Source organism: Xiphophorus maculatus, chromosome 5 (genome assembly GCF_002775205.1).
Source record: "Xiphophorus maculatus strain JP 163 A chromosome 5, X_maculatus-5.0-male, whole genome shotgun sequence".
In the NCBI taxonomy this organism is placed as follows: domain Eukaryota; kingdom Metazoa; phylum Chordata; class Actinopteri; order Cyprinodontiformes; family Poeciliidae; genus Xiphophorus; species Xiphophorus maculatus.
The window spans coordinates 26,099,637-26,232,525 of NC_036447.1; the positions used below are offsets into that span (position 1 = coordinate 26,099,637).

At 40.2% G+C, this 132,889-nt stretch overlaps 7 protein-coding genes and 2 long non-coding RNA genes across 17 annotated transcripts; 4 read left to right on the plus strand and 5 right to left on the minus strand.

Moving 5' to 3' along the window:
- Positions 1 to 8,393: 8,393 nt before the first annotated feature.
- Positions 8,394 to 30,469, minus strand: LOC102227421 (bromodomain-containing protein 4-like). Of its 2 annotated transcripts, none has more exons than XM_023334019.1 (22): positions 30,388 to 30,469; positions 28,122 to 28,273; positions 24,958 to 25,198; positions 24,771 to 24,863; positions 23,866 to 24,003; positions 23,440 to 23,572; positions 21,726 to 22,297; positions 21,270 to 21,641; positions 20,193 to 20,321; positions 18,029 to 18,250; positions 16,796 to 17,016; positions 16,618 to 16,718; positions 16,126 to 16,365; positions 15,179 to 15,265; positions 14,672 to 15,067; positions 13,743 to 14,357; positions 12,553 to 12,653; positions 12,352 to 12,472; positions 11,407 to 11,543; positions 11,121 to 11,311; positions 10,599 to 10,833; positions 8,394 to 10,510 (listed from the first exon to the last, which is right to left on the minus strand). In XM_023334019.1, the coding sequence occupies exons 3-22, from the start codon at positions 25,084 to 25,086 to the stop codon at positions 10,442 to 10,444; spliced, it is 4,302 nt and encodes a 1,433-aa protein (XP_023189787.1). In that variant the 5' UTR covers positions 25,087 to 25,198; positions 28,122 to 28,273; positions 30,388 to 30,469; the 3' UTR covers positions 8,394 to 10,441. The 2 variants fall into 2 exon arrangements, with proteins under 2 accessions (XP_023189787.1, XP_014324766.2); XM_014469280.2 differs by having other exon boundaries at positions 15,179 to 15,268.
- A 1,079-nt stretch (positions 30,470 to 31,548) lies between these two features.
- Positions 31,549 to 41,946, minus strand: LOC102227682 (A-kinase anchor protein 8-like). The gene is made up of 13 exons (XM_014469277.2): positions 41,793 to 41,946; positions 41,048 to 41,086; positions 39,372 to 39,606; positions 37,279 to 37,870; positions 35,433 to 35,541; positions 35,282 to 35,331; positions 34,566 to 34,596; positions 34,387 to 34,477; positions 34,052 to 34,193; positions 33,830 to 33,935; positions 33,615 to 33,745; positions 33,216 to 33,311; positions 31,549 to 32,639 (listed from the first exon to the last, which is right to left on the minus strand). The coding sequence occupies exons 1-13, from the start codon at positions 41,815 to 41,817 to the stop codon at positions 32,202 to 32,204; spliced, it is 2,085 nt and encodes a 694-aa protein (XP_014324763.2). The 5' UTR covers positions 41,818 to 41,946; the 3' UTR covers positions 31,549 to 32,201.
- A 701-nt stretch (positions 41,947 to 42,647) lies between these two features.
- LOC111608558 lies at positions 42,648 to 50,277 on the minus strand. Its single transcript, XM_023333424.1, has 11 exons — positions 50,204 to 50,277; positions 50,033 to 50,109; positions 49,650 to 49,937; positions 48,696 to 48,929; positions 47,421 to 47,525; positions 47,138 to 47,350; positions 45,942 to 46,274; positions 44,681 to 44,938; positions 44,473 to 44,569; positions 44,332 to 44,389; positions 42,648 to 44,255 (listed from the first exon to the last, which is right to left on the minus strand). The coding sequence occupies exons 2-11, from the start codon at positions 50,085 to 50,087 to the stop codon at positions 44,193 to 44,195; spliced, it is 1,704 nt and encodes a 567-aa protein (XP_023189192.1). The 5' UTR covers positions 50,088 to 50,109; positions 50,204 to 50,277; the 3' UTR covers positions 42,648 to 44,192.
- A 2,335-nt stretch (positions 50,278 to 52,612) lies between these two features.
- Positions 52,613 to 87,535, plus strand: LOC102228197 (zinc finger protein GLIS2-like). 2 transcript variants are annotated; one of them, XM_023333237.1, is made up of 7 exons: positions 52,613 to 53,086; positions 73,940 to 74,125; positions 76,885 to 77,123; positions 79,421 to 79,606; positions 81,402 to 81,535; positions 81,795 to 81,913; positions 84,575 to 87,535. In XM_023333237.1, exons 2-7 carry the CDS (start codon positions 73,960 to 73,962, stop codon positions 85,258 to 85,260), a joined length of 1,530 nt encoding a protein of 509 aa, XP_023189005.1. In that variant the 5' UTR covers positions 52,613 to 53,086; positions 73,940 to 73,959; the 3' UTR covers positions 85,261 to 87,535. The 2 variants fall into 2 exon arrangements, with proteins under 2 accessions (XP_023189005.1, XP_023189007.1); XM_023333239.1 differs by lacking the exon at positions 52,613 to 53,086 and adding an exon at positions 55,771 to 55,809.
- LOC111608519 lies at positions 77,701 to 79,483 on the minus strand. The gene is made up of 2 exons (XR_002752718.1): positions 79,391 to 79,483; positions 77,701 to 78,128 (listed from the first exon to the last, which is right to left on the minus strand). It is a non-coding gene; the product is annotated as an uncharacterized LOC111608519 (long non-coding RNA).
- LOC111608520 lies at positions 87,312 to 94,169 on the minus strand. Its single transcript, XR_002752719.1, has 2 exons — positions 94,088 to 94,169; positions 87,312 to 87,509 (listed from the first exon to the last, which is right to left on the minus strand). It is a non-coding gene; the product is annotated as an uncharacterized LOC111608520 (long non-coding RNA).
- Positions 94,170 to 94,289: 120 nt separating this feature from the next.
- On the plus strand, positions 94,290 to 102,723 carry LOC102228447 (beta-1,3-galactosyltransferase 2-like). Its single transcript, XM_023333240.1, has 2 exons — positions 94,290 to 94,544; positions 100,637 to 102,723. The coding sequence occupies exons 1-2, from the start codon at positions 94,498 to 94,500 to the stop codon at positions 101,775 to 101,777; spliced, it is 1,188 nt and encodes a 395-aa protein (XP_023189008.1). The 5' UTR covers positions 94,290 to 94,497; the 3' UTR covers positions 101,778 to 102,723.
- A 6,128-nt stretch (positions 102,724 to 108,851) lies between these two features.
- LOC111608531 (beta-1,3-galactosyltransferase 5-like) lies at positions 108,852 to 112,273 on the plus strand. Its single transcript, XM_023333308.1, has 2 exons — positions 108,852 to 109,205; positions 110,581 to 112,273. Exons 1-2 carry the CDS (start codon positions 109,129 to 109,131, stop codon positions 111,689 to 111,691), a joined length of 1,188 nt encoding a protein of 395 aa, XP_023189076.1. The 5' UTR covers positions 108,852 to 109,128; the 3' UTR covers positions 111,692 to 112,273.
- A 589-nt stretch (positions 112,274 to 112,862) lies between these two features.
- LOC102224213 (beta-1,3-galactosyltransferase 1-like) lies at positions 112,863 to 119,969 on the plus strand. Of its 7 annotated transcripts, none has more exons than XM_023334263.1 (5): positions 112,863 to 113,177; positions 113,288 to 114,442; positions 114,536 to 114,632; positions 116,478 to 116,540; positions 117,587 to 119,969. In XM_023334263.1, exons 2-5 carry the CDS (start codon positions 114,356 to 114,358, stop codon positions 118,600 to 118,602), a joined length of 1,263 nt encoding a protein of 420 aa, XP_023190031.1. In that variant the 5' UTR covers positions 112,863 to 113,177; positions 113,288 to 114,355; the 3' UTR covers positions 118,603 to 119,969. The 7 variants fall into 7 exon arrangements, with proteins under 7 accessions (XP_023190031.1, XP_023190033.1, XP_023190034.1 ...); XM_023334265.1 differs by having other exon boundaries at positions 112,864 to 113,336; positions 114,409 to 114,442; XM_023334266.1 differs by having other exon boundaries at positions 112,864 to 113,177; positions 113,288 to 113,336; positions 114,409 to 114,632.
- The last annotated feature ends 12,920 nt before the right edge of the window (positions 119,970 to 132,889 follow it).

Sequence of the window (132,889 nt, forward strand, 5' to 3'; positions counted from 1 at the left end):
TAATTTTCTTACCTTTAATTATATGATGGATTAAGATCTACAAAATATGCAGCTTAAGAACGCTAATTGTGAAAGAAAAAGAAAACCTTTAAGAGGTTTGTGGCCATCGTTGAGCAAAACAAAAGTGACGACGTTTCAGTACCTTCCAAGTTCAACAGGTACAACAGAACTTTGCTCATTGCTCCAAAACGTCTGGACTTTTTGTACCGTCCACATCAATACCGTCGACAGTCATCTGCAGAAAAGTGTAGATGTTTGTCAGGGCGCCACGACGAGTGTTTGAAGGATCCCCTGTAGCAGTCATTATCACATCGGATGTGAAGAAGCCTTTGACTGTTACTGTGTGACAGTCTCACAAAGAGGATGCTCAGGGTAGTCTGTATTTTTCTTGATTTTTATGAAGAATCTTTCTACTCACCATCATCTCCTGAGTCCCCAGAGCAGAACCAGTGTTCTTTAACAAATTGGTTGGTCTTAAGTCCTTGGTTCTGATGTCACTACCCCAAGATGGAAAGAGATGACACTCTCAACAACAGATTTATAAAAGATCTGCAGCAACTTTCTGCCAACAGAAAAGGAGCTATGTTTCCTGAAGGAGTGCAGTTTGCTCTGTCCTTTCTTTAGACAGTTTCACTGATGGGTCTCTATTCCAGTCTGTTGTCCAGATGAACACTGAGGGTGTTTGTATTCCTCAACCACCTCCACGACTTCTACCATAATGGAAACTGTCTTTGACTTAACCCCGTTTCTTTTGAAATGTACAGTCATCTCCTTTCTGTTGTTCACATTCAAGATGAGACGACCGTTTCCATGCCGTCCCACAAAGTTCTCAGTAATCAGCTTCGCGACCATCTCTGACATACCCGACAACTGCTGAGTTATCTGAGTATTTAAGCAAATGACAGGAGTCTGCTTTGCTCCGCAAGTCAGAGATGTAGAGATTGTAAAAGAACAGTCAGAGTACAGAGCCCTGCGGTGCCCCTGTGCTGCTAAGCATCCGGTCAGACGCACAACCTTTCGGTATCAAGAACTGCGCTCTCTTTGTCGGGTCGTCATGGACCCAGGCGATTGTTGAGGCCTCCACCTTTGTCTTCTGGAGTTCCTGACAAAGCAAACCAGACAGTGGGTTTGTTGAAGCAGGTGACTGATGGTGACTTCAACTCCACCTCCATGGCAATAAGCAAACTACAGGGGGTCCTGATATGTGCTGGTTTGCTTTCTCAGGCGGGCCAACAGGAGCCTCCCTTAATGTGGGATATCAGGGGAACAGATCTACAGTCGTTCTTGGGTAAAGGACGAGTTTTCTTTGCTACCAGAACAAGGCAGGATGTCTTCTCTTGGGTCAAGCTACGGTTGTAGAGGTGCTGCAGAATCCCAAAGCTGCTCTGCACAGATACCATCTGGACCTGCAGCCTCGTTCCGGTTCAGTGTCTCCTGCTGCCTGCTGAGTTTGATTGCAGACTCCTCCCCCGTCGCTTCTAGACGTGCCCTCGAGCAAGGCAATGTACCCCAAGTTTGCCAGTCCGCGTTTTGGTTCATAAACGTTGTTTTTAAGTGCAGCTTTGTCCGTGTGGCTATTTGAGTCAGTATGACTTGAAAAGTGCTGCATAAGTTCAGTCAGTTTGCTGTTATTTTTTATTTTGATGTTTTTAAAGTATGGTACAGAAAAAAAATCTGAAAAAATTAGTAGAAGAAGAGAAAAGATTTAAGTATCGAAATACAACGTAACTAATGGGAAATTAAAAGTAGCAGTAAAATGACTGGAAACTTCTTATTTAATACAAATAAAAACAACTTGATGCCGTGATAAAAGCACATTATTTCCCACCATTAGATTACCATTTTGATGATCTTAATGATCTATCTGGACCATATCTGGTAATTATTAGTCAAAGTGTTTGCTACACATGACAGCCTTACAACGATTCACCAGCGTCCAGCAACTCATGACTGTCTGGCTCATCTTTAATTCAGATGTTTGACACATAAACCGTAGCAAACGTTATCATCAAAAGGACAGGCCATTTATATTTTTATAGATATGTTTTTTTCATAAGACAGAAACAGGTAAAGCTTGTCCGAAACCAGGTCCCGGTGTCCTGTTTTCTCTCATTGTTCAGAAACTGTTTGCGCTCCTCATTACAGCAATAAACTTTATGGAAGACAAGGGTCAATCCTCTCTGCAAATGAGTGAGCCGTAACGAAAAGGAGTGGAGAATAGGAAGGACAGAGATAAGAAGGAAATAACATCATCTCTGCACTGTACACAGAGACAGAGTGACAATAGTAAAAACAAACAAAAAAACCCAACACGTGTTGATAACCTTGTCCTGTCTGCAGCCACATGATGTATTCTGCAGACAGGAGTCTGTCTCTAGTGTTTGTTCAACCTTATTTCCTCATCAGACAGGTGACATCCAGTTAGAGTTTGAACATTTATAGAATATAATTTGTCGTTTTGTGCCTTCCGATCCCCTCATTTCCTCTCAGGGTTGCTGACAGCTGCCTCGAGGGCAACAGTTGTGGCCGTTGTGATGATGAAGACGTCCTATTCTTGTCCCGCCGACACCTGTTTGACACAACGGGACAAAGCAAATATCCCATATTTGAGCATTAAATGCCCACAGCCAAGGTTAATGGTTGGTCAGAGCAGTTTACTATTGAATTTAACATTTATAGTTATATCCCCTATTACCTTGCCATCAAGCGATGTCTGGAGAGCAGAGTGTTGCCTTAAAAATAGGACATAATCCACTAGCAGATGGTTTACTACGCAGAAAAAGAGATTACAGCAACACTTTGAAATATTGAATCTCTGGCTTTGAACTCGAGGCCCTGGAAATGGAGCCACCGTCCAGGATAAGAAAGATGCTCTAATAAAATGTGTGACTTAAACATCTTGAGGGAATGAAACACAAATGAACAGCAATGGGTTATTTTAAAAGTTTGCGACAAATTCAACTTTTGTTGCCAAAAGGTTCTTAGGCATAACGGATAACCCACTAACTGGGGCAGGTAACCCACTAACTGGGGCGGATAACCCACTAACTGGGGCGGATAACCCACTACCTGGGGCGGATAACCCAGTAACTGGGGCGGATAACCCACTAACTGGGGCGGATAACCCACTACCTGGGGCGGATAACCCACTAACTGGGGCGGATAACCCACTACCTGGGGCGGATAACCCACTACCTGGGGCAGATAACCCGCTAACTGGGGCAGACTTCTGAACTTCTGTAAAATGGTGAGTTGTGGTCGAGGTGGAGTGGGCCTATTTAATACTTGAGCAAATGCGGCTTGCCTGTTCCACTCCACCTCTTCAAAAATGTCCATTAATCCAAGTGAAACGAGGAGTAAAAGATCTGTCTCTAGAATTGTCCTTAGTCCAACACTGGTAGCAACTGGTAAACAAAGAGACAGCTAAACAGAAAACGACAGACTGGTACGACACATTCGACAAGGACCCGACAAAGACACAGAAACACAGGTGGCATTAAATACACTGAGGGTGATCACAGAACGAGAAACACCTGGGAACAATCAAGGGGTAAACAGGACAACACGGAGACTCAAGACACAGAAATCCAAAATAAACACACAGAAAAACTCAAATCAACACAGAAAAAACCCAATCCTGACACTAAGAGCGCTGCTAGAACGATTGTAAACGGCATGATGGAGGAATGTTGATGTGATGACGTGCTGAAGGCGGAGTCTCTGAAAGCGCAGGAGCTTCTTAAAGAGACAGAGTGACAATGTTAAGGTGTTAAATCAACTTTCTTTAAAGTTATGTTCAATATATATAGTATTTTTATAATAACTGGGGGTAAACTAGTTACTTGATTGTGCCATGAAATGTCACTAACTGCTGGCAAACTATTTATTTCAAAACTCGTTTCAAATTGTTTCATTATCTATTGAGAGACGTTTGTCTCATTTCCTTTCAGAAACAAACTATGTGGTTGAATTAGGAGGATTTCTAAATCTGTGATGCAGATGAATGTTTTTGGGTTTATCTGTACATGTGGAAACAATAGCTTCGAGTTTGCTTATAAATGTCTGAATGACTCATAGAGTCAAGCGATAAACAAAATTCTTCTGATAATTGTCACTCTGGACTGAATATAATGTAAAAAAATAAAACAATGCAGCTCAAAATGAAAACAGACAGATTTCTGTTAGTTGTACAATTACATAATGAATTATTAAGGCAATTCTTAAAAACATTGGAGAAACCCCATAAACCCACACTTTTCATTTAGAGGTTTCTATTTTTGTACATTTTCAATAAAAAAAAAAATCTAAACTATGAAAAAAAAAAAAAAGTCTTCTGTTACTAAAATAAAATAAGGTCTGGACAGACAAAAGGAAGTCCTGCTGTAGTCCAGGATGCGGGAAAAGGAAAAGACTCGAGGATCCACGAAGCTGACGCGCTTCGGACTGATTTATGGCGCCGAGCGTGTAAACAGCAGACAGAAATACACGCGGAGGCCCAAACTACAACCAGATCGCTTCCCACAGGCGACCATGTGCGGCACACGGCGCAGCGTGAGGGCAAGTTGCGTGTGAGCGGCAGAGTGTGTGTCAGCCATAAGTGTGTGTGTGTGTGCTTTCCACGCAATTATATGGGGGTCTTGTGCAACGCGCTGAAAGGCTCGAATTGGATTGCGTGTCCATAAATCACACGTGGAGTTGCTTATTGCCGTCTGGCGTGAATTTTAGGGAAAAGGCCTTGACGATCAGCGATCTCCAAGCCTTTCCCCTGCCTCTCTTTTTAGCACAGCTGTATAGCGGGAACACTGGGGGTCCAGCAGGCGGGCCCAGATGTGTTTGTTCCAAGCCGCCGGTGGTGGCGCTTCGCTGGAGGTGCCTCCTCCACCATTCTTCTCCAGATGGACACATCCTTCCTGCTCAGGGTGGAAGGAAGGGGAAATATGTTTTAAATGAGATCAGGAACTCGGCGAGCAGAGAACTCGGTTTTCGCGCCAGAAGATTGTGAGGGTAAATATGAACTTGGGAACTGGTTCGGCCCTGTTTTCTGGATCCGCCTCTGCGTGCGCCTGGTGTTGGGGAAAAGGTGAGATTTATAGCACTCCTCCAACTGTAAAAGATAAATAAATAAAATGAGAATAGCGGCAATAGTTGCGCTCCAACTAAGTTTAGAACATGTCGTCTCCTTCCTGCCTTTCCGGAAGGAGATTAGGGTCACTACAAAAAGAAAAAGTATTATTACTTTTTTTTCCTCATAATTCTGACTTTGATCTCAGACGATTTGTGAGAATTTAGAGAAATTAGATTAAAGTCGGAATATTTATTTCAGGGGCCCTAATCCACTGGGCCCCTAATTAGGGGCCCTAATCCCCTGATCAGGGGCCCAGTGTTTGAATCTGTTTCCTCCAGATTCAAACACAAAGTAGTGCGACATTTTAAACGTGGCAAATTTCAAAATGAAAAGCAGCAACAAAAATGTTTTAGATCGAAGCACATTCATGTGCTCCAGCGGTCCAGTCCAAGTAACGACCTAAACCAACCCTGACATTGTGATAAGGCTCGAAAAATCGACGTTCGGAGACAGAGGATGGCGTGAAGGAAACAATTTCAGTTTGGGTTGCAAAGCAGAGAGGCGGAATAAAAATGGAGGCCGTGCTATTCATTTGTAATTTGTGAAATAAATAAACAACCACGTGCGATTTTTTTCTTTCTTTCACTTTACAATTATGTAGGTTGTTGTGTTGATTCGTTACCTAAAATAAAAAAAAGCAGAAATGCAAGTGACTGAAATGGGACAACGTTCAGTTCGTGGTAAAGCAAGGCGACCGCATTTTGATTCTTCTACTGTCTAGTTTCTTACAAAAGGAAAAAAAAAAACGATTTGTGGTTTGCCTGAGCTAAGCACATCCTCCAATCGCTGACTCTGTTTCTTTTTGGTAAAGCTATGTAGAAATCACATTTTTAATTTTTTTTTTTTTACAATTTGAATATGTCCAATTCAAATTCTTGACAAGTATGGCAACTTTTCTTTCTGCTTCTTCTTGCAAATAATCTGCTGAGCTCCCACAAAGGGTCTGCAGGCACAGAACGCTGTGATTTGAGCATGAAGATCGAGAAGTACTGACTTTCATTTCAGGTGGGAGGGACGGGGAGGAGGGTGAAAACAAATCCAGATCAGTGAGAATAAAGAAAATGTAGATACAGCGAAGAAGAGAGAAACAGCAGTGCAAAAATAGAGTTTCCTGTTTAGGCAGAACAAACTTGACACCGAAAGTCAAGGCTGAGAAGAGCTGCTGCTCTCAGAGTCATGTGACTCTGCCGTGACCTCACAGTTTCCTTGAGCCAGATTTCAACAGCCTCCTGCCACACACACAGTACAACCTGTTGCCTCCGAATGTTTCTCTTTGACTAAATCGCCTCTGAAAACTTTTGCTTCCACCGGCAGTTCTCCTTCTGACACGTACAATCCCACAAACCCTCGGCGTTTTACAGATGACAACCAAATCTGGGCGTTTCTCTCGTAACTCTGTTTTTTAAAGAGGCAGCATCATGTAAAAATGGATTCTTTTCGGCTTCGCGTCACGTCATAATGTCGCTCCCTCACCAAATACGTACCCGGAGTGTTGCCTTGATGCTTTCATGCATGTTTGAGAAATCCTTTCATCTCCACGGCAACCATTCGGCTGCGGGTGGACGTGGCCCCGCCTTCGGGGACGAAGCTCCTCCTCCGAGCTGCAGCTTGCAAGATTCTGCATGGCAAATCCCAGCTCCCTAGTGACTCAGCTCCTTCAGACTAGCCACCAGCAATTAGCAACGACCGGGTGGAACGTCTACTGAGCTCATCACATCAGCTTCTTCTCAGAGAAACGCTGGGGAAACAATGTTAAAGGGTTAATAAAGGAGCCACGTTGTGATGACTTCCTGAAGGCCGAGTGTCAGAAAGAAACAGGAGTTTTTAAAGGGACAGAGGTAAATTTCCAAGCCATTCAATTTCTTTTAAGTCATACTTGATATGTAAAGAATTTTTATAACAACTCTGGTTGACATAGTTACTTGCTTGTGCTCTAGAGTCGCACTATGTGGGTGGAAAACACACAATTCTGCCCCTTTAAGACGTTTCTCATGTGCAGCAGTGCAGAGGTCAGCGGCGTCCCTTATCTTACAGCTGAACTCTCCTCGTCCTCTCACCTGCTAAATCCCGAGGTCATCTAGGCAGTTTGCTGCTCTTCAGAGTCACTGATGTCTCTGGTAAGTTTGCGGTCCGTCTTGAACTTTGATAAACCATTTAAAAAAAAGCTCAGCCAAACCACGACAGCCCCTCATTTGAAAGCCAAAACCTGAAAAAAAAATAAACACCTAAATAAATAAAAACATTCGTCGTCACCGCAGGAGATAGAGGAACATTGAGTAAAATATATTTGGTGACTCGCTCGGCAGGTGTTATCTGCCTAATGTCGACTTTCTGTTTTCTCTCTAATCTTTCTGAGCGCCGAGCAAATTTGTGATAACACATGATTCTCTTTAGCAAAGGAAGCACAGTAATAACTTCTGTATCTCGGGTGTGAAATTTGTCTTTGACGCCTCTCACCAGCCTGTAACTGGTCTGAACCTCCACATCCTCCCAGGCTCTCCTTTAGCAGCGTCGGTCTCTAGAAAACTAAAGCGGCCCTGTCAAAGCCACCAGACAGTTTCTCACGCGTTCTCGTTTGCTGGGCTCTAATTTCAGCTGCTGCAGAATGAAGTGAAAATGTGTGCTTACTTAGCAACTATGTCAACTATGTACATACTTGTACACTGCAATCAGTGTACAAGTACTGTATGTACTACTGTAAGCTTTTAGAAAATATATTAATTTTCTCTTTGAATCACTCCAACTGACTCCACTCTTATTGTTTAATTCAAGCTGGTCGTCTGTGTTTTTATATGTATATATTTTTTTAATGTTACTCATTTTTCTTTCCATATTTCCTCTTTTTACCCCAGCAGATGCTGCCTCAGCTCGACTTTAATACCACTGCAGAGAACAGTTCCTCATTGTGGGACTCCAAGTGTCTGGATTTGAATCTGGGTAAAGATGTACAGAGCACCAAGCACAGTTAGTTACATGCAAACAGAAACATTATATTCAAAATCAACATTTATTTTAATGGATTGTCAACTCATTTCAGAAATTCCTGACTGCCTCTTAAGTCAGCAGTGATCTTTCAAGATAAATCGACTGGACGTTAGGGTGGGCATTTATTGTATCGTTTATCACGATAAGTTTCTTATAAGAATTTCGATCTCCAATTAATCACGTTTTTAAAAAATCCAAACTATGTCCATATTGTCAATATTGCCATTTCCAGAAAGGTCCATCAATAAATACCAACGAATTTGAAAATATGATGAAAAACAAGTTACTGTGTGCAGTTTATTGATATAAAATCACTTATTAATGAAATGTAATACAAATGGATGTTTCTCAAGAGCAGAAAATAGCATTTTCAAAAAAAGGACTCAATGACTGTCTTTCTCTCCCACATTTTGCGAGTCACCCGTCTGGCCGAGGGTTATGCTGTTCATCTTTTCCTGTATCAAAACGAATTTTGTTGTGCTTCTGTTCGGTGACAAAGGCCGATTCTGAAGAAAAATGGGTGAGGACCAGGGTGAGGTTTTTAAATATTTTAATACTTTTCTTAGAAAAACAAAAACAAAACAAAGATGCTGTACTCCATTATATGAAGATGAATCTATTGACCTCAATGCCTCACTCACCAACACATTTTTCTGGGCAAAATAAATCGAAAGAAAAGACAAACAGCAAAGGAGAAATAGGACACCATGAAGATGAGAAGAAAAGAAAAGAAAAGGAAGAAAAAAAAATACAGTAAACGACAGAGCAGAAAACACTCCTGGATCTCCGAGCCAAACCTCAAGGAAGCGGGAAAATCTCCCGCTTCCAGATCAACACAATGGCACACAAAATCCAAAACGCTCTCGCTGCGGACGACGAGCGCGAGGTAAGAGTGATGAAGGGCGAAGTGAAGAGAAGTCCATCAGAGAATATTGAAACTGTGATGATCGTGGCAGGCGAGATGGGCAAGACCGACTCAAAATATCCACATGAAGGGAAGAAGAAAAATAAAAAAAAAACAAAGAAATATCTAAAAAAAAAAAAAAAATTAAAAACAGACTAAAACACTTAAGTGCAGATTTACCCCGTAAGTACAAAATGATGGGACCTAGGCGCGTAAAACTCCTTTTGAAGAAAGAGAAAACCTGTTGCATAACTTTCGATTTAAAAGGGAAGAAGGGGAGGGAGGGGGAGCAAAATTTTAAATAGCAATGATGACAGTCTTTAATATAAAGTGAAGAGACGATGCAATTTACATGTAAAAAACGTGAAACAACTTTCAGCACTCAATGGATTTGTTTTGGCATAGAGTTAAGAAAAAAAAACAAAACAAACAAACCACGAAACAAAAACTGAAAATGTGAGAATAAGACAGACGAAACAATCCTCTCAATAGAATCATAAAAAAGTGTTTTTTTTTGTTGTTTTTCTTCTTTACAGTAAAGCCTACAAAATCAAAACCATAGCTCAGAGATGAACACAGACACGAGCTTTGCTCTCCACAAACGACATCCCTCTCATATTCTTCAATGACTTATTTCTTTTTTTGTCATATATAATATATATATTTGTGTATCTATTTTTATATATATATATTTATATATATATATAATATGTATAATTTGTAGGGCGTGATTAGTTTAGAGGCCGGAGCGCTAAGGCAAGGGACGCACTTTGAAAACTTTTGAAACATGGTTGCTTCTTCCGTGGTCACTCCTGATTGTTGCAGAGGGGGAAGTGGGAGGTAAAAGGAGGTCTTATAAAAAAAAAAAAAAAAAAAAAAAAAAGAAAACACACCGTATCCTGAGAAAACAATAAGCTTCTAAATGATAGCTGACGAAAACCTTACAAACTCAACCACAAGAGTCCAGATTCCCCCAGCGAAAATCTGAGGGGAGAGGAGAAAAGTAAAAGCAAAGCAGGCTGTTCTATTTGTTCTCCTGTTAGCTACAGTTCCCCAGAAATTAAAAAAAAAAAGAAAGAAAGAAATAGCTCCAGTTTATAATTTAACATAATGAAGAAGATTCAATTTCGATTCTCTGCTAAAAGTTTCAGACTGCTTATCCCGTCGTCCTTGGAGATCAATAAGTAACCAATGAACTTCAAGCAGGAAACCCGGGGTGGAGAAAAGCCGTTTCTCTACGTTCCCAATCACAACAAGTTAACGGGGCGGAGAGGTTTCTGCTAGGTCCGGTCGATGATGTGGGTTTGTGTCGACGGCGGCAACCATGCATCTCAGAGCTCTGTTTCTCGTGACGCTTGTACATTTGCAAACGTAACTTATCGTGTCCTCGTCTCGTGCTTTTTTTGTTTTGCTTTGTTTTTTCCTTTTCAGAAAAGACTCTCCTCGAAAATCGCCATCAGGTCGCTCTGGAAATTGATGTCGATGTTGTCCGCCATCTGCAGAGAAAACCGAATAGGTAAAAGGAGGAAAAAACGCAATTAAAAGAAAAAATATGAGAAACAAGCAAAAAGCAAAAGTGCGTACGGCCTCTCTGAAGCGCCGGTCCCGTTCGCGGAGGCGCTCCCGGTCCCTCTGCTGGTCCAGAGCGCTGTGTGCTGCAGCTGCTGCCGCGGGTGGAGGGGGCGGAGCTTGCTGTTTGGCGGGAGCCGGGGGAGGCTGAGGGGAATGAGTGGGCGGAGAGGAGACGGGTGGAGGGGTCGGAGCGAGGGGCGACTGTCGCCCTCGGCGATTGTGCTCCGTTGTGTCGTCGTCGTCGCGGCTGTGACACGGAAACAGGAAGCAGCGTTATGTTTTTATTTGATCAAGTTCATGTTTGTACCTGGTACCACTTTTCAAAACGATGCGAAATTAAGCCAAGCAACACAAAAAAGTTTTGTAAGGAAATGAAAACTTTTTGCGTGGGAATGCGAAAGAACAACATTTCCTCACCTCCCCTATGGGGCGCTTCTGTTTTTTTTTTCTTTTTTGCCAATTCTGAGTCATTTCTTTATCATTTGGAGTGAGCTGCTTTCTGTGCACTCATCTCCGTATGTCCCTCCTACTTACCGTAGCATCTCCTGCACTCTCTTGGCCTGCTCCGCCTGGGCTTTCAGCTGTCTCTCCCGCTCCTCCTTCTCCATGGCGACGCGCTTGTAGCGCTCGAAGCTGTCGCTGGACGAGCGCATCGATGACGTCGGTGCAGACTGGGCGCGATGAGCCAGGCTGACCCAGGAGCCCATGTTCTTTAGTTTCACATCCTGGGACAGAAACACAGCAAGATCAGTGGGAAATAAAGACAGTTTTATTGGGTGTGGCACAATTTCATTTATTTATTTTGTATTTTTCTGCGTACCGGTGTCTTTTTGGGTGCGATGGGGGTCTTGGGTTCTTGCTTGATTTTGCTCTCCGGTTGGGAGGCGGGCGGCGACGGGGAGTTAGGGAGGCGGGAAAAAACGGGACGAGAACCATCCAGCGGCTTTATGTCCAAACCTAAACACACATTTAGGGAGAAATGAGGAACCAGAGCAACGCCAACTCTTGCAAACTCAAATCTAAATTTTTATGGGTTTTCCCCTCAAATTTCCAGATATTTAAGAGTATTAACATTTTAGTTACATTTTATTAACATTTTAGCACCTTTACACACCATTTAACTTGAAACGCAATGCTTATGTTGTCTTCAGATTAGGACTGCAACTAATTAATTATTTTCGTAATCGACTATTCTATAATATGACGATTAATCAATTAATCGGATAAAAAAACTTGCTTTCTTTTAACTACATAGGATGACTTTTTTTAATACAATATTATAAATACATTAAAGTACGCAAACAATTCAGTTCCCTTTTTAAATAAAAAATAAAGAAATCAACATTTCATTGCCTAGAATGCAACCAGAGGAACGTAAAACTATGCCACTAGAGGAGTTTTGGGGAAAATATGTTTACAGATGAAGAATTTTTAACATCTTGAGAGCAAAATGTACAAATGTTTTGTACAATTTTGGCTCAATCCTCTCTATGTTGCTTTTCCAGCAACTTTTTCTTAGTCTGTGTAATCCAGATAACGATTAATCAATTATTAAATTAGTCGATTAATCCGTTTAATCGTTTCAGGCCTACTCCAGATTTGAGTATTAAAGGGATATTACACTTTTAAAAAAAGTGTTTGGACTCAGATCAGCTTCATTTTGACATCCATAAAACTTAAACATTTAAAAGTGTCTCTGGATTTGACCAATCTTACAGAAACGCCGTTTTATCCTTCCTTAGCAGAGAATAAACCTTTCACTCACTGTGTTTGTTGTCGTGTTTGTGTGCGTCTTGGCGGATTGCAGGGCTGAAAGGTGATGAAGGTAGACCTGGAGACTGCGAAGGCTTTTCCTCTTTAACTCCCACCAGGTTGGACCTTTGCTCCTACGCCAAGCCGAATCACACAGAACTCAGTGCAGTCGCCACACATCGACACAGTGACGCAACGTTCCTGATTTGCTTACATGCTTCTTGGCCTGTAAAGGTGACTGCTGTCCCATTGGATGAAACTGAGGCATTTGAGGCGAATGCATCATTAGAGGAGAGGAGCTTTCACGCAGGCAGCCTAAACACAGGGAGCAAGAAGTTCAGTTTATGTACAGCGGAGCTCTCTAGCACCACCGTATGGATGCATACAGGAATGACAACCGTCTTTCAAAGCATAATTACCCCCCCAGGGTGGTTGAAAAAGAAAAATCTGTGTATTTTAAGCAACATTTACACTGAACTTTAACAAAAAAAGCAAACTAACTAAAAGAAACCCAACAACACTAAACAAAAAAAAAAAAAAAATCTAGCTACTACATGTAAAAATCCAAACATATGTATCTTATTAGAATCAAGGTCCTGATGTTATTAAGAGCTGTGGAACTTTCCAGCTTAGTGGTGGTAGTATCGCTGGTAGTTTTCAGCTGTTTCAACAAGTTAAAATAAAATAAAACTTCAACCATGTAAAACGTCAGAAAAAGAAAATATTTAAGAAGGAAACCAAACAACCTGCAAAAAACATTGAAGCTCAGTATGATAACTTCAATATTGACCTTTTGAAGTTGTTATGAAAATGCTATATATATATAAAATATGAATTAAAAGAAATTTCATTTCGAAATTTAACGTCTTGAAATTGGGCGTCCGTCGCTTTAAGAAGCTCCTGCTCTTTCTGAAACTCCACTTTTAGGAAGTCATCACAACATGGCTCCTCTATTAACCCTTTAGCAAACGTTTTTACCAGCATTTCACTGAGAAATAGTTTGTAGGTCAGTAGATCCGCAGCTCCACCAGGTGTTTGCTAATTGCTGCTGGCTAGTCTGAAGGGGCTGAGTGGTGGAATTGTTCTGTTCTGCTCTGTTGTGTGGAAGCCTGGAAACTGCAGCTCTGAGGAGGAGTTACGTCCTCAAAGGCGGAGCTAGGTCCACCCAGGTGTTTGGAACAGCTGAACGGTTGCCATGGGAGATTAAAGGATTTCTCTAACATGCATGACAGAATCAAAGCAAGGTATGTTTTTGATGAGGGAGTAATACCATCAGCTCAAAATACTGCCCCTTTAATGTTCTCTGAGTAGGAGGCTGCTGAAAGTGAGAATTTGTTCTCAATCAACTTACCTGGTTACATAAAGGTTTAACAAAATTAAAAAAAACTGTGTTTAATGTGGTACCTTTAGTTGAGAAGGCCTCTGCTGTGTTGTGTGGGGACGGCTGCTGCTGATGCTGGAGCTGCTGGACCTTCTGCTGCAAGACGGCGCCCTTCAGCTGCTGGGACGCCGCCGCCTGGGAATTCGGGAACAGCTGGGGAACGTGAGCCGGGACGTGTCTCTGCGTCTGGGTGGGCGGTGCCGCCGTCAAGCCCTGCGTGTGTATCGACTGCAGGAGCTGGGAAGCGGCCTGCCCGGGCGAGTGTGTGTGCAGCGGCTGCAGCTGCGGCGGCATGGTGGACCGGGGCTGCAGCGACTGCAGCAGGTTATGAACCTGGCTGAGCGGTGGCGTCTCGGAGCTGTTCGGCACAGGCTCTTCGTCGTCCTCCAGCAAAGCCTGAGGAGGTTGAGCCGAGAGGGTACCCAGGATGCCGTGTGACGGCGGCGACGGTACGCGTGGGCGGTGGACTGGCTGCGGGAGGCTCAAGGGAAGTGTGGGTTGGAGCTGCGCGGGGGTGGAGGGTGGTGGAGGAGGCAGGGTAGGCAGCAAGGATGGAGGAGGCTGCGGCGGTTTGGGCGGAAGAGGCGCGGCGCGGTTGCTAGGTCTGGATGGTTGCTGGGGGAGAGCGTTGTGGAGGGCTGCAAACATGGAAGACAAAGAAAGAGGGGACAACCTTAAAGCGTAATCCAACAATCTATCAAGACATATTCTATTAAAAACGTAGCAATGTGCGGAAATGAGGGTTTCGACTCAGACTGGACGATACGGCGGAGAAGCATATTGCCTTGCATGAAGGAATCAAGGCAACATTCCAGGCATGTTTTTGATGATTGGATAACATTATAACGTGATGAAAAGCTCAAAAATGTTGAATTTACATAAAACTTCCCCTTTAAAGGATAATTTAGGCTGCTATGTGGATATGCTTAAGCCGCAGTTTCGAAATACCAACCTGGGGAAGGAACGATGGGATGCTGGTTTAGGAAGGGATGCGTGTCGGTCGGCGTCTGGTTGAGGGGTGCGTTTGCATTCAGCAGGCCCGGGGGTAAAGCTGCCCCGGCGGTGGCAACGGTGGCGCCGGACTCTGCGTTTGACTCGGTCAGGTGGGAATTCATGAAATGTGCCAGAGGGTCGAATCCCGAGGACAGCAGCTGAGACGAGTCCAGCGGCGGGACAGAGGGAGCAGATACAAACGGGGGCTTGGGCTGGAACAGCTGGGGTTGTGTTTGAGGCGCGGGGGCGACTGGGAGCATCCCAATGGGAGGAAGAGGAGGAGGAAGCGGCTGGTGGTTCCCTCTCTTGGAGTCCTTGTTGGGTAACGTCTTCTTCTGTTGCTTGGGAACCAGCCCTGTAGACACGAGACAAATGAGATTCAAGAGAGGACGAAAGACAAGATTTACAGGCTGAATAATTGAGGGTGCCAATCAGTAAAAACACAGAAGTGAAGTAAAGACACTACCATTCTCAGAGTCCTCGCTGTCTGAGGAGTCACTGCTGCCTGAAGATGAAGATCCTGTCTTTACCTTGGTCATTTCCAGAGATTTCTCTACTGCAACAAAAGCCATCAAACTTTTACAACTTCAGCAAAACAAGACAAGTATTTAATGTCCATATCAGATTGGCACAAACACAACAAATCCTAAATTGAACTGTGTTTAAATAATCCGTACAGAACAAAATAATTCATAATTCAGCGGTGTAAGTATTGTAGATTTTGAATCAGAGTCGATCAAAGACAGTTCAGTTTTAATTAATAAATGTAAAGTGAAGACTGTACTGTGCCAAATGAACCAAACCATTTGGAAAAACCTGTTCCCCTCCTCGCCTGTGGAGGCGCTGCACCGAAAACCACTGAGGGAAGCGAGACTGAGCGCAACTTCTTTCCTCAAAAAATGTAAACAAAAACGGTGAGGCGTCAGATTTTAGCGGTTGTAGGATTTTGCTTTTGTCGTTGGCAAAAGACCATAAGCCACTTGATAATCAATTTGATCAATTCAACAATTTTTTGTTTGTTTTTGAAGATTCAATTCTAGAAAATTGTGGATATTTTTCACCACTGCATTCATTGAGTTTCTATAATTCAGAGTGATGTCAGCACACCGTGGGCCACCATCTTGTTTGACAACCTTGTTTTGCAATTTCTAATTATTTGGACTTTGAACAGACAGAAGGGATGACTGAAACAAAAGCCACTTTTTTGAAAATATTTTCTGTCATTTGCAATTTCTTTTTAAGAAAGTGAGAAAAAAAACCTGACTAAAGAAATAAAAAAAAGGAAATCAGATACTTATTTTTAAAACATATCGCCCAGACAAACTCTTGACAACAGAGTTAATGCTGCCTGTGCCCACAGAACGGGTTTCTGATGTCCATCTTTTTCAACCAGAACTTCGTTCAAAAACCCACCTGATGGTTTTTTCTTCTTCTTGAGGCAGCCAGAAACGTATTTCTCCAGCTCCCGCAGCGTAGACGGCTTCAGGGTCTCAAAGTCGATCTCGATCTCATCGGGGTTCGAGTTTTTCAGCGACGGCTCCCTCGTCTGGATTATGTGCACGACTCGGCCGAGCTTGTCGCCGGGCAGTTTGTTGATGTCCAGGCTCAGCTGGCGCTTCTCCTCGTACGACATCGGCTTGCAAGAACCAAGATCTGAAGAAGAAAGAAAAAAAAACATTACAGAGATGTACACTGAGTCTTTGATTAACCACAAATAAGAATTTATATATTTGATGTTCATTTTAAAATGTAAAGAAAATACTTTAGGTATAAATTTATACAAGCTTGTTACGTGAAACTGGATGGGACAGAAATGAGTCTGGAAATGTAAATATTTGTATGAAGACATAATCTGGATGTTTCCAGAAGCAGTCATGCTTCGCCTCTGCTCCGTACTAAACACACCGATGTCGTCCTCCGCTTCCAGAGAAGCTGAAGGCAGAAGAGCGATGGGTCCTGACGGAGGGGGCGGAGCTGGCCGGCTGTTTTTGACGTCTTCTTTCTTACTGCGATGGACAAATGATTGATTTAGTCCGACTTCAAGCAGAGACATCGTGACTGAATTCTGCAAAGGAAAACGTACCTGGGCTTCTTCTTCTTCTCCTTTATCGTGACGGGATCTTTACTCTTGCTTTTTTTAGAAGTCTGAAGCATCGCGGGAGGAGAGGTTTCTGCGGGTTCCTCAGCTTCCTGCTTCTTTTTATGCTTTTCCTTCTTCTTCTCCTTCTTATCTCTCTCTTTCTTCTTGGGCTTGCTGGTCGGTGGCTGGGAGAGCGCCGCCAGCTGCTCATGAACAGCTTTAAGCTAGGAGGTTCAAAAACACACACATTAGGTCAGAAAACACCACAAGATGTGAATAATCCCCTCTGTGGTTGTGTAAAGCCAGCCTCCATCCTCTAACCCAGGGACGGCCAAAGAATGTTCCTGACTGAATTCAACTGACTTCCTTTTTTTATGATGACATTTGTTGTGAACTGGTGGAATATAAATGAACTGAAGTGATTTGAATTCAGGAATACCACAAATTTAGCCTGCCAGCTCAGACGGTCGATGCATATAGAAATATAGAACAAATGTTAGGGTTAAATTTTCCCTGCCTAACCCCCCCCCCACCAGAAAAAGGAAAAAAGAAAACTTTACTTTTTTTTGAAAAATTGAAAAAGTATTGGCCTTTAACTTGGAAATGAATAAAACCAGAAGCATCCAGTGATTTTTGCTGAAAACCCAAGTAAAATAAGAGTGAAAAATTTTCTAACGTTGCAGAAAATACACACACCAAAACAAATCTAGACAAAGATATTCAACCTGAAACATGCAAGAAAAAATATGTCTGCTTTTTTTTAATAACCTTATCAGAACCTATTAAGATAAATCTAACTGGATAATAAATAAACTACTGCGATTGTATTGCTGTTTTGAGACCACTATATTCAGTATATATATTGATAATGGCATAATAATGCAAGTTTTAACTCAAATACTACCAAGCATAATTTTATAAAAAAATACTCAACCCTGGAATTCAGTTTATTTTAAAAATCCAAAATATTCAGAAATATCTTGGACAAATGTATTGTAAAATACAATAAATAAAGCAGAAAACCCCCCACATAAAACCATAAATAAAAGGAACTAAGATAAGTAAACATAATTCAGACAACATTGATCATCAGAATCAAATTTGAGCTCATTTTAATTTATCATGTGATTAATTGCTTGTTGCAACAGGCTTACCAAAAATCATAAATAGTTTTGACATTTTAATGTACAAAAAAAACAAAACAAAAAAACAAAGGTTGGACAGCACCGTTCTGACCTGCTCCTGTAGCTCGGCCAGTCGCTGCTGTCGTTCCTGTTCCGAGTCTCCTCTGGACGACTCGGAGTCGGAGGAACTCGAGCTGTCGTTTTCCGACGCAGCAGACGTAGGAGGGGCTTGTCGAGTGGGGGGGACGGAGAGGAGGGCCGACGACGGCGTGGGGACCGGCGTGGGCCCTTCGGACTCGTCTGGCATTTTGGCGAAGCGCATCTCGAACACGTCCTGTTGGTGGAGGACAGCAGCAGAAACTTTCAGGTCAAAAAGTTTCCCACTTCAAGACAACTCGTCTCAGACGGACTGAGGACGTTTTGTTTATTATGAATCCTAAAGTGTTAACATGATTTCTGGATGTCAGATCAGAAGAGAGGCACCGATCTGATATTAATATCTGTATCGGTCCAGATACTGAAATAAATTCTAGATCTCTGTGACAATGTGCCTGATCCACAAGGCCAGATCTATTCAGTCTAACTCTATGCTTGGTGCTCTGCGTGACATCATGCTTTATTATTTACATTATATTTAAATGTTCTAATTGCACATTCTGAACCATTTGAATTAGGGTTTGTTGCAGTTTATCTTTACATGTTTGACCAAGACATTCAACCCATCATTTTTGTCATTTTAAATTACTTTATTATTTATTTTACATGGGCTATTTTACTCCTATTTGCACTGGCTAAACAAATTAAAGTTGTGTCATTTTTACAAGTTTGACCGCGTTTGTGAAACTATTGGTGTACTGATGAAGAGTTAATAAATAAATTAAAAGAAAAAGAAAACATTACAAAGTTAAGTAAATTCAGCACTTTTTCTCTGTATCAGACTGACTGATACTAAACCTCAAATATCGGTATTGGAAGTTTAAAAAAGTGGATCGGTACAGATCTGTAAAGAAATTAAAACTAAATTGTAACATTGAATGTTCTAATAAATAACTGTCTTGTTTTCTCCTGTGGCCATCCTGCTCGCTTCCACAAGGTGGCGTTAAAGCATCAGATTGTAGCAGATTGGTGCTACGTTGTGCTTTTGAAATAAAATGTTATGGATTCATTAAAAACAATACACAAAAAATTAAAGCTTCCACAAACATCTATGCAGAAATTCTTGAAAATAAAAATGAAACCCAGTGAAGAAATGAGGTGAAGTCAGTGCAGCGCAAGTAAAGATGAACGGGGGAACTGGGTTGCAAACGGAATCAGAGGATTTTCAGCTTGAATATTTTATGTTTCTTCTTTTATGGTTAACATAGGTTGAGACAGTTTTCCTACAAAGTGCTGTGTGGAGAGAATGTGTTCCCTTTCTGGGCAACTACATCAAAACAAACACGGTAGACGGAGCATCTAATTAACATCTAATAAGGAATAAAACCATTTTAATGTTGAATGTTTTGAAGTTGAAACTGCAGCAGAGTGCAGGTGAAACAGAAAAAACCCCAACATGAGTCGTTTGTCTCTTGAAAGTGTTTAAAGTTCAAGTTAGACCGATCGTCTGCTACAGTTTCCTGTTATTGTGTTAGTGTGTGTATTTATGCACGGAAACCCAAAATAAATTTCTACGTCTCACTTTAATAACATTTATTAGTGTAGATAATGTGCATGTCATTAAAATTTCACAAGCAACATTGTAAAATAATTTTTTCTTTGGAGTTTCACTCCAACAAGAGACTTATCACTTGTTCATTTCCAGTTAAGCCTCATAATTTTTGACAATTTGAGTCTCTAGGATTTTTATTTTTAAATACCCACTACACTGAAATGCACATATTTATTTGTGTCAAGCTGCAATGGTGCTTTTCACATATAATTCACTTTTTAAAGAGTAAAGTTATGTGTACATTTGATCTTGTGGGATAGAAAAATGAATTCACTTTGTAAAAAAATAGATTGAAATAAAAAGCGGTCTTTAACAGGAAAAAACAAACGTGTAGAATACCTTGATTATTTTAAAAATGAGCCAACAGATTACCGTTTTGAAAATAACTATTAGTGGTGATCTCACCAGAAATAATGCGAACAGAACATTTTTTTCCCATAAAATCAAGTAGCAGCACATTGAAAGTTGTGTTTGTCTGGAGTCTTTAAGATTTTAGAATTTTTAAAATCAGATGAATAAATTCATAATGCCTGATTTTTTTCTCTTCCCTGCGTGCGGCTGTATTTACCTGTAATTTACGCGCCATGGAAACAACGTCGTGATCTGGAGGATTGTACTTGTAACAGTTGGAGAACATCAACCGGACGTCTGCAGCGAACTCTTCTGCGTCTCTGTACTGCCTGTTATCCAGCTTTTTCTGAAGGAGACAAAAACCATTTAAAATGATCGAAATACTTAGGATAAAACATTTAAAAATATTATTTGATTCAAATTAATGTATAACTGAGATTATGAGTCAACAGAAATTCACACAGTCTAACATTAAATCTATCAAATTTTTCTGTTTTAGGTCATTTAGAATTGTGAAATTATTTATACAAACTCAAATTATTCAGTACTTTTTCTAGATAGTCATTTTGGATTAAAATGATATTAATTACAAACCCTGCAATTAACTTAATTGAGTCCCACCAATAGAATCAACCAATCAGTAAGTTCCAAAGCCTTGACATCATAGTTGGGCTTTCACAAATTATTCAAAGGGGTACATAAGTAGTACATAATCTCTAAATTTGAAAAATATTTTAAGTAGTTTAAAAACATATTCCAGTAGTTGACAAATAGAAATAAGTTTGATTCTTCTCACACACCTGAAACAGCGTGTTTTAATGTCAGACACCAACTGCGTTTCCATTCACTATATAGTTGCACAAAGAAATTTGCTTAATGGAAACATGACAATTTAGAAAAAAAACGTTTTGATACAAAGTTTTTTTGCACTAGAATGAGGTGGTTTTTCAGCTGTGATGACATTAACGTATTTTGCAAAACCTGAATTGGAAACACTTTTTCATATCACACGAGTCATGTGATCAACAACCAGATGTTGCTACTGGAGGAAACAAAGAAGAAGACGACAGGAAGTGGTAGGAGCATGATGACGCGATAAATTAGTTCGCGACATTAGCGAAATATCAACCAAGTTCTGCACACATTTGTAATGGAAACGCAGCTAATGATAATGTCTTTTCTTATACAGTATGTAAATATCTGGATTAAACTGTACAAAGCTGATTCACTCCATCCTAAAACGTTATTGCACAAGTATCCCCAGACTTTAAAAAAAATAATAAAAAGAGGTCACCTTGATGGTGCTGAGATCCATTGGGTGCTTGATGATGTCGTGGTAGTCGTGCAGGCCCAGAGATTTGGCGTCGACGGGTTTGTGAAAAGGCCAGGCGTACGCCATGTGCTTCTTGGACAGCATCTCTCTAACGAGTCGTGCACAGAAGCGGAGCTGATCCTGGCGCTTGGACGTCGCCGTGGCGCCCATCTCCAGGCCTCCACCCATGTGATGCTGGGAGTCCGGCTGCAACGAGTCCCGTTTGGGCTGCTTTGATGGGCGGGCGCTGTCTCGGCGAGGCCGGGTCACGTCGGACACTGGGGGCGACTCGCTTAGCTGGTCGTTGGCGGTGGGGGTGGTGGTGTCCGCTTTCCTCTTCTGGCTTTTCTTTTGCTGTTGACGTGGAGTTGGGGTTTTCCGTCAGAACAGAAATATTTAGATGCATGTAACACAATGAAATGTGGAGTCATTGGTTACCTTGATGAGGGCCGGGGAACTCTGCAGCACCGGTGGAGGATGGAGGCCTGGGTGCGTCATGACTAGAGGGGGGACAGACGTCATGCCTGGGCCTAGGACGTCTGGGGTAGAGAGGGCAAACTGGGGTCCAAAATGTGAAGCGTGATTTGTGGGTGTGGGAGGCACCCGCGGGTGTTGTGTCTGGATTTGGGAGAGGGCTAAAGGCTGGACTAAAGGCTGGGCTAAAGTCTGCGGTACGGTTTGGGGTAATGGTTGAGATAAGGACTGAATTAAGGGTTGGGTTAAGGGCAGGGTTAAGGGCTGGGTTAAGGGCTGGACGAGGGGCTGAGGTAAAGGTTGGGTTAAGGGCTGGACGAGGGGCTGAGGTAAAGGTTGGGTTAAGGGCTGGACGAGGGGCTGAGATAAAGGTTGGGTTAAGGGCTGGACGAGGGGCTGAGGTAAAGGTTGGGTTAAGGGGAGGGTTGGTGTGCCACGGGTGTGTGGAGTGGTTGAGGGCGATGAAAAGCCTCTCGTATGCGGGGTCGTTGACGGAGAGGATGAGTCTTGGCCTGAATCCGACATAGTCATCAGAGCTGGAACGAAGGATGGATGTGTGAGGACAAGAGGGAAGAGAAATAAAAAATTGACTGCTGTTTTCAGGGTTCCTACAGCTTAAGGCAAGTTAAATTTAAGACTTTTTAATGCCACTTTAAATAACATTTAAGACAAACTTCACAGTAAACACAAATGGAAAAAAAAAACACCCAAGTAAGCAAATATTTCCTCCAAGGTTTCCCCCAGAAAACTAGCCAAGCCTGGTGGTCGGGGCGCTCGGCAGTCATTCATCCAGCAGGCCGTTGTGTTTTTGAGTTAAAAAATGTTTAAAGTTGACAGGAAATTTAAAAATACCACTTGATAATCATGTGTTATTGAAAGATTGGAAGATTAATGCCTGAACACCATCTATAAAATCTTAAAAAATGCAAACATTTTAAAAAGACTTAAATAAATAAGCAATGTTAAGCCTGTTAGGGGCACAAGTAAAGCCTGGTGGCCCGCCAGGCTTATAATACACTGGGGGAAACCCTTTCCTCCTTGCTTTTTTAACATGAGGCTGGACAATTTGGCTGAAAAGCATAGCACGAAATAAACGTTTAATCAGTCAATAGATAACTATTGATTAGTTTTTTCATTTAAATATTTGAAATACACCCCAGTGAAGACCAGCGTCCTGGCTCTGATTGGATGTTTCTAGTTACCACTGGGAGCAACGTGAGAAGGCAGAGAAGCTCAATTTTTCACAGATTATCTGTCTCCTACCATACCATCACAAATTAGGGACAGTTTCAACAAATATGTAAAAATATTTTTTATAAAAGTTACATACTGCAGCTTTAAGGCCTTATTTTTAGATCGATGAATTCAATGCCTGTCAAGACTTTTTAGGATCAGCGGGAACCCTGTGTTTTACACATGTAAGACAAATGACATCATTTCAAATAACAGGAAATTACAGACCTGAAGCGCTTCAAACAAACAAAACCGGATTTAACCATTAGGATTTCGTTCCACAAAGGCAAGTTTAAGCCCGTATGTATCCTGACAAGCTTAACGAGTCAGGTTAGCACCATTTACACATCAATGAAAACAAGTCTTCTCAGCTACTTTCCATGTTACATCTGCCAGAAATCAGATGTTTGTGATTAAATGTGTATTTGAAGATAAATCTACTCACAGGGCTCACGCCTCCCTACACGACGACCCTTATTGACCACGGCGATCTCCGCCTCTTCCTGCGGCATCTCTGTGATCTTCTGCAGGAAGAGCTTTTCCAAAGCCTCGGCCATAAGGACGATATCATCCCCAGGCTGAAGAAGTGAGAGATGATATAAAAACCAGAGGGCATTTCAGACTGAAAGCATACTTTTACAATGAAATCCAAACACATACATTGAGATTTGGGGTTGCGAAGTGACAAAAGGTTTATAAATGGAACAATTTTGCAAGATATTATGTGGTACACAAACTTATTCTTAAATTTTTTTTTAAACTTTGCTCATAACAGATGAACTAAAGCCCTGTTTTTCTGTAATTTAAAAAAAGAACACAATGTGTCGCTCGTGAAGGTTAAGGGTGATTTCAGAATGTGAGCTTGGCTAACCTTGTTGTAGATGTAGCAGTTTGTGAACATTGTGTTGAAGTCTTGGATACACTCCTGGGCATTCCAGTAGTAGTTGTTCTCCAGACGTTTCTTTATGGTGCCCATGTCCATAGGACTCCTTATTATCTTGTAGTAGTCCTTTGGGGGGAAACAAACAGGAGAAAAGTAAAGAAATTGACAACTCTGTGTAAGGTGGACTGATGAATTCCAAATTAAATTACGATTAAAAACCGTCCATATTATCAGGATTGTTACTGTTACTATTTTCTCCACTGTATGTTCAATAGGAGTAGCAATACATTTGGAAATATGATTAAATGCAGTTACTTTGTGCAGTTTAATAGTATAAATCATATTTCTTAATGTGACTGGTGTCCTAAAGAAGCATATTACAAATGGGAATGTTTTTCAAGAGCAGTATTTGTGTTTGTGGGGTTATAATTGCTGTAACACAGTCGCAGCCACACAGTAAAATACATGAAAAAGTAGTAATAAATTGTTCTTATTGCCACTTTTATTGTTATCAAAAAAGTACCACAAAATATAATAAAACAGAGTCCATATTGCCTTGTTTATAAATTGATCAACTAAACTAATTGTCCACTAAAACTAAAAGCTTCCACTATATATTTTCACAATTATTAATCCAAAATAAAAGTCCAACTACTACGGGAACAAAAACAAGATTAAAGTAGTCATATTTATACCAACAAACTAATCTGTTTGCAGCTAATTATTTAAGTTACTTTAATCTTTCAATTCTGATTTGTTTATGAGTAGAAGCCATCTATTTGCACGGCTGTGTGGTGTTCGCATGTAAAATGAACTTGGCAGCAGCTTCTGTGGCAACACTGGCTATACGTCGCGACTTCAAGTACGTAAAAAATAAAGAAAACACGACTCACAGGCAAATTAAGTTTCATTGCGTCTACGGGTGCTTGGAAGGGCCATGCAAACTGGTGTTTCCATAATGTCTTCAACACCACTTTAAGCAGGTACTGAAAAGAGCACAGACAAAACAAAAAGAAAATTATTGGTTCGAGGGGAACTGCAGGCCAATGGGGACATGAAGACGAGCTGAAGTGAAGCTACCTGTAGCTGGTTGGTCTGTCGTTTGGGTCTGGAAGGGTTCCATGTTTCTGGAGGAGGAGGGTTGAAGGGGAGAGGCGGCGTGGCGGGAGGGAGGTGCTGGCTGCTGCCCGCCTCCAGTCCGTCTCCCATCACAGCAGAGGGTTGCAGTGAGCGAGCAGACAGGTGAGATGGGTTGGACCTGGCAGGGGCAGGTTGTAGTGGGGGGAACCCCCTCAGGCCATTACATTCCTCCTTTGACCCTCTGAAAGGACGATTGTGAAACAACATCAAGGGCACTGACGTTGACAGAAAGACGCAAAACTAACAGAAAGCCAACGCTTGAGCAGATATTTTAATAATTTACTGCTGGTTTTCTGCTCAAAACTTAAAGGCTTCTGGCGGCAGAAACAAAAAGCCTCAACTTTCTGAGGAAAAGGCAACAACTTAGAGCTAGAAACTGCAGCTAACTTTGTCTTTATGTACTTTGTGTTTCATTAATTAACAAGGCTAAAGAAAATGACAAAATAAAAGCTCTGAACTTTTTAAACTTCACTAAAAAGTGCTGATTATAAGTAGACTAACAAATATTACTGCTGGTTTGGACACAAAGATGTTAATATAGCTTCGACTCCAGATAAAATGCAAACACAAGACAATAATGTCAGTAACCGTAATTTCAACTTCCCCAAAAAAAACAACAACAAAAAAGCAGCAAAAGGTTTCATTGTACATAAAGCATGGCATAAACTCACAGAATGTATTATTTGTAAAAAGCAAGGGTGAATTCTGATTATCCTCCTCCACCCAAAAAAACAACAGCAAAAACAAAACTGCAGCGTTACCCAACTACTTCAATAAAACCTCCAAGCTGCCACATGAGGGAGTGACAGCCCTATGCTGGTCCACTTACAGTTGTCACCAGATATTAACATAAATTCTATAAAACCTTTTTTTTTTTATTCTGGCAGTGTTGGCAACATTTTTCCGTGTGCTAAAAACAAGAGTATTTTTATACTTTCTTCTTTATTGTTTCGTTTTGTTCTTCTTATGATCTCATAAGAAGATCATAGGAATATGATCTTCTTAGAATAATAGATATAGAAATATAGATATAGAATAATAAAAGATGTGGTTCCATTTAAATCAAATATTTTGAATTCTGTTCAATCATTCAAGAAGTTAGCAAACAGAATTGATTTCAGTAATTCTAAATGATCTCCAACAGGCATTTAATCCTATTAAACAGCCAGTAAAGAAAATGTTTGTGTATATATGTATGTAAATATCTCATTTCTACTGTATGAGGTGAGCCATCATCTCATCTGGTTTACAAGTCTGGTTTGATGGGTAAACCAGACATGGTTTACACGTCATATATGGTTACACGTGGTTTGATTATGTGTCAAACCAAACGTGTAGTCTGGTTTGAAGGTGTGATGCAGAGACAGCACAAAAGTGTGTGGGAGCGGCTGATCGGCTGATTTAAAACCTAACACACCGGGACTAACGCAGCAGAGTGCGCCACGTGCCTCATTTCTTTCCATAAAGATACGGTTGACTTGTTGAGGTGACGTGCACCTATAGATCAGACCGCCGGACCTCAACCAATGGTAGTTTCTTCAGTAAAGGTGACGCCTGGAAGTGGAAATAAAAAATAAAAAAAAATCGAGAGGGAGTAACACGTCACCGATGGGGTTTAAACTTTTTAACATTTTTAGACACAGATTTTACATGTAGTGCTCTAAACCCAGTCTGCTGACTTCCACTCTGCATCCATGTGGTTCTGTGATGCCAGCTTTAGATGTGAAAACTCCCATGAGCGCGGAACTCGAGCTTCTCCATTGCCGATTTGTGAAAAGCTGAGGGGAGCTTACTAAAAATTTGATACTTTCAGCTTGCTTTTTGACGTAGTACTAGTGATGTTGCATTAACATGCATAAAAAGTGGCCATATCAGAACAAACCAGCACTAAACAGGCATTAAACTAAATCCAGATGCATTTGGTCTCTCATGCAAAACACCATGCTAGAACTAAATTATTCCATACAAGTCCTCAATCTACAATGGAAATATTTCAAAATTTAAGTGATAAGGTAATGTCAGTGTGTTTAATCCGATTTGCTATAGCTTTCAAAATTACAGCAGTAGTGTCTAGCATTCAGAATATTGAATGTGTAAAGCTTTGGAGTTAGTGTTGGTAAGCTTTAGCAGGAAAAGGTAATGTCAACATTTATGCAATTGTTTCATTTAGCTAAAAGGGGCGGTATCATGTATTTTCCAGGGATATAGTGCTATTTTATAGCATAACTATGTTACATTCAGTTCTTATAAAAATGCTTATACATCAAATATGACTTAAAAGAAATTTCACGGCTTGAAATTAGGCTTCTGTCTCTTTAAGAAACTCATGCCCTTTCTGAAATTCCACCTTCAGGAAATAATCACAACATTGCTCCTCTATTAACCCTTTAACAGTATTTTGTTTACCAGCGTTGCTCTGAGAAGTAGCTCATATAATGAGCTCAAGTTCCACTAACCAGCAGCCAATTGCTGCCAATTGCTGCTGGTTAGTCTGAAGGAGCTGAGAAGCTCAGAAGCTTAGAAACTGCATCTCCGAGGAGGAACCAGTCTTTAAAGGTGGGTCTAGCTCCACCCAGGCATCTTGCACACCTGCATGGTTGCCATGGGAGATTAAAGGATTTCTCAAACATGCATGAGAGACTCAAGGCAACATTCCAAGTGTGTTTTTGATGAGGGAATAAACAATATAACATGATGTAAAGCTTAAAAAAAAGTTGATTTTACATAAAACTGTCCCTTTAAAATAAAAACACAGCACTGCTTGGTCTTGGATCAAGCATCAATTCCATGCAGGATTTCCCAGGAGACCACACCATTACAACATTAAGTACTCTGTAACAGCCAGTCGTCATTCCGATGCAACTGAACAGCAAACTTTTAGTTGGCCTGACTAAATCAAAGCGAAAACTTTGGATTTCATTAGATGATGCTAGAGATGACAGCAGAGCTAACTATTTCTGCAGCTTTCAATGTAATAGGTTCTAGATCCTCTCCGTTTATGCTTTAAACTTGAATAAATCACTGGCCCAGGTTGTGTAACATCTCCTGCACTTTTGTGTTGCTAATTTTGACCTGATCTGAGAAACGATCTTTGTGAAACTCACATGGTTGATGCTGTGCCGCTGTGGTCTACTCCACTAGTGTAATCATATCTCAGTTGGTGAGGCGGCACCTTTCTGAGGAAACGCGGGATGCTTGTCAGCGACACGCTGTGAGTTCAGGGAAACCACAACACATAGAGAGGCGAGGGTCAAACCTGCGAGAGAGAGAGAGAGAGACACAAAAGTGAGCGTCCGAGGTCTAAGACGAGACATGTCCGATGTTGTTAAGTAACCAAAGAGAGCAACGTTGAGTTAATCAATGGTGGTGCAATCTAGAGTACATGAAAACAGAATAATTACACGATACTGTGACCAGCAGACCGAGTTGTGTTAGAAAAAAAATCTAATCAGAGTTTTCATTAGACAGGTTTCCTGATAAATACATAAATTTTATTATGCAGCTAAAATCTCTCAATTTCTGAGATCTCATTTACTTGCTATTGCAAGTTGGAATTTTTAATATCCAATAACAGAACGGCGTAAACATACAAAGGTATGGCTTCAAAACGATTAACATACTGTTCATTCAGTTATTAAGTCTCATAAAAGTCAAAGTTAAAGTTTGGAGCAGTGGCGACGCTTTGCACTTTGCTCTTCTTTCAATATAGAATCACTATAAAGTCATTTCTCTTGTTTATGAGAAAGACAGGCATCATATTCATTGTTCAAATAACAGGAGTCCCGTCTATTACAGTTATTAGGGCAATCAAAAGATTGCAAGCACAAAATCTGGAGCAGTGCGTGTTTTTAGCTTAGAGCAGGTTAGCCAACAATGCCAATCACCCGGCAAATTAATTGATTTGCTGGCCATTTTATGCAACTACTTGTGACTAAAGTAGAATGTAATTCTTTATTTTCAAACATTTTTAGCTCAGAAAAAAAACAAAAATTACGGTTATGTATTGTCACAAGAACACTTTGTAAATTATCTCAACAGAAAGCCATTTAATAAGCAATTTAATAATTGTTGGGCGTTTTGACTTTTAAAGTTCACGCTTGGTTTTAAGGTGGAAACATTTTAGTCCTTGTTTTTATTGCTGGAAATGTATAAAAAATAAATATCGAGATTATCCCACAGAATAACCATGATATATGGATTGGATTGAATAAACTGGATAAATGATCATTTTCCTTTTATTCTCATGTGGACTTATTTGTGTCTGTAATAAAGATGACGATGAGTCACATTCTAACATTTCTTTTGTATGATTTGGTTTTCACAATTTCAGCTTTCAACACTGAATTTCATTTTAAAGCTTTAATACACACACAATCTTGGTATGATTTGAAAGTTTTTAATCCTTTTTTCAATAACGTACTACAACTTCAGACCAATAATTTGTTGACCTACTAATGACGATTTTGTCAAAAGGAGACAATTTTGCAAAGTCTAGTCAAATCAGGCATTTTAAGAGCGACAAATTGTGAAATACTCTTAAATTAATAGCACAATGTTTAATAGAGCACATAATTTTTAAATATGGTTAGGTTCACAGCGCTACTTAAAAACATAAAAAAGATTATATGATAAAGAATACATTGCGTACTTTAAAGAAGGCCACAACCTCCACACACTGAGGTAATAAAAAAAATACCACCATAATATTTGTCTATAAAAATTCGTAACGCAATCTGACCCAAACAGAAACTTAAAAACCCAGCTTGCTGCAAACCTTTCCTCACTAACCTTCCATGACTGTGGGTCGCCGTGTTCACCGTGATAAAGTGACAGCTGTGTACGTAAACAGCGTCTTAGAATACCACTCCGACGGCACTGGTGGTATTCTCGAACCACCGTACGTCGCCCTTCACACGAGTTTCTGCGCCATAGTGCATAATCTACGCACCCATTAGGACGTAGCTTATGTCACGAATACGGCCTACGGGGCTACAAACAAACAGCCTAGCAGCTAATGGACTAGCGTCCCAGCGACCTGCCGCTAACATGTACACTGACAGCACCGAGTGACACCTGTCACGTAATTCACCTCAACAAAAGTACCCACACGTGGAAGGTACGACACAGAACGTGCACGAGGAGACGAAACCGCACACAAATGCGAGGCAGGACGACATATATCCCGTGTAGCCAAACCGGTACAAGGCCTGCGAGGACGGCTCATGCTCCGCTTGCTGAAGCGCTCACTGACAGCGCGGAAAATACGCCAACGAAGACTATTTTAAACACTTTAGCAGAGCCCAGCAGTCGTACGCCTTCGTTTGATATGCCGCCGTCATCCAAACGGGACCATTAAAGTCTATTTTCTACCTTGTTCAGTCGCTTGTCAGCGCCCGTAGACCTTCCTCGCCCCAAATCCAGAACAAACAGTCCCGTTCGACGTCGATGACGCCAGACGTAAAGGGGGCGGGGCGAATGTGTGTCAGACGAAAATGTCACCTACAGGCTCGCTCCTCCCACTGGTGCGATCACGCAACACCTCGTAACAGCTCCGGTCCGGAAAAAAAGGCTGGCGTAAACTTTACACGAACTGAGCGCCAGATGAAAACTGCCTCAACAATAAATCAACAGCTGCAGATAAATTCCTGACAGCAAAAGACCAAGCCACAACACAAAAAGTGAATAAACGCATGCTTATATATTTAATTACTCTTATTCACAATTGATGTCACTGTTCCAAGTGACATAAATGCAGATTTGGTTTTGAAACAAATAGCTGACAAAAAAGCGCCTGTAACCCTTATTCAATAAATTCAACTGGTAATGAATTAAAAACATACATTATCATGTCCAGATTGTGATGACTAGAGAATCTAGTTTTGTTTTAGCTCAAGGACAAGTTTTCAGTTGTAATTTCACAAAAGAAAAACTATAAACACACATGCTGATTATGCTCTAATAGCCATTATTTAATAAACAAAGACAGTTATGATCCCAACAAAGACAAAAGCAATACAATATTGTTAGTAAAAAATTTTTTTTTTTTTTAAAAATGCACTCATTTTAATTTTTTTATTGGAAATTTGCACAACAAACCAAATGACCTTGTCCATAGTTGTAAAGTGTGAAAAATGTCTTAAAAACAGATGGAATCCATTTACTAATAAGGTGACATCTGAAGGTAAATTGATCTAGATTTTATTGGAGTATCAGATTAAAAAGAGGCTAATCAAAGTGCATGATGCATTTTGGGATAATTCCTTAAAACATTCCACCGTACACTTAATTATATACTACCTTGAGACGATCGCCTCAAATCCAAACAACATAATTTTTAATATCAATAGGTCAAACTCAAGCAATCAATAAGGGTTGCATAAAAAGTTAGAGCACCAAAACACTCAACCATAGTGTAGGTTTAAAAAGTAATCTAAGGCTTCAAAGTTTAAAGGAACTATTTAAGTTTAAGTTTAATTGAGACACACTTTGAGATACAACAATCCTGAAAGATGGCAAAGAATCAGAGATTTGTTTTGAACAAGTTTATTTCTCAGGTGAAACAAATAGTCACATCTTTTTTTTTCCATCTATTCTGAATGTCAACAGTTAAATTCACTGGAAGATTAAAAAGCTCACATTGCTGTAAAATTTCAAATGCAGATCACAAATAGGTCAATTCTGGGTCACCATGCAACTACAAAAATAACATAAAACAAAAGTCTTGGAACATTACAATACTGATAGCTTGTAAAAGAAATTAGAAATATTCAACAAAAAGGAGAAAAGTTTGATATTTTCACAAATATTGCCTTTGAGGTTTAAATAAAAAAAAGGAAATCCAAGTGTTTGTTGCATTGAGAGTGAAGACAGCGCAAGCATTTATTATTTGATTTAAGACTGGAACCAGCAAGGCCACCTGTTTGTCCCCAAAAAGCTACTTTACAAATTAATCTTAAACATACTGGAACACAGTCATGCATCAGAGTTGCTTAAAGGAACGTCGCCACTTTTAGTCGAGCTTAGTGGATAGTAGTACCTGAAGTGGAAAACGTATTCCTAATGCAACAAAAACAACAACAACAAAAAACAGCAGAAGTATGTACAGCTGATTTAACTGGACTGATTCAGCAGCTGGTCCAGATATATTCACATTAAAACGCTCACAGGAAGGAAGGAAGAACAGCTCATTCTTGACATTCCTCCGCTCCTTCCTCGTCGCCATGGAATCCCTCTTCTCCTTCGTCGTGCACTACGTATCCCTCGTCCTCCTCCTCGCCAATCTCGAAACCTTCCTCTACTCCATGGTTTTCCTGCGTTTCCTCTTCCTGGTTCTCTTCCTCCAGCTGCTGCTGCTCTTCATCCTCCATCCTCTCCTCTTCCTCCCCTGCAGCAGCAGCAGCAGCACCACCAGCAGCAGCAGTAGCAGCAGCAGCAGCAGCTGCTGGTTCTTCCCCCTCTGCCTCCTGAGCAGCTTCTCCTTCAGCCACAGACTCATCTTTGACCTCTGGGTTTTCTGGCTGACCTTCAGCCGCCTCCCCGGTGTGCTCCAGCTCTGACACGTCCATCGCCATGGAGTCCTCCGGGTCGTGCTCATCTTGGTTCCCGGTGAATGGGTTCTCACCCTGGCAACGAGACAATACTTCAATGCACATTTACTACAATAGTAATAAGAAAATAAATTACAGTCATGATTACTTTATGTATAGAAAACAGTTTTTCATTTTCAAATATTTCACATTTCAGTAATAATGGATGAGAAATGATGGTCAACTGTTAATAAAACTATGTGTTTTATTAACAGTTGATAAAACATGTAGTAAACAAACAAATCTAATAGTACAAAAAACAGTAAATAAAATGCTAAAATAGTAAACAAAACATAATTGTTCATAAACATAACAGTTAACAAAATAGTTAATTTAACAGTAAATAAAACATTAAAATTATAATGCATAATATAACAGTACAAAAATAATACTTAAACAGAAGATGGTATATGAAAAATGTAATAAAATAGAATTGCAAATATAAAATAGTAAAAGTGAATAAAATAATAATAGTAAGTATAAAATTCTAAAAAAAAAAAAAAGCAAATAAAAAATAGTAAATGAAATATATAATAAAATAGGGAAAAAAAATCTAACTGTAAAAAAAAAAAGAGAATAGAATCAATGTAAATAAAAAAATGATTGACGTACCTTGAGGTAGCTCTCCAGTTTCTTCCCAATCAGTTTGTGGTTGAGGATGCTTCGAGCCACTGACAAACTGCCACGCTTCGCTTGCTCCATTATGCCCTTAAAAACAACGTTTTTACAGATTTTACACGGAGGGCCACAAAAACAAAGGAATTACGTGAAAAATATTAATAAGACTCCACAAAACAGTTGCAAGTATACCAAAAATGTAGATAAAAAAAAAAAACAACTTTATAGCAGAAGACGGAACCAAAAAAATCTGAAGATCTTTAAAACTATTTTTTAATACGTTTTCTCCATTGGAGCTCAAGGAAGAAAAGCTTAAAATCACGGCGTGAAACAATAAGCCGAATGCAATTCCAGCACTGTGAATGATCGGGTCAGGTTTCAGTGGAAGCGTACCTTCCGGTTGTAGTTGTGGTCTGGAGACTTGATGTGCTTCTGAATGAGGTGGGGCTGCATGGGAATGAAGAGGTCACAGGCTCCGCAGTGCGCCGCCTCCACCTTCCTCATGAAGTGCTCCATTCCGAGCTCTGAACCACGGGAGAAAACATCAGCACACACCGCTGCTGCTGCGTCGTCGTTCTGATGCACAGAAGGCCAAAGGAAGCGCTTACCCCGGGTGAGATCCTGCTCTCTGTATATCTGACAGATGGTGGCGCTGTGGTTCTCTAACTGGCCGACCCTCTCTGCCGTCTTCTTGAATTTGTTCTGCATGTACTCCTACAAAATGACGCACGCAAGACATTTTTTTTATGAGGATTTGAAGGAAACGGATCAATAGGAACCCAGTTCACTTTTTGAAATTGCGAATGAACTTCATGGCCATGCGACGCCACCTGCAGGAAGTCTGTGGTTGGTTTGGACAGCTGGTTGGAGAGGAACTTAAAGTGGTCCTTGTGAAAGCGGCTTTCCAGATGAGCGTCCATTTCTTCCTTGTAGAAGGAGCGGAACTTGCAGACGGAACATGCAAACATCAACCTGCCGTGAGAGAAAATATCGAATCAAAACTGGTGATGTCAGGCAAAAACAAAACAAAAAAAAGCGCCATATAAACCTATATCCAGAAAATGAAGAATTTTCAATCATCTCCAATAAAGAAAAAGCCTAATTTGCTCACGTAAAGAATAAAGTAAAAGAAAGTAGATTCGTTTATTTAAGCCCCGCCCCTCACCTGTCCATGAAGCCTCTTCTCTTTCTTGCTTTTTGCTGCTTCTCCTGTCCTTGGGTCGGAGGCTTCTTCTTCTCCTCCTGTTTGGCCGTAGCTGATCAACAGTTCAGACGCAACACGAATGAAAACAGGTTCACACTTCAAAAATATGGATTCTGACAAAAATATTAATTGGGAATTACCGGTTTTCCCTTCTTCAGAGGGAGTCGCTTCCTGCATTAAAGAAAAATACATTTGATAAAGTATCAAGTTTAGTTTGTGACACACACAGTAATTCCTAATTTTATGTGCTACTGTTTAAACTTGATCTTAATGTCACAAGAACTAATACTTAATGTGCACCAGTGTGAAGTGCTGTGTTCGCACACAATAGCATCCAACTCTGATTTAATTTCTGCTAAATGTGACCCGTATTACACTTTTTCATGGCAGCAGGACAGGCCACTTTAAAATCTTTTCACACAAAAAAACAGGAGAAAAAAATAAACAATTTGTGCCAATTTTTTATGTTGTGTTATCACACACACATCTAGTAGTTTTGCAAGCATTTGTAGTTAACCTCATTAACATGACACATCCCTCATAATTCTACACCAGAAGAAGACAGATGTTATATATTAGGTTGCAAGCAATGGCTGAATCAAAAAAATTGCTCAACTTTATAAGACAAAACAATAATAATCCACAGATGCCGGCATCCATATTTAATTCGATGTGCAGTGTGGCCTCTTTGTTCTCATTCTGTGAATGCAGGTCACACTGGGGTCAAATTGTTTACACGGGGATTTGATTGCAGTCAAAGTAAACCAATAATAAATAGATAAATATGGATTTCAGAAAAATAAATAAAAAAGAAAAATAAGATTGAGCATCAAGACAAAAAGCTTTCCCTATTCACCTCAGTTGCAGCCTCCGGGTTGTTGTCGTCACCTTCTGGTTTTGGTTCTTCTGTTTACAATAAAATAAATAAATGGGCACAGAAAGATGAGACAAGACTGCGAACATTTCTCTAAAACGTGACATCATGTCTCGGATTTCTGAGGAGTAACCTTGCGTTCCCTCCGCCTCTTCGCCCTCCGTCTTGTTCATCTTCGACTCCGGCTCGTCGCCTCCGGTCTTCCTCTTCTTCTGTCCGTCACGCTGCGGCTTTACCTGCTGCTGCGGAGCCAAATTAAAACGACACGACAGGATAAAATAAAATCATAACACATTTCTAGACTTTAACCTGCACTGCATTCCTGTCCTGACCGTCTTGAGAGTTCCTCACAGAAATGCGGCCGAGGCATGCAAACTACACATCTGCGTTTTGAACTCATTTGACTTTCAGTTTCTTTAGGCATGGGCCGGTTACTGGGTTCAAACAATGACGAAAGAGTCTCCATTATAAAAGTTTCTACTGCTTCAACTCCCTTAAATGCCAGAAAAAGTGACAGAAATGAGCAGAGTTTATGGAACAAAGAGCTGCATTTGCCTTACCATTTACTCGGCAGACATTTAAAGAAATATTCAAAGAAACATTAGCTGTGTTGCTATGACAAATGTGTGCAAAAATTTGTTGATATTCCGCTAATGCCGAAAATTTTGCAATTGAGACGTTTCCATTAAAAAGAAATGCAAAAAAATAATTAATGAATAAAAAATCCCATGTGATTAAGTTTGTTAATGTGGTAAGTCATAAAAATAGTTATCACATTTTGCTAAATACACCAATTTTGAGACCGCTGGGATTTTTTTTTTTAATTTCCATTAAGAAAATTAATTTTTGCAATATCAATTTACACAGTTATACGGCCAATGGAAACGCAGCTTATGGCTTATGACAGACCGGTAAATTTTCTAATTGTGATTTAAGTAGAAATGTAAAAATGAAATAATGGAATAAATAATTGTGATTTTTGGACTCAACACCATCTTGCTCATTTGTGAGAAAATTCTAGATTTTTCCAGACCCAAATTATTTCCAGTTCTTCGATTTAGCATAACTTTAAAGTGCAAATAAAAACATAAATAAACGGTTTGATAAGATATAAAACATGAAAGGAGAAACAACAGGATGAACAGAGATAGAAAGAAAGAAAGAAAGATTGATGTATGATTTGATAAAAGATGGCTCAAATATTCAGTGGACAAATGAGTACGGCAAGAAGGAAGGACCAAGACACTGACGTTTTTTAGAGAGTAAAATGAATAGTTTGAAAATACAGCTCCTTTTCTCCAATTATCCAGACCTGGAAAATGCACATGAAATTCCAAACTTTTCCAGGAACATTTCTCATACCGGCCCATGCCTACTCAGGAGTTCAAATCTCTTTTATTTTCCAATAACTTTCTAGTTTCCAGACGGTTCATGAATGCCCCATTCCGGCTTAACAATTAGTGCAGGTCACCCACAACTTCAACTAGACAAAGAGGAAAAAAAAGAAAAAAAGAGAGAGACCTAGCTAGTAAGGAGTACTGTGTGAATTTAGTTGAAAACATGAAAATGCAGTTTTTGACAAGACTGTAAATGTTTCTTTAAAATATTCAACTTAAAAATGGTATATATTTAAAAACAAATGAACAAAAAAAAAATTGCAGTGGAAAAATAATCAACCTGTAGCTAATTAGAAAGCATTAAGCAGCTGGGACTAATTTGTTGCACTTCACTGAACTTTTCAGGCCACTTTAAAATCAAAAGTAGATGAATTTTAGAAGTGCAAACATTTCTTTTATTGTTATTACTATTATTTGTGTTATATTTCACAAACTGTTGTAGTTGGAAAGCTAGCATGGATTAGCACGTTGGGCTAATGTTCCAGTTAAGAGTAAAAGAAGGAGGGAGTCAGAAAGGGCTCAGCATTCGCCCAGCGTCTGAGGTGGGGTGGGAGGGGTTTTCATTTGGCTGGAGGTACTTACTTTGATGAGGGGTCTCTTGCGGCCTCGCTGGCGACCGCCTCGTGGCCCCCCTCCAAAATGCCTCCCGGGAAAGTCCTGAGGCCCCGGAGCAGAGCCCTGGAAGCCACCGCTCTCGGGGTACATGCGGTTGGACAGGAGGGATGGGAGCTTGCCTCTACCACCTCCTGGAGAGTGGCCACGGTGGGACTGGCCCCCGCCGCCGCTTCCCCGCAAACCCCCGCTTAGTGGGGTGGGGTCGGACCTGCGGCCGCCAAACCCTCCTGCGGCTCCTCGGGCCCCGGCGCCCCCGCCCCTTCTGGGGGAACGTCGGCCGGCTCCGACCCATCCGCCGCCTCCGGAGCCGCCTCCCTGGCCACCGGCGAAGGAGTCTCTCATATTCGGTCGCACTTTGGCGACGCCATAGGAGGAGGAGGAGAGGCTGTCAAAGCCTCCTCCTCCCCCGAGCCCAATTCCCCCTCCGAAGCCGGAGCCGCCTCGCTGAGTCATCAGCATGCTGTCCCCAAAACCGTAGCTACCGCCGCCAGATCTGTAGAGATCTCGGGAGGAGGAGAGCCCGGAGGGGCGCGAGTCGAAAGACTCGTACTCGTCAAACCTGCAGGAAGGGAGGGAGGGAAGAGGGTTGATAGCACAGCAGAGAGCGAGACAGGCAGGGAGGGCAAGCCAGGATGGAGGTTTCTCCACCTGCTCTTTCCTTCTGCTCCATCATCTTGCTTTCTCAGAGTGTCCTGTCACATCCAGATGTATGCAAAAAATTAAAAGTAAAATAAAATAACAAGAACCACATTAGATCAAAACGAGATGATCCGAAACTAGCGAGTTTTCAATTTGTGGTCAGCCTTTAGACTTTAAACTCTTGCAGATTAAAGAAATGCAATTTAGTTTGGGGTTTTTACTGGCTAAAGGCTGGGAAAGAAAACTCCACCGGCAACGTGTTCAGACAGGGGCAAGCGGTGAAACATCCTGAGATGTGAGCAGATTACACAGAACACCAAAGAAATGGGATGATATATTTATAATCTATATAAAAAGGGGTTGTCATTCATAAATAATGTCTCTGTAAAGCGGTAAACTCACCGCTCTGGGTAACCTAAAGCCGGAACACAGGTTAGGTCACATGGAGGATGACGGGAACGGACCAGAAAATAAAAATTGTCTGGGGAGAAACTTAAAGGAACGCCTGACTTCAGATGAAATGAGTTTGTTTTTTTTAAACAAATTGAAAGATTTATATATCCACTTCCAACAAAAGCCCATGGCACTACACAAAGACAAGTGTTTAAAGATGTTTTTTTTTAAATCACTAAAGATCAAGTAATAATAAAAAAAAAGATACAGGGTCTTCCTGTCAATGTTCCAAGTGGCACTAGGAAGCTTAATGGGATCATTTGTAATCCAGCCAAAGCAAATTTTACCCCATTAATATTGACAGACAGCTCAATAAACTGGACTGGAAATAATCTAATTTCAGGAAATTCATTCACAAAGTTAAACACTACCACACAGCTTCATCTCACACAGTAACATTCCGACACTGTGTGTGTAATCACTTAAATTCCAAGAAAATGATCTCTTTTACTTCTGTGCATTTTTTTCATATTGGGACTTTTTTCATCCACTCAACTTTTTCATGTTTTTTAAAACCCTGTGGAGAATATCAATGGCCGTCTACTGGACATATCTTAAATTAGCAAACTATCCCCATGATTGTAAATAATAATACAATATTTTTGTAATAACACCTATTTACTGGTCTTAGGGGATATTCAGATTTTTGGTTCTTAATTTATAAAATTTTTTTTGCTTTGGATTAATTTAACAATAACTTTGAAGAATTTTTGTATTAATGAGTTACATCAACATTTTATTTGTCTTTGGGATACATGAAGTTTTTTTTTTAATTTAAAGAAACTAAAGCTTACCTTATGTGTGTATAATCAAAAGACTGAGTTTAATTGAATAATGAAAATAAATTCTAATTTATCAAGATGAACTCATAAGTAGGTATCCTTCAAACCATTCCTATGCTGTGCATTACAATATATACTGTGGTATTTATCCTAAAATAAATTAACTAAAAAGAAAAACAATGTTACCTGTCTCCTCGAGACCCCCTGAACCCCCCTTCTAACTGTGTGAGCATGTCCAGGCGCTGGTTAATCTTGGCAATGACTGCGTCTGCGTGCGTGCCAGAGGATGTGAGCATAGATCCCCCTGACGGCCCTCGCTTCAGATGGCCGCCGCTGCCGCCGCCACCTCCGTATCCTCCAGCTCCGGAGTCTTTATAACTTCCTCCTGCTCCTCCTCCATACATGTCAAAACCACCAGAACCTTCAAAAGTGAAAGGAAACAAAAACAAGAATCATCCCTACTCCAACATCCCTTAATAAATGGCTTGGACATTTGATTTTAAAGAGGCAGTGTGATGCATTTCCCAGGCACATCGTGCTATAACATAGCACTATCAAGTAACTATGTTAACTTCAGTTAATATAAAAATGCTGCAGAAATCAAATTTGACCTTGCAATTTAACGCCTTGAAATTGGGCCTCTGTCTCTCTGGAAGCGCTAGGTTTTTGATTTCTCCCCAGACTGGCTGAAACAGGGCCAAAAGACCCAGTGACTCTTGATGGCTCAAATTAGCATCCATTCTTCAATTGACAATGTGGTCGTTGACCGTCAGGCCAGAAGGTAGGAGTGTGAATAGTCCATGTTGGTGGGGGGTATCTATGATGCTGGTAATGCTGGTAGGTAATGCTCTTCAGTCTAGTTTTGAAGCATACATGAAGTGTTTTTGGAGAGATGTGACCTTTTGCAGCTGATGTTGTGCTGCATTATCCAGTCTAAGTCTAAGTCGAAGTCTAAGTCTAAGGAACAATTGTGCAACTGTGAGATGCGTTGAGGCCATTACCAAGGTACTTAAGAAACTTCGACTTCATGAAGTCATCACAACATAGCTCCTCTATTAACCCTTTAACATAATTTTTTACCAGCATTACGCTGAGAAGTAGCTCATAAGAGCTCAGCAGATGAGCAACTCAACCAGGTGTTTGCTAATTGCTGCTGGCTAGTCTGAAGGAGCTGAGTGAGGTAGTTGTGAGAGAGAGAGAGAGAAAGAGAGAGAGGTGCTCTGCAATGCAGAAGCTTGGCTTGAGGAACAGCTCAGAGGAGGAGCTTTGTCCTCGGAGGCGGGGCTAGGTGCACCAAGGCGTTTTGCACACCTGAACGGTTGTGGATTAAGGATTAACGGTTAAGGATTTCTCAAACATGCATCAAAGAATCAAGGGAACGCTCCAGGTGTGTTTTTGATGAGGGAACAACGTTATAACATGATGTAAAGCTCAAAAAAGCAGATTTTACGTAACACTGCCCCTTTAATAATTGTTTCACTTTGCTACAACAGTTTACTGTTCTTGTCGACTCATAGTGCTTATTTTTCCTGTGCTTAAACGTCGAGCCGTGTTCTTGAGCTTTGTAATAAGATGAAACACCTCAGTTGATTTATTACTGATCAAATGAAAGCTGATAATGATGCAAACAAGCATGTTGTGAGTTATTTGCTAAGCAAAACATCGCTGTACATCAGTTTAGCTTCCCTTCAGTTCCGGTAAACGTGATTTAGTTTGAAGCACATTGCCCAACTGTGCTTGTCATACATATATATATACTATAGCAGGCATTAATTGTACATTAAATACGCTTAAGCAATGAGAATGTGTAACAGTGCACTTCAGTCTGCTAGTAAGGTTTGTTTGATTATTAACTTCCTCACCTCTGTTTCCTGAGCTTCCGCCTCCCCAACTGGAATAACCTGCAAAAAAAAAAAAAAAAAAAGAAAAGAAAGAAAATGAGTAAGTATGAGGAAACCAGCAAACCTAGGTTTACTTAAGTCTGGTTTGTAAAATATCATTGCACAAAAAGGAAGGAAAGTAAAGAAAAATATTCAATTTCATTACAACCGTCATCAAATGGTCACCAATACGTGACCAACACAAAAGACCTAACAAGTATTTTTGATACATTTAAATTTCCCTTGTGCACTGAAGCGGCCATTTTAACATTCAGTGTTTAAACTTAGGCTTTTTAAATGCCCGCCCCTGTTCTAAATATTGAACACTATAATCCTCACACAGCACCACCATATTACTCACAGCTAAAAAAAGATAAAATAAAATAAATAACAGCAAAGCAGAATCGTGACGGCTAACCACAACGGTGCTGTCACGTTCATGCTAGCGAAAATGCCTATGGTAGAACTAGCAACATATCGTAAGTCTGAATTAAAACTGCAAAGTTAATTAAGGACAACAGAACGAAAAACAACGTCCGTTAGCAATGTTTAACGTCTTTGTTTAAAGCTACAGCTAGCGGGCCTGGCTAGCTTAGCTGGGAAGCTACAAATGTGCATAACCACAGCTAGCACAATGTAGCTGCTTTCTACTCGGTAACACAGAGAGCTAATGGGTTGTTTTTTTTTTTTTAAGAACAAAAGTACTACACGATCTGTGAATATTTACCAGAACCGTAACCTCTGTTGTCCATGGTACTTTTAGTCCACCGCTTAAAAGGCGCAGTTGAATCCAACGGTCAAATGTGAGCAGGTCGACGCCGTTGCTCTGCGACAGGATGGAGCAAACTGAGCAAACAGAGCGGCTACTCCACACAAAACGGGATGCGAGTCCAACCACGTGACCAACCAGGCCCAAAGAGGGGTGTTACGTAAAGTCCACGTTTATTTTATTTTATTTTTTTTTATATTATGTTATACTGTTATTCCGTCGTCAAAAGCATACCTGGAGTGCTTCTTTGTGTATTTTATGCAAGTTTGAGGAATCGTTGAATTTCCCGTGGCAGCCGTTAAGGGGTGCCTAAACGCTTGTTTACACAAAGAACTGCCTATTTACGTAAAGCTCCTCGTCAGCACTGTTGCCAACTTCTATGCCAGAGAGTACAAAAATAAAATGTTGTGAAGACTGTATTGTAGATCTTAGCTTAGATTTGTAAAGAATTTCTCATGTAATCTGCCCTAATTTGCTGTATTTAACCTTTTCCTGTTTGTAATTTTTGCCCTTTTGCCTTCCTTAAGCCTTGACATTATTTACTGTTTATGTAACTTGATGTAGATATTATTGTAAATAAAATATTTAAAAAACCCTTCTATGCAAGAAATTGGCTTTGGTAAGGCAAAAGTGATTACAAATACTCTAAGCATTTTGAAATTCAGATAAACTTTATGAAATAATTGTTGTCTGAACGTACACCACGTACATCAGTTTTGTATATTATCATATTTAACCAAAACACAGTTATCAGAGGCACAGATGAATCAATGATTGATGCTGAGTGATTCAAATGCAGTGCAACAGTCATACATAAATATAAATATTGTACATGATGCACACTGTAAGCAGAGAAGGAACACTAGCAGATTTGTGCATGAGTTATTTTGTCTAAAATTCAATTAAATTGAAACTCAAAAATACTTTATTGATCCCAAAGGCAAATTAAATGAATGGTTACAATAAACTGCTTACAAAATGGTTGAAAATGGTTCTAAGTTAAATATCTGTTGATATCAAACAGGTTAATACTTAAAAGCAACGTTATTACACAAGCATAGTTATTTAAAGGACAATTTAACAAGAATTATATTTTTGGCTTTCATCAGCATACACAATCCTGTTAAAACTCAAGAGTTTTGAGATTTAAAAACTGAGGGAATGCTTTGTTCAAGCACCATTTTGACTAAATAGCCTGATTGAATTTTCATCAATTACATCGATTATATCTGAAATAAGGCTCAGTCGTCCTAACAGGACGTTCCTTAAATTTTCATATTTGCCATCTGTTGATGCAGCCGTGGTTTACTATGGAGATGCTAAGAATATCTAACTGTACAAAAGTATCAGTCAGGAGAAGAATACAAAACAATCCACAATGTACACTATGTTAAAGTGAAGACAATCAACAATAACTGGAGAAAATCTTTTTTAAAAACACTGAACGTTTTTTATTTGTATTTTTTTCCTTCTGAATTGATAAAAAAATGTCAAACATCAACTGTCGTGCTAAGCGGCTAAAGTGGCCGCAGCAATTTCCAACAAGCTCTGGTTGATTTCCACACGTGAAAACAATCTGCTCTGTATGTCTGGACTGAGAAAAAGGGTTCGATTTCAGGAATATTTGCTAACGAAGAAAACTTAGCTAAAATCTTCCGAAAAGGTTGGTAAAGAACGCGCTGCGGTCTGGAGGAACCAAACTGGAAGCGCTTGACCAAAAGTTCAAACAACACGAAGGCACTGCATGCCTGGTAGGAACAGGATATCATGTTACTCTTTTAGGAATAGGAATATAGTAGGAATATACGACTAAGTCAAGATGTGAGATGCAAAGAGAACTTAAAAATTAAAGGCTAAAACGGAGGAAAAGGTGCTTTAAACAAGTACTTGTTTAAGGGTGCGCACACCTATTTAATCAGGCTGTTGTGTGTTTTTCATTTTTCTTAATCTTTATCTTCTGACATATTTGTTTCTCTTTAGTCAAATGCCACGTTAAATGGCAGACGATGAACATTGTCTCCATTATTTAAGTCTCAATTGTTCAGATACTTTTAACAGAGGGTTTGCAAAACCTCAGTAAATGTGATGTTATTTCTACTACTTAGTTTGCAGCGGTTTGTGGAATCCTGTTTTATGAAAGGTTGCGATCATCTTTCTTGATCTGAACATCGCCGTTCGAACGTGACAAAGAAGTTACATCCAACCCATAAGCAAGAAGCGATATCAACGGAAAAGGCTTTATCTTTGGCATCTAAAGTTGCTTTTTTTTTTATGACCTCTGTACATTATTTTCAGGGCTTATATCGAATACTGCAGCCCATGAAGTAAAGTTGTTACGCAATGTCCTGTCTTGTCTTCCTACTCTCCTTCAGTACGAGGGTATCGGGCTGTAAACGGGAGTATCTCATATTGGGGCGTCACCTGTGAGAAAAAACAAAACACTTAGCCGAGGGAAAGACACAAAAACAGCCATTTCGCTTTGAGAGCTTGTCCTCACCTCTTCCATTTCCACTTTTTCACTCGGCTTGGCTGTGCGAGTTGCAGTTTTTCGTTTTCTTAGTTCGTAAAAATGAAAGTCAAATGTGTTAATGTAATGGTAAGAAGGCATCAATACGTGGAATAATTGAAGGTGTTTTACCTCAGCATCAGGTACTTCTTACATCCAACAAGAGGAAACAGCAATATAAACACCAGTTTTGTTGTGTTCATTGCTACAATCGCAGTTTTATCTCCTTCTATGGAAAAAATAAATAATACAAACTGCTTGATTTCAGCGCAACTCACTTGGTTTAATGGATTCCGCATTTGTACGGAATATACTTTTACACGGCCAATCCTTGAATTACCTCTGACAGTAAGAATCTCCATGCTCGAGTTGATGGTCTTGGGGATTCTGATCGCACAGGTGTAGATTCCTGCATGCCGTTTTCTGACTGGGTTTAGAACAACGTGCTTGTTGTGGCCCCCATTGAGGCTCAGCGGTTGCTCATTGAAGAACCACATGTAGGTTGTCTCCTCACTCAGAGGGCAGCTGGTGCTGCAGGTCAGCGTGACTCTCTGACCTTCTGTCACCACGTCAGAGGGAGTCATGGTCACCTTCAGACCTGAAACACGTCGAGACGCGGGAGATTAATGAGAAACGGTCAAAAAGCAAAAGCATACAAGTTTGGCAGGGTGGTGTATTATAATATTTCATATTCCTTACAGTAAGGATGCACCTATATGAAAATTTTGGCAGATATCAATATCTGATATCTGATATTAATATTTCTATTATGGCTGATAACTGATATTTACTGATGTTATATATATTTCAGTACCGTTTCAACACCTTTGGGAGAAAAAAAAATCAACCAGACACGGATAAAAATAAATATCGGATGTTTGTATCGGCCCAGTTTTATTTATCGGACCGATATCGATATGTTAAAAAAATGACTGATATCGGCCGGTACCGATTTTGGTGCCACTATATCGTGCACTCCTACTTTACAGCATTCTGCAAAAGCATTCATAGCTCTTGACATTTTGTCACGTTTCAACTACAAACGTCAGGAGTTTAATGGGAGCAGAATTGGGGTCATGAAGTTTGTTCTAAAAAAGAAAAAAAAATAAACTCAAATTGAAATTGAAAAAAAGGATGTCAGACTGAAAAACATGTTCAAAACCTCTTTTCAGATTCAAGGTTTTGTTTCAGTTTTTTTTTTTTTCAGTTTCAAATTTTTTTTATTTTTACAAACTTTATGGCCCCAATTTGGCTCCATAGAGTTTTCAATTGATAGACCAACACAATGTGCAACGTGGCCTTGAAGTTGAAGGAAAATGATGCAGAGTTTTTCAAATGTTAAATAAAACCCCACAGGATGTTGTTTGTCAGTGCGATTTCTCTCTTTAACTGATTGATTAGTTGAGGAAATTGACTAATTGCTGTGAAGATACTCCTATCCAAAGTGTTAAATATGAGTAAATATAAATGTTACCCTTAACATTCATAACACAAGTGGGAAATTACAAGAAAATTAAATATGATCTAAATATAAAATAAACACACAAACAAATACATAAATAAATGAAAAATTATTTAAAAAAAAAACAAACAAGTATTACCTGTGACCACCAGGATCGCTCCCAGCAGGTCAGGCTGCTCATATTTCTGATGCTTATTGAGAGTGAACATGTATTCACCAGAGTCATCCTTCATCAGGTTGTTGATTGTGAGCGTGTGTTCATAATTATTAATGTTGTGGTGCTCCACCCGGCCTCCAGCTTCTATCATGGTGGCGTCAGCTTCCTCCTTCACGTCTCGCGTTAGTTTATACCACGATAACAAGTCGGAGTGGGCTGAGTGACTCTCTGTGTATTTGCTGGAAATGTTTACAGAAGCTCCTTCCAGCATGCACAAGCTCCTGCTGACATAATTCACGTTACCGGAGTTTGTGCCTGAAGAATGAAATGAGAATATTTAGTGAAAAGTGATCACTACGGGCCGTTGTCGACAGAAAAAAAAATTAAAAATCAAGAAAGTTTTTGAGCTCCAAAAGCCGACAGTCTGCAAGTAAAAAAACTCAAATTATTAGATTAATCTCAGACATTTTGTAGGAAAAGCTTTTCCAGAAAAAAATTTGCTTGATTTTCTAGAATTATTTCAACTTTTATTTTTTCAAATGATTTTCAAAAGTAAAACATTTTTGAAACTTCCAGAACTTCTTGAAAATTTGGGATGTTGTTGAGCGCCAGATGTCGACAATTTAGCAAGAAAAAAAAAACATCAGAACTTTCAACTTTTGAAACTCAGAAATCTTCTATGTTTTTTTTTTTACAGAAAATTTCTAAGATCCATTTCAAAATTTCTGTTTTTTTTACTCACAAATTGTCAACTTTTGGAGCTTGGAAATTTCGAAGAATTTTTTTTAAATTCTGAGAGTATTCTTGAAATTGTTTTATGTTTTTCTAGCAATTTCTCCACTTTTCAAACACAGAAATGTTCAAGTTTTTTCTTGAACATTTCGGAGGTTTTTTTTTGTGCAAATTTTTTGACTTTTCAGAAATGTCCTAATATTAATTTCTAGAAAATTTCTGAGTATTATTCCTTGCAAATTGTCGACTTTTGGAGCTCAGACATTTCCAAGATTGTGTTGAAAATTTCTGAGATAAATCTCAAAACGTCTGAATATTTTGGCTGAAATGTACTCTTCCTTTTCTTTTTTCTGTCTATGTCTATTCTGCACCATCCAGAAAGCATCTGGGCACAAAAAAAAAAAAAAAAAAAAAATGCTTGTCTGTAAAAAAAAAAAGCTACTTACTGATCTCATCAGAGTGCATATATTCATTGTTTTTAACAGTGCAGGAGACATAGTCGTCAGATTTAAATAGCATCATGTCCTGACTGGTGCAGTCCATGGAAGCCTTTCTGTTCCAGTACCAAGTAAAGGTGGTGTGAGCGTCAGCGGCGGGGCAGCTGGTGTTACAGATCAGCGTGACATAATCCGTTTCAGCGAGCCTTTGAACACGTACGTCTGTCAGGAGGGAATAAACAAACTTATTACATGTTAGACTGGATGGTGTGTTTCTGCGAGGAATCGTCACCTCTGGGGTACGTGATGGAGCACGGGCCCTCGGCCGATTTCAGTTTCTCCGGACACATTTCTGCTTTTGAATACGTCACACCGAAACAGTCTGGATGGATGAAGTCTGTAGGGAAATAAACATGCCGTCATTTTCCAGTTGTAGTTTGATGCATTCATTGGTTTTGTTTGAAAAAAAAAAAACACTTAAATAATCCAACGGTTGAACGCGACACAATTTTTCATAGTAAACATATTCCTACAGGAAATACTGATATGACATTTTCAGCAGGTGTCGGTGACAACCGAAGTAATCCTTACATAGAAAGAAAAAAAAACAAATAAGTACAGAAACAAAGTTATGTGTACTAATGTGAAATGGCACAGGGGGAAAAAGTATTGAACATGATTCATTTGTTTTATACTTTGAACCAAAAGCTTGTGTTGGTAATGACTGATTCAAGACGAGATTCAAGGGAGAAGGGAAACTAGTCGCATCCCTTCTCCCACACAGAGTCTTTAAATCTTGAAGGTCCGGTGGGTTTCTTTCTATGAACTCTGACTTTTACGTTTTTTTCCAATTGAATTCAAACCAGGCGATTGACTGAGTCAGTCTAGATTTATTGAGAGTTTCCTCTGCTCTGGGTTTGGGATCACAGTCTTGCTGAAACGTTCACCCTTGTTTCAACTTCATCATTCTGGAAGACGGGCAGCAGATTTTTCTCTAGAACGTCTGGGTACATCTTTCCATGTGTCCTCCTTTCAGTTACCTGACATTTGCTCGTACCGTATGCAGAAAAACAGCCGCACACTGTGATATTTCTCCTCCAAACTTCACTTTTGGTATGGTGTTTGGGGTGATGTGCAGTGCATTTTGTCCTCCAAACATGGTGTGAGTTAAGGCCAAAAAAAGAGTTCAATCTTGACCAGACTGTGTTCTGCCAGTATTTGTGGTGATGCAGCAAAAGAGCTTCAGCATGCTCTTTCTTCAGAAGTTGAGTCCTGCGTGGTGAGGATACGGGCCACAGCTGTTGATGGTTATCATTGATCTCAGATCTTTCTGATACTCTCCTCATGTGGCCTTTGGCTTTTGGACAACTCTTCTGTTGATTCTTTTCACTCCTCTGTCAAGGGCCACCAGGATGGCTTTCCAATCACTGATTGCAATTTATATCTTGGCTTTCCATGCCTTTATCCACCTTCTCTGTTGCGTGTGCTCAATACATTTTCCCTGTCTCATTTTACATAACTTACTACTTATTTCACCCATTGCATCAATTTTTCTGGTATCACTGACCCACTGAGACGTCAGGAGCTCTGAGATCCTCGTAGCCTTTGATAGCACAGGAGTATCTGACTGCCTGATCACTGCTGACCAGCTCTTGGTACCAGGGGGACCAGTCCTCATAGAGGAACTCTCCGTTCTGGTACCAGATGAAGGCTGCAGGGCTTTCAGTCAGAGAACAGCTGCTTGAGCACATCAGAGTCACTTTCTGTCCCTCCGAGGCAGGAAACACCTTTACCTGGAGGTCTGAAATGACAGCATATGGCCAAATGACAAAGCTCTCATGTCTGTCCAAAAGAATATTTGTCTGACAGACATAAAAACATTTGTGTAAGGTAGTCGTCCTGAAAACGTAGCTCAGTTACACTAGTTCTGTCGGAAGGAATTGGCCAAAAAATCCAGCAAACGGCTAAAAAAAACAAAAAAAAACATGGGAATTTCTGAGTTTGAGAAATCAAAGATTTACTAGAAAAAAACTAAGAAATGTTGTACATCAATCTCTGGAATTTTTTTCTTTTTTACTTTTGAAATTAAGGAAAATCATTATGATCATTTCAAAAAGTAGAAAATGTTCAACTTTTCAAGTTTAAAAAGAGAAACTGAGCATTTTTTTCCCCCCAAGAAAATTTCTGAGATTAATCTCAAAATACAAAAATGTATTTCTCCCTTTTTTTTCTATCTACAATTCCCTTAATGCAAAACCTTTGACCCAAGTCAGACAGCTTATAAGTTCTCAAGAACAATGATCTCTCAGCATTTTGGAATTTAGCAAGGAAAATCTTTTTGATAACCATAGCTGCTTCAAAACATTTATTTAGACTAAATAAACATCAGGCGGTGTGAAAAAGGTTCCGTCTTTTTAGAAAACTTTTAAAAAAACATTTGATTTCAGGTGTACTTATATATCAATATACTTAAGTAGCCTGCAGTAAGCTTTCATATTAAAGAAGTAGACTTTGTTTGTACCTGTGACGTGGAGCTTCGTTCTGTTCTCCAGGCATTCCCTGTAGGATTCTTGGCAGCAGAAGCTGTACCCATCACTCTTGTGTACATCTCTGATAGTTAGAGTCCCGTCCTCAGTTACGTTGTAGGTGAAACTCGCAGAAATCTCAGAAATCTCTTTCATTACACGCAGAGTTTTGTTTTCCTTGAGGTAGTGCCAGCTCTTGGGCGCGGCTGGATCTTTGGCAAAGCAAGTCAGATTGACGGATGAACCCTTCAGGACGCAGATGCTTCTCTCTGCTCCCAGAGCCCCTTTAACACACACACACGCACACACACAACAATAGATGTCAGCTAAAGAATCAGTTTGTTTCTCCATCTTACTGCACACAGTCTCTGTTTCAGACCTGAGACACAGAGGACGAAGCCCAACAACATCCGTTCAGCTTTTAAAAACAGCATGGCCAAAGTATTCCCTCAATTTCTAGTAAGAGAAAACACACAAACAAACAGAATAAAAAACCAAAGTAAATACATTTTTTAAACCGGTGATATGGAAAATATGAAATGCAACTCACCAACCAATACTGACAGCAGTCGTGTTGCGAAGTGCAGTAGGTCTTCTTATGGTAGATAGATTGCTAAAGAAAATGAGGCGAACAAACCAGATTTAACCACGATACCGAAATGACTCTTCCTTCCCGTTTTACATATGCGCCTCGAGTTGCTTAGTGAACGGAACGTTTTTAGATTCAAAATTCAGATTACATCTAAGAGATGCTTTTTCTTGTGTTTATTGAGACGTGTCAATAAACACAGAATAGTTTTATTTTTCTTGGTGCAGAGCTATTATGGGGAAAAAGGTGTAAAACGCATCATAAAGATGCTTGTGCTGTTATAGATGTGAGTTACGTTGTGGATTTTTTATTATTGAAATTCCGACATAGAAGCAGCAAACAGTCTGGGTCCGATTATAAAGCATGGTTGTAAAAATGCTGACAGGACTTGTACAGGTCTTAATGTCAGGAAAAGGGTAGGTAAGATTTCTGCAGACCCCACACATTCTGGACACAAGCAAATACAAAGTGCTACTTTGGTAAAACGAACCTCCACAGACACAGATTCAATCCCCAAGATGTCTCTCTGATGAACAGAGAGGGACTTTTCTATACCTTCTTGAATATACCTATAATGTCTTGGGTAGTTGCCCAGGGGATCAGAAAGAGGAGGGGCACCCAAGAACTAGGAAATTAAAAAAAACTTCCTTATCTGTCAGATGTCCCCTGAACAACCTGATTAATCTGATTAAATATTTCAGTCGCTTGACAGCACTAGTTTTAGCACAACTTTGGAACATGAATTGGGAGAAGATTCCTTCTTGTTTTACGGAGTTCAGTCAGTCTATTTCTCAAAACAACTAAAGTGATGATGATGATTCTGAAGTGACTTAAAGATTACTAGGAGACAACAGAGTTTGTATGAGCAACCTTTTAACTGAGCTTGAGTTCAATAAACAGCTAAAGTCCAACAACGCTTCCTTGCTTCAGCAAATGTTGCAAATGTATAAATAGATATGCGTGTGTGGGCACAATCCGCAAGTATTTATGCAGAAGTTGCGATGCATGCAATAATTACGGTGGTGGGTTGCAAGATATGGCTGACGTGGGAACCACTGAGCTGTACCAATCTGGTTTAAGAGTCATTTGTCTTACTCTAAAACAGGGGTCTCAAACTCCAGTTTTCAAGGGCCGCTGTCCTGCAGTTTTTAGATGTGCCACAGGTACAAAACGCTGGAATGAAATGGCTTAATTACCTCCTCCTTGTGTAGATCAGTTCTCCAGAGTCTTAATGACCTAATTATTCTATTCAGGTGGTGCAGCAGAGGCTCATCTAAAAGTTGCAGGAAAGCGGCCCTCGAGGACTGGAGTTTGAGACCCCTGCTCTAAAACCAGTTTAGAGTTTCCTTTGCTATGTGTTTGGAAAATGTTCACCTTGTGTATCTCCATGCGTGTGTACAAACATCCACGTTATTTATCGTGTTATTTCCACTTCCGCATAATGGGCTCATTGAAACCTTCAGTAGGTTAGAAATTCTTTGGCAACCAGTGGCTTCAGTATGTTCTGCAAAATGTTGCAAAGATCTAAGAACTGAGTGGACTTGACTGAACAACCAGGTAATACGAGTCTGAAAAGTGACTGGATTGTTGTCAAGTGTTTATTTCTGTTAAATTGGATGATTATACTTAAAACCTAGTAAAGATTTCAACTTCAGCCAAAAAGAAAAGGTTATTGCCAGAGTGTGGTCACTTTTATCCCGATACAGTTTCAACAGGTAGATTAATTTTTGGCAGCTCTCCTTCCCCCCAAATTAATGCCACTGTTTTTTTTTGGAATCAATAATAATAACAACAACAATAATAATAATAATACATAGCACAAACCTTTCCAATTTAACTGAATAATAGTCTGCTTTATGCAAAACATGGTTTACCTTGAGTCAAACCAAAAGTAGAGGTCTGCAAAGTATGATTTTATATCTCTTAACCCATCTGCGTTCAAATGATGTCTTTAAAAAACATTCATCTAAAGTAAAAAACAACAATTTTATGTTTGAAGTTATTTTTGTAAAGTTTTTTGGTGTAGTGTTGCGCTTTAACCACTAGAGGGTGGCAACGCGTGCTGAAGCAATTACTTGGATACCGAACTACAGATTTTCTGTAATAAACGGAGTCTGTCTGGGATGCATTTTTGTCGTGTGAAAATTCTTCCTTTGACATCTAGAGCGTTGAAGTGTTTAAGTTTGATAAAACGTATTTTTCTAAAATTCTTCCAAATCGTTTGGACTGAAAGACGTTGTGCAACTTAAAGGTATGTATTATTGCCTCCCACTCCCAGAGTCAGAACAGCTGGCGGAGGCCGCGTCTCCTCCTCTTCTCCGCCCTCTGTCAGCCTCCTCCTCTCGGACAGCCAGTTCTCCGCTCCCCGCTCCTCTCCGCTTCAGTTGACCAGCGTCGCAACTGGGCGATGCACCTCCAGAAAAAACCTCCGCCTTATTATCTGTGGACGACTTCAAATTCACATCACTCAAACCCGAGTGACTGTATTTCTTGTGTTTGTTTTCCTTTGAATCGTTTTTCTTCTTCTTCTTCTTCTTCTTCTTCTTCTTCTTCTTCTTCTTCTAATTTTTAGCAGTGTAATTTTGACAGAAACTATTTCTTCGACAACGTTTTTGGTTACGTACCTGAAAACTGACCACTTTATTCATTGCAGAGACACTAATTCTAATTTTTTTTTTTTAATCTTTAAAGAGAACCGGTTTGCAACTGGTAGCTCACTGGGAGATGTTAGAAGGAGAGCCACACAAACAGGCTTGATTTTTTAATTTTATTTTTAATTTTTTCTCGAAGACATCGACAGCATCTCCTAACAAACCACAGAAGCAACGGAGGCGCTCCTAAAAGGTAAACACTCGATCAATAATAAAGTATAGGCTACTTAAATATGTACACATGTAAATCCAACTTAAAGGTTACGCTACACTTGTTTAGAAGATGAAACTCACCTTGGAAATTCATTTTTTCTATATATAAAAAAATAATAATAAATCACCTTGAAAATCCATTGTTTCTTTTTAAAAAAAGGTAACATAAAAGTAGAAAAAAGATAAAGGTAAAAAAAACCCTTAAAATTTGGTTCCCATTCTGTATTGTTTTTCTATTATTTGATTTCGTACAGTTTCGTGGTGTAGAAAGACATTTCTATGGAGAACGGTGTCAAACGTGCAGATTCTTTTGGGAACGATACATTTGCAACTGTTCACATTTTATGCTTGGTCGCCATAACAAAAGGAGTTCCACAAGCTTGTATTCCCAGCCCACTAGTGTTGTTTCAAAGCAGGGTAGAATTAGGGATGTTTTGTTTTCCTTCAAGCACAAAACAAAACAAAGAAAACTTTACTGACTGGAAAAGTTTTGAAAACGCAGCCTTTTCTAAGATTCAGATCTCAGTCATACAAAATAAAAAACCTGCGTTGATAAAAAGCTACCTTTCTGGGACTTTTCTATAAGCTATAATGTTTATACAATACCTGATTTGTGAAAACCTAAAATTTTCTCAATGCTTCTGCTTGTGTTTCTAGTGACAGGAATGATGCTACCCATCTGCCCTGCTCCCCAGAAAAAATGGGAATCACCATAGCAACAGCATTGCAGTTGTGATACTATAACAGATTTCAGTTTTAGCATTTTATATAAAAGAACATAAGAAGGATTCAGAGTTTTTCAGGTTCTAATTATCAGAGGGGTGGACTCGAGTCGTATGACTCAGACTTGAGTCGAGTCCGAGTCTTGACTTGAAAAAAATGGCTGCCCTGATGATGCCGTTCGGCTTTAATGTATATGCTTCTTTTTGTCACGCCATTTTAAAACATACAGCTTGTTAGCTCGAGATCGCCGGTGGATGGTGAGCGTGGTCCGTTTCAGAAAGTGGGTTCAGAAAAGGAGCTTCTCTCTATCGGTTCCCCATCATAACGCTGAAGCGGGTCCAGCTCCATCAGAGGACAGGTCGTTTATCTGAAGACATCCGCCTTGGGAAATCATATTGACAGTTTTTCACAGAATTTTATTTTATTATTTTGGAAATGTAAAGTTTAACTAGACAACATAAAGATGCCGTTTTAGAATGACTTTTAAAAACTATTTTGAACTTTCAGTTGAACTTGTTTCATCACGATTTGAGATAAACACAGATTTTAAAAAACCCACATTGTCTATTATTTACATTTAACATGATAAAAAAAAGACTGGAAAAGACTTGAAATTTCAAGTTTCAGGCTTGGCACTTAGAGTTGGCTGTCTTTGCTTGAGACTTGACTCAGGACTTCAGGATAAAGACTTGAGACCTGAAACTTACCAAAACAATGGCTTGGTCCCACCACTGCTAATTATTCTAATCTGACATAAAGTGTGTGAAACCACACACCACGTTCAAGCATCTTAATATTCCCTTAATGGAGATGAAGCCAAACTTGAACAACTGTGTGTGAAGTAAATACGCCCAATGATTCAACAGCTTACTGAACTTCCTGATAGCGGCAGTAATCCATTTTTTTGCTGTGACACTAATGCTTGGTAACCAATAATGTGCAGCCATAAGGACACAGTTGTGCTACCAAGTTGTTAATAGGCTTACAATAAGTGAATTGGGAAGTAAACACCTTTGTTGAGATCCCAACCCAATCTGTCTAAGGCGTTTCTTCAACGGTAGCATCTAATGTATGTATAAAGGTCGGTAGATGGGCAAACACGGACTTCCCCAATCTTTGACATCATCGCTCCTGAAAATTTTAACACCTCCTCGAGGATAGCACATGTGAATTTTATCCGTACTTATTCCCAAAAGGCAGGGCGTTTGTTGGTAATGACCTATGAGTTTATCGGCACCACAGAATTCCCCAAACTTTGCAACAAGGTGGCCAGAGCTGGCTGTGTGGGGGCGATTCTTGTAAAGCCAGAAATGTGCAGGTTGCAGCCTCCTTGCATCATGTAGCTCTCTAAAGGCTGGGCCAGACACAGTTGTGTGGATTTTCCTTAAAGAACCAGAGCCAAGCAAGCTCCTTTTCTGTCATTCCTCCATCTGTCTGTCTTACCGCCCTTATCCAACTGTGGGGAACACTCCTCTTTTGGTACAAAAGGGGTCGGTCTGCTTTTGTGCGGTCGATACAAGGATAATGTGTTGGTACCTAGTAAAGAGTCAGGTCAATGCAGAAAACAAGATAGAGGAGAAGACAGAAAGAGAAGTGCTTGGAAGTCAATCAACAAGTGAAGAAAGAGAGAGGAATGTAGGATTTAGGGAAGAAATGTTGTAGAAGACAGAACATAAATTTTATAGATGTGACATAATCTTGTGCCAATAAGTGTTTTTTACCCCTGCATTTTGCATCATGTTGCAACCACAAAGTTCTATATATTTGATCAAAATGCCATGTGATAGACCAATGACTGAATGTGGTCTTTTAACTTTTTCTACACATTAGAAAACTACGTTTTACAGCAATACCCCCTACCTGAGGTATTTCTCTACCAGCTTCGCACATCCAGTAACTAAAGTTTTGGCCCATTTTTCTTTTCAAAAGACTCAACCTCGGATCGGAAGGAAAGCACTCTGGAACAGCAACGTTTCCAAGGTATGCCAAAGATTTTCAATGAGACCGAGTACGAGAATTATCTTTGATCTAAACCACTCCGTTACAGCCGGAGCTGCATGGTTAGGGGATGTTGCCCTGCTGGACAGTGAACCTCCAGGACACTCTCAGCTCTATTTACAGTATTTAGCTCCATCCATCGTCTCTCACCAATTTCCCTTTCACCGCTGCAGAGAAGCATTCCCACAGCACTGGTCGAACGAGGTGGGGCTGATGTGTTTGGGGTGAATTGTTTGTCTAATCTGGTCACACTGTGTCCCCAACATGGCGTGTAGCAAACTACAAATGGGACTTCTTATATTTTTCTTTCCACCGCCCTTCAATGAAAGCCAGCTTTGTGGACAGCATGGTAATAGCTGGTTTGTCAACATGTTGTTCCACCTGAGAGTTTCCATGACTCTTTTAGTGGTTTTTGCATTTGTTTCTGCTTTAAACTGTCTCCCTGTTTTGTTTGCTGCTTGGTTTTCAGGAGGCTGTTTGTTCACTAAGCAGTCCCTCCAGGATTTCATGATTGGTTTTTGTGACATCAAAATCACAGATTTTTTTTGTGCTACTTTAGAAATATTTGCGAGGAATTTTGCAATATTTTTTCCTAAGTAAACTTCTTCCAAAATCTACAGAGAAGAAAAAAGATAAGCCCCAAAAAAGCAGCAGTGTTGTTGAAGTAAGGAATGTGTAAAATCAAGTTTTTTGAACTTGACATCATGTTATGATGTTATTCTCTCAGTGTGGACATACCTGGAGTGTTGCTTTGATTCTGTCATGCTTGTTTGAGAAATCCTTTAATTTCCCACGGCAACCGTTGAGATATTCACCTTCAACAATGAAGCCCCTCTTCTGAGCTAAAGTTTTGAAGCTTCTGAGCTTCTGTGACTCCCCCACTCTGCTCCTTCAGACTAGCCAGCACCAATTGGCCAACGCATGGTGGAACTGCGTGTCTTTATATGACCTACTTCTCAGCGCAACGCTGGTAAAAACGTTGTTAAAGGGTTGATAGAGGAGCCTTGTTGTGACGACTTCCTGAAGGCGAAGTTTCAGAAAGAGCAGGAGCTTCTTAAAGAGACAGAGGCCCAATTTCAAGGTGTAAATTACCAAGTCAAATTTCTTTCAAGTCATTTTTGATAAATATATATATATCGATGTCTGTATATATATTGATGTATGTACTTTGGCAAGACACTAAAAGTACTGAAACAAAATGAAGGAAGAAAAATAGTCCCGAAAATTAGACAAAAGGCAAAGAAACACATTGACAGATGAAGGAAGGTAGACTTAAACACAAAATCAAAGCAAAATGAAGTTTATCAGTTAAAGTAAGTTGTTTAAAAATGGCTACAATGACACTCTGTTGTCACCACTCTCGAATGTCCAGTCCTGGTCCCTAATCTGAACCCCCTCGTTGGATCTCCCTGGGTGACTCTGTTGTTTCCATACTTTCTCTGCTGTTTGTACATGATGGGTTCAGTGGGTTCAGCCCAGCTATAAAAGCACCCCCCCCACACACACTTTTTCTCCCCCTGCGGCACAGGACGGAGTCTGCAGGCCCTCCTGTAGGAGGTGGAGGCCCTTTTTCGCTTCTCCTCCTATATAACTCTTTTTTTTTTGACTGTGTTTTCCTCTGCTTCCCCCTGGCTCGCTGGCTGGTTGTGGTAACAATTTTGGGCCCAACCCTGGACCCGGCAGTCATTTTTCTCCTCTTAGTTTCAAACCACCAACTAACCACTGACTCCCTGCATCCCCCTTTCCCTCCTCCTCCTCCTCCGCCGTCTCAGGAATGTCTTATTCACCTCCTCTGTGCGTCTCCGCGCTCTCATTCTGACATGATCACAACTCCCATCTGTTTGCTGCGGCACCTGAAGGCCGGCGTGTCGACGCGGTTCAGCGAACGCGCACGTTTTGAGACACATGGAGACCCCACCCCTTCCATCAGCTTGTACCGACCACCTGCGAGGGCATATATACACACACCCACACATACACACACACATCCATAAACCTCTCTTTCTTCTCCCTCTCTTTTCCATTATCCTCCAGAGAGCCCAGAGACGGGGTCTTCGCTTCCAAACCAAACACAGACCGAATTCCAAAAACCCCAACTCAACACCCCCCTTCCTCCATCTCGCCCTCCCACCCCTTCATATTTGCCTCTCCACTCCCTACCCATTCCTGGCCTGTTGGTCTTCTTCTTCTTTTAACTCTAAAGTATAAAATAACAATCCATCTTTTCATCGTTTTGAAGGCAGATAAGAAAATCCACTTTTCAGACCTTTGGAAGTGATTCCCTCACAGAAAGGCAAAGGTATACCACCATAGGTGGATGACGGTCATCTGGAGCAACAGCAAGCAACTTCCATCGCTGAAAACAGAAAACGGATTGTTTTATTCACCAAAAAAACAACACTTTTTTAACTGTCAAAAGAATGCCTGGACGCATTTTGGCAACCTACCAAAAGGAACGGAGTGAGCGCTCTTACTTTCCACCCAAAGATCCTAAGCTTGACATGTGGGTGAGAGCTAAGAAAGTAGAGGGCAGATTTCTCCTCACCCATCAAAAATCAAAAACATCATTTGCCTTCACAACTTTTTTTGAAACAGTCTAGATCTACAAGACAGGCAGCCCAAACTGAACGATGTGGTTCAAGCTACAGAACCTGCGTTTCCATCGGCCATATTATTGCCCGATGTGACCTTCTGAAAATAAATTTGCTGAATGGAAACGCACCAATTAAAAAAAAACTTAAAAAACTCATTTGTCCATAAAACGTTTTGGCACTAGGACGAGGTTTGGGATTTTTGGCCGTATTGAAGGTGGTTTATCTCACAAAACTGTAATGAAAACACGTTTCCACATCGTGATCCACAACCGGATGTTGTCACTGGCGCAGAGCACAAAGAATAAGAAGACGACAGGAAGTAGTTGGAGGACGATGAGGGTTTTTGATGACTTGTTGCGTGAACAAACTAATTCATGTGTGATTCTAACGCTTTCATGCACAGCGGTCACTGCAGTGGACAGATATCTAAAAGCCGTTTTCTTGTGTTTCTTGTGGACTTTTATGTTACAAATGCACAGAGACAATACACTGCCAACTACTGGCCATCCGCTGCAAGTGCAAGAATTTTTGTTGTTAAATCCAATATGGCGGACAGACGATAAAGCAATTCAGGAATATCCAGTCCCTACTGAAGAAGATTTTTGCAGGTTAAAAACAAAATTGTGGCATTAAGTAACCTCTAGTGACTAACACTAGTGATGTATTTTCAAAATAATAACTTTGCATTTGGAGAGAATTACAAATAATCACTTAGAAAAAAGTCCTAGAAAAAACATTTTTCTATACAAATTAAAAATGATTTTTTTTGGTAATTCTAGATTTTTTTTTATAATTAAAAAAAACATCCATCCATCCATCCATCCATCCATCCATCCATCCATCCATCCATCTCATATTTAATGGAGTCTTTTTCTTTAACCTTCGTCTACGTTTCCTAACCAAAAACAAGATGGACAGGCTACAATACGCAGCTGGGATTGGTTATTATTTACTTGCTTGGCACACACACACTCACGAGGAGACCCCCACACACACACACACACACACACACACACACACACACACACACACACACACACACACACACACACACACACACACACACACACACACACACACGCACACACACACACAGAGTGAAAATAAATTGGGTGAATCTGCTCTGCAGAGAGGAATGTGAGACACATGTGTTTATGTGTTCTGGGTCTGGATGACAGAAGGAATGAAAGAGGGATACTAGGAAATAAAAAAAAGAGAGAGAAATATGGAAAGAGAAAAAAAAACCAAAGGCAAATCTGGATGGAAGTGGAAAGAAAATATTGCAAAAACTGCGTTAGCGTCCGGCACTCAGGCTATTCCTGGCCTTGTTTGGCTCCAATCGATCGCTGGAAAGATTCACTTGTTTCCTCATTTCGGTTTTTATTTCCTTAACTTTTCCATTTTCAGTGCAAAGAGATTGTGTTTTTTTTTTTTGTTTTTTTTGCTATTTGTCTCCCCTCATTCTTTTCTTTATGTCTTAAATTTTGTTACTTTCCCCCCCAAAAAACATGTAGTGGCTGTGAATAAAATCATCGGTGGTTGGGAAATAACTATTGCTCCACTAATTGTAAGAAAAGCTGCAGGGGACAGAAGGCGACTTCTGACCTGTCTGACCAATGGTTGCAAAGAAACATTGATGGTCTTTTTTAGATGTGTTGCTGAGAGAGAGCGAGAAAAGAAACACTCAGCAATAATGTGATTTATTTTCCTTTTAAGAGAAAATTCATTTTAAGAACAGAAATAAACAAAGGTCTGCTGTTGTTACGGGTTACGTAAGTGTTTTTGTGAGAGTTGTTGCGATCTGTGATCATTTTCCGCTCTTTAAATGCAACCATTTGACACTGAGGAGAATTCAGGTTCTGACCTTCACTTTTTAAACTTTCGCTAAAAGCAGCCGTATTAATGCCTCCTGCACATTTTCACCGCTTTCCCCACAAGCCTTCATTTGCTTTATTGGGATTTTGTGGGATGGAGCAACACAAATTAGTGCACAATAGGAAAATGGAGGCAATGCTTTCAGCCATCTTAGAAAGAAAAATCTGGAAAAACTGCATTTCTGTTTTCTCTCTATGAGCTTCACACGCGTGTAGAGATCAGTTTTTACAGATTCTTTTTCAGATTCCTCATTTGCATTGTGCTCAGTTTGATTCAGTTTGTTGAAATGGCGTCAATTCACAACATATCATCTCGAGGTACTTTAAGAAAACAAAGAAGAAGAAAAGAAATGATTACATTGAACTTTAGTATATCTGTGTATTTCTCTCCATCCATCTTCCCACCAACTCTTATTAGTTTTTATGACTGTAGGAAAACACAGCATAATCCTGCCACCGCCATGTTTCACCTCGGAGGCGTTTTGCACGGAGCCCACAAAGTGTCATTTTGGACTCATTTGACCGGAGTGCCATATTTTGAAAGCTAGCTATGTATAATTTTCCTCCCGCTACAGTTATGCACAACATTGTGTTGGTTTATCAAACTGTATTTCTTCAACAAAAAAAAAAAGACATTGTTGTGACACAATGCGAAAAACGTAGGTACGTCACTAAAGAGTAGGGAAACTTTTGCAAGACATAAAATAATTTATTACGCGTCGAGGAACTACTGACTAATTAGGAAAGCATCTGTAAAATATAGGGCATTTTCTCTTTTTAAAAAACACTGCTTATTGCCTTTTATTTCTGAGAAGTTTCAAACCAGATTTAGACCTGATTGTTGTCGAGACAAAATGGCTCAAGCTGACATGTCATGGTCTAACTTCTTATTGTTGTAAACATGCAAAATAGTGCAGATATAATCTGAGGTACATTAATTCATTCAAGTAAATACAGTTTTTTCAGACAGCAGTTCCTGTGTTTCCATTACAATTGTGCGCAAATCTTTGTCAATGTTCCTCTAATGTCTTCGCAACTGTGGTGTTTCCACTAAATACAGAAAGCAAATAAAAACACGCCTGAATGAGTTTGTTCATGTGATCAGCCATTAAAAAATGCAACATTTTCCGTTTTCTTCCTGTCTTCTTTTTGTTTTGTGGTTTGTGCCAGTCTGGTTGTCGATCATGTGACTCGTGATGCGAAAAAAAAAGTGTTTCCATCGCAGATATGCAAAATAAACCAACTTTGATATGGCAAAAAAACAAAAAAGGCACGTCATTATAGTGGCAAAAATTTTTTAGCGGAAAAAATGGATGTGTTTCCATTAAGCAAATTTATTTTCAGTGTCAGATTATATGGCCAGTGGGAACGCAGCTAGAGTTAGTGATGGAGTTCAGCAGGGTTCTGTTCTTGGATCAATAAGTTTTTGCTTTATACATCACATCCTTACATTATGTTATCTAACAGATAACCACCTGATCCCAACGCCAAAACGTTTTATCGAAAAGTGGGAGGTTTCTCCAAAATTGGCACGTTTCAGTAAAGTGAATTTATTTTCACAATGTCAAATTATGTGGCCAGTGAAAATGCAACCAGACACAATAATGGAGTTCAGCAGGGTTCTGTGCTTAGATCGACACTTTTTTTTTTATACATCACATCCTTATATTATATTTACATTACATTACCAAACCTAATAGTATACATGTGTATTCTTGTCCATACGATCCTACAATCTATAATTTCCTTTTATGTAGTTATGAATGGCTTTTAGTAATCTCTCTTGCTTGTGCTGCTGTGTGGGTCTGTGGCGTCACGTTACATAACAAAGTGGCCACCACTCCTTGATCTGCTCTCTCCAGCCACATCACCTTACGCAATTTTCCCTTTTCACAGTTGGCATCCACGTCCTGGTGCTTTTGTGTCTCTCTGTGGCCCTTTCCTGCGCTCTCACCTCCAGTCAGTCCAGGCAGATTGTCGCCTTTCCTGAGTCTGCTCCGTGCTTTTGTGTCCGTCTGTGTCTCTTTCCTGTCCTCGCCGCCGCAGCTGGTTGATGAAGACGGGGCGCTTCCCGAGTCGGGTTCTCCTGGAGGTTTCCTGTGAAAAGAGAGTTCTAGTTTTTTTTTTTACTATCGCCTGTCAGCTCAAGCACACGAGTGATTGTTGACCAAACTGACGCTGCTCATTTCCTTACCCGTTGCACATCTTAAAAGCGCTCACACCGACCTTGGGTCTGTTGAATTACACGGAGTATGACAGGGTTAAATCGAGCAAGAGGAAGAATAAAGGTGTGTTGGATTTATTTGGTTAAATACACAACAGGCGGGGAAAATACCAGGTCAGATAAGCTGAAGAACAGGAACAGAAATGCATGAAAAGCAACATGTGCTGTTTTTTGTGGATAGCTTAATTGACAATAAAGATTATTATCTTCATTGTGTTTTGATATTCTGTTGAAAAATCTCTTTACTTCTTCATTTGGGTCTTTTTTTTTGTGCTCAATTTGAAGCGCTACTGAAACCTGTACACTTCAGTATGCTGCTGTCTGGTTGAGCTAAAACAGAACGAATGGGGCCCTGTGCTTGTCCCCAAGGTCCAAGCGGCTAGCGTCACGCTGTTGACTCTGTTGGTTCTGATGTTTTCTCGACTCTCTTTGTTGTGGTGTTGTGGTGTTGGATGTCCTGCCGTTTAAGAGTTACGTGCTGGAACACTGCGCTCCTTAGCTCAGTTCATGAACCTTTTGCATCTTAACAGGTTAAAAATACTGAAATACTCACCCTGAAAGTTTTCTATAAAAATGCGTAAATATTTTTATGTCCCCATGTGGCTAAGAGGTCCAATCTGTGTTGTCATTAGGTAAAGTCATAGATTCCAATGGTTGCATGTGGACTACCTTTAGTGGCAGCAGAAAATAAACTGTTATATTCCTTTGGTAAGCATAAAAATTGTCCGCCTGTGTGGTCGTCCATTTACCTCTGAAGTCAGGGCTTTAATGTGGGAATGTCAATAAACTCAACTGTTTATTAGTTCTAAGTTCAGAAGCCAGTGGGATTTGCTCTGAGCAACGACCAGGCTAACCACCATTAGCAATACATGCTAATAGTTATTGCGCTTGTTGTACTTTCAAACGCCGCAGCGACGCGTTTGTTAAAATAAATTTTTGCAGTTTGGAATATTTTAATGAGAAACAACACTTAGAAGTGCAAAGAAACAGTTTTTTTTTTTTTTTGCCTACGTCTCTCCTTTCGTTTGATAGAGGAGGCCATGTTTCATTTTGAGGTTCTGATTCTCAAGAATTCAATTTTCCCACTCAGAACACCAACATCTAGAGATGTCGGTGTCCATTTCTTATTTGTCCAAAGAAAATCTCAGAAGTTTTGACTTCTGAGTAAAAGCTACTTTAAAACTGCGTCCTTAAACCAATCAAACGGTGCCAGTACACAATGTTTTTGCTGTTGTTTTTGTGGCATAACTTGACAACCTGAAATACTCAAAGTCCTGTTGCAGCACTGTTTCCAAATGTCTCACAAGACGGTTGTAGTTAGAAAATGTGATGTCAACCAGATGTTAACATGCTAGGAAAAGAATAATTCGACTAGTTTCAACGCCCCCGATAATATGTCCATGTTTCTTTGGCGCTAGCTTGTCTATTGCAACAAATTGTTTTCCATTAACATGTAATGTGTAGGTGTGCTAAATTGACCAGTTTTCAAGTTCAACTTGTTTCATAATCAAAACATGTGGTGATCCTGTTGATCGTTGTTTAAGTTTAGTTTGAATTTAAAGAACTTGTTCTCCCTTAATTTGACTCGGTTTGTGTTTTATAGCTTCTCTGTTGGATGATTTTAACCTTTTAAGTTGCTGTACCGTCTTTTAAAATGCGCGGAAGGTCAGTAAAACTGTTTTTAAGAGGAAAATAGGCCCCTTCTCGTAAGGCTACTCCCCCACTCCTCTGGCCCTGACAACCTCCACCACTCCCTTTCTAAGGGGTGAAGACGCCAGTGTCAGTGCGAGACAATCTACAGGCTCTACTGGTGACTATTGCATACTCGGTCTGCAGAGTTGCATCATTTAGCTCTGCCGAGATGCAAGAGAGCCAGACGGAGAGAGGGTGGGAGGGAAGAACTGAGACAAATAATGGGAAAAGTGTGAGGAGAGGAAAGGGTGGGAGTCCATGTCCTGCGTTTTCTGTTTGAGGTTTTCACCTCCTCCTCTATCGCTTGTTTTCCTGTGGCAGCCATATTTTACGTCATGAGGGAAGGTCAGCATCCTGGACGTTGGCACTGACATCATACTGAGAAACAGACCTGACATAATAAAAGACAGTCCGTTTATACCGTGGTTCTCGCTGACACCGGGACTTGGACGAGCCAAAACGTTAGTAGTTCTTGCCGTTTGCCTTATCAAGACCTTGAAAGTGAAACACACTGGATAGAGATTTAAACTGTCAACATGTATATCTGGGAATTACATTCAACCCAACTTAACAGTCTTTCAGCTCCAGGTTTGAAACGCGGTGGGATTTGTTGGTTTATAACCTGTTTCTAAACTAGTCACTATTAGCATCCTAAACCAGAAACATTTTCTTGCTTTTAGACATTTGATCAACATGCTTAGAGATGGAAGTTGCAACAAGCATACTGAGTGTGTGAACAACTAAATGAGTGACACGTTGCAGAGAGTGCAAACAAATCTGTATTTTCTCTTTCATCTACACTCATTTTTATATGCATTGGCAGGTAGCCATGTTGGATTTTCAGACGATGGTGCTGGTGATAAAACCAGATTCTAGTGACCTTTCTGGAAATTTCCGCTTCTAAATGAGTGGACTGGATAATTAAATAGTTTTCTACAATGACTCAAGCACTGACATTAGAATAGTTTTTTGTTTTTGTGAGCTGAGAGTCACTTCTTCTATAGTTTCAGACCAAACTCTGGATCAGAAGATGCAGGTGCTGCTCTGATCTGTTGCCAAACTCTTGATTTACTAATCTGCTTTGGTTCCAACCCTCACCTATGAATATGAAATATGGGTCATAACATAAAGAATGAATGACTGGCAGCTGAAACGATCTTCCTCTGAATGGTGGCCATATTCAGTCATAGAGATGAGGGGTGAGAAGTCAGGTGGTCTGGACATCTGCTTCTCTAAAGGAGGTTTTCCAAGCAGGCCCCTCAATTATAATACCCTGGGGAAAACCTTCCCCTACCCTGGAAATGGTTTGTGAAAAATCTTGCAGAAGTGGAAAACAATCTATGCTTTGGTGGATAATTCAACTGCAGCCTTCCACCAATTAAAGATTGACCATCAGAGGCAATAGTTCTTAACAAGACAAATGGTAGACTGCTTCCTCCAAGTCAATGTCGAGTGTTTGAGTCAAATGGAGACATTCAGGTGTCTTAGTGTCTTGTTATCGATAGCATGGAGCCAGAGGTCAAATGAAGGATCAGGCCTTCAAATGCAGCACTGAGAAACACAGGTGAATCAGAGCTAAGCTCTGTTTTTACCAGCCCATGTTGTGGGATATGGATTATAGCTGAATGATCTTGGATACAAGCGGCTGAACCGAGCTTCCTCTGTATGATGGCCAGGGATGAGATCAGAGAAACACTCGGCTTCAAAGAGAGTCAGCTAAGGTAGTTTGGGTATTTGATCGGAATGAGTCCTGGACGTCGACCCCTGGAGGTTTTCCATGCGAGATCAACTAATAAGAAGACTCATGGGCAGGGCCTGGAGCTTTCTCGAGAGATTATATGCTGTTTCTGAACAGAGAACATCTTGGAATACCCCAGAATGAGTGATTGGAAAGTGTCATTAGGGAGGCAAAGGATGGATGGATGGATGGATGGATGGATGGATGGATGGATGGAATCTTAACACAACAAACTGAAAAAATGGCAAGTCATGCAGCCAATCAGTTTTAAAATGACTGGATTACCTGGACTTGACATGATGGTACTTGTTCCATAAAAAAAACGAAAACCGTCAAGTCTTACTCATTCAGAAATTATATTCACTGGGTTACAATATCTCACGCAAGAAATAACACACCACTTCCCTAGTCTGTCTGCTGGCTTCCAAAAGTTATGCCTTGCTTGAATTATGTTTTCACTCTATTTCTCCTCACTCTGTGGTTTGAGCAGACTGCCCCCCCTTCACGACTCCCATTGTGATTCTACCCATTACCACTCATTTAGTCCTTTTGTTTGTGCCCAGTACTCTTCAAGCAGGTATCCAATTTCAAAGTCTCGTGCGGACACTTCGGACCTTTGTAAATGCCCTCTTTCTTCTTGCCTCTTTATGCCTTCAGATCACAGAAACACAGGCCCCACGCCTCCCTCTGTGATCCTTGCAGTTGCAGGGACATTCTGAAATTCCTTAAAAGGACTTGCACTGGAAAGATCAAAGAACATCACTTCTAAAAATTGAACATTGACTTTTTTTTTGAACGACTTGACGAGCTGTCGTTGATCCCAATCTCCCTCAACCCTTCTTTGCTTGGCACATCAAGGAATCTTGGCCATTTTCGTCCCACACTTTTATAGAGTTCTAACAGAACGTATTAAGTTTCACTTATAAAACATTACATGCGGCGCTATGTACATAAAGCAATAGGCAAAGCTGCAAACACACACATGATCCAAGAAACTGGAAAGGAATGAAAGAAGGGAGTTAAAAATGCACTGGAGAATAAAGTATGTGAAAGAGGCGAGGGGAGGGCAGGGGGGAGAGAGGAGTGGGAGGAGCGGGGAACAGGAGAGGTATGCTCTGCTGGTGAATTGGGAGAGGAAAACCACAGGAAGGAGTTAGAGGGAGGGAAGACAAGAGAGGAGGGAGTAGAAAAAAATTACAGGGAGGGAGAGGCCAGACCAGGGCGACCGTAGAAGCAAATGTTTCCTGTGAGAGGAGGAAAGCCTGATGAGTGTGTGCGTTGTACCTGAGGACTCCATTAAGTGTGACATGTCATGGATGTTTTAACTGTGTAGGAGTTCATGAGAAAAAGGCTCATGTGCTTTGTGGTGTCTCAAAGCTAACCTTGCGGAGGTTTCTAGAGATGTGCTCACCTAAACGTTTGCAGGCCTTAGAGTTTGAGAGCGTACATTTGCAGGACCAAATGCAGTATTCTTAAATGCAAGTTTTCTCGTAGTCACAGTCTGTGCTCTGCTAGGGATGGAAGTTGTTAGACATGTTGCAGGTCTTTGAGGGGGAAAGCTGCTGGAGGTTAGAGGTTTAGGCATTGCTGAGAGTCTTTCCGGCGTAGCGTGACTCTGGTGGGCGTGCGTGTCTGGACGCAGGTGGCGAAGGTTACGACGGCGTATGTGCGTGCCGCAACGGTGCTCCCAAGCAGCAGTCCGTATGCGAGTGTGCGCATGAGAAAAGTCAGCGAGGTTGCAGCAGAACGAGAAACCAGTGCGGTGAAGAAGTTGGCAAAGACAGCAGCCGGGACCCTAAACACTGACTTCATTGTGGTTTAGCCTCTGCCTTATATTCTGCCGGGGGATTGTGTCAGTGATTGCGGAAGAATTTGTGGCAACAGCGAGTTTCTGGGAGCCCGAGGGAGGAGGCGTGCATGTGGCTGGGAGGTTGCTGGTTCGAATCCAGCCAGTATATAAAAAAAAAAGTAAATCATAAATATCGTTGCTGCCAGCTGTCATTAGCGAGCCGTGCAGCGGGACACCCAGTCGAGGTTTAGCAGCTGTGTCGCAAAAAAACCCCCAACCTACGTTCAAACATAGGTGTCTGGCGCCATTTAAGAGGCTGAAAAACTTGTGTCCAGAAAAAACAGATGGCTGCTGAAACTTTTCCACTTGGGGTGCAGGGTTTCAAGTAAAAGTTAAAAAAAAAAAAGTTTCCAAGACAGATTTGATGGCAAATTTTGAAGAAAAACCAAAGCAATAACGGTTCAAATTCTGACTTTGCTTCTTTGCGTTTTAGAAAGGCTGGATTGTCACTCCTCTGCTTTGCCTCGTTGGTCTTATTGTGACGTTCCAGGATGGAATTTGGAATAAACATCTGAGTGTAATCTAAAGTTGGCATGGCGGACTGGGCTGCATTAGTCAACAATGTGAGCAATGGTGGACTAATGAGTTTTTTTTCTCTCTCTCTTTAGAGCTGCGTTTTGTTGTAGCTTTCCTCTTCATCTAATAGAAAATATGCGGGCCGATGGGGGTTTAAACGCAGGTCAACTTCCAGTTTTTGCAGAATCACAAAGTCAGTTTTCTTCTTAAACGGTGCCATCATCGTAACATTTTGTCCTGAAAACATAATACGCTCTGGAGTAGGTTTAGTCCAGAGGAGGAACATTTCGAAATATGAGTGCCACCTTAAACATTTCCCCCCATAAAAAGTAACGGCCAAGAATCTTTAATCTCCCCTGGGCTGTTTCTTGTGATTGTACCAGCTTGAGTGCTCAGTCTACCGCTTGCAAGAGTGTTGCAAAGTGTGAGGGAGGGAAAAATGCTGCCCTCGATTAGATAAAAAACCTGGGAGAGAGATTCCTTTAGCAGTATCCTCTCTCTATGGTTACTTCTAACCCTATTGAGGATTTTTTTTTTAATTTCAAGGATTCATGAATCCTGCATTCACTCACCTGCTTTGTGGCATGGGAGAGATTATATAGAAACTCTGAGGGTGAATGAATTCCAGTGTTCTGCAGCTTCCGATTATGTTTTCCTAGAGATTTCATCCTGAAGGAAAATTCAGTTGAATCCAAATTATAGGGGAAGTCGCTAACATTAAAATAAAACATGTTGTTTTTTTATGTGTAGGTTGAACTTACCCCATATCTCTCAAACTCTCAAAATGAGTAAAAATCTCCTTCCCGGGGATATTTTGTGACTTTGAGTCTTATCATGACATCCATCCATTTTCCATTTTTTCAGGCTGGTGCCGATTGGTCGAGAGACGGATTACGTCCATGTTCCATGTGTTTTCAATCCTCCATACATTTTTAGAAACGTCAGTCTGCACAACTAAAGAATGTAAAGGCAAAACTCTTTTCCCTCTCTCCAATATAATCTCTGGAAAACTGGGTCTGGAAAAGTCTGGAATTTCTCCACAAAAGCTGTGTAGGAACCCTGCATAAATGACGAGAGGCAGCTCAGAGAGTTGGGACAGAAGCAAATTTAAGACCCACTAAATATAAAAGGTGGTGAATATTAGGTTCCAAACAGGCCAATGTCCTTGGACATGTTCTTAACACTGCTACTGCAATAACAATATATTGTCAATATGTTGTTCAGCCAAAGCAATCACTGCCGGTACTGTTATGGTCACAATATGACTTTACGACAACCAGAAGTGTTCAATAAAACCGTTTAACTAATTCATCTCGACGCCTTAAGGGAGAAATGACCGCAGAGTTAAAAGTATAAAAGTTTTAAAGGGGCAGTGTTATGCCTTCTTTCACGCATGTTTGAGAAATCCGTTAATCTCCCGTAGCAACCATTCAACTGTGCGAAACGCCTGGTTGGACCGAGAGTCGCCTTCGACAACGAAGCTCCAGTTTCCAAGCTGAGCTTCTGCCCACTCAGCTCCTTCAGACTAGCCAGCAGCAATTAGCAACCACCTGGTGGAACAGAGCATCGGCTGAGCTCGTTATATGAGCTGCTTCCATTGAAATGCTGCTAAAGGGTTAATAGAGGAGCGATGTAGTGATGACTGCCTGAAGGTGGGGTTTCAGAAAGAGGAGGAGTTTTTAAAGGGACAGAGACCCAATTTCACAGCGTTAAAGTCACGACATCAAATTTCTTTTATCATATTTGACATATAGAGCATTTTTATAGCAACTGAACACAGTTACTTGATTGTGCTATAAAATGCCACTATGTTAATGGAAAATACACACTACTGCCCCTATACAATCTGGGGAGGCTCCAGCTTCATGATGCATTTTAAACAGGCAAAAGATTAGATGTTGCACCGTTCATGCAACTCGATTACATGAAGTAAAGCGCAGAGTGCATCTTCTCCTCCATGCATGCGACTGATGGCCACTAACAGGATTAACAGGGGAACTATCACCAGCATGTAAAATTGCAACGATTAAACCCATCAGTGCTGTCAGCTTTTCCAGCAGCTGCTAACCATTTTTACTCTCCTGCAAGATTTTTCCACCTTACCACGGCTTCTTCCCGTTTTTGGCTTCTCCCCCGTGACGCTTTCGCTTTGAAGCCGATATCCGAATCTTGAGTCACTCTGTTCGACAAGAGCGCAGCCATGAGTCATGGACCGAGAGATCGTTTTGATTGGCTCATGCCTCAGTCGCCAGGGTTCAACCTTAAGAAATGAAAACACTACTGCGAAATCTTGTCGAGCCACTTAAGGGCCGACCGCAGAAACGCAGAGCAACAGTTTAATATCACAATAACTATCACGAGGTTTTCCCTCAGAAACTTAGAGACAGATGTGTTTTTCTGTGATGCGTCACTAGAGGAACTCAAACCTTTCTCAGAAGTTTGAGAAACTTACTCTAACCTCATTAGGTTAGAGTAATGAGCTGTGTGGCATTAACAATGAGTACAGGTTCTTTCTTTATAAATGACTCTTTTGTAGTCATTTACGCTGTAAATGCTTTGTAACCTTTGGATTAATTGTATAATTCATGTGCATGTACTTTTTGTTTTTTGCATACATATTTTTGCCTCCCACATTTATTATTCCAGGAGAGTTAAAGACATGTAGAAGCTGCAAACTGTGAACTGTTTACGTTTGTGGTTCTAATAAACACAAAATTGTCTTAGTCAGCTTTTTGAGTTTACAAGTAGTTATAAATAATTTATTTACTTTCTGTTTTTCTGTTGTTTTTTTTTATACCTAGTTTGGTGAAGCACAAAGGGGCTCGGGCGGCGCTCATGTCGCCCTGGGTGGTTGCCCACGTCGCCCATATCAGAACTGTACATTCTTCATAGTAAAGAAAAGACATACTTTGTTGTATATCAAGAAAGCATGTTTACTTTAAACACTATGCTAAATAAATAATTTGTTCTCTAAACATCCCTGTTTGGATGTGACTTATCCCTTTTAGCACAAATCTGACACAACTAGCCCTGTGATTGGCCAACATCCCTGAGTGTGAGAATGAAGTTGTTTTGAGAGCTGCTCACCAGACATGTGGCTTGACCTATGAATCAGATTTTCCTCATCCTGTTGAATGAGAGGCTGACCTCGGATAAAAGTCAACATTCACACTTAAACCTTCAGATCTGGAAGGAGAAGGAGAAAATCTGTGGGATGTCAACATTTACACAATTAAACTCCCTTTATTTGGAAGGTAAAATGTTTTTGGAAGTTGTGTAAGTTCATTTGCCTGTGTTTCACGGGTTTCTGTGTTAACATGGCTGTCGGGCTGAGGAAGGAAGCTTTAGCATCGGGTTGAATCCGAGGGACTCGGGTGTTGGGTGGCCAGAATGTCAGAAGCAAAATCTCTGTCATCGGAGGAATATATATAGGATGTGGAGAAGGACACTCCAGGGCTTCCCCCAGAAAACTTGCTAAGCCTGGTGGTCGGGGCGCCGAGGCGGACCACCGGCGGTCCACCGTGTTTTTGTATTTAAAGATGTTAAGTAGACAGGAAATATAAAAAATATTACGGGGTGATTATATGTTACGGGAAGACATTGACAGTGAAACGCTATTTAAACCCACAACTAGTCTTAAAAACAGCAAATAAAAAAACACAATTAAAATGAATATCAATTATTTGCACTTCTGTTTAATCTAAGTTAAGTCAGCAGCTCCATAAGGCCCCCCAGGGCTTCAGGGGCCCCATAAAGGCTGATATTTTAACACAGAACACAGATACATAAATGTAACATTTGTTTGTTGAGATAAAAGTGCTGCTAAATTTGATTTAATGGTTTCAGTATACATAAATTATTTTTTTAAATTGTTTAACATTTAAATGTAAGATTTTATGGATCTGGAAAGTTTACTTTGTAAATGTTCAAAGAATAATATTCATAGTTAAATTGTTTTGTTGCCATAGCAACAATCTGATGCTGTGAATTTAATCTTTGAGTTTGAGCTCTGTCTGTTCACAAATACAAACTAGTAAACTGCAATTATAACTTATTGCTTTTTAGGTTGGCCAATTAAACTATTGATGGCAGGACCTCAGAAGTGGTTGAGACACCTCTCGAATGTCATATAGAGGACACAGACCATTCCTGTGGTACCAGTCTGTAGGAAAGGGGGTAGGAGATTGTGTTCCAAGGGGTCCCACTTGTAAAGACCCCTGAGAAATGAGGTTGTGATAATAAATAAATAGTTTGATTGAGGTGTGTTGGACCAGGAATGTGTCTAAAGGCCGTGGTACCCCATCCCACCCGGACTCTCCTTAGAGACGACTCCTTTATGGTAGTCGAAACGAGGCTCTGACCGTCTGCTGAACCTTAAATTCAAGAGACGGAGAGCGGTTTTCATCCCTGCCTCGGAACAGTGGACAAGATAATTATCTCTTGCGAAAATGCCGACGGCGTCACCGGAGCTCAGCTCTCCGGTCCACATGCACTTTGTGGTTCTGGAGAAGGCCTTCGACCCTGTCCCCCCAAAGTATTAGTGGGGAGGCTGTGGTAGTACGGGGCATAAGGGGGGATGCCTTTACGGACTATCAGGTCTTTGTCTAAGCAAGGCAAATTCTGTGGCTGCATTCGTGATATAAACTCGAGCTTATGCCCAAATCCTGTTTGTGGTGTTTATGGACAGGATCTCAACACTTGCCGTGGAGAGGAGGGTATCTGGTAACCTCAAGGTTTAAAATGAGCCATTTGCAGATGAAGTAGTTCTGTTGGGATCTTTAAGTCGTGACCTTCAGGGTGCCCTAAGATGGTGTGCAGCAGTACTTGAGGAGGGATGAGGCTGTTGTGATCAACTGGGAAAAAGGGGGGACTGCTCCTTGCTGCTGGGAAGTTAGTCTCAACCTCAGTTAGTAGGCCATGTATTGTAGTGTCTTGTTCATGGGGTGTAGGATGGTGTGGGCTACCAAAGGGTTCCCTCCTTTGACGATGGACAGATGGAGTGAGGGTTTGCTCCGTTCTGCCTATTTTCTGACCCTAGTCTATGTTCATGAGATAAGGTTTGTGACTAAAAGAGCAAGATCCCAGATACAAACAGCTGCAACCAGATTCCTACCATCGACCTCCAACCACTTCTTGTCGTCTTCATCATCCAGTTGTCGATCACGTGACTCGTCTAATGCGAAAAAAAAGTGTTTCCAGTGCAGTTCTGCGAAATAAACCGACTTTGATACGTCTTAGTGCCAAAATTTCTATTGAAAAACCTTTTTCGAAATTGCCGTGTTTCCACTAGTCAAATTTATTTTTGAAATGTCAAATTGGACAATCATGTGGTCAATGGAAACGCAGCTGCTGCTGCACATGATGAGATCTGAAATCCATTGTTGCAGACAGAAAAGTGATTTAAAAATGTCCTTAACGTGGAAGACTAACCAGTTGACACACATGTGATACAGATGTGGAGGAAAACAAGGCCGCAACCGTTAAATATCAAAACAAGATTCAAACACCACCATGTTGTTTATGCCTCAGCTGAAAGTATTTCAAAGTGTTTCTCGCTGAGGATTTAATTACCTTTGTTTTGTGTTGAGTGCTTTGTAAAACGAGCCCCTGATTTTCCCGTCTCAGGGCACCAGTCTTCAGCAGCCATGCTTTCTCTGGACGAGCCGCTGGACCTGAAGCTTCCCTCTGGACGAACAGGCGGTCCTGTGAAGTTTGGAAAGAGGTCCTGTCCCTCATCGATCTGTGCTCCTATCCACGCCTCACGGCCACGCCTGCAGTGCACCACCTTCCCATCGCCACCCTCCTCACCAGGTAACCAACCAGGACGCCTGAAGCTCTACAAGCTCAGTTAATAGACAGATTGGGTCAAGTCAGGCGCCCGCGTGGCATTGATGACGCCCGGTGTCACAGTGAGTCTTCAACAAAACCGGTTCTCTGTTCTCACTTCTCCGGTAACCTAATATTGCAAATCCAATAGAAGTTTGCTCCTCTCTGTCCTCACACAGAGGTGGATTGTCAGCAGATTTGGAAGCGTCGGCTCTAACGAGCCGAGCGTGACACCGACGTGAAGCAGCCCAAAGAAAACTGCAGACAGAATCATATGTTTGTCTCCAAACCAGGCTTCCCACTAAGCACTGAGGCACGTCCAGATTGCACCGGGGGCAGAGGTGGAAACCGGATCGGAGAATGGTTTTTGTTACGTCGGAGAGAAGTGTCGTTTTCGAGCTAATTAGGAAGAAGTGGAAAAACTTTGTCAAATTGCAGCTGTGACATGTGAACACAATGTAAGGCTGAAAAAAAAAGAAGAAAAAAAGATTGTGTAGATATTTCTATAAGTATTTTATGTGGAATTAATCCTTATTAAATAAGGATGTAGGGTTATATTTTTGATTAATGTTAATATTCTTACTGGGGCAGACATAAAGTTAACATATATCTATTTATATAAACTTTAGGTTATTTATCACCAATAGTACTGTGAAATAACTTTTCTTCATTATGTATTAAAGCATCATTTTTTCAGCGTTATTCAATGTATTGAAACAATGTAATGAATTTGATCGATACTGCGGAAGCTTTATTGATATCCATAAAATATTAATACGTTTAATATGATAATATGTGGTCACTTTCTCTTATCTAGTGTTCAGAATTGGAAAGACAAATGCAGCATGATATTCAAGTATGGCAGATAATGTAGTTGAGCCTTTTCACTATTCTATCAAACACATTTAGCAAGAGACACATTGCTTTTTAATTTGTCCTTTAAATTACGCTATAATTAAACAATTCACTTGTTTACTTTTGTGAACAAAAAAGGCTGCAGGTCTATGCAGCTCCACATTGCGGTCAGGTGCTTCTTGTTTGCTTAACTAAGTCCCCACATGTGCATCCAAGCTGTTTGTGCTCCGGTCAAAAACAGATGGAACCATAAATAGTTTAAAAAAAAAAAAAAAAAAAAAGAAGGGCCACGTGAATCAGTTCTATAGTTCAAGAAAATAAAGGAACTCCTTCCGATCATCAAAAGAAATATGTGGTGAGTCATGAAATAAGGAACTGTTGTGAAAGTAATTTTTTCCCATAGGGAGCGTTATCTCAACAACACAAAAGGAAAAAAAAAAATATGTTAATGTGATTTTAAAGTACTAAATTCCAACATGTCTGAAGATGGATCAAAACTCTGAGCTTATGAGAATCTAAGTGACTCAAAGCGACTTCAGAGAACAAGCTCCGACTTGTTAACATTTAAGTATTAACCCTACTGACAAGTCCTATATCACTTTGGATTTTAATGCCAACTAAAGCCTGTTGATGCATAATATACACAAACCAAGGATTGTACTAAAAACATTTTCCAGACATCTAGTGATTGAAGTTATGCCAAATTATGACTTGTTTTGCAAATGAGCATAGTAAATAGTGGTGGTTTGTGAAATAGCGACGCATTAATGTTATTGAAAAAGTTCATTTATTTCAGTAACTAAATTCACCAAGTGAAACACATCATGTAGACTGCGCACAGACTGATGTCTTCAAGCTTTTATTTGTTAATTATAAGGATTTTCTGGCTACAGCTAATAAAAACATGTCACTTTCGATAAGAGTTTTACATCAGACCAATAAAAAAATACAATCAAGTCAATATAGAAATGTGGGCTTAATGAAAAGTGTGTTTAATACCTGCTTGAAGGTTATTTTCAAAAGGTGCTTTCAGTCTGTTTAAATGCATATTTGTAATTTACCGAATGACTGCGTTAGCCACTTGGGAAGTTGCCCAGGGCAGCATCAGAAAATGGGGGTTACACAAACTCCAGATAAAATTATAGAAATTATCTGTCAGTTTAATCATGAAGAAATCTTCTATTACATTTATGTATGTGCAAATCTATGGAGATATGGCGCCCCCAAGTGTTGAATATGCGCATGTGTTCTGTATTTTGTAAAGCAGTGCATTTTATTATGCGCCAGAATATCAGAGGATTTTCCTCATTTTTCTATTTATTCACTAGAACTAAATGCTACATTCAAATTAACAATCTCTACTTAATTTAGTATTGGCTCAACAACCAAAACACATTTTGTTTTTATGTAACTGGAATTGAATTCAGGCGTTAAGACTTATGATACTGATACCGCCTTAAATAAAACATAAAGATTACAAAGATAATGCATTTATTTTTAGTGTGTAAAATTGTCTAAAAATATTCTTCGTCATTATTCAGTTCGGCTCGATGGGATATTGATTGTCTGGAAGTGTTGATACATTTAAAGTCAAACAACAGTATGAATAAATCTGCTAACACAGTTACAGGCTGGGAAAAGAAATCTGAAAAGTTTAACGAAATTCTATCTAACTAGTCTGACTAGTCAAAGTCAACTGAGGTGAGAAAGAAAAACGACAAAAAAACAAAAACAGAATTTAAAGCTGAAACACTTAAAAGTTAGAGGTCAGTTTAAGCACGCGCAGGAACCACTTAGTGTAAATGTGATTATAAAGCTCCAAGCTGTATAGTCTAACATAAAACATGACAAGCTGCCATCTTTTTTAACCTCTAAACTTTCCCATCCAGATTCCCAGTCTTCTCAGGAGCGACCCGGCTGCTGCTTCACCCCTCCAGCCATGGATCTCAGCATGTCCCCGTCTTCTCAGCGGGCCCTCTCCCTGTCTCCGTCTCCGTCCTCCCCCTCGTCCCCCTGCCCTCCCTCGCCCCTGGAGTCCCCTCGCAGCAGCAGCAGCAGCAGCAGCAGCAGCAGCAGCAGCAGCAGCAGCAGCAGCAGCAGCAGCCCGCAGCCTCACCTCTTCTCTCGGGTAAGAGGCGCTGGTTCCACAATGACACACAGCAACGTGCGCCCCGTCACATCAGATGGCCACGGCAGCACTGAATGTGTTTTTAGCTTTTGACTGTTGACTTTAAAGCTGCAGTATGTAACTTTAAAAAAACAACAAATGTATATTTTTACATACACTGTATGTGTTGAAACTGCCACTATGTGTTGTGACAGTTTGGCATGAGACAGGTAACCTGTGGAAAAAAAAGTTTAGCTCCTCTGACTTCTCTCAGTGCTAACTAGAAACAACCAATCAGACCCAGGAGGCGGGTCTTATTGCTGTCAATCACCCCCTTCCCAGCTCCCCTCTTGCTCTCTACTAGCTGGCGGAGCGTGTTGTGAATGCTAGGCTAGGTAGCAGGACCACCGATGGTTTTCCTGTAACGGTGAGTTGTTTCTAGGCCATTAGCACATTTAGCAGCATGTACATGAGGTTGATTGACAGCGCCAAGGCCCTCCTCCTGGCTCTGATTGGTTGTTTATCATTTGGGACGAATCGGAAGCGGTGCATTTCTTCAAAAGGCAGTAGTAGCTCAGGGAGGAGGTGGAGGACGTCGTCACCGATTATCTGTCTCAAACTGCTGACAGTTTTAGCAAATATGTAAAATCATATTTTTATATAAAAGTTGAAGACTGAATTCTATAGATTGAGGTTTTGAATGGATGTTAACTGGTTTTAAGGGATTCATTTTGAACTTTTTTCGTCTTTTTGACAAGAATACCGTCATCTCAAAAGAAACATACACTTAATTAAAATTCACGTGTCCATTGTAAATACATTTTTTGTTTGATAAATTATAAAATGGTAGATTCTGCATTTTGCTGTTTTTTTTAACACCTGTAGGTAGATTTAAAAACTAATCTTAATGAGGCTCCAATGGACAAAACCCAAAGAAAAAGCTAATCTCTTATGTCAACAACTAATCTCCTGGATTTGAGTGTCAGGAAAATGTAACGTCCAGTGCTTCAGCTGCTTTCTGCAGAGCTGCACCAAAACAAAGAAAAGAACAAAGAAGATCAAGTCAGGTAAAACATACTTAGATTATGCAATAAAATTTGGAGTTTTTAGATAAAAGAACAATAAAATGCAGTTTTGCAAGCCGTGTACACCAAAACTTGTTGCCTAGATACGTGTGCAAATCCCAGACAACACAGAAACTACAGCTATAAAGATACTTCCTCTTCATCATCACTTTATGTCCTAGTCTAAGTAAAGCATGCCATGCTATGTCTTATTTTATTCATTTCTAAACATTATATTATACGATCGGAGATTATGATTGGATTTTGTTTTAAATTGTCACTTGTGCACAGCAGTCCGAGTCGCACCTTTAAACTTCTAAATGAATTTTGCCTTTAAATTGATTTCACAAACATAAATGAAAAATGCTCTTTGCAAAATTTCACAAAACACGACAATCTCCAGATCCATGTCCTCATTTGATTGATCCAGTAAACTTGAGCAGAAATCCACTTGACGTGTGTCCCGTTAACCGCTGACTTCTTCTTCTAAATTGAGAAACGTGCAATTTGATTTGTCTGATTCCAGCTGTTCAGAGATCGGGGAGAAATCAAATTGTATACGTGCGTCAAAGATGAATTATAAAACATGTATTTTTATAGAAGACTAAATCTTGAATCCCTCACATGAACATTCTTTGACCCGTTAAACTTTAAGCTGACAACTTTGAGAGGTTTTTTCCAAAGATTCCTTTTTGTCTTTTCCAAGTCCCCAGTCTCAGCCACTCCAAAAACCAATCCTCAGTTTCTGTTTTAAATCAATTTGATCAACCTGTCATTTTTCAAAAGGAATCATTATTTTTGCTGTTTCTTTTTCTTTTTAAGATATTAATTGATGTGTTCCTACTGTGGATGTTTTCAACAGGGTCAAAACAATTCTTGGCGCTGTCAGACATCAGGTCTAACAGTAGGGGGCAGTAGATGCCACAAAAACTATAAAAACAAATTTGTTCCATATTATCAAAAAGAAAGCAATGGATTTTTTCCAGTATTTCCTTAGATTTGTGTTGTTCGGCTGTAACGTTTTGGATTTAAAAAGGAGAAGAACAAGAAGAAAAAGGTTCCTACTGAATTCAACCGATTCTTAACAGTGCTCGGAGGTATTAAGAAATTTTTAAAGCATCTTAAAAGTGCAAAAGAACAGGTTAAAGTTAGAAACTTTTTCTCCGTTCACAGAATGACTCAGTTTTAGTGTGATGTGGAGGCAGCTTGTGTGAACTTTCAAACCTCTCTCTGTGCGATCTTCTCCTCTGGTAGGAAGCGTCTTGGCATCACAGTGTTGAAGGTGGAGCCTCCCAGCCCGGATTTCCATTCTACTTCCCCATGAGGAGCCTGCAGAGGGGCTACGGCTTTTCCTCCTCCGTGTTCATCGGCCAGCACAGAGAGAAGGCCGTTTCCCCCGAGCCCTCACAGGAAGGTCAGCTGGCCTGTCGGTGGAAGAAGGTAAAATTCCTGCTCAGTTTGACACGCTGTGCAAGATCTGATCAAAGTTATCTTTCAATTTTTAACCAATATTAACCAGGGTTAAATATTGAACCAACAGGGTTCAATATTTAACCCTGTTGAGTCAAGCTCAACTGGGTCTTCTTTCCCCGCTGATCCTGCCAAGCCTGTTCCCTTGGCTGTGGTTTCGCTGGATGGGAGTTAGGGACAATGGGAATGGTTAAAAACCATGGCAGTTTTTTACCATGGGGAAAAAAGCTGCAGCTGTAACTCTGGCCACTGGGTGGCGGTATAAGCAAATAATAATAATAATAATAATAACATGAATATAAAATAGTTAAATAAATAGAAAAAGAAAATGGTACTAAGCACTAAATATTATATTTAATAGAAACTAATGCCGAACTGAAACTTATGCGTAACATGTTGGAGACCTTTGAGCAGAGTTTGCAATTTGTAAGATCAGTTATACTTAGTTGCTAAGGTTGGGACATTGTGAACTTTTACTCGCTTTGAAAAAACGTCTAAAAAAAAAAAAACAGCCAGCAGATTTTCCAACACCTCCCACTGACATGTAATTAGAAGAGTGTTTGAGTGTAGGAAAAATAATATATTTGATAACAACGTCTAAACATTGACACAGGTTGAATAAACATACCCATCGTTTGTTCATTCAACATTTAGAAAGTTAGGCTGTACTATATACAATTGCTCTTCTGTTCATGAAATACTAAAAAGCACACGGTGAAATGAGTTGGAAGTAAATGCTAAAAAAAAAATCGAATCAAATATTTGATATCAATAAAAATGGAGGAATAAAATAGTGAATATCAAAAAATGTGAATGAAAAATTAGGAGTCAATGTAAATAGAAATGATTACGCATGGATACTAACATATAAACATTATTTGTTTGTGTTTTGATTTAAAATGTGAATTATTGAGATTACACGTTTAGGTAAAAGGTAATGGATGCAGTATAAATATGTAGTTAAAACCATTTCTGGTACGTCCATATGTCTTGAAGAAGAGAGCTGATCTCTGGGGGATCCTGGGTAAGATGCAGTTTTAGTGAAAAACAATCGTTGGTTGAGAAAACGCTAGAAGAGGTGAATGTTGCCCAGAACCAGAACCAAAACTGGAGAAACAGCATTCAGTGTTTTATAGTCTTCTAATCTGGAGCTGTCAAGGTGTGTGTTGGTACACTGGGGACTAGGAAATGAAGTCTAACATAAAAGAATAACTAGACACACGAAATAAACAAACCGGAATCACTAGCTAAGGGCTGAAATAAAGTAAAACAGAAACCAGGCTGATCCAATCAAAAGAACATTCCCTTCTGATGTGTGATGCCCTTCATTGTGGCAACAGGGTTTTTTATGATTAGACTTGTAGAGCGCACTGCTATAGGTTATACTGTTAATGTATAACCCCAAAACAACTCCAACAATGTAACAGGAACAAACTTCCAGAAAACTGCAAACACGCCGAAACACTGACTTCCTATAAATCAGTCACCTCTTTAGAGTTGCCTTTGATCAGCAGCAAAAGGAATATTGACCAACATATTTGACATATGCTTGCTTTATGATTTTTATGATGGCAGTTTATTGCGTGTTTAATAATGAGTAACTACATTTTATGTTCCTGTGGCGTAAAGCACTTTGAACTCCCTTGCTGCTGAAATGTGCTGTACAAATACGGTGGACTTGACTTAACCAATCAGTAATTGTCACATAATGACTTGTACAACATCCCTCTCTGATTTCTGTCCTCTCCATCTCTCTCCTCTCCAGTGTCGCCTGCTTTTCGACTCACTCCAGGAGTTGGTAGATCACATTAACGACTTCCACGTCAAGCCTGAGAAAGACTCTGGGTACTGCTGCCAGTGGGAGGGCTGCGCTCGCAACGGGAGAGGCTTCAACGCCAGGTACTGTGCACAAACACAGGGACAAAGGGTCAAGCTATTCATACCTGATGTCCTGTTGGAAACAGGATATATTGGGTGTAGACTTATCTTCTACACCCTCGGATAAAACATTTGAGAGTATTTGAATACACAAAGCTACCGTATCCCACCAAAGGTCATGTCCCGGTTAAGAGCAATTCTTTAAGCCAAATTTTTTTGGCCTGCAGCATCAGCAAAGCACACATATTATGGTTGTAACTTTATGTTGTTTGCGCTGCAGGTACAAAATGCTGATTCACATCCGCACCCACACCAACGAGAAGCCGCACCACTGTCCCACCTGCAACAAGAGCTTTTCACGTCTGGAGAACCTGAAGATTCATACCCGCTCCCACACAGGTGATCCACCCGTCCACCCTAAAATCTAAACGAACTGAATATGAAATGCGAAAGACTATTCAAATTAGCATTATATGGTATTTCAAAAGTATTGGATTTCTTGCCTTTATGCACACATGCACTGTAAAGATTATGTTCCTTAGCATTGACGGCAGCTTAAACTTCAATGGAAAGGATGTCTACAAGATTTAGAAGAGTCTTTCTAGAAATGTTCTACTAGAAATGCATTTGTGAGGCCAGACACTGATGTTGGACCAAAAAGGTCTGGCCTTGCTCCAATTCATAATAAACGTGCCTTACCTAATTGAGATCTGGTTGCAGGCCAGTCAATGTCTTACACTCAATATTCATTCATGTCTTGTTGGATCTTTCTGTGTGAACTGGTGAGCATTAATTTGGAACAGGAAGTGACTATCTTCGACCTGCTCCCTTGTGCTGCATTCAGTGTGAACATGTGTCGCGTGTCAAAAATGGTCCACTTTGAAGTCAGACGCTTTATATCAAGCATCAAAATCATCCGAGCAAAGTGACAGGTGTTCCACATGGCTTTTTTTCCCTCTCCCGGCCTCTTAGTACAATAGTGGAACAGCTAAGAAAGTGTCTTGGTTTTATTTACTGGAAGAAAGAAAATGTCGTAATCGGACGCCTGTGTGTCTGCATTCACGAGAAAGTTCAGAGGTGTGGTTAGTTTGGTGAGCTTCACAACTTAGCTGGACACTGACGAGGGTCACAATCAGCACTATTTTTATCTCACAAGACCCCAGCTTGACAACCTGCTGACTGGCATCAGTAGCTACGTCTCCTGGCAGGATACTGACTATGTCCAGCGTCAGTCGCATTGGACACACTGGACACGGGTTATATGCTCAAAGGACGAAAACATGCCATGTCAGACTTATCGTGAGACTTCTTGACATGCCCTAGACATGCGTCCACAAAGCCTTTGTCATTATATTGACTGTAATGCTTGGCATTGCATTAAATTGTCATTGCAGTACACTGTATTGTTCTTTCATAATGTTATTAACAATAATGTTAACAGTGGCACATTTTCTTGGAACCTGTCATCCATTTTAATTCCTTAGAAGCAGGGCATTTCAGAAGTTTGTTTGGGTAAATATTTAAAGTAAATTAGATCTTGTTGGCCAGCCCTCCAGCTGCTCGGGTTTTATAAGAGTTACTGTTTGTAATCTTGATCTGGACAGCTGCAGAATACTCTACTTCCTCCTACATCAACTTCTTTTGTTGAATTGAACCATAACAATGACCAGTTGTTACAATTTTCTTAATTGTTGTAACATTTTCATTCATTATTTCTATGATGGGTATATTTTTTTGCTTGTCTAAACTTAAATGTCTGCCTACCTACCTGATGCGACAGCAACATTTTCTTTCTGTTTACAAAAGAATATGTGTAAGATACATACATTTTCTTTTAGCCACCTTGAGTCAACCCTTTGTTGAACAACTTTTGCTGCACTTAGAGCTTTGCCTTTATACTGTGTATATATATATATATATATATATATGTTTTACACACCATATGCTTATCAAGTTTTCTTTACAAAATAGCTCAATCAGACTGGACAGATAACCTTTTTTAAATTTTGCTCTGGGTCATTGTAACACATAGATCTACATAATTCCTTTGCAATGTTTATGCATATTCAGAGCCGTTCTCTGATGCACCACTCCAGGAAAAATCCTCTCGCGCGTTTTCTTCCAGGATTACCCTGCATTCAGATCCAACAATCTTCCCATCCACTCCAACCAATTTTCCTGTCTTTCCTATAGGAAAGGATCCCTACAGCATGACGCTGCAGCCATAATGTTTCTAATTGGAGATATTGTGTTCAGGATTCCAGGTTTCAATCCCGGACGAGCCCCCAATTTCATGTTTCACCCAGTCCAGATGTCGGCCAAAACCACCAATCAAAGCAAACTATATTCCCTGGTTAGAGCTACCTAAACCACCTGACTATAAATCTTTATCTTATTCATCGCCTTCTGTGAGTTATAAAAGTATGTATAATTAGCTGGAGAACTGATAAAATAATGCTGCTGTCAAAGGCTGTTTCTGGATAATAAGATTCCTCTAACAGTATTCAATCTAGGGTCAGGGAGACAACCAAGAGCAAAGTGACTGGGAGGGAAGAACCCAAAGATCTTCCATACTGACGATGGAAGATCTTCTGTATGGAGTGGCCTGTTTTTTGCAGGTCACTTGGACCTGCAAAAACAACAAAAAAGCAGAAACACAAGCAAACAAAATTTATGACTAAAATCATAATTTTCTTCACTTCTGATTTGTGCCCTTCATTGTGGCAACAGAGGTTTTTATGATTAGACTTGTAGAGTGCACTGCTATAGGTTATACTGTTAATGTATAGACTTACCTGAGCTGTGAATCTTTGCAGCTCCTCTAGAGTTAACATAGGTCTGCTTCTCTTATTAATGCTCCTCATTATTCAGTCTATTCAAAGCATATTGTTATGGAAGCGAACCCTATTTTAAGCTTCTCCACAACTGTCTGGTTAATTTCTTGCTGTTCGTTTATTAATGTTATTGAACAAATCCGAGATGTCCCCCCAGTCTATTGTAAGCCCGGCGGGTCACCAGGCTTTACTTACAAAGTTTTGCTATTTCTCTTCTTACTTCTAGGCGAGAAGCCCTACATTTGTCCATATGAAGGCTGCAACAAACGCTACTCCAACTCTAGCGACCGCTTCAAGCACACGCGCACCCATTACGTGGACAAGCCTTACTGCTGCAAGATGGCGGGCTGTTTGAAACGCTACACGGATCCCAGCTCACTGCGGAAGCACATCAAGGCCCACGGCCACTTTGTCGCCCAGGAGCCGGGTCCTTCTCCCAGGCTGCGGACTGGAATGGGGCTGGGGTTCTCTGGGCACCAAAACACCGCCGAGCTGTCCTCTGTAGGCGGGGGGCATGTCATCCTTCCAGGAACAGCGGCAGCTCTTCTCGGCGGCCTTGGAACGTCCTTGCCCCTCTCTGCTCTCTGCCACTCCAGGGCCTTGGATCACCACGGAGCACCCATCTTCTCCATGAGTGGAGGCGGCCGCTGTGGGATCAGTCCCCTCGGCCTTTCCGATTCTGCGCTGTTGCACCTCAGGCTCTCTGCTGCGTCTATCCTGGGGCTGGGAGCTCTGGGAGGTCTGGGCCGGATGACAGGAAATGAGTCAGAGGGGGACAATGAGAACGAGGGGAAAAAAGAGGGCGAGGCTCTTAACCTGTCTGTCGGAGAGGGACCCAGACCGGGGGATTCTTTGTCTTGGGTGATTGTTCCCTCAAACACGTTTTTCCTAAAGCCAACAGCTGTTAGTTAAGCTGTGAGAGCCACCGCGAACATCGCAGCTTTGGAGGAGCATTGTGGATTTTTGCATCAGATTTTAATGCAACCCAATGACATCTGAGCATGGACTTGATTGCACATTTAGAAAACCTGTGAGATTTGGATGAACTTACTCGGTTACGGCATAGTGCAAACATTTCAGACATGTCTGGACAAGAATGTTTTCAAGAATACAAGAGGGAGTTCTCTTTGAGTTTGCCTTCAAAGCAGCATCAATTCCCAAAAGTACACTTGCACATGGTTTTTAAAGGGGCAGTATTATATGTTTTCCATGTAAATAATGCCATTTTATAACACAATCAAGTAACTGTGTTAACTTCAGTTGTTACAAAAAAGCTATATATATATATATAATATCAACTGCATCAATTATCAATTATGACTGGAAAAAAATTTGACTTCGTAATTTCTCACCTTTATATTTTTGAAAACATTCTAATTACATTTTTTCTGAACCTGTCTATAATATTTGCACAGTACCGTATATCCCTTCCCTTTACTTGATTTTCTTATGATTTCCAGTTACATTTATCACAGACGTTTGCCTGACAAATCGTCTGCGTCTTTGCACTTACAAAACAGTGGCAAAACACTTGCAATATAGTTACAGTATGGAATTTATCTGGGAGTAAAAAGAAAAAGCAAAAACGCACCACGTGACAAAAAGGTACTTTTGTAGCATCAGTTACTTAAGTTAATTGATTATTTTGTCATTCGAATTGAGCAGATTTGAATTACCGTAACATCCAGACTACTGAGAGCATCCGAATGAAAGACACGCCCACTAACTTTGAAGAACAAAAGAAAATGTCTGAAAAGGTTTGTTGACGCTCTCAACGTCAATTTGGTCTCATGCCATCCTCTTCATCACGCAGCAGTCCAGCCTTTCGAAACCCTTTGGTTAAATATTAGCTGCATCTCGGTGTTCAAGCGAAAAAAAGTATCTGCTGTAGAAACTACAGTACTTTTAAAAGGGGAAAATGTAATATTCATGAGATAGGTTGGAGATTAATCGGGAGATCAGTGCGTTTACATCTTTACAACTTTTATAAATCTAAATTTTCCATGTGCTACAGAACACCTGTGCCATGGTAACAGCGCGTCTTTGGTTTTTGTGTCAAACAAAAGCAGCTGTGTGTGAAACGCTCACCTTAGCGCCTTATTAGAAGGAAACTAATTAGCCCTCTGGAGAGTCCCAGAAGGTCTAGTTAAATATATAATTTATGATTAACTCAACTAGATGCTCGACCGACCTATCAGTACTCCTACTGTGGATCTCAGCTGCATCGTTGCTTAGTTTCTCTTACAGCTCGGAATCGAATTGGCACATTTTCATTATGGCGAGTCAGAAACTGCATCATTATACAGACGACATTGTGATTTTCTTTTCTTTTTCAGATCACAAGCAGGAAAATAAAATGATTTGACGCAACTGAATGTAGGGTTATGGCTAACTCCTGTATTTAGGGATAATTTTTTTAACGATAGCTTATTTGTCGCCGCATTCAAAGACAACGATCTAGGCAGGATCAGCCCAGCATCTTTTCAACGACAGATTGATCATCAAGAAAGACAAAGGTGTGTGTGTGTAAATGCACATCTGCTTCAAGTGATTGTTAATATGAAGAAAAACAGATTCTAAGACACTGAAGGATATCTTGAACATCCTCAGAGTGTAAAAAAACAAGCAATCAACCACATTAAAACCCATCTGCATGTAGTTGCATGTTAGGAATTTTGATGTTTCACTTAAATCAGCACACACTGCCAGTGTGCCCAAAGTTGTACTGCTAATACTATCGCAATTATTTACTTTGTCTGTTGAAATGGGTACATTTTATTATTATTTTCCTTTCTTTTGTTCAAATATAGGGAATAATTTGAGGCACCAGTTACAACGTATGCAATGCCAAAGATGCTAAAAGGAAGAAGGAAACATTTCTTTTTCTTAAAAAAAAAAAAAAAAGAACAGTTCGACAATGGCCACAGGCGGCCAGTATCTGCGCTCATTTATCCTGTTTGCACATGATTTTACGGTATCCAGTATATCAAACGTTTTCCAAGTGCCTTGTGTTTCATCTGAATTATATAAACTGAGAATTATTTACTCACGTGTACAAGTGTTGAAGTTTCTTTTCTTTTTTAAAAATCTGACAGCAGATGTTATCGAGACATCAGGGCCCTTTGCAACACTTTTCATCGACAACAAATGTTTTTGATGATCTGTCAATAAAAACATAGAAAGAAAATCAAAATGGCCTGTCTCCCACTTTATTTTTTTTTTTTTGTAAAACTTGGTTTTTACACGTAGAAAATGAGCAGAAGCTAATGCTAACCGTTAAGACGACCGTCTCTCAGTCTGTGTCACACATCTTGATGACTGGTGTGAGCAAAGTTCTCAGTTTCTGTTTTTGCTACATCACTTCTAAGTTGTATGAATAGGACGTTGAGAACATACGATGTGACATTGAAGTCATTAAATTGGGTAACATTTTATGGCAATAACTGGTTTAAAAAAAGGCTCAAAAAGAAATGGCACCTTGGGTGCTGTGGTGGCGCAGGGGCAAAGCACATCCCACGTATTGAGGCCATAATCCTCGCGGCGGTGGTTGCAGGTTCGATTCCTGGCCTGGCGACATTTGCCCCATGTCTTCCTCCTCTTTCCTGTCTAACTACTTTCAAATAAAGGCCACTAGAGCCAACAAAAACTTTTAAAAGAGAAATGGCATCTTGAAAAAAAAAAAAAACGGCCATCACCCTGAACTTCATTTGCTAATATGAAAAACCTTCAACCTGAGGGCTGAGCATGCAAATGTTTATGCTGGGAATACTTTTACAGTAACATGCTGCTGCTGAAAGCAGGTCTCTGGAAGTAGTTTTGAATGTTGTTCCAGAGACATTGGCTTCATCCAAAGTAGATTCTTCACGTTAGCTTTTGACGTCTGGCTAAGATCGCCTAGGCAATTTTCAATGCCCGATTATCAATGTGCATAACCTGGCGCAGCAATAATAGACTCTGTTTTATTTTTAGTTTTGCTGAAGTCAAACAATGCTCAGCAGATGGACCGCGCTTGTAGGAGTCACAAACTCCTGATGTCATCTGATGGGCGGAAACATCGCGGTCCACGTGGCACCGGCGGCTGCGCGCTATTTCACGTTAACTGGAATAGATAAAGGAAATGTGCACACGGTCCAATAAGTCTGAATATTTTTTTGTGCCTCGCCCTTTTCTAAGTTACAAATGACGGATCCTCATGTTGTCTCAAACAGGAAATGAATCTACAATCTTAGTTTTCCTGCGTACTGTAATGCTGCAAAGTTTCATTTAAACTGACAATATTTCTGAACAACCAGGCTATGTCTAGGCAAAAACAGCCAAAGGGCAACAAATGAGTAAACGATCAATGTAAGTATGTAAGTACATCCAAACTATTTGGACTATTTCTGAGTTATTATCGCGGGGATAATGAGACAGTTTTGATTGTGTCTCTTTTGTGTTGCTAGTCTGAATAGTTTAAGGGATGTTTTCATGTCCATCTCAATCTGACACAAATAGACATAAACATGCAGTGAATAAATCGATTTTCAGTCAGTGTTTTGCACCAAAGAGTTAAGAATAATAAACACGTTTTCACTGAGGCTCTTTAAATGTGTATTTATTTGAAATTTTCAATCGACATTTGTGACTGTATGCAAAGTAGACCGGCAATACATAAGCGATATTTGCTTATTGCGAGGGAATGCAAAAGAAAACTTTTTCCCCCATTTTCCCCAGTTGGCTCCGTATCCAACAGAGATGTTTCAAAACAAATAAATAAATCAGCAAATCTACCAAGACTTGACAAGACAGCCGAGAGGTTCAAAGTAGGATGTTAGGAGCTTCACAGACTTGGGGAGGGAGAACCTGCTTACGAGAGAGCCACTGATCACACCCTCCACAAATCCAGCTGACTTGATGTGCTCTGCAAGTATGAATGGAGAATATCTCCAGTACCCAGAAGCGAAAAGCTGATGGAGGCGGGCCTGAAAAGTCGTACTTAAGCGACGTTTTGGTCCGGAGGAGCTGAAAGCAAAACAGCGTGCCTCTGTTATCAGAATATTATGAGTAATGAGAGGCTTTATCCTTGACGCCTTATCGTAAAAATCTCATTGAAAGACAATTAAATTTGCGGTGGGAATAAAATGTGAAGAATTTCAACAAGTTCGACAGGTCTGAGTGGCAGAATGCCTGTTCTCATGTTGGATCATCTGAGTAGATAAAAAACCTCTGCAGGTCGTTCTTTAACTGAACACTGTTCTTGTCATTGCTACGTTTGTTTTGTTGTTTTCTCTGGTATGGAAATGATTCAGTGTGGATTGAAACAGTCTGGATTTGTGCACCACATTCCCTGGTTTTAACATGGCATCACAGGGGAGGAGGCCCCGGGGAAGACCCAGGACACGCTGGGGGGACGATGTCTCTCGGCTGGCCTGGGGACGCCTTGGGATTCCCCCGGAAGAGCTGGAAGAAGTGGCTGGGGAGAGAGAAGTCTGGGCCTCCCTTCTGAAGCTGCTATCCCCGCGACCCGACCCCGGATGAGCGGAAGAAGATGGATGGATGGATCACAGGATATTTCATAATCTTTTCGTCACCGCAACCAACGTCTAAATCATAAAGTGTAAATCATCCAATCAGGGAAACATTCTCATCAAATGGATTATTAGCCGTACGGGAAAGCTTTAGAGGCTCCATCATTTACTGTGACAAATCGATTTACGTTGTTTCATTCACTGACTTGCGTTCTCTCGGCGTCTCTCCTCTCAGGTGCTGAATGCTTTTTGATGGAACGAGAGAGGCTTCATCTTTGTACTCACACACAATGAAAAGCAAAGAAAGAAAGGACGTCATACCGGGTGTGGCCCAACAACCTCTCACTCTTTTGATGTTCAAAAGTAAATACTTTGTCTTTTAAATAAGCACGTTGTCAGGATGTATCACGATGATAGCATCATTTTCTATTAGAATAAAGTACATTTTATGATTGTTAACCTTATGCTGGTTGACCTTTGCACCCGCACCCGTGAGAAGTGTGGGTGTGGGTGCTATCTCTCACCTGCAACACGAGCTTTTCAAGTCTGAAAAACATGATGATTCATGTTACTGGAGAGCTCTGGGAAATGCTATTAAAAAAAATCAAAAACAGTTTCTGTAAAACGGCAAAGCGTAAAGCCCATTCTTTTCTGTCACTGACTGTGTTTCCACAGACAATATGACTGCGCAAATTGAAATTACGAAAATCAATGTACTGAATGCCAATTTCTTAAAAAAACAACAACATGTTTTTAGGCTATGATGAAGTGCTTTTTTCTGCCATACATTAAAATAGATTTATTTAGTAAAACTGAGAGGGGGATCAGTGGCTCCAAATCTTGAGCCGGAAAAGGGTAGAGTGCCTTCTCCGGGTCAGGGGGGGTGTCCTGCCCCAAGTGGAGGAGTTCAAGTATCTCGGGATCTTGTTCATGAATGAGGGAAAAACGGAGCGGGAGATCGACAGACAGATTGGCGCAGCGTCTGCCGTTAAGCAGGCGCTGTACCGGTCCGTCGTGGTGAAGAGAGAGCTGAGCCAAAAAGTGAGGCTCTTGATTTAACAGTCGATCTACGTTCCCACCCTCATCTATGGTCATGAGCTTTGGGTCATGATAGAAAGAACGAGATCACGGATACAAGCGGCCGAAATGGGTTTTCTCCGTAGGGTGGCTGGGCTCTCCCTTAGAGATAGGGTGAGAAGCTCAGTCATCCGGGAGGGACTCAGAGTAGAGCCGCTGCTCCTTCACGTCGAGAGGAGCCAGTTGAGGCTCGGGCATCTGGTCAGGATGCCTCCTGGACGCCTCCCTGGTGAGGCGTTCCGGGCACGTCCCACCGGGAGGAGGCCCCGGGGAAGACCCAGGACACGCTGGAGGGACTATGTCTCTCAGCTGGCCTGGGAACGCCTCGGGATTCCCCCGGAAGAGCTAGAAGAAGTGGCTGGGGAGAGGGAAGTCTGGGCTTCCCTTCTGAAGCTGCTACCCCCACAACCCGACCCCGGATAAAGCAGAAGAAGATGGATGGATGGATGGATGGATGGATGGATGGATGGATGGATGGATGGATGGATGGATGGATGGATGGATGGATGGATGGATGGGTGAATGGATGGGTGGATGGGTGGATGGAAACTGAGACGGAAACACTTTTTTCAAATTTCACGAGTCACGTGATCTACAGCCAGATGTTACTGCTGGCAGAAACGACAAATGAGACAACAGAAAGTGTTAGGAGGATGATGGTTTGTTTTTTGTTTTTTACGGACAATGTGCAGCTCGAATCAATCATGATTATTGGTAATGGTCGTCTCAGGTTTTAGAACTGAAAGTTTCAGTAAAAACATACCAATTTTTATCTATGTATGTGAGATTGTCTACATAATCCTGAATGGACTGAAGAAAATCCACAATAAAAGCAGACCTGTGCACCTAAACCTTGTTTGTGAAACAACAAGTTTGAAGTTGTATATTATATTAACAGCATTACTGTGACATTTCTTAAGAAGAATATATAATTCTCACTAGACTTGGAGCTTTTAACTTTGTAAAGATTAAATGACAAAGCAAACACTGCTGCATTTACAGGGAATAATCCTACTGATTCCTTTCCACCCAGATAGAGTAAATATTATACTGTTCAGAGGAAGTAAAATTTGCATGTGCTAACAGTCAGTCAGACCCAATACCTGTTTTGATGTTTTTGTCTCTTAGATCGCGCAGTAAAGTCACGATGCACACAAATAAGAATCACCGAAGAGAGAAATATCATGTTCTTTTTAACGACTTTATGGTTTATGCGTTGTAGTTGTGAAGGATCTTTTTTCCCTGCCTGGGGAAGAACGTATGAAACCTGAGAAGGTGCAGTACCAAGTAAGCAGGCCTTGTTTGCAACAAACCTTTCAGACTCAGGACTAATTCGTTTCGTAGAACAGCGAACATGATGAGCTGGTTCAGGTGGATATATGAGAATGATGTCATTATATTCAGCATGGGAGCTTGATCCTGCCCAAAAGCATAAACTGCATATTTTCCAGTGCGTGCGAAGTGATCACAGTGATGTTTTATGTTTCGTTTTACTGAGCTGGCCAAATATTTTCTATGGTTCAGATCTGTAGGACAAAGTCACTAGAAGTGTGATCTATAACTACTGAGCTGCACACTATAACTGTATCTAATCACATTTTTGATTTCCTGACACTTATTTATGCTATTACGAAATAGTAGAAGGGAAAAAAAAATTCAGTTTTTGTCATTTTTAAATCTGTTTTTAAAAAAAAATTTTTTTTTTATTACCATCAATAACTGAAATCGAGCATGAAAACGATAAATCTGAACATTTTGACACGCGCTCTAAAACCTCGTTTTCTGAAAGGAGCTCAAGTGAGCAGACTAAAATCTTATCCAAGAATTACTTTGTGCAAAAAAATGCAACAAACATGTAACCTAACCTGTGCAAGGAAGTATAAATAGTGCGTGACCTTTGTGACCTTTGAGTTTGCAGGCAATTGTAGATATAAATATACAACTTTAGTTAATATTCGAATGCAAGTGATTTAGCACTGTTAGCACTAATCTATGGGGCCAGACTATGGAAACGATCAAGTACTTTACTTAGTAACGTGCTCACCAATTAAAAGAGGTTTTTAAAACACTTTGACAGTTACTGGGGCGTAGCTTTCCAGCTTCCTGGAAGTTTTTGTATTTAATCTCACCCTCATCTCTTAATGCTCTTGTTACCTTTACTGCACAATAAATGAGTCACTGGTATTTTTCGAAATGTCCTCTTTGTCAGCATGTTCCTTTTCTGCTTTCTAACATCCGTTTCTCTATTACTTCAAGGAGAGAAGCCATCTGTGAAGGCTGCAACATGAAGCCGTTCAGACTTTAGCGAGCGTCAGCGGCAGGGAGGAAACGCCAGAGCGAATAAGTGAATCCGTTTTTGTTTTTTTTTGAAAACGGTGTCTTCTGTTGAGTATTCATTAACAATGCAACACTTTGGCCTAAAAATGAACCAAAGTATGAAAAAACTAAAAACTACTATTAACTAATAGAAACTAAACAATAATAACTAATAAAAAAGTAGTAGCACGGGAGAGACAAAGCACTGGAAAGTTCATAAGCTTCAAAATATGAATTTACAAAAAAGTCCAGAGTTTAGTTTGGCTTTGTGAGTAACACTACACTGGTGTTACTTTCAACATTGTATTTGAACATCAACGCCATTGTGGCGTTAATGTGACACCCGGTGTAGTTGAATATAAAACAATAAAATTTACAATAAAAAAAAAAAAAAAGGGTGTAAATTTTGCAACACTTTCACAAACGCTAATTTAACACCAGGTAGTTTGGACAGGTGTGAACGCTGTTGGTGTTGAAGTGAGACTGGCATTTTTGTTGCAGAAATATTGAACTTGAAAGTCAAATACTTGGTGTGTAAGCTAAATATTTCACTTAAGTCAATATTAAGTTTGCCGCTGACATTTACAACCTCGGGAGTAAAATGTGACTTTGAAAAATGAGCACCCAAATAAACCAAATGTTAAGAGTTTACTGCGTAACTTTACACACCTCATACCAATGCTTCATATTTGTATAAAAACAGTTTAGTCTACAATCACAATAATAATAATAATAATAATAATAATAATAATAATAATAATAATAATAATAATAATAATAATAATATATTTTTTTTAAATTCACTCAGCCCTAACAAATTACATAAATCACATACTTACCTTATAAAGCGCAGTCTGCAGGAATGGACGTTTTGGGAGCCGAATGTAATCGAAAGTTTGGTTTAGAAAAGTTCAAGTTAAATTATAGGTGTGTTCTTTTCTTCAGTATCACGCCCCTCGCGTTTTTCTTTTCGTTTTCCGTGTTAGCAGAAGTTGAAGACCAGTTCCCCCTCATTGCTCCGGCCCCCTCCCACGCCAGGTACACCTCCACCAGTCCACTCCCACGGTGACAGTGGCCAGTTTCCCACCTGGCCATAGAAATGACTCCTGCCTCACGAGCCGTCGTTAGTGTAGAGTCCCGCCGGTGAGAGGCTGCAACACTGAGGGGCGACAATTGAACCCGGAGCGGGTCGGTTCGGTTCGGTTCGGTTCGGTTCGGGTCAGCAGCAGCAGCAGCAGCAGCAGCAGCCATGGGGGACCAAAACACTGGTTCGGATGAAGAACTTGGCCAGACAAGGTAAGGACTCTGAATTATTGAACGCGCTGACACAGAAGCTAAAAAACTCACCTTTAGAGAACAAACCTGGAGAAGGAATCGCGGTTCAACACGTTTCTGTCTCCTCCGCAGACAGAAACGGCACAACATTCAAAAATCAGACGTGAATCTTAACTTGGTCAAATCATCTCTGCCCGACTTTAATATTTTTGAAGCGATTTAAAAAAAAAACAAAAAAACATTTTAAAATATTTTTTAGGCCATGCCAGCTCCGTTATAGTACAAGCAGGTTTTAAACGTCGATTTTAAGCATTTTTTAATGTTCTTAGTCTTCAGGAGGTTGTAGCTTTCACCAAACAGGTCCGTAGAAGTTAATCATGCTTGCAAAATTGATCTTTCAGTCGCTATGTTGTAGTTTTAACGCAAATGTAAAACAAAACGTGCACCTTAACATAAGAGTTACGTACATTTAATAAAAATATATCCAGCTAACTGTTTTTCTTGTTTAGATGTTTGTTTGCTTTTTTTTTTTTTTTTTTTTTTTTAAAGTTTATTAGCTTTTAAGTACATTTGCTTTGAACGGACCAAATTACTGTACGATGTTTTATTGGTATGTTTTCATTTTTTGATTGAGCAGAACTGCTTTAGTTCTCATAATGAAACTAATCTAGGCATATTTTGGCACTTTGCCAGCAGAAGCATGACACAGAATGGAGCCGAAGAAAACTGCACACATTTTGATCTTCTACCAACAAAAACGCTACTTTATTTCAAACGCTGAACAAATTTAAGAACCCAAAATCTGATGTTCATCATCACGCCTTTTTCTTTTAGAGAGATATATTGTTAGATGAGAAAAGAATGGTGAGAGTCAGAACAACCAGACTCTACCTCTGAGGAATAATTACCACTGACTCATAGTTGCTCATTGGCAGTGTGCCCCAGGATGGAACCTTGGGCACTCCGTGTGCTTTTTTATGTTTTCTTAGCTTTGTTAGGTTCACCACAGTTATTTGTTGTCTATAATGGTTTTAAAAAGTTTCTGGTCTTTATGGATAAAGGGATCTCACTCCCTTTGCTGATCAAACATATTCGTATTTCCGAAGATCCGGGAGTAACTTGTTGGCTTTTGAGATCTTTGTGCCTACTTCAGAAGTCTGCTTCTATGAAAGAAGACATGTCTTGATTCTACAGCCGTGGCCTAAAAGATAAATATACGTGTGAAATTGAACAAATTTTCCACATAAAAATTACAAAAAAATTGGGCAATTACTTTTCCACAAAGGGGCAGAGTGGTTTGGACAGTGTTTATTAAAAACAACAAGCAAAATAAAATCCATAACCGGGTGAAAACATTTCAACTCTGGTGCTGAATTTTCTCTATTGCTGTCTAAGAACAGGTAGCAACAAGTCAGTTGGGTACCATAGTTACAGCTGCTTTAACTGAGATTAAAATGTAAACCCGAACACTTAATCTACTGAACATCAAATATGCTGGTAGATGTATTTTTGCTTTCCTTACCAGGGAGCCCAGCTATCAAATGTCTAGTTCCAGTTTGCAACAAAATTAAGTAAAGACATTTTTTTCACTGTTTGAGATAATAAGCTGTATTAAGTCAAGGAGAAAAGTCTCTATTAAATGGTTTGAATTAAACTTGTTCATCTTGTTGGAGCAGAGAAAACTAGTTTCTTTTGTTTTGTGACAGGCATATAATGGAGGTGATCATGCAAGTCACGTGACATTTCCACTCCGACGCCGTTCATATTTCACGCGCTTTCTGTTTAATTGCGTTTCTGCACTTTGGTTTGGTTATAATAGTATAGAACTTTGAGATAATCGCTGCATCATTTGGTGATGAAGCCAAGAATCGGGTGAAAACCGTTTTCTACATCACGTTTCAGCCCACACGCCTTTTTAAAAAATGATGACTATTATGTCTAGAGGAAAAATTATGTTTTTTTTTTATGTCAAGCTTGCATGCGGTTGCAGAGTGTGCAACCGCAGAGTGACAGTTGCAACTGTCACGCTGCAAAGAGTGGCGTTTCACAACCCACCAACAGCCCTGAAGCTGCATACATTTCCAAAATGATGCTCTTTAATGTACAGTAACTTCCTTATGTTTAGCTATTATTGTGTGTGCGTGTGTGTGATGATTTTAATATTAAAATGTTATGATTTTAATGTTTAGTAAAGTAGGATTTGTCCTGAAGTATTCCACAAAAAACAGTGCAGACATTACAAAAGGAAGCAGTGAATGGGATGACCCCTGAAAGAAAAAACTATTTAGCGTAGCTAACGCTCATGACATCGAACAAAATTTTTTTCTGTCATGTAAGTACGTTTTGACTAGACAAGTAAAACCTGCTACGTGTTAAGGACGCGCTAAACTCTGATGCTGTGAAACCGCGTCCATTGATCTGGGATAAGATGGCTTGCACTTTAAAGAAAAAATAAATAAGATAAGACATGAAAGCACTGACAGTAAGATCTTCTGTCATGGTGTTGAAACACTTCCAGAGAAACCATTTCATCACTAGTTAAAACCATCACCTAGCAGCCTGTGTCTGGGTGTGTGAGCCAACATCCTATTCCTGTGGTGAGAAGGGACTTCCCCTGGTGATGTGTAATGTCTTATTATCATTTCTTTACAGCTTTTTTCCCCCATGGAAGCTAGCATTGAACAACGTGTATGACTAGCGATGTACAGTCAGTCTTTATCTGTGTAGCACCATTACACATTATAATGTGCTTCACAAGTAAAATAGGCAAAATAGTTACATAAAAAAAAAAATGAAAGCACAAAGACCCAGAATAAAATAAGCGCTGAAAGCAAAAGAAGTAGTGACATAATCGGGCTAATTGTCCAGCTCCCATGAACTAAAAAGGAAAGGAAGACAAAGGTGTTTCTGGAAGAGATTCACAGTGGGTTCACACCAGCCCTGTTTGGTCCGCTTTATTTGAACTCTAGTTCGCTTGCCACAAACAGTCTGGTACGTTTGGGGATGCGCAATCGAACTCTGATGCGGACCAAAAACATCGAACTCTGGTTCGCCTAAAATTCTGCGTCTTGGTTTGGTTGAAGTAGGGGTAAAAATGCTGAGCATTCTGGGTAAAAACAACCAACACAAGCATGTGAGCCTAGCGCTAATGTTTGAAATGTCTCGTGATCTTTGTACCAAAGACAAGAAAGAAATCCTACAACCGCTGCAATCCGATGCCGCTCCATATTTGTTCACATTTTGTGAGACATCTTCTGATGTCTATTTATTCCTCATTTTGTACTATTTATTTCTTTATCTTTGTATATTATGTATATACACATAACCTGCATCTTAACTCGAGTCGAGCAAATCTCAATCTCGTTGTAATCTGTTGATGACAATGACAATAAATCTTATCTTATCTTATCTTAAGAAGGAGGTGGTGCTCAGTGTCTTCTTCAGACGTTTCCATCAGTTGTTCTTGGTGTAGCGCCTCCGCAGACGAGGAGGGGAGCAAGTTTTTCAAAGGGCTCAGCTCGCTGGACGCAGCGTGAAAGCGAACCACGCCTGCTGAAAATGTAATGACTTGTAATTCTGGTTCCCAATCAAGCCGAGTCAACCGAACTGTCAGGTCTGACACAAAGTGTCTAAGCGAGGCATTTAGTCCTTTGTCTAAAGCTGATCAAAGGTAGATGAGAGTTAAGAGACACTTTTAGGGAACAAAGTGAATCATGTAACTATTTATCATCTTTGCTCCCTTTAGCTCTTCAGATCTGTCAAATGAATCTGACACAAATGACCAAACTTGTCTAAAGGACACTTTTTGTCAATGAAGTGTAAGCTTTGTGCCGAAATTTAAAAGCCTTTACAGGATTTCAGTTTCATTCATTCAATGTAGAAAGATGGAAAGGTCATGCACTTTTGTCAACATTATTTGGCAAAAAGACCCCAAACTTTTTGGAACTTTACTAGAAATGCACCGATCTGACACCGACATCTGTATCGGTCCCCATATTGAAAGACAGTCTAGGTCGGGTATCGTGACAATGTTTCCCTTCCGTAAGGGCAGATCTGTTCAGTCTAATTCTATCTCAGAGACACAAGAGGAAACAGATTAACTGATATTTCTAAGTTAGTGAAAAGATGTAATCTTTAAAATGTATTTAGGGAGGCCTTCCAGTTGATCTGCAGTATGCTGGTACTGGTTGACATTTATAGAAGTCAAAGTATGACTCATATGGGGTTGTGATATTTAATATTTCTGGGTTTTCAGAACCTAACATCTTGAAAGCATAGTTTGCGTTGCTTTTATCTGCCGCCTGTCCTGTACCCTTCTTATTATAGCATGCTAGCATGTGTGCGGCTAAGCGACAACTCTCTTTGTAAAACTACTCAATCTGACTGATGACTGTTTTTTTCTTTCACTCCAGAGAAGTAGGACAAGTGGTCAGTCTGTCCTCCAGAAGCCTTTAGCAGCATAACTACAGAGAGAGCTCAGGATAACTCTTAAGTTTAAGCTTTATCAAAAAGAAAGCATTAAGGATAGGGTTAAAAATAGTCAAGAGTGTCTCACAGACTGAAATTGGAAGCTCGATTCGCGGAAATTACCTGCCTCACATTCTACTTTTAGAAGCTCTAGAAACCAGCAGCAAACCTGCAGACTGAGACCACAGGGTTCTGTCAGGAACATAAAAAGCTTTCAGTTCCTCGACCATCTTCACCGTCGCTGTGGTTTGCGCATGTAGATTGTGCGTCCTTTGGGTGTACCACAAGCGTGTGAATACACATTTTCCAGCCAGACGTTTAGAGAAGAGGACAAAAAAAGAAAATAAAAAGAACTGCGTGTTAAGTTGCACAAAATTCGAGATCAAACTTCAGCTTTAAAAGAGAACAAACACAGCTTTAATTAACATTTGCAAATGGAGAAAACATACAAAGCTCACATCTCAGTGAGAATCGGATGAGTTCTGACTTGGGGCTGAACGTCCCCTCATCTACATAGGATACTGTACATCACACATTACGTAGCCACACCCCCTGGCTCAAGCGTCAGGTAAAAATCTATACGTTACTTATCTGTAAGTTTCAGTTGAGAAGGTTGCATACACATTCACAGCTCAACTTTAGGCGTTTCTCCAAAAAGGCCTCTCTGCTGATGGCTAAACAGATACTAGTAACTGAACTTCTACAAAATAGGCTTATCACCTTAGGCATGTCTCACATTTCTAACCGCTGAACACCCTGTTCTTCACTTCTTTGAGGAGGATCAGAAGAGCACATGTCCTGTTGAGCTGCAACTGAGTGCAAACCTTTAATAGAAACATCATAAAGTGTACATTCAAATTTATTTAAACTTTGTTACTAAATTTTTCTTCACATGCGTTTAAAATTTTAATGTGTTAAAATCTGTGAGATTAAGATGATCAATTCCTACTTTTTACCTTTGTCTTTGTTAGTTGAACAGCCCTTTAAGATGTTTTTTTCTGTGAGATGTTTTATTTTTATCTTAATTGCTTTAGTGTTATGCGTTATAACATTTTTTTTGTTGTTTTTTTTGTTGTGCATCTTGAGTTGCTGTAACTGTGCTACATAAATGAATCTGACCTTTGACCTTAGCTGACATGTGCTGCTCGAAAATAACACCAAAGTTCTTTGCATCATTACCAGAGGACAATGTGATGCCACCTAGAGTTAGTGACTAGCTAAGCAGCCTCTTGTCTAATGACCACAGCCTCTGTCATGTCTTAATTTAAAGGCACAAAATGAATTCATCCTGTGTTTTTTGCTACGCACTGAGCCGTGTGGCATTCCACAAGTAACAAAGTGCATGAGGAAGATTATTTATTCGTGTTGGTGAACAAAGTCTGTCAGAGAACCGTACCCAGGACATGTGGGGCTGAAGTTAAAGTGTCGTTAAGGAGGTTAAAGGGGCGTCTAAGCACATTGGACAGAACGCGGTTCCAGTTAAATCAAAAAAGTGAAATGTGTATTTTTCTTGTACTTTGCCATTATGCCCTACTTAGTGTTTGTAGATTGCATGAAATCCTATTGAAAATTGATGATGTATTTATATTGATTTAGGAATGAAATGTTAATGAGTTTTGATTAAATTTTATTTTTTTTCTTTCCAGACAGTTTGCCAAACATCCGCATCAGCAAAAGCCTCCTGCGTTTCACTCCTGGTTTCAGGGACTGCTCATGCTGTGTCTGCTAGTGTTCGTCGTGTTCTTGGCCTTTTCGGACAGCACCCTGTCGTGGTCCGAAACGTTATCTATTCAGAAACAGTACCAGCGTTTTTTCAACAAGAGCAAGCAAGGGCACACACCTGCTTATCTGATTCACCCAAAACACAGAGCTTTTCTGAATAAAATGAAGGAGAACACGTTACAAACCCCTGAAGGCCTTCAGCACAACACGGAGCCACACACTACACAGCAACAACGCCTTCAGTACCATGAAGCTTATCCACACAACTACAGGTTTGTCATGGAGAACGCCGAGGTTTGCAAAGTCAACTCGCCTTTCCTGGTCCTGATGGTGCCGGTGGCGCCAAGCAACGTTGCGGCTCGGGACGCGATCCGGGCAACGTGGGGCAAAGACCAAGTGGTTCAGGGCAAGAAGTTACTCACTCTGTTCGTGTTGGGTCTCGATAAAACACACGACGTTGAGAAGCTCCAACAGGAGAACCAGCAGCACAACGACCTGATCCAGAGTAACTTCCTGGACACGTATCTCAACCTGACCATTAAAACCATGGTGATCATGGACTGGCTGGCCACGCGCTGCCCTGCAGCCGCCTACGCCATGAAGGTGGACTCCGACATGTTCCTGAACGTTGATAACCTGGTGATTATGTTGAAGAAGCCAGGGATCCCCCAAAAGAACTATCTGACAGGAATGCTCATGTGGAACAGACCCGTTGTCCGGTCCAAGAACTCCAAGTGGTACGTTCCCGAGGAGATGTACCCTGAGCCCCAATATCCCACATACACCCTGGGAATGGGATACGTCTTTTCCAACGACCTTCCCGCTAAATTTGTGGACGTCTCGAAATCCATCAAACCCTTTAACATAGAAGATGCTTATATTGGGATGTGCATTAAAAAGCTCGGACTTTCACCGACGTCTCCACCGGACCCATCGCAGTTTAAGGCGTATAATTCTAAGTACGATCGCTGTGAATTCTCTAAGGTTATTACGTACATTATTGGCTCTGCGGAAAATTTGAAAAACTTTTGGGCAGACTACAAGAAGCCTGGACCTCACTGCTAAAGCCGTTCGCACAACGGATGCAGCGTGAAATCCCTCATCGTGTAACTTATTTCTAGATATTCAGCAGGTTGAAAAGGGGAACGGCAATAAACTTTTAAAAAGAAAAGAGTTTTTTGCTTCAAATCTCGTGAAGCAAAGCTGTAGTACATGTTACAGTTGATCCGGCAGGATGTGAACCACTACTGGAATTGTTGTGCAATTTCTTTTAAAATGGTTTCATATGCTTTTCTGAGCCTTTGTTATATTTTAAAAATGGAAATTGCATAGAATGCACTGACTGTTATTTAAACAGAGATGCTAGCCAGCACTTTATCAACTAATGGATGTCAAACTCCAAAACTAACATGTCAACATGAAAAAAGGGCAAGGACTTGTACTTGAAGTTAGCACAACATAAACTAGTAAATTCAACTACGACTAACAGAGAAAAGGTTGCATTATGTTGGCTGTGTCCACTGAACTAAAAACATAAATCAACTGTGTTCCTGTCAAAGGATTTTAAACGATGTACCTGGGATTTTGAAGTTTTGTGAGTTTTGTATTTGATTTGTTTTTATTTTTAGCCACAATTTTCCACATGTTCTCCAGATTTGTTTCTAATTGTTCTGTATTTCGACTGGGTCATCCTAAAAAACAATATGAGAGTTTCATATACACCATTATTGGTAATTATACATACGGGATTTTTATGTTTTTTATTTTAAATACTCCCAAACTGGTGACGTGACGATTCCTTGTTTATCTGCAGCTTTCTTTAAACACTGTAATTTGTTTAGTTGTTAATCAGTTGTGTTTGGGAAATCAGAAATTGTTAGAAGGAAGTCTAGCTCTCAACACGCACTTGTAAGAAAAAAAAAATCAATGTTGCATGTAGTGCCTTCAAATCTAAACTTAAATTTAATGCGGTGCTTGCGTATGGAAAGTAAAGCTTAAAATGTTTGTAAGAGCTGTTGTGTCGCCATGTTGAAATTCTGAGTTCTTTACTAGAACGCTGTTACCTTGAATCCAGCGCCGGGTTCCCACTTCTGAGTTAATTGGAACACAGCGTAAAACTTTCAAGAGTGCATTTTGTCTTCTGAAAACGCCGGGAGAGTTTATCCGCTTCTCTCTGGAGCCATTACAGAGAGACACAGAGGAAAGCAGCGACGAGTTGTTCTCCTAAAAGAAGAAATGCAATTCGGCCATCAATGCTTTGGATTTTAGCTGCAAAATGAAAATGAAGATGAAGAGAATGAGCTCACCGGTTGCCGTTGTGGTTTACCTTTTGTTTTTCATTGGTTTTTAAGACATACGTAGTCTAAATCTTAAGATTGTCTTTTAACCGACCAATCCCTCTGCTTCTTTGAAAGTAAAGGCAGTAGTTTGATGGGACTCAAAGTACAACGTAGCTTTTATTTGTAACCTCTCATGAGGCCAGATCAACCTCCCTGGGTCAGCTGGGTCGCACCAGCCAGCAGAACCCCATCCAACAGTGGAAACGGGCCGCTTGTGCTCAGTTTCTGACCGACGACAGAAAGGATTTTGCATCCTTCTGCTTGTGGGTCCCACACGAGAGAGATTCCTGGTTCTGATCAGTTAACAGCAGTCGGGTTTTCGGAAGCTTCAAACGCTCCGGCTGATGGAAACGCATTCAACTTCAACGCTAACGATTGAACGCGTTTCCCTCGGGTCTCTCAGAGGCAGAACAGGGGCTAACCGTCAGCGTCTGATGCTGCCTATATCAAAAAACCTTAAATATTTTGCAGCACTGTCTATAGGTTTCAGAAGGGAACCTATAGACGCTAATGCTGTTTGGGGTGAAGTCTGGTTCTGAAGGCCCGTAAACTGCTGTTTATCTACTGTGGATCAACCTGGATTCGGATCCATCAAACATACAACAGCTGAAGTTGGTGATGATCTGCAGAACTCAGGATCCTAAGGAGGAAATAAAGTTCTGGTCCAGCTTTCTGCAGCAGAAACATCAAAACAACAGGAAGTTCATGATTTGCATTGAAATTAAATCTAAATTGAACATTTAATTGATATCAGTTTGACTTATCGGTGCAAAAATATATCAAAAAAACGGAGGTAGTGATTTTTGGCAGATCCACTGTAGAGTCCCTGACCAATCTTGGCTCTTTGGCCCCGTATGTCAAGCTGGTTATTACAAATTTAGGGGTCAAGATGGATGCTGGTCTTAAGCTGGAAACACACATTAGAGCTGTTGTAAAATCCAGCTTTTTCCACTTAAGGCAGCTAGCCAAAGTAAAACCTATTCTTTCCAGACAGCACTTTGAAACAGTGATCCATGCATTTGTGACCACACGGCTGGATTACTGTAATGCACTTTACATAGGAGTCAATGATTTATATATTTCCCAGCTTCAGAGGGTACAAAATGCTGCTCCCCATCAACGAAAATGTGACCGTATTTCCCCTTTCAGCTTCCTTACACTGGTTGCCAGTACATTTTAGGATTCATTTTCAAATCCTTTTATTTGTTTTTAAAGCTCTTAATGGCCTCGCCCCTCCCTAACCGAGCTGTTATACACACCCTCCCGTTCTCTCAGGTCGGCTGAAGGTGCCAAAGACAAAGTGCAGCTCAGAGGGGGCCGCGCGTTTTCTGTGGCAGCTCCCAAGCTATGCAATGATCTTCCTTTGGGCATCAGACAGGCCTCTTCACTCGCCGCTTTTAAGTCCCTTCTTAAGACCCATCATTTTTTCTTTGGCTTTTGGCAGAATCTGACAGGTTTCACTTTGTTTTATTGTGTCTGTACATTAATAAGTATTTTATATTCGATCTTCTCTATTTTATAATTGCATTGCATTTTTATGATTGTGTATAGCACTTTGGTCCTGTTGGTGTATAAAGTGCTCCATAAATAAAGTTGGTATGGTATGGTACTTGACAAAACTTAACTGTAAACATTTTAAATAAGCAATTTATAGATAAACTTATGTTACCTAAAGAAAGACGCAGACTCTATGGATAGTTAAGAGTGTTGATAAATGAACCCAGGAAGCTGTCAGACCTGGCAACCCTGCCAACAGTGTCGTGTTTGTTTGGCATGTGCCTGCGATGGCCACATGAAGCTTCGTGAAGCAACAGAGCCTTCCAGCCCTTTGCTTTGCCCAAAGGTTCATTAATTCATGCTTCATTCATTACTCACTGGTGACATCTGCTGCTGAAACGGCGACAGCCTCACTCAAATGTAATCATACTTAAAAAAAAAACCCAAAAAATATTGGCATTGATTTTCTTTCTTTGTCAGAAAATCTAAATTTAAGTGTGATCGTAGGTAAAACGCCACTGTGCTGCTCTCCTCCTCTTCCTCGTTCTGCGAGTGTGTGTGTGCGTTTGTGTGGATTGGCAGGTAAGGAATTAACGCTCATTGTAAGCTCCGGCTTGTCGCAGTTTGTTTGAAAAAGTGACTAATTAACTTCTATAGGTCTCCCCATATTTGGACCGTTGCTGCTCTTTTGTCTCCCGGATTTCTGCACATTTGACAGACTGTTGGCGGACACACGCCCCAAATAAAGTGGCGTTTGGGGTGCGGCATTGGCGCGCCCAGAGGGCCACACCTGGTTCTGACATTTTAACTCATATTTTCTATGTTTTTTTAAAATTATTGTTATTGTTTCCAACCCTTTCAGTTCATTATATAACAGTTTTTTTATTTGGGCTGACATTGTTTTTCTTTTGTTGTATTAGGTTCAAGGTTGTGGCATTTATTAACTGTCTTTTCTTGTTGGCAGTTGCTGAGGTCCGGTGGCGGTGCTGGTGTGGTGGCGGTGTCTTCCTCTTCTGTGTGCCGTGATTCCTGAGTTTGGGTTGTCTCACTGCGTCTGGTGCTTTAAAGGGTTTTTGTTTGCTGTGTTTGGTGGATGCCGTCCCTATAGTGGGCCCTTCTGCCGGTGACCTCAGCTACTGTAGTTTCTACTGTTTTTCTTAGTTTTTTGTCGTAAAGAACTGGTTTTAAAAAGAGTATTTTTTTAAAAGAATTTAATAAATAGCTTTTTGTAAATTTGAAACGGTCTCAGGTGTCTCAATCTATGCATAACTGAACCTGTGTGCCTTAAAAAGAAGGTGAAATTCCCGGGGTGGCGTTGTTGAGCAACTTATTTGGGTCCAGAAATTTTAAATTGCACAATATTCCTGAGTTTCATCTAGTGTTGCCACTATATATATATATATATATATATATGTACAGGGGTTGGACAATGAAACTGAAACAGCTGGTTTTAGACCACAATAACTTATTAGTATGGTGTAGGGCCTCCTTTTGCGGCCAATACAGCATCAATTCGTCTTGGGAATGACATATACAAGTCCTGCACAGTGGTCAGAGGGATTTTAAGCCATTCTTCTTGCAGGATAGTGGCCAGGTCACGACGTGATGCTGGTGGAGGAAAATGTTTCCTGACTCGCTCCTCCAAAACACCCCAAAGTGGCTCGATAATATTTAGATCTGGTGACTGTGCAGGCCATGGGAGATGTTCAACTTCACTTTCAAGTTCATCAAACCAATCTTTCACCAGTCTTGCTGTGTGTATTGGTGCATTGTCATCCTGATACACGGCACCGCCTTCAGGATACAATGTTTGAACCATTGGATGCACATGGTCCTCCAGAATGTTTCGGTAGTCCTTGGCAGTGACGCGCCCATCTAGCACAAGTATGGGGCCAAGGGAATGCCATGATATGGCAGCCCAAACCATCACTGATCCACCCCCATGCTTCACTCTGGGCATGCAACAGTCTGGGTGGTACGCTTCTTTGGGGCTTCTCCACACCGTAACTCTCCCGGATGTGGGGAAAACAGTAATGGTGGACTCATCAGAGAACAATACATGTTTCACATTGTCCACAGCCCAAGATTTGCGCTCCTTGCACCATTGAAACCCACGTTTGGCATTGGCTATAGCAGCCCGGCCGTGTATATTGACCCTGTGGAGCTCCCGACGGACAGTTTTGGTGGAAACAGGAGAGTTGAGGTGCACATTTAATTCTGCCGTGATTTGGGCAGCCGTGGTTTTATGTTTTTTGGATACAATCCGCGTTAGCACCCGAACATCCCTTTCAGACAGCTTCCTCTTGCGTCCACAGTTAATCCTGTTGGATGTGGTCCGTCCTGTATATATGTAATGGTCTCGCTATGGTGTCTTGAACCAATGCTAACCATCAGCCAAACTCCTTTCACACGAGTCAGGATTTGTCAGCTCCTCTTTATTTTCCATGTAGAACAGAGTGAAACTGCAAACACAAACAACTCAGAATAAGCTCAAAACAGCTAATAGAAATGTTTCAGATACAGTTACATAAGTACAAAACAACGCTACGTAATGGCCTAAAATATCTTAACGGCCTGCTAGCAATGACGTAGCAACAATCGACTCGCTGACATTTATCTTCAGAACCAACATAAATTCAATAGACAACTCACTCGGCCTTACACGTTAACACAAACGCTCATTCTGAACTATAATATGTCACTTACAGACATTGCCTCGAAGAAACTGAACAGAATGCGACACCACAACAGACACATCAGTCCATCTGCTTCACCGCTAGCCGAACAAACGCCCTAAGCCACATAAAAGTAAAGCATTTCCCCTTCCCCAAAACATCCAGTAGATGGCTGCAATGTGCCATACAAAATAAAGCACCCACAGTTCTCAGTTTACAAGACAACTTACAGGACAATATATATATATATATATATATATATATATATATATATATATATATATATATATATATATATATATATATACTGTATACATATTCTTATTATTTTTTGGAGATTACCAGTGACGTGCGGTCAGGGGAGGCAGGTGAGGCAGTGCCTCACCAGCCATCATGGAAAGAAAGAAAATATATAATCATAAAGTAATTTAAATTGTTATATTCATCCGGTGGTTTGTACTAAAAAATATTTATTTTTCATGTAGCTTCACCAATTTCGATTTTTATTTGTTCAAAATCGCTGAATTTTCTTATTTTCCCATTCAAATGCTTGGAAGCGATGCCGGTGAGGCAGCAGCGAGCTCTGCCTCACCTTGGATTGCGCAACCCCTGGCTCTGCGCTGGCTGCTAAGCGGAGAGAGCATGTTGCTGTACGGCGTCAATAAAATGGTTTAAACAAATTTAATATGTGAACTTATTTCCAATAATTTAGGTTATGTATATAATGTACAGTGCTTTTTGTCACCAACTGTGTTTGTGTAACGTGTTTCGTGTAATGAGCGATTATAAACGGCAGAGAACAGGTTCGAGGTGAGGCAGGCAGTTCTCTTGCCTCATGGCAGGGGGCGCTCAAGATCCCAGACGTTCGTCTTGTTCACTCCTCAACTGCCGAGTAAGTGACAGCGAGCTAGGCTAAACGATTCGGGAAGCAAGTCAAGTGCAGCGATAGATTGATCTCCATTGAGACAGAGAGACTTTTAAAACTGAAGGAAGATAAGGAGGACTTCTATCGCAAAGTGACGGATGTTTTTGTGCAGAAGGAGCGACGCATGGACTTCATTTATAAGTAAAGGTAAGACAGTAATAACATTTATTTTGTTTTGTTTTTTAAGGAAATGTGTGTTTTGTGAGCTACAGTTTGTATGTGTAAGGATGCAGAAGTGAAACATAACCTGTAAACTGCTGTCAATCTATGCATCTATTTGCAAATCTGATTCTGATGACGTCAGTGCCTCACCAGCTATGAACCTCACCGCACGTCACTGGAGATTACTATATATATATATATATATATATATATATATATATATATATATATATATATATATATAGTCAAACCCATGTTTGGTGGCAGTGTCTATTGAATCCTGTTTAATTGTTATATTTTTATAGTTATTGAAATGATTTGTACCCAAACTAATCCTGTTGTGTTTGTCTGTATTTCTTTCTTTTTTTTAATTTTTTATTTTGTACTGATTCAACAGTAAATATATTTTATGTTTTATTATTATTATTATTATTATTATTATTGACTTGGGAGTGTAGTGCTTGTTGGGTCAGACGGTATTCTTTGACTCGCTTTCTGAAAGGCTAAAATTACTGCAGGTTTCACTCTTGTGCTTTTCCAGTAGGCCACGCCAGCGCTGTTCTGTTGCACAGCTTCCTTCCACAGTTGAGGCTTTCAGGGTGTTTTCAGCGCGGGTGGGTGTCAGCCGTGACCGACTAACTGTTGATAACGACGGTGCAGGCAAAAAACCTTATCAGCATTTTCTCTAAAGTCAAGAGTCCCGCAGCGAGCTGTCGGACTCCTGCTGGCTGCGGCTCCACCGGTGAGGAGCCTCGAGGTTCGGTCGGGTCCCCGGCCCCCCGGTGTGGCTCTCCGCCGAAGTCGGTGTCATCTTGCTCATGTTTTCCGCTCAGAATGGATCACGGCAACGTCTGGAAATGTTCGGTGACGTGAAAGAACGCAATCCTTTACATAAGTAAGATAATGCTTAAATTTGTATATTTCTTTCTGAGTTTACATTCCGTTGCAGGTGCTTCGTGACACTGTAAACTGTTGAGTTCCTATTATTTTTTTTGGAGATGAGTGGAGGGCGCGTTATGAGAAAAATAACCTATCATCAAAAATAATGCTTAGTAAATAAAGTTGCATATGCTGAAAAATATGTTTTTTAAATTAAAAAACATATTTTTTTAATATGTAAAAGACAAACGTTGGTTTTAGATAAAGCACGGCTATCATTTTGTTCGCTGCAATAGAACAAATAACAGGAAGCATGGCAGATGTACTGATGTTGTGGCAAATAACAGCTAAGCTTTATCTTTTCAGAGAACATAATTTGCTAAATAAAACCAACTTAGTCAGGGTGGGGTTTCCTGTTGCCCTAAGAAAAGTCTCATCAGCAGACAAACATTTAGAAATTAGAGAAGTTCAGCACTTTTTACCCTGAAAAATGTTTGATTTTTGTTTCCTTTGCTTGTTTATATGTATGAGTATGATCAGAAACACTTACCGTATGTATTGGTTGCTTTAGTTTATGGAAGAAAATTCAGTTCGATAAAAAATTTCAAATTTTGCTGGGACAGGTTGGGAAAGGGGCAAGAAAAGACTGAAAGTTGAGGGATGCAAAAAAAAGTACTTGTTTGTAACATTCCTCTGGAGGACAGGGTAAACAGGTGATTGGGTATTAGAGGGGAGCATCTCCAAAAGGCTCAGTGATTCACGAGGAAGGATGGGCACGGGTTCAACACTTCGAGTCCAACTATTTAGGTACAATGATCTTCAATGTACTACAATTGCGAGGAATCTTGCGATTTTATACCAAAAAGGAAAGGTGATGTAGCACAGTGGTACACATGAACCGGGCACAACGTTTTTGGCAAGTTTTCCCGGCATCAACATTTCAATAAATGAAATAAAGTTTGTCCATTTGAACATTAAATATCCTGAGTTTGTAGTGAATTCAGTTGAATATAGGATGAAAAGTATTTGCAAATAACCCAATTCTGTTATTTGCAGAATGAGGTAGTTATATTTTACTTCATTGTAATTGGGTTATAATAAGGCCTTGAAGGAGCCCAGGAGTTTAGACTTATGATAATGAACTGTATTGGAAACGGAACAACTCAAACAGATGGCACAGTTTCATGTGCTGTATCAGATTATAATAGCAAAAGCTAATTTGCATCTGCGGTCTCTTGACAATTTACAAAAATGGACATACAACAATAAAATAAGACAGAATGGACCAGAATCTGTGGCGCGACAAAGATTATGGCAAGGAGGGATTCCAGCTGTAAACACTTGGAGCTCATCACCAAATATGCTAACCCGTTTAATTCTTTTCTCTACAGAAAACCTTTGTGTCATGGGAAGAAGTCGTCATTTCGTTTTTGGTTTCAGTTCCTGGTTCTTGTTTGCCTGCTGCTCCTCTGTCTCTTCTACACTGTGTGCAACAATACACTGTCACGTGGGAAAGGTGTTTCTGTCCAAAGTACCTGCAGCTGGCTTCCTGTCCAAACTCCTCGGGGTAACGCACCGCCTTATCGAGTCCACCCAAAACACAGACTTGCGCTAAATGACATGAATGAAAACACAGAGCCACACCCTGCGCAGCAACAACCCGTTCAATACCATGAAGCTTATCCGCACAACTACAGGTTTGTCATGGAGAACGCCGAGGTTTGCAAAGTCAACTCGCCTTTCCTGGTCCTGATGGTGCCGGTGGCGCCAAGCAACGTTGCGGCTCGGGACGCGATCCGGGCAACGTGGGGCAAAGACCAAGTGGTTCAGGGCAAGAAGTTACTCACTCTGTTCGTGTTGGGTCTCGATAAAACACACGACGTTGAGAAGCTCCAACAGGAGAACCAGCAGCACAACGACCTGATCCAGAGTAACTTCCTGGACACGTATCTCAACCTGACCATTAAAACCATGGTGATCATGGACTGGCTGGCCACGCGCTGCCCTGCAGCCGCCTACGCCATGAAGGTGGACTCCGACATGTTCCTGAACATTGATAACCTGGTGATTATGTTGAAGAAGCCAGGGATCCCCCAAAATAACTATTTGACAGGAATGCTTAAGGGGAATGTGCCCGTTATCCGGTCCAAGAACTCCAAGTGGTACGTTCCCGAGGAGATGTACCCCGAGCCCCTGTATCCCACATACCCCCTGGGCATGGGGTACGTCTTTTCCAACGACCTTCCCGCTAAATTAGTGGAGGTCTCAAAATCTGTCAAGCCTTTTAACATAGAAGATGCTTATATTGGGATGTGCATTAAAAAGCTTGGACTTTCACTTACATCTCCTCCAGATTACTCTCAGTTTAGGGACTATAACACAAGATACGATCGCTGTGAATTCTCTAAAGTCATTACGTACATTCTTGATTCTTCAGAACAACTGATCCATTATTGGACAGACTATAAGAAGCCTGGACCTCACTGTAAGGAATCTGGCTAATCAAAATACACGTAAAACAAACTTTAATAGTGATATCTGATTTACTTTATATTACTTTTTAATGATTTTTTTTTATGTTATTACACTGGAATATTTTGTTTGAATATATTCACTCTAAAGATAATCTTTCTTTATTGTGTGTTTTTTTGTTTCACTTCTTCATCCGCCTGACAGATTTATGTTTCTCAAAAACTTTTGCAACTACTGCATGTGGCAAAAGGTTTAACCTAGTCGAGTTTGTGTTTTCTGTCGGCTTCAAATGCAGCAAACGCCCTGCAAAGTTTGGAATCGGAATCGGAATTAGCAGCTTTCTCTTGAAGTCTTTGCTACATCACTTCCTCTGTAAGGAAGTAAGGAGGACCTGTTTACATCTTCCTGAAGTTACAATCCGCCAAGTGGGTTGTAGCGTTGTGCAGTACAGAGCACGTTAAAAGAAAAGGTCTTGGTGTATAATATCTGTATCAAGCTTGGAAAGTTCCACAAAAATGCTTTTTCTGTGTCCAGCCGTCATTCTACCACACTTTAATTATCACGAGTATAAAAACTGACTTGCAAATAAATGTATTGAGAGAGGAACTTTGATGGTTGGCAGAACTGGAAATTGATCCAACAATTCATTGTTTTTGTTCAGATATTTACCAGCTCCTGGATTTTTTTGTTTTTTGATCTTGACCAGAAGATCTGGAATGTGGTCAACGTCCTGCTCAGTTCCCAGAGAGAATTGAGCAGGAAGGCTGATTGGGTGCAGACTTCCTCAGGAAGGGAGCAATTCTGACTAAGCATTAAAAAAAATAAAGGATCTTGTTCGTGGCCCTGTAATAACTACAAGAACCATCACATTCATTCAAGAAACAACTGATAATTCTTTATGATCCACAACAAAATATCAGTAAGTCTGCATTTAAGCTGATTAGCGTTCCTATTACAGAGCGTACCAATTTGCCCAAACAAAATGCAGACTATTAAAGCTCACGTGACTGCTAAACATGCCTGTTTTCCACTTTGACTTGAATATAATATAAAGAAATGGTGTTCATTTGTTTTTCACTGGAAAATTCGTCATTACATTGGATAAATGGCAAAAAGTCAAATCAAAACAAAGATGTAAAAACAGCAAGATGAGCCTGACACCTAGCGGCATAAAAAGGTTATTGCACGACTGGGATTTGAAATCGAAGTTGATAGTCCTACCTGTATATTAGAGGACTTGTATATATAGTCTACAGTGGTGTTAAAAAGTGTTCCTATTTCTTTTACATGTTCGTCACTCTCCGGTGTTTCAGAACATCAAAGCCAATCTAGATATTAGTCGAAGACGACTCAAGGTTGTTTTTTGTTCCATAGTTTTACGTCGAAGCTTAAACCTTTTGAACAGTGAGTCGTGTTTGCTGTGAAAGCTGTTCGGTTCTGCTCTGGTGTTGGCCGGGGCCGACAAGGAAGCGGGGCCGGGCGTGTCCTGTCCACTCACAGGGGTTTGAACTCTCAGGTAACAACACCTTTCGCAGTTGTTTTATTCTTCCACCTTGTCAGGTTAGAGTCACATCTACTTTAACATGACTTCCCGTCTGCTTGGTGCGTTTCTGTACCCCGGAGAAGACGTCGAAGAGAGGAAGCGTGTTTGAAAAACAAAGCGAGGAACACAGAGGTAAGCTGCGGGAGCGGAATACAAAGTTACCGACGGTTTGTTTGACGATATAACTCGGTTAGCTTCCGATTATCGGAGTGCAGGATAAAACACCGGAACCGTGTTCAGATTTACACAAGTTTGGGGTCGTGTTCTTAGAGAAAACCCCATTAGATGCAGCATACATTACCTACTTCCTTCTTTTCTAAGTACATTTTTTCTATGTTGCTGCACTGAACCGAAACAGCAAATCTCGTTTTACGTGCAAAGCTGTGCGATGTATATTTAATGTCGGGCAGTGCAGGGGAAAAAAATCCATACATATGTAATAGGGTTTTATTTTAACTATGTTATAGATGTGAAGTTTGTCAAAATAGGGTTTTTTTTAGTCAAAAATGATTTTCTCCTGACATTTATTGCTGTGTAAGTTATTTTATGTTGCTTTTTACGGTTCCAGGACAATGTTGAAAAGCCCGCCAGCAAGTCCACTGGTTATGTTCTGATAAAAAAAAAAGAAGGTTAATATCTGAACTTAATTCTGATTAAAGTTAGGCTACAGCTTCTCAAACAGGCCCTTTATGCTAGAAGCTCTTCAGTGTTTTGGGATTAAAACAACTCTGCAAAGAATACTGGGTAAAACCTTCAAGTTATCTCTTTCTGATCTTAAAATGACTTTGGTCTAAATCATGTAACAAAAATGGGGAAAAAAGTCAGTAAAGGGGACAAACACTTTTTCATAACCCTGTATAAAATCTCCAAACGGAGGCTTCCTGATGAGATGCTTAAAGCTGCGTTACTCTTTTGGATGGAGAAAAAGCATCAGTTCCCCCTAGTAGCTCCCCACAGGTGATGGATGGTATACGTGTTTTTGTACTCTGAAATGTCACCTGGGTATATTTTGACTGAATATTGTTTTTATTGTATGGTCACATTTCTGGCAACAGCTTTAAAAGTGTGTAACCACCTGTATTTCAGTCCAACTTCATAACAGGAATTTCAAACTTAAAGGTAACAGAGTATTGTCTAACACTGACCACCTTATGGAGGAAACATGTTTCTGTTGCCTGTCTCTGTCTTGTTTGTTGTTGCTCAGAACCATAGGGGAAGGTCGTGACAGTAACAAACCGGTAAATGGAAATTCTCACATATCTGGCTTTGCACTTTTTTCACTAGTGAATCACGAACGATCTGATTTTTTTTTTTTTTTTTACCCCTCCAAGGGTTCTTTTGTGGACCCTAGTGTCCCAGGAAAGGACATGCGGCAAGTATCATCGGGTCTGGGAGTCGAACCCGCAACGGCCACATCGAGGACTCAAGGTCTCCAAACATGGGTCGCGCTATCCCCTACGCCACCACGGCACGCCCTGATCTGATTCTTTTGAACAGCTCTTTACCATGAATGGCAGGACTCGAGGACTCGTTACTCCTTGGTTCATAGTTGAGTTTTATTGTGTTGCCTTAATTGTTATAGTTAACGGTGCAGGAGAGGAATTTTGTTTCTGCCAAATCCACTCAAGTCCACTTTTTTTCCTCTGCTGTTTGTTACATTTTCCCTTTTTTGTTTCTGTATTACAAATGGCACTAAAATGTAAAAAAAAATACACACAACACTCGTTAAAAAAAAAAAAAAACCTACATTAGTATTTGACATATTTTGAAATTTTGTTGGAAAATTTAGTAAAAGAACATTCTGCAAGAACATACTGCGGTTATTTACTGAATGCAGATGATTGAACACAATGATTGAACACAACTCATGAACACAATGAAGATAAAACTTAGTGCTGTCAACCACACCCGTATACACGCTACTCACCTCCGCTGGTCCCTGTTGGCAGAGCCTGTTGTGAATGTTAAAGCTAGTTAGCATGTGCACCAATGACAGTGGATAAACGGTTTTCCTGTAACGGTGAGTTGTTTCTTCACCATTAGCACATTTAGCTACTCATACATAATCTTGATTGACAGACAGCACTAAGGCCCTCCTCCTGGCTCTGATTGGTTGTTTTGGTGTTTCTGCAGACGGTAATAGTAGCTCAGGGACGAGGTGAAGCAGGTTCATCTTTTCACAGATTGTGTCATATTATACTGTCAAGACATGGTGACAGTTTCAACAAATATTAAAAAAAAACCCAATACTTTTTATGAAAGTTGACTACTGCACCATTAATGAACAGGAACCAACTGAATCCCCTGCCAACCAGGAAAGCTTGTCTGATTTGCATCACTGGCTCTTGAGCAGATCTTGAGTTCAGTGCCAGTCAGGAAAATGGTTTCGATGAACATTTCAAGAGTTGGTTAGCGTCCCACCCAGAACCGCCAGGCTGCCATATTTCTCCTGTGATCTGGTGGCAAGCAAAGCAGGAAGTCAAAGCAAGAGGAGTTTAGTTTTTCTGAGACGGCAGGCGTCTGTTTCCTCGAGGTCTTCTTAGGCTAGGTTCTAGTTCTGTTTATGAACCAGTGTGCTTTAGACGATGTGTTCATTCCAGAATCAGATTGTAGAACCGCTTGTCTGGGACGTGGAGGAAAAAATAACTTGCTGAGAGGTACTGTTGTTTTCATTTTTCAATTTTTTTTTCCACAACCTTTTGTTGCTTCCTCAAATCGAAAACATTTTTCCACATCAGTTGTAGCATGCTTCAAAGGTGTTGGAAACGTATTTTACTGAAGTTTAGTGAAATGAGTATAGAAAAGACTCTGATGTTGTGGCACAGAGGTTTTTATCTCTTTTTCGCCACACAGACATCAACTACAAATATGTCACTGTGTGAGAAGACGCTGTGTGTGTCCTAACTGTGTGCGTACAGTGGAAACGGTTTAAAGATAAGATTAAGAAAGTGAGAAATTAGGTCCATATGAGTGAAGTAAGTTATTTACATCAGTTGAAGCAAAACCAGTTTTCCCCCTTCGTTCCTGAGTTACTTGTTTTTTGTGCTGCAACTTTGTCTCCTTAAAGACGAGCCATCAAACGCTATAACTAACAGAAAGTTTACATATTGTTGGCTGTCAGGACTGTTTACTTCCAGTTTTCTAACTATAAATGTATAAATATGTTCAAAACATATGATTAATGCCTTAAATTATTCTTTGTATTTAATACTTTTTTTTAACAAGACCCTAAATTTAGTTATTTTATTTGACATTCTTGTCTTTATTTTTTAGCTCATTTGGGACATTCTTCACATGGTTTGGCTCGTGGACATTGGCTGAGAGCTGCATTAACAGGTATGTGCAACTTATTGGCCCAATATAGAAATATTTTGACATTATCTATGCTCACCATTTGAATGCTTAAAGATCCATATATTAAAGCTTGCTAGTACTGTGAGCCCATGAATATTCAATCAGTTGCTCTGGGTTTGTCTGCTGCACATCCATGATGTGACAAAGAACTGCTAAACTGTTACAGGTGTTACAGCGTTCTCTGCATTTAATGCATAGAATTCAATATTTAACATCTTTCCTGTTGTAATTGAACACTTGTCAATAAAATAAAATAAAATAAAACAGATTTGATTTGACCGATTTAAAATAATATGTAAGCCCACAAATGTCGAAGTTTGAAATTCTATTTATGTGGCCCAATTTAACAAGTGTACCTAATAAAGTGGCCGTGGGGGTATTTTGTTAAACTTTTGCGTCTATGAATTAAGATTTTTGTTTTAGTTTTACGTTAAGCACTATCAAACTTTAACATTATTAATCACATTTTCACGTGTTAACTTTTATACTTCCATGTTCAAAAATGAGCTTGTAGAAATACGTTTTTGATGATTTACTCGGGAAAAGCTTCAGGAGTTAAAACCTAATGGACATCAATAAAATTTATTTCCTCTTGTTTGGCATATGTTGCTCCTCTAATCTTAAGTTAATTCAGTTTCAGGACATATTTTAATCTTTCCAGTGATGGACTTGTCTGCTGATGTTCCCACCATCAGATTATGCTGGTTTAGAGTTTTGGTTGCCAGGTAACAGAAACCACTTCCAACTGGAAATGCTTCACAGTCAGTCAACTTAACATCTGATTAGTTTATTTTTCACGTTGAGCAGACTGAATTTAAAGATAGTGCTCATTGGTTACACAATTTAAAAGTATTTTCATGTAAATATGTTAAAATAGTGACAATTCCTGGAAATATTGAGCCAACCTGTTTTGTGTTTTCAAAGAATGAAGTGTTAGTATAGTATGTTCTTTACTCAGAACTTAGTCCTTTAACACATGCTTTGCTCTGAAAGTTTTGCAATAACATTTTTTTTTTAAATACATGCAGTTCTAATGGACAACAGGAGACGACTGAAGGACATCTTCATCTGCGTTTTGGTAGGAGTGACAGTGGTCATCATTTACCTTACTTCTGGATACAAGCCTGATCACTTGTATGGACCAGCAAACAAAAAGTCCAATGCCACGGCCTCTTCGCTGCCTGAGCCAAAGTGGGAGGACCCAGGCCCGTACCATGTGGCCTACCCACGGAAGTACAGATTCGTCATGGATAACTCTCCAACGTGCAAGACCGCCACTCCGTTCCTGATCTTGATGGTTCCTGTTGCTCCTGCCAATTTGGAAGGTCGGGACACCATCCGAAGGACGTGGGGGGGTAAGAAAATGGTCCTCGGTCGGCTGGTTGAGACCGTCTTCATAGTGGGGCTACCTGGAGGGGTTGATGCCAACCAGCAGCAGGCGAGACTGAAACAGGAGAGCGAGCGGTATCGTGATCTCATCCAGAGTAACTTCCAGGACAGCTACCGCAACTTGACCATCAAGACCATGGTCATGCTGGAGTGGCTGGCTCAGCACTGCGCCAAGGCCAGCTTTATGATAAAAATCGACTCGGATATGTTACTGCATGTTGATAATTTGGTTGCATTGTTACTTGACCCGGAGACGCCTAAGGAAAACTACATGTCGGGTTTGGTTTGGTGGCACAGCCCAGTTTCAAGAAACCCTTTCAACAAGTTCTACATGCCAAGCCATGTGATCGCCGAGCCGGTGTACCCCCCCTACCCTCTGGGCATGGCTTACGTCATGTCTCTGGATCTACCCAAGAAGATCCTGAGCGTCTCGCCTCACATCAAACCCATCTACATTGAAGACGCATACCTGGGCTTGTGCCTGAATCGTTTGGGTGTCTCTCCTACCAACCCTCCTGATCAGAGGATGTTTCAGGTCATCCCCAGGCATCCTCTGAGCAGATGCAATCTCTCCAAAGTGATCGCCACGACTACGACGAGCATGTCACAAATGCAAATCTACTGGCAGAGGATCGTGCAGGGAGTTCACTGCTGAGCCTGATTTGAATATTGATTATTTTTGGATGGTTTGGCAAAGTTTCTGGTTCATTCTGGTTCACAGAAAGAAGCTATAATCCTATCCCCATGGGATAAGCATTATGTGGAAGGTCACAAACAGAGGAATGGTATTCTTACCATTACAATAATTTTACTCTTCGGCCTTTTCTTTTTGATGCTGTACGTTACAGGTCGACAGGGATTTGCTGGCTCGGAGGCTGCGTTGGCTTGCAACGCAGCCTCCGTTCTTAGCTTTTGGCTAAAGAATGCATTTTTTAGCCAAATGCATTCCTATGGCCATAAGAATGTAGCCAGGAAAACAAAAACGTCTAATAACATTTTGGATCCCACCCATTTCTGTCCATGTTTTTTTTCCCGTTGATTTGCACAGGATTAACAAAGCAGGCAATCCATGTAATTATTACAAATAGCATTGGTCCATAAGTAAAACTAATCCCATGTGAAAAGGGCTTAATGTTGTTTTAAATTATTTTACTAGGCTTTGAAGTAAGTTTTTTTTTTTAAACTTATGTATAGAGAGCAGTCATTCTTCTGTGCACACAAATATTTTTACATTCAGTTTGTATTTGGCTGCTATCTGTGTAGAGTTTTGAACTTTCTTCCCTTTGGAGGCATAGATTTTTTTCAGTGTATTCCAGGTTACTAAAAACCATGCACGTTAAGCTGCAGTAACAGATTATGGAGGCCCAAATATAAACTTACAAACTCTGCAGTTGGTTTTGAATGTGGACAAGACAAAAGCAATGATTTTCTCACCTGCTAGAAAACTACCAGAAACCTCCCTATTGCTTACCACTGCTGCAGGAGCACAAATCGAGTTTGTCAGTAATTATAAATATCTTGGTTTTATTCTAGATAATGAACTCTCTTTTAAAAATCACATAGCAAATCTACTACGGACATTGAAAATGAAGATTGGGTTTTATTATCCAAATGGATCTTGTTTTACACGCAAAGCTAGAAGAAAATTGGTAGCAGCGACATTCCTGCCACTTTTGGATTATGGAGATGTTTTATATATGAATGCTTCGACCAAATGCCTTCAACCATTAAATACTGTGCATCATTGCGCTTTAAGATTTATGACCGGTAGTCGACGTTTGACACATCACTGTGATTTGTACGCAAAAGCTGAATGGCCTCCTTTAAGTGTACGGAGAAACAATCATTTAATGATCCTGATATATAAATCTTTACTCAGTCAAACCCCAGCATATTTATCCACTCTCCTACATAGAACTGTCAGTTCTCGTTCTCTACGCTCCAATAACATTATTCTTCTGCATGTCCCACGCTTTCAAACTGAAAAAGGGAAGCAGGCATTCAGTGTGTTTTGCCCCCACAGCGTGGAATCAGTTGCAGTCTGAACTTAAGATGTCGGAAATGATTTCACTGGACTTATTTCGAGCAGTTCTTAAAGATAGGCAACAAGATTCTATGAAACAGTGTCATTGTTTTCAAATAGTTTTTATTGTTTTATACTTGTGCATATGTATTAATTGTTTTTATCTTGTAACCAGGTTGCTATGTATTGCAATGGACCTTACCAAGCTCCGCCCACAACCGACCCACTTGACCGCAAGTCTCACAAGCAAAGCCTCGCGGCGCGTTGTTTCTATGTAAACATGACTCGATTAGTGCATCATTTCTACCGGATTTTCACAGTATATCAGCTACTAAATGGACAGAGGAACTAACAAGTTCATGTCATCATCTGGGAGGAGGTTACTGGTTTCTCAGTCACAAGCTGGTTGCAAACCTGAGGCCAGCAGGTGTCAGTCAGTTATGGTAGATCTGAACTTTGGTTTGATGACGTCAATATGAGAAGCTACAGACTGATAGGAGGAACCAAAAAGCTCTGTAAAGGTAAAGGCAAATCTTCAGAAGCTGGGATATAATTTAATTTAATTTCACATAATTACCGCGGTAGAAGGCATTTGTTGTGTATGAAATATATTTGTTCTATTTGATGTTTGTTGTGAATGACGTAAATGTCTCTGTGATCTTTTCCTGCAAACTTTTTCCAAAATAAAAAAACCTATAAGGTCTACAGGATTAACTAAATTAAGAATGTTATTGTTCCAGCAGTAGTTTGTCACCACACCAGAAGGGGGCAGGCTAGCACTGCATAAAAGCCTTAACCCTGACCTGCCCTGACTTCAACTCTCAGGACTGCTTCACAAACAGCCCTTACATCTTTTAACACCTTTCAGCCACTTGGAAGAATAATCACATCGACACGCAAGTGGTTGCTACAGCTTCAGCTGAGGAAACATGTCAAACTTTTTCCGTTACTGTCGATACAGAAAGAGGGACACAGGCCTTGGCTGACATGACCATGTTTTCTTTTTTTTTTTTTCTTAAGATCTCTTAGAAATAGTAGCAGAGGTCACGCTAGACCTTTTTGTTCTCCGTCATTTTGACCGACAGCATTAAAAAAAAAATCGGTCGTGTTCTATTTTTACCAGTCAAATTATAATCATATTACCATAGGCCATTCAGCCGCATTTTAATTTATTTATTTTTATTCGTCTAGTTGAACAGTGACTCCAGATTCCATCACACATAAACCTTTTCTCCGTAGTGACAACAACCACTGACTGTGGCCCCAATAACTTATAATGAATGAAATTAAACGACTCCACTTAAATTACCAGCACTTCACCCGCTGGGGTCTGAAAGCACAGCTTCAGAAATTCCTCTGCAGAGAAATCTGCTCTCCTGGGCGTGGAGGGGAACGTTTTCCAGCTCCACTTGTTAAAACTGCAGAGAGAGTCAAGTTTAATTCTTTGCAGTCCGCATTGGTTGTGCAGCGCTCTGCGCATGTTACGGTCTAATTAACTTCACCTTTATTTATTTCCTCAAGATAAATTGCCGTCTCCTCTGTTTAGACTATAAATAGATTAACACATTGTATTTTCTTTAGTTTTCTCTGCTCTGTAATGGAGACTGAAATTAGAGGCGCCATTTCAACCAAAGGTTTGAAATGCGCTTCCTAACCCAGACGGTCCAAAGCGTCCGGTCCATAACTCTTCAACACGCTGTCAGCTCCCGGTCAGAAAGACGCATTTAGTTCAGGGATGATATTCAGAAAGTTTTTGTTTTTTTTTAATTGATTGATTTTAGTTGCCTCTGCGATGAAATCTTTGCCTGAAGTCTATGTCTGTCCATGCGCACCAGTCAGTGGCGTTAATTATAACCTGTCAAAACGACCGACGGGCTTCAAATTTTCCCGTCGTTTAAAAAAAATAACCGGTCAAATACGGAAAACATTCCGTTAACCCAACCTCTGAATAGTAGTGGTAATAATAATAATAATAATAATAATAATAATAATAATAATAATAATAATAATAATAATAATAATAATACTGTGACGTGGTCAAGAGATTAAACTAAATCCAAGCCTAAAAATAAAAAAAGTAGTTCATATTGGACATTTTAAGACCTCATTTATGACTTGCAATAATAATTGGAGGTTGATGAAATTGACAATGCTGTACTTTAAGAAACATTCCCAAACACAATGACAAATGATTTGATTTATAGCCTCTGTGCATTCTGTTAATTACTGGATTACAGATTTGCTGTCATGTCTGGGACTTTTTGTGTACTATCTGACATTTTTTCAATATTATATGGCTGAGTCATCAGATTGTTTGTTTTTGTAGGGAAGGCTACATCTTCCTCCCACATCCTGTTTCTGTCTACTAGACTGTTGTGTTTGGATGTGCGTCTGCTGAGTGTTCAGGTTCATTTGTTGTCTCACTATTTTAGGTAGTGTTAGACATAAACACACAGAACACTATGCAGACTTTTCCAGTTGTGCACACGACCGAGGAAATTGCCCATCTTCTCTCCCGTAGACGTTGCTGCAAGGTGCTACTGTGCATACTATTGTTTCTGTGGTATGGGTATAAATACATTTCTTTGATTAATTACTGAAAGTCATGTAAAGTTTTTTTCTTTTATAACTGGATTAGAAAGTCCTTTTGGCAAAAGTGGATTGTGTAACTTAACAGCAGGGGAGGCAATAACAGTAACACTGGTGAGTTTATTAAAGTATTTCTTTTTGCTCCCTGAAGGTTGGATTTTCTACATAATTCAGTGCCTTATTATTGCCACTGCACTTTTTTGCACGTATTTTTACACACAGTCAATCAGCTCACTCTTAGTTCAGTACTTTATGAGTTTCCTGATCATGGAAGTACTCAGGGTTGCAGTCACATCAGAGCATTTAAAAACCCATTTGTGCACAGGAAAGGCTCCGTTTTGCTCAGACCAGGTGTTTCGGTAATGTCCTCCCCCCACCCCAACCTCTTTCTTCTCCAGCCGGCAGACTGGCTGCCCTCTCCATCACCGTCTGAAAACAGACTGCACCATGGGGTCGTAAACTTCAGTTGGCTCTGTTTGGGCTACGGGCACAATCTCTCACTCACTCACTCCATCGTTTTTATTTTTTACATATAAATATACACTTAAAAAGCTCATTTCACAGGCTCCAAGTTTAAATGAAATAACTTTATTGCACTTAGAATCTGACAGGGTGACACTTTCAGAAAGCTGGTACTGAAACTTTTAAAACAAAATGGGAATATTGGCCATCGGTTAATATCTACAATTCTAAAAAATGTTAAGTTTTATGTGTGCTGTTAACCAAAGAGCAATAGTCCAGTGACGTTAAACCTGCAGTAATTTGATAACCATGTGCTGTCTCAATTTTAAATTATGCTAACAGTGCCACCTGGTGGTCAAACAAACATAAGATACTGTTTTCAACTAAGTATTTTAACCTTTTTGCCGCTTTAAGAGATGAGTTTTTACTCTGTGTATCATACGGCGGATTCACACTGACCCACGTGCGCTTGAGTTTTGTATTTCTGTGTGATTTCGGGAATTGATGGTCTGACGGGACAACCCACCGGTTTCCTCGTAACATTTTCTGTGCCCCTCCTGAGCGCCGTGCTGAGACTGCAGGAGGTTTAAATAAAGCTTGTAGGCAACCTCACTCCCTTTTGCCATTATAAGCAATTAAATTAATTATGAAGAATCTGGATTTAGCTGCAAGGATGAAATGTCTAATGACGATCAGAAAGGTAAAGGAGAGAAAAGAAAGACGGTAGATGGGAGAACTTCCTGGATCAGAGGCACAACAAGCACCTCTCAGACTCACTCGTTCTTCTGTCCAAAACAACTGAAGTTCAGGCTGATTGGATGTAAAAGTTTATGAACATTGGTTTTCAAATCTTGCATCAGATTCCCGCCAGGATTTAGCTTTGACCTTTGACTGGACCTCGAACACATTAATATGGTTTAGATGTTTAGAACTGAATGTTTGGCTAAAAAAGTGCAAAGCCAACACATTTTTAAAAATACACATGTAACACGAGTTGCATTTGACCTCCCTCATCTTCCTCTCTGTCTCTAGATGTGGTAAGAAAACATTCAGTTGCTCCACATGTGTGACGAAACGGGTCAGAAAAAAAGGACATGTTTGTGTTTGCGTGAGCAGCTTCCACACATGCTGCTTCTCCAATCACGTTGACCTTCCGACGTCGATGAAAGCAGGTTTGTCAGATTGCTCTTCGCCTCGCGGACCCCTGCCAATCAGGTTCTCACGATCCATGTCAAAAAGAGGCCGCTGAGCGGGCTGTGAGAACCCGCAGCGGCCCGGCCGAGCCCCGCCCCGCGCTGCGGGCAGCCCGCTCCCCGCAGTGTTCAGCCAGACATAAACAAAAACAAACACCGACACGTCACAAGCCCATAGAGGCTTCACATCACAAGCAAGAATTCAGATTTAGAGCATCCCGATGTTCAGGCTCTCATACAGATGCTGAAATGGCAGCATTATGTGAAATCGGTATATTTTCAATTTCTCAAGAACCCCACCTGATTTAAATTAACATTAATCATTTGATTTTTCTTTCCTTTTTAAAAAAAAAAAAAAATATATATATATTAGTAGCTTATTTCTTTTAGTTTCACGAGTTTGCTCTTGTAACCCGCGGTATCAGAATACTTATTTGACTAATTAATTTTATGATAAGAGCAAAATCCCACTGTATTGATAACTAATAACTTTTGATAGCAATTTTTCAGAGACGTTTGTGAGTAGGACGGGTTAAATGTTAATTCTGTCATTAAATTAAAAACAAACTCCACTGTGGTTACATAAATAAAGTAAAACTGATATAAGTAAAATATAATACATTATTCAGAAAATTATGTTACTTAAACTGGCCTTGAGACAAGAAACTGTACCCAGAACCTCTTTTTCAATCAGTCACCACAGACGAGTGATTTCTGTTAGTTTCTGAAAGCTTTCTGCGGCTGGAACGAGCAGAAGAGCAATCAGTATTTGATCACTTATTCTTCACCAACAGTCTGCAGAGAGCCCTTTCTGCTATTAGCAAACACCTGGTGGAGCTGCGCAGCTGCTGAGTTCATTATATGAACTACTGATCAGTCCAGCGCTCTGGACTAAAGTTTGTCAGCCCATAATTGAGGAATGTTGATGTGATAATATGCTGAAGGCGGAGAGTCAGAAAGAGCAGGAGTCCAAAGAGACAGAGGTCCAATTTCCAGGCGTTGAATTCAACACATAAGGCATTTTTATAACAACTGAAGGTAGAATAGTTACTTGACCGCTCTATAAAATGCCATCATGTGGTCAGAAAACATACTGCTCCTCTAAAAAATGCTGGCGTTGTTTGGAGCTGATGAGTCTAATTGCTAATCATTTTGGTTACTTTTGATGTGTTTTCAATTGTTGGTGTAATTATGGGACTTATGGTAGTTAAAGTTAATGTGGGTGGTTAGCAGCTGTTTGAAGAGTTAAATGGGCAGTCTTATGTGTTTTCCAGCCACATTTTATAGCACAATCAAGTGGCTATGCTACCTTCAGTTGTTGCAATAACGCTCTATTGCATGATTTAAAAGAAATCTGACTTGGTAATTTAATGCCTTAAAATTGGGCCTCTGTCTCTTTAAGGAACTCTTGCTCTTCAGGAAGTCATCGCAACATGGCTCCTCTATTAACCCTTTAACAACATTTTTACCGGTGTTTCACTGAGCAGCAGCTCCTATAATGACTTCACCAGATGTGCAGTTCCGCCAGGTGTTTGCTAATTGTTGCTGGCTAGTCTGAAGGAGCTGAGCGGGGGTGTTGCCGGGGGGAGCGATTTCTCTGTGAGGCTCTGTGGGGTGGAGGCTCGGAAACTTCAAAACTGCAGCTCTTAGGAGGAGCTTCGTCCTCAAAGGCGGGGCTAGGTCCACCCAGGCGCTTTGCACAGCTGGACGGTTGCCATGGAGATGAAAGGCTTCCTCAAACATATAAAGAACACTCCAGGCATGTTTTTGATGAGGGAATAACATTATAACATGATTTAGTGCTCAAAAAAGTCAATATTACGTCGTACTAACTGCTTCTTTAACAGTGTGGTAGAAATAGTGTTGTTTCTGCAGAAACATTACATCCAGGGTCATTAGCGAGTTCAGTCTTGGTCGCGGTACGAGTAGGAGGATTCATGCCTGGGCAGAAAGAAGGGGGGATTTATGGTGGTTAGGTGAATGGTGGTCCTCTAGCTGAGTTATAGCTCTTTGTGTTTTGACAGTGCAAACGCTTGTCTTGTCCTTTACTGTGGTGTTTTAACAAACACAGAGTGAGGAAATGAATCATTTTGGAAATTGTGCAGCAGCCAAATGCCGGGGCCATCTACTCGCTTTAACATTTCTGAGCTAAATGATGTGTAGCACCATCCGTCTTCTTTAGTCTAAGTCTGAAAGTCCAGATGCTCTGAAGACGCATCCTAATCTGTGCTGTCAACACAAAAACGTGTCAAAACCGATGCAACTATTTTAGAATTCAAACATTAGAAAAACACATTTTTCCTTCCTGACAGGTGTTTAGGTGCTTAAACGTAAGCAGAGACGCATGCAGACCACCGTGGATTGTTAGAAACTCTTGAGTAAATGATGAACCCATTGTGAGCTTTTAAAGGGAAGCCGTCAAAACTCCCAATATTCAAACTCACAGTAAACATCGGAGAAACAGTCAGCATTACGCTTTGGGCAGTAAAAGATTCTCACTTCATTATTACTTTGGGAAAATAATAACTGTCTCTTTTAATTTTAGCTACACAAATTTAAAAACACAGACCTTTATTGTGATCTACCTTCTATTATTGTATTTTATTTTATTATGATTAATTACAAAGATTTTTCACAAGCCTGGTTTTTTTGTTGCCTCACTTGGCATTTGGTGCCCTACACTGTAAAAACAAGGCGAAACAAACAAAAAAAACCCCATAAACAAATTACAGGTAAAACATTTTTTAAATTTTCACATTTAGACGATTAGACGGCATTGTCACTGTTGATATTGCAGTTAAAAAGGTGCTGGAGCCAATGTTTTACTGCAACAACAAAAAAACGTTTTAACTGTAAGAGAGAGAGAAAAAACAATGCTTTTCCCTAAAATGAACAAGAAAACAATCTATAAAATGAATGTCAAAATGACTGTTTTCATTGATTAATTTATTTACGGCAACTTCCCATCAATTCAACAGTTTAAATTTTTTTGTACGGTTTATGAATTTTTCTTGTCACAATTTTACTGCTTATTACTGTTAAAAATTACTGATTTTTTTTTTTTACGATGTACGTGCCATAGGTGGAGTGACGGCACTGATTACAGCCATAGTAAATATTTGTAGTCTTTATTGAGATTCTGAGACCTTAGAAACTGAGACGTTAGCATAGCAAGCTAACGTGAGCTAGCGGACCATTCCGGCTATCCGCCTGGTCTGGACGATGTTTTTAAAATGGTTTGGGTTACAATCCTCTCTGAGTGGAAAACGAAGGAACCTGAAACCAAACAGGAATGACTCATTAAGTAAATCGGGGCTCCAAAGTTAGCTTGGCTCCTTTTAAAAACCCGCCACTTCAGCCAAATCCTTCGCTCTTTTCCACCTCCCTGTAATCACGACAGGAATTTACTCCCACCTGTTTTCACACCGACTGTCAGCTGTTGTTTCAGGCGGCGTATTTAGCGACGTGTCGCACTTTGTCATTTTAAGTTTTAGATTTCATACACTTTTTTTTTTATTATTCTCTGTGTGTTTTCTCTGCAGAGTTTTGTTTTCCCGCCTTGCCGTCGTTCGGCTCTGAGTAAAAATGGCGGAGAGGAACGTCCCTGACATCTGCTTGTGGTCCACACAGGGAGGTTAAAGGCTATGTGAGCGCAACACAGAGGAACTTTAGAGTCTGTTGCAGGAACCAAACGCGATTAAGGTCATAAGCACATTCTTCGTCATCCTTTCTTGTGTCTTTATATTATTATTTTTCATCTGACATTCAATCAGTGCTATAGTAAACAGAAAAAATGAAAAACATACTCAAAGAGGGCAGATCGTTTCAGAAAATGTATTTATTTATTTATTTATTTGGTAAAAGTTTTTTAAGACTGGAAATTAAAATGTTCCATCTAGGTAAGAAGGTAGAGGGATAAAAGGGAAAAAGTTGTACTTCTTTGTGCTTTCTTTCTTCCAGTACAAAATGATTCTAAAAATACTGAACCCCCTTTACTTTATTATTAAAATAATATCAATAGTAGGTTGGTATCAGTATCCGATCGATGCTAGCTAGCATGGTAAGATCCATACTTCAGATAATCCAGATTCCCTCTTGCTTTATTTATGCATCGCAGTTTCTCAACTGCACTTCAAAAAGATTTAGTTTTGTTTTGATTTTCTCTCAAAAGATAACTATTTGTACTTTGCAGTTTGTTTTTTTGTTGTTGTTATTATTGTTTATCATGTTAAAATATATTTTCTACACCTATAAACTTTGGGCAATTTCTGTCCCAGGTTTGGACAAAATAATTAAAACAAAAAAAACAAAAAAGGTTTGACATATCAAACTTAAAAAGAAGATATCAGTATCGGTATTGGCGATACTCTTTCTGCATTATCGGATCGATACAAAAGTATTAATTATCGCACATCTCTAGTATTAACATGGGTGTATTTTTGCAAAGGCCTCTGGTGTTTGTTAGAAATGAAAGAAAAAATTGCTTTTTTAAAAAGACAAAGGTTATATTTATTTTTTAAATAAGTATGGGCAATATCTTTAGCCTGAACATTGCTTGTCATACTTCTGCCAGAAATTTGGTAATTTTATTGTACTAAATGACATCCAGGACTCCATTTATTTTCTTAAAGCTTACCACCTGAAGTGTGAAATCACGTAACAGAGAAGTATTCATATACATTTGAATACAGACAGAAATCAAGCTTGACAAGAACAGAACTCTAAAAGAATGAGCACTTTGATGAAATTAGCAAAGTTCAAAACGTCTCTTGCTCTAAGCAGCAACATAAACGTGTTTGTGAAGGTCTACAGGGCCAGAAATTCATTATTTTTGTCCAAGAACAGGTTACTACACTATCACATGTAAGATATAATAAGAGGGTACCAGGTTTATACAACTGCTTTTACAAAACTTCCACAAAATCTAATAAAATCAGAGATGAGGAAACAGGATTTAAGGAAAAAAAAAACCTCTGCATGCTGTTTTCGCCTCCCTTTATTTCTCCTGGCTCAGGCCCAAACACTAAATTTGACCGCCTCCCTCGGGGAGAGTATCTCCAGGCCCAAATTCCTTTGCGTTATTTCATGTTTACTTTCTGCTGCAGCATTTTTTCTCCCTTCTGTGCACCAGCTTGCATTAGAGGAACTCCTCCAACGTCAAAAATATCATCAAAATCCGTGTCCAGGCATCTGCGGGCCTTATATATAAAAACATCCTGAGTTTCATGGATGTGTGAAAAGCACCATGAAAATGCACAGCTAAACGCTGAGCTTTTTAAAAACATTTTTCTTGAAAGAAAGAAGAGACGGTGCGAGATGTAGAAGAAGTCATTTCCGTTATGTTGTGGAAGCCTGCGAAGGGTCAAGTCTTCCACAACTCTGACTGTGTGAATCACATAAACGCTCTGAGCAGCCCTCCTCCTCTGAACCGTCACACACAACTCTGTTCATCTCACTGGTTTGTTTAGTTGGGGTTTTTTTTTCTCACAGTTAAATCACATATGTGTGTGTTTCGGGTTCTTTAAAAAGGCTTGTATGTTTTTGTTAATTTGATATTTCTGAAAAAACTTTTTTTTTTTTGCTGTCTTTCTATTGATTCCTTTAATCTAAAAATCAATTTGATTTCAGGCGCGTCGGCGTTTCGTATCGATTTCTTCCCATGAGAAAATCCCACTTTAGAGTTCCACTGCAAACAGCAGGCCAAACATACCTGTCGGATAGCTGTGTTTGCTTTCTCGCAGTCCCATCAGAATCTGTTCCTCTTTCTCACACTGACGCGTCCCCATGACAACAGCCAGCAGCCAGGCTGCTCCGATCCCACCGGTCAGCCGGACCTGCAAGGCAAAAACCGAAGGCTGCTGAGTTCTGCAGCGGGCAGCAGGTCAACTGGTTCCATTTGGAGATTGGACCGGTCTCAAAGCGTTGAGATTGTTTCAACGGTTTGAAACGATCAAAATTCAATTCTTAATTGTTAATTCAAGGAAGCAAGAAAGATGTCTTTTGGTCTTCAAAAGTTTGAATATATTTTAAAGAAGCTAAACTAAACTTGTCCATATCTTACAGAAGAGTGAATAAGTAAAAAAAATAGCTAAATCAAATGAATAAAATCTTGGCAAAGGAAACATATTAGTGTGTTAAACACTTTTAATTTTAACTAGAAGAAGTGAATCTTTGTTAAATGAATGTGACAATTCATTCATTCACAGGTGCGACATCATCGTTATGAATAATTACACTGCAAAAACACAAAATCTTATGTAGTGATTTTAGTCTAGTTTCTAGTGCAAATATCTAAGTACACTTGAAACAAGACAAAACTAATTTATAAGTAACTTTTCTGCAAGAAATAGGAGCTTGTTTCACATAAATAATTTCTTAATACTGGTAAAAAAGTTCTAGATGTCAGACATGTCATACGTGAAATAATCTGCCAGTGGGACTTGTAGTTTTTCATGAATGTTAAGGAAATATTGACTTGAAACAAGCTTTTGTATCTTGCTGAAATGTTACTTGTAAGTAAGTTTTGTCTTAAGACACTTGTACTAGAAACAAATGACTTTGTAAGATTTTGTGTTTTTGCAGTGTAAAACCTCTCAGTATGCAGATTTCTCAGTTAGAAAAGAGCTACAGAGTGTGTGTGCATGGCAGACAGACACACTGGACCTTGTCTTGGAACAACCCAAGGCCTTAGAATCTCATTGTCTGGAGATAAGATTCATTCAGCAAAGATGACATTATGTGCATAACTTGAAGGGAAATTAAAAACTGTGGAATGTCACACTTTGAAGGTTGCGTGCTCTACATTCTCATGAATACTTGGGTTGCCCCCTGTGTTATAGTTTCCAATTTAAAGATGGCTAACCGATGAGGTTTCTTTGTTTTTGTTTTAAAGGGACAGCGTTATGTAACATTGACTTTTTTGAGTATGCAAAATAGTCGATTTTTGTATACTCAAAAAACAAGCCTAGAGTGTTGCTTCCTTGCATGTTTGAGAAATTATGTAATCTCCCATGGCAACCATTCAGCCGTACAAAACGCCTAGGTGGACCTCGCTCCGCCTTAAAGGACGAAACTCCTCCTTGGAGCTACAGTTGCAAAGCTCACAGAGCAGCCTTCCCACAAAACTCCCCAACTCTGCTCCTTCAGACTAGCCAGCAGCAATTAGCAATCACCTGGTGGAACTGCAGATCTAACTGAGCCCATTATACCGTTAAGCGATACAGGACTGAAGCTTGATGCTATCCACTCACGCTATGGCCTTCTTGTCTAATTTGTGTCTTTTAGTTGGTTCTCATGTGCGTCAGCAGCTGTGCGCCAACAGACCCAAACATATATACACACCATGTGTTGGGGTCATCATGTGTGTGTACACGCTTGATATGCTGATGAAACCCTTTTGCCAGGCCGAGCGCTGGGGAAAGGCAATGCCAGTCTCAGATTTCAGTGTGTTGTTGCTACACACACACATACACACACCACACACGGACACGTATTTAGTGTCTCGCTTTTCAGCACGTGTCAACCTTAGTTGACAGAAGGAAATGTTTGGTTAGCAGCACACCTGCAGCAACTTTCCCAAGACTGTGTATAAATAAACCTGCTTAAAATGGAAAAGCAAACTTGCAGACTGTACTGGAAATAAAGTGAAATGTGACCGGTGAGCGGAGGGAGAGAGGAACAGTTGACACAAGATGTTTGAAAGATAAAAACAGGTGAAATACAAGTGGGTTTTATTACAAAATAATATTTTTTCATTTATATCAACACAGAGGGGATCTGAGTGATGAAAAACAGCGACTTAGCAAATTATTATTATGCTGAAGACATCCTAGTATCTCAAGTTTGGAAATTTTGGAATAAACTTTCAGTTTGAGCTCAGTCAGATTTAACGAAGAACGTTTGTGAACGTCAATTTTAAACTCTTATCACAGATTCTCAATTAAATTTTATTTTGGACTCAATCATGCTTGTGTACACCCTGCCCAATGTGCTAATGGCGGAGAAACAACTTACTGTTACAGGAAGCTATGGACTGTCATCTGTGGCTATGCTAACTAGCCTTAGCATTCATGGCAGGCTTCATTGTGAGGAACTAGCTGCAACAGAGAGATAGGTGAAGGTGTGACCACACATACACAACTTCATAGACAGCGCTAAGACCCTCCTCCTGGCTCCGATTGGTTGTTTCTCACCAACGTTTCACAGATTATTTGTCTCATATTATATTGTCACGACATGGTGACAGTTTTAACACATATGTAAAAGGATGTTGTTTATAAAAGTCACATACTGCAGCTTCAATGTATTTTTCATTAAAATTCCTTCACACATTTCCACTCATAAAATTATAATAAAGTCAGTTGAAATTTGTGTTTTTAACATGACAAAATGCCAAAAGATACCAGGCAAATGAAATGTTTTTTAAACATGTATTAATTTTTGTGATACTCCTCTAAAGCACTTTATGGAAGAAAATAATATGACAAAACAATTCTGAAGCCAGACCGCCGATATGTGTGAGCTAGATATGAGTTACCTATTTATTCAAAGCTACTTTATATCAAATATGCTCAAAATATATTGTAATTAATGCGTAAATGTATGTATTTATTTAGTTAGGGTTTTTTTAAACAGGAAAAGATTAAAAGATTTGGGCCTGTCTCAGAATAATTGGT

Coding starts and splice junctions, on each gene's coding strand:
- LOC102227421 (XM_014469280.2), bottom strand. CDS start 25,086: ATGGGAGACGGACTGGAGGCGGGCAGCAGCCAGCACCTCCCTCCCGCC. Junction 22,298..23,439: donor TGTAGGGAGGCGTGAGCCCT/GTGAGTAGATTT, acceptor CCTTCGTTCCAG/CTCTGATGACTATGTCGGAT. Junction 10,511..10,598: donor ACCGGCGCTTCAGAGAGGCC/GTACGCACTTTT, acceptor TTTTCTCTGCAG/ATGGCGGACAACATCGACAT.
- LOC102227682 (XM_014469277.2), bottom strand. CDS start 41,817: ATGGACAACAGAGGTTACGGTTCTG. Junction 41,087..41,792: donor CAACAGAGGTTACGGTTCTG/GTAAATATTCAC, acceptor TTTTTTTTGCAG/GTTATTCCAGTTGGGGAGGC. Junction 34,478..34,565: donor CTCTGAAGAAGGGAAAACCG/GTAATTCCCAAT, acceptor ACTGTTGATCAG/CTACGGCCAAACAGGAGGAG.
- LOC111608558 (XM_023333424.1), bottom strand. CDS start 50,087: ATGCTGTTTTTAAAAGCTGAACGGATGTTGTTGGGCTTCGTCCTCTGT. Junction 48,930..49,649: donor AACGAAGCTCCACGTCACAG/GTACAAACAAAG, acceptor CTGTCATTTCAG/ACCTCCAGGTAAAGGTGTTT. Junction 47,351..47,420: donor CTCCATCACGTACCCCAGAG/GTGACGATTCCT, acceptor CCCTCCTGACAG/ACGTACGTGTTCAAAGGCTC.
- LOC102228197 (XM_023333237.1), top strand. CDS start 73,960: ATGCTTTCTCTGGACGAGCCGCTGGACCTGAAGCTTCCCTCTGGACGA. Junction 74,126..76,884: donor ATCGCCACCCTCCTCACCAG/GTAACCAACCAG, acceptor TTTCCCATCCAG/ATTCCCAGTCTTCTCAGGAG. Junction 81,914..84,574: donor TCATACCCGCTCCCACACAG/GTGATCCACCCG, acceptor TCTTACTTCTAG/GCGAGAAGCCCTACATTTGT.
- LOC102228447 (XM_023333240.1), top strand. CDS start 94,498: ATGGGGGACCAAAACACTGGTTCGGATGAAGAACTTGGCCAGACAAG. Junction 94,545..100,636: donor GAAGAACTTGGCCAGACAAG/GTAAGGACTCTG, acceptor TTTTCTTTCCAG/ACAGTTTGCCAAACATCCGC.
- LOC111608531 (XM_023333308.1), top strand. CDS start 109,129: ATGTTTTCCGCTCAGAATGGATCACGGCAACGTCTGGAAATGTTCGGT. Junction 109,206..110,580: donor GAACGCAATCCTTTACATAA/GTAAGATAATGC, acceptor TTTTCTCTACAG/AAAACCTTTGTGTCATGGGA.
- LOC102224213 (XM_023334262.1), top strand. CDS start 114,356: ATGGAGGAAACATGTTTCTGTTGCCTGTCTCTGTCTTGTTTGTTGTTG. Junction 114,633..116,477: donor GGCCACATCGAGGACTCAAG/GTCTCCAAACAT, acceptor TTTATTTTTTAG/CTCATTTGGGACATTCTTCA. Junction 116,541..117,586: donor GCTGAGAGCTGCATTAACAG/GTATGTGCAACT, acceptor AAATACATGCAG/TTCTAATGGACAACAGGAGA.